The sequence below is a fragment of the Bufo bufo genome, chromosome 6, assembly GCF_905171765.1.
Source record: "Bufo bufo chromosome 6, aBufBuf1.1, whole genome shotgun sequence".
Lineage (NCBI taxonomy): Eukaryota > Metazoa > Chordata > Amphibia > Anura > Bufonidae > Bufo > Bufo bufo.
Window position 1 is genome coordinate 55,043,404 of NC_053394.1, and position 117,867 is coordinate 55,161,270.

General features: G+C 45.8%; 1 protein-coding gene across 5 annotated transcripts; it reads right to left on the reverse strand.

The window, feature by feature from the left end:
- Positions 1 to 2,402: 2,402 nt before the first annotated feature.
- On the reverse strand, positions 2,403 to 43,381 carry PHC1 (polyhomeotic homolog 1). Of its 5 annotated transcripts, none has more exons than XM_040438693.1 (15): positions 43,247 to 43,381; positions 39,999 to 40,126; positions 38,412 to 38,522; positions 35,590 to 35,667; positions 35,320 to 35,472; positions 32,147 to 32,305; positions 31,454 to 31,778; positions 29,288 to 29,844; positions 29,067 to 29,202; positions 28,727 to 28,914; positions 28,540 to 28,651; positions 14,955 to 15,060; positions 14,200 to 14,350; positions 12,133 to 12,358; positions 2,403 to 2,804 (listed from the first exon to the last, which is right to left on the reverse strand). In XM_040438693.1, exons 2-15 carry the CDS (start codon positions 40,110 to 40,112, stop codon positions 2,650 to 2,652), a joined length of 2,571 nt encoding a protein of 856 aa, XP_040294627.1. In that variant the 5' UTR covers positions 40,113 to 40,126; positions 43,247 to 43,381; the 3' UTR covers positions 2,403 to 2,649. The 5 variants fall into 5 exon arrangements, with proteins under 5 accessions (XP_040294627.1, XP_040294625.1, XP_040294626.1 ...); XM_040438691.1 differs by having other exon boundaries at positions 14,191 to 14,350; XM_040438692.1 differs by having other exon boundaries at positions 32,147 to 32,308.
- Positions 43,382 to 117,867: the final 74,486 nt, after the last annotated feature.

The window sequence follows — 117,867 nt, forward strand, 5'->3', positions numbered from 1 at the left end:
CAGTGTGAATCTACAATTTTCATAGTCATGAAAATAAAGAAAACTCTTTGAATGAGAAGGTGTGTCCAAACTTTTGGTCTGTACTGTATGTCTCTCTCCATTGTAGTTTACTACTCTGATAGACTTAGCCACATTTATAAAAGGCCACCAAGGGAGAAGGGCAACTCTATATTAAAATAGGGGCGTCTTGGCTAATAGTCTTCATTTAAAAAACACTTATGACAGCAGAGCCGATCCCAGGAGTGTGAATTATGCACGCATCAGCCGCATGTAGCAGCACAAGAAACCACTGACGTATCACCCCAGACATCCAAAGCAATGATTCTTTTATTTCATTGTCTTCAAGTGCTGACAAAATGTAACAAAAAAAAGGGAACACATTCCAATCCCCTCCCACCCGCTGCCGGAACGGCTATATCGGCTGCCAACAGTCACAGCGTCCTATGATCGGTGATACTCCAAAGAGCTCTTACATAAAAACCTACAGAAAATATATATATTCATATATGTCAGAATAAAAAAAAATATAATAATAAAAGGAAATACAAATGGGGGAAGGAAGCCATTACTGCAAGGAAGGTCACAAAGCCATGAGGATAAGCAAAGAAGAATAAGGGGAACCTTAAAAACATGTATTCCAGGCCGAGCAGGAGAGGTTCACCTGGACTAGAAACAGCATTATAGCGTGCTGTGCTTTTATAGTGTCTTGGTCACCGGTCACCTGCACCGCAGAGGCCGCCATTATGTTACTCCGCTATTCTCTATGCAGTAATTCTATTAACGTAACAATTAAACGTTAAAAGGTCCTCCCAGGCCACCCCCTATGGATCTTGGAAACCATAGGACCTGCATTGTAAAGGAGCCCTAATCCATTCAGACACTTATATTCCCTCTTCGATAGATTACACAATCCGATATTTAAAAGGTTTGTAGGAGATTAGGGTCCAGTTTTTTCCCCGCCCATAGGCAGCGCCACTCTTCTCCATGGACAGTATCAGGTATTACAACTAAACGCTATGGGGCACATTTATTAAGACCGGCGTTTTCAAGTGGATCCACCAGCCTCTACATAACTTTAGCGGATCCACTGCCGCTTCTAAATGTAAGACAGCTTCCTAGCCGTCTTACATTTAGACCATTTTCTACACCTAAAAACAGGCGTAGAAAATGGTAAATGAGACGAGCCTGCCGGTCCCACCCACCCACACCACACCCACTTTTATTTTAAGACCTGGCGTGAGCTGGGACAAATCACGGCCTCTGCGCCAGAAATACGCCTAATTTAGGCGTATTTCTGTTTAATAAGCCCTATTCATATGAATGAAGCTGCGCTGCAATACCAATCTCATACCGCGGGGAAAAGAAGAAAAAAAAAAAAAGAAAAAAAAGAAGAAGAGTGGCACTTATTTTTGGGAAGAATTATATTTTTTTATCTAATCCCATGCAACTCCTTTGAAATAGGGAGGATAATAACATCACGTGTATACTACTATTCCCCTGGCTGGATCCTGTCACATCAAATGAGGCACAGATCATTGGGCAGGTCAAGGAACATTATCACGCAGGCCTTGGATTGTCATAATTCTGAGAACCAGGTCTTAACAACTCCTTACGTCCCTAACATGCAAAGACCAAGGGAAAAAGAATTGGGGTGAGGTTAGGGATTTACAGGTTTCTTCTTCTAGTGAGCTGGTGCAGAGGACTTTACTCCTCTAAATGGCAGCCTCTGCCATATGCAGGCTAAGGTAAGGTCTCTGCTGTACCTCAGTACAGCAATGGTAAGGGTAGACTGTAAGGAGATAGGAATTCGTATTATTAAGGCTCAGATCCCACCCATGGGGATGCTGGTGCACACACGGGGCCTGGTGGTGATGGAGAACGTGGTCACATAACTGTGCAGCAGTGGTCTGCCTCAGTGACTATGGGTATCCATGGGCAGTATTGCATGCTGCAGCAACATATTAAACCATTGCATATCATGTGCAACAGACCAGCGTACACTAATGAGAGGCACACAGAGAAAAAACAGTGTGGACATGTCAGAAATACCGGTCTCTACAGTAAGCGTGATCAGAGGATCTCGTTATATACATTCAGGTCCGTGTAAAAATGTGTGCATATGATTCGACAGAATAGAGACCCCCTGTACCTGTACAGACCAGTATATTTACAACGCCTTTATCTGTATCTTGTCTACAGATATGCTACATGTATGTAGATCGATGTCTGCTGTCCCTCTCCACCAAATCTGGGACCTATTAATGTTCTCCTCTGTCCATAGAGGTGCGTCCAATTCACAAGAAACATTAATCGGCGCAAGGCCTGGCCGCAGAAAAGTCTTCCGTTGCCTTGAGCTTCCCCGTAATAGGCACAGTACCTGAAGGACCAGATACAGACATATAGAAGATATGGGTATATATTTAGAGTAATAATGAAGAGATGGTAAAAGAAGAGCTTGGAGCACGAGTGTAGGAGAGTTTTACAAATGGGGGCCTGTTGTAAAGACCGCTGATGTCCCAATTTTCTTTTTTTTTAAGAAGTTCTGTCTTCCCTACTTTTTTTTGTTAGGAACAAGGGGCAACTGCCCTGGGGAGTCCTCAGTCATTTTCTCCATCCCCTTGTGCTTTGTAGGGATAGCATGAAAAAAAATTAAGTCTCCTTTAACAGGTTAATTTTGGCGCAGATTTTCAAAGCAGGTCCAAGTTTAATGTTCAGGGCACTCATAAGATGCTCTTCTTTCAGGAGAAGCAAAGCCTGCCCATCGATCTCCTGAGACCGGAAGTCTTCGGCCAAGTCTTGGCATCCTGATGACAAGGAGGGAAAGTGTCGTTAGTCTGGCGGGTCTAACAATATAAAGCAAAGAAGAAATGAAGGAAACATCTACAGCAACTAAACAGATTCAGGCTTATTTTTTTTCTAGTGCAGGTTTAACTCGCACCAAGACAGAGGACATAGTGATCCATGGACGGGTAAATTGTTTAGTTACATAAGCTGGAAAACTAACAATTACACAGTAGCTATAAATACGCCAGAGGGGATAATGGAGCCCAAAGCAGCTTAGGCAGGGAGCTGAATCTCCTTAAAGAGACCAGACCTGTATGGAGATGAATACACAAAGAGGTACAGTTGTGTTCAAAATTATTCAACCCCCACTGAAATTGAGTGTTTTGGCCAGTTTGACATTGATTTTGATCATTTCAGTCATCTTGTTTACAATTAAATCAAAGAGGCCCTTGTAAGTCAGACAAATATAACATAACATTTATAATGAAATAACCACAAATGTATTTTCTGTGCTCACATGATTATCAGTTTTATTCAACCCCCAAGTGACATTCAATCTTAGTACTTAGTACAACATCCTTTTCCAGTTATAACAGCTTTTAAACGTGAAGCATAGCTTGACACAAGTGTCTTGCAGCGATCTACGGGTATCTTCGCCCATTCTTCATGGGCAAAAGCCTCCAGTTCAGTCACATTCTTAGGCTTGCGCGCTGCAACTGCTTTCTTTAAGTCCCACCAGAGGTTCTCAATCGGATTTAAGTCTGGTGACTGCAATGGCCACTTCAAAAATGTTCCAGCCTTTAATCTGCAACCATGCTCTAGTGGACTTGGAGATATGCTTGGGATCATTGTCCTGTTGAAAGGTCCAACGTCTCCCAAGCCTCAGGTTTGTGACGGACTGCATCACATTTTCATCCAATATCTCCTGGTACTGAAGAGAATTCATGGTACCTTGCACACGCTGAAGCTTCCCTGTACCTGTAGAAGCAAAACAGCCCCAAAGCATGATTGACCCCCCCGCCATGCTTCACAGTAGGCAAGGTGTTCTTTTCTTCATAGGCCTTGTTCTTCCTCCTCCAAACATAGCGTTGATCCATGGGCCCAAACAGTTCTAATTTTGTTTCATCAGTCCACAGAACACTTTTGTGGTTTGTCCACATGACTTTTGGCATACTGCAGTCGACGCTTCTTATTCTTTGGAGACAGCAAGGGGGTGCGCCTGGGAGTTCTGGCATGGAGGCCTTCATTACGCAGTGTGCGCCTTATTGTCTGAGCTGAAACTTCAGTACCCACATCTGTCAAATCTTTTTTCAGTTCCTCAGCAGTCACACGGGGACTTTTCTCCACTTTGCTGCTCCTTGACATCCACAGGTGTTTTCAATACCTGATCGAAAACACTTGAAGGAACCTCTGTTCTTAAGAGTGGTAGTCTTTAAGGGGTTAAATAATTGTGTCAATGAAGAAATCACAAAAAAAAACATTTAATACTGTATTACAAAAACAATTGATGTCATTTTAGTTGCAATTGGTTCTTTAAAAAGTCCTTGTAAGATTTCATTCTGAACACAATTACAAATGTACACTAAATTCCCTAAAACCCTTTACAGCATTGGGGGTTGAATAATTTTGAACACAACTGTATCTCCCAAGAAAAAGAAGTATCTCGCCAGCGCCACCTATGGAAAGTGGCTCCCTGTGAAATTGAAATTCTGAAAACGAGATTTTTGTATAACTTACCAGTAAAATCTCTTTCTCGCTCTTCCTTGGGGGACACAGGAAACCTTGGATATAGCTCATCTCCATAGGAGGCGTGACACTAAGTGAAAGACTGTTAAGCCCCTCCTCCAGCAGCTATACCCTCAGCCTGGAGCGAGCGACTACCAGTTATGTGCCCAAGTAGTTAAAACAAAGGCAAGGATCAACCAAATTAACACCAACAAGTCAAAACTCCCGTCAGGGTAACCAAAACAATGGGTGGGTGCTGTGTCCCCCAAGGAAGAGCGAGAAAGAGATTTTACTGGTAAGTTATACAAAAATCTCGTTTTCTCGCCCAATTCCTTGGGGGACACAGGAAACCTTGGGACGTTCAAAAGCAGTCCACAAATAGAGAGGGACCACAACCCAAGATGAATTAAAGCACCATAGGCATTAAGGCACCGCCGCCTGCAAGACCAGGCGGCCCAAAGCAGCATCCGCCGATGCATAAGTGTTCACCTTGTAGAACTTGGTGAAAGTGTGCAAAGAAGACCAGGTGGCCGCCTTACACAATTGTTCAGCCGAAGCTCGATTTCGCTGAGCCCAGGAAGCCCCGACCGCTCTGGTAGAATGAGCGGTAACACCAAAGGGCGGTTCCCTGCCCTTAGCACGGTAAGCCTCAGCAATAGCCATCTTGATGAAGCGGGCAATAACCACTTTAGATGCCGCCAGCCTCCTGCGCGGACCCTCCGGAACCACAAATAGAGAATCCGAGCGCCGCAAGGGTCTAGTTACATCCAAGTAGATCCTCAGAGCCCTAACAACATCCAGACGGTGAAGATCCCGTTCCCGAGGATGAGACGGGGACGGGCACAGAGAAGGAAGGACAATATCTTCATTCAGGTGAAAAGCGGACACCACCTTCGGAAGGAAATCCGGAGCCGGGCGGAGAACCACCTTGTCCTGGTGAAAAACCAAGAGGGGTTCTACGCAAGAAAGTGCCGCCAATTCAGACACACGCCGAAGAGACGTGATGGCAACGAGGAAAAAAACTTTGCAAGACAACAAGCGAAGGGAAACCCTGCGCAAAGGCTCGAAAGGAGAAGATTGGAGAGCCGTCAGCACAACATTAAGATCCCAAGATGGAACGGGAGCGCGATACGGGGGAGCATAGTGAGCAACCCCCTGAAGAAAAGTCTTAACTGGACCGAGCGGAGCCAGAGGTCGCTGAAAAAGGATCGAAAGCGCTGAGATCTGACCCTTTAGGGTACTGAGACCTAAACCCAAGTCCAGACCAGACTGCAAGAAGGATAAAATCGTGGGGAGAGAAAACCGAAGGGGATGAACATCTAAGGTCTCGCAGAAATTCAAATAGGCCCGCCAGGTTCGGTAATAAATCCTGGACGAAGCCGGTTTACGCGCACGAATCATGGTACGGACCACGTCAGCAGAAAACCCCCGCCGCGTTAGGACCGCGGTCTCAATAGCCACGCCGCTAAACGTAGCGACCCTAAATGCTGGTGGAAGATTGGCCCTTGAGAGAGGAGGTCTTCTCTTAGAGGCAGAGGCAAGGGGGCGTCTGCCAGGAGCAACATAAGGTCGGCGTACCAAGGACGACGAGGCCAATCCGGGGCTATTAGGATCGCAGGCGTGCCCTCCGCCGCGATCTTCCGAAGGACTCGTGGAAGAAGAGGCAGGGGCGGAAAAACGTAGAGGAGAGAGAACTCCGTCCAGGGAAGGACGAGCGCGTCCGCGCCGTAAGCGTCCGGATCCTTGGTTCTGGCCATGAAGGTGGGAAGCTTGTGGTTGAATCTGGAGGCCATGAGATCCACGTCCGGACGACCCCAACGGAGGCAAAGAGACTCGAAGACGTCGGGGTGCAGAGACCACTCGCCCGGGTCGATCGTCGTCCGGCTGAGGAAATCCGCCGCCCAATTGTCCACTCCCGGGATGTAAATGGCCGAAATGGCTGGAACATGAATTTCCGCCCAGCGAAGGATTAGAGACACCTCCCTCATCGCCGCCGCGCTGTGAGTGCCCCCCTGATAATTTATGTATGCCACAGCCGTGGCATTGTCCGATTGGACACGAACAGGGTGACCCTGAAGCAGCGAAGTCCAATGCCGGAGTGAAAGGAGAACCGCCCTCAGCTCCAGAACGTTGATCGGCAGTTTGGACTCCGATGGAGACCAAGTGCCTTGTACGGACCGAGGAGGAAACACCCCCCCCCCCAACCCCGCAGACTGGCATCGGTGGTAATCACCAACCAAGTTATCGGCAGGAAGGACTTCCCTTGGAGAGGGGTCCGTAACCACCAGAGGAGAGAGGAGCGAACCTGGGGGGGAAGTGGAAAGTGCTGATCCAGACTTTCCTGGGACTTGTCCCATGCGGACAGAATGGCAGTCTGAAAGGTGCGGGAGTGATACTGCGCGTAGGGGATTGCTTCGAAACAGGACACCATCTGTCCCAAGACCCGCATGCTGAACCGGAAGGAAGGATGGCGGTGGGTCAGAAGGCTCCGAACTGACCGATGAAGGAGCTGGCGCTTCTCTGACGGAAGCCGAACCTCCGCTGCATCTGTATCCAGCAGCATCCCCAGAAAGATCAGTTGCCTGGATGGAACAAGAGCGGATTTGGGAAGATTGATAATCCAACCGAACCGGCGTAAGGTTTGTAGCGAGAGGTCCACACTGGCGGATGTCAGTGACAGAGAGGGTGCCTTGATAAGGAGATCGTCCAAATATGGAAGAAGAAAAACTCCCCTGGAACGAAGTAAGGCGAGGACAGGGGCAAGGACCTTTGTGAAAACGCGAGGGGCCGTCGCCAGCCCGAAGGGGAGAGCAACGAACTGGTAGTGGTCGGACCCCACTGCAAAGCGCAGAAAGCACTGATGACACCGAGCGATTGGAATATGAAGGTAGGCGTCCTGGATGTCGATAGAGGCCAGGAACTCCCCTTTTTCCAGAGAGGCCACCACCGACCTGAGAGACTCCATCCGGAATCGCTGAAGACGAAGGAAACGGTTTAACCGTTTTAGATCCAGAATGGGACGAACCGAGCCTTCTTTTTTGGGGACCACAAAAAGGTTCGAATAGAACCCCTTGAATCTTTCTTCCATGGGAACCGGAGCGATGACCCCTTTGTCCAGAAGGGTGCGAGTGGCAGTAAAGAAATCGGCCGCCCCTTGGGGATCCCGGGGAACCCGGGAGCGAAAGAACCGAACTGGGGGGAGGGACGTAAACTCGAGTTTGTACCCGGAAGACACAACTTCGAGAGCCCAGGCGTCGGAGACGTGCGCCTGCCAGAAGTCCCTGAACAGGAAGAGACGTCCCCCCACCCGGGTGGGTGGGGGCGCACCTTCAGGTAGTGTTCTGCTTGGTCGCGGGAGGGCGAGCAGGCTGTGACTTGCGCCAGGAGGGCTGGGTCCGAAAAAAAGGTTTCTTACGTCTGTCTTGGACAGAGTTAGGGGATGGACCTGAAGAGGTGCGAGGTGCGGGAGCCCTGCGGGAAGACCTGAAGCGAGAAAAAGTGGGACGGCCTCGAGTGGTGGTCCTAGTCCTAGATTGAGGAAGATGCGTACTCTTCCCCCCCGTGGCTTCGGATATGATTTCATCCAAGCGGGTCCCGAACAATCGAGAACCAGTAAAGGGAAGGCCAGTAAGAGACCGCTTTGACGTGGAGTCCGCCGTCCAAACCTTTAACCAAAGCTTTCGGCCAGGGCAGACGAACGGGCTATGAGAGCCCCCGCATCAAGGGATGCCTCACAGACGAATTTGCCGGCTTGAACGATAAGTTGGACTAGAGCACGGAGGTCCTGAATAGGGACGTCGGATTCAAGCTCCTGATCCAGCTGAGAAGCCCACTCTGAAACCGCTTTTCCAGCCCAAGCGGAAGCAAAGACCGGCCGGAGGGCGGAACCGGAGGCTGCAAAGATACCTTTGGTAATGGCCTCTATACGGCGATCCTCAGTGGATTGTAAGGAAGAGCCATCAGCAACGGGAATAGCCGTGCTTTTTGCCAAACGGGCCACCGGGGGGTCGACTTTGGGTGGTGACGCCCAGTTTGTAATGCAATCCGCCGGGAATGGATAACAGATATCCAACTTCTTAGGCGGGGTAAAACGGGCATCAGGGCGGGCCCAGGCCTTGGAAACCACCGACGAGAAGTCAGTGTGGAGGGGAAAAACTGCAGACGTCTGTTTATGGCGAAAAAAGGAAACACTTTTTTTCAGAATTAGGAGGATCATCGTGAATCTTAAAGGTATCACGAATATTGTTAATAAGATGGCCCACAGCAGAAGCCAGTTTTGAAGGCAAGGCCGAGTCCATATCACAATCTGAATCAACTAGTTCCCCTTCAGAGGGCATATCCTGTATCGAGGAAGGGCCCGACTGAGAGCGCACCCTTGGGGGTGATACTGAAGCATCCGAGGATGATAGGCGCTCCGCCCTAGACCGCTTCTGGGGTTGACGGGCTCTGGAGGTGTCGCCTGGAGAGAGGGACTCAGACGGGTCAGCTAAGATAGCGAACCCGGAGGGCCCAGCAGGGGAATATCCGGCTGCGATAAGGGCAATACCTCTGCAAGGCGGCCCACAACGTTAGAGAGGCTGACCACAGCCTGGGAAAGGGATCTAGCCCAGTCAGGGGGATCCAAGAGGCCAGGGGGTGACACAACAGATGGCGGACCCTGTAATGGGGCTTTGCAAGCCGAGCAATGCGGGTCAGGCTGCCCTTGAGGAAGGGGCGCCTTACATACGGTGCAGGTGTGATACCAAGGACCGGCCGGCGCTGAGGGGTCAGACATGTTGGCTGAAGTAATATAAAAGCGTCCAGGCCAGAGGGGTGCAGAGCTAGAAGGGGTCAACAGTCCTACCAGGTCACAGTGGGAGCGGACGGCAACAGCAGCGGCAACAGCAGCGGCAACACCTGAGGTAAAAACGATCTGTCCTGAGAGCAGGCTGGCACGAAGAGGAGGCGGGGCCAGCGAGGAGCAGGAAGAAGACGTCCGCACCCCCGACTGAATGCCTAACATGTACAGGAGAAGCAGAACGAAGCTCCGCCCCCCCGCTGGAACTTTCGCGCGCGCGCGCGATTCAAACAAATATGCCGCCGAGAAAATATTGCCCCCCGACCACCTCCTTATACACCGGCGGCGAATGACACACCGGTAGCCAGCAAGAGAAGTCAGCCGGCATCTGAACACAGCGGCAGCACTGGCCGAGATAACAAAAGGACTTGTGCAGTAAACCCTCCCCCACGAGCACCGCTCCGTCCTGCTCCACACACAAAGGGGGGAAGCCGACAGTAAGCCTTGTAATGTGACAAGGCTAGGCAGAGGGAACACAGAAGTTAGAACCCTAACAGAGGGGGGGGGGGGGGGGGGGGGGGGGGGTGGTAGGAACGGCTGTATAGCCACCTCACCAGTCGACGTTTTCACCCTCAGTCCATCCAGCAGGGACGCCCCTTCAGCCACTGGCACCGAAGTGGCAGGAAGCTGGAGAGGGGCTTGCAGGCGGGCGACCCTTGTGCTGGCGGGATGCAGGGGAGCTGGGCTGCCCTGGTCCTCCTTTTCTTCTGTGGGGGAGGCAGCAGTGCGGATAGCCGGCACTGGCGCAGCTCAACCCCGGGAAAACAGAGAAGTCTTTGCGACTCTGTTGTCCCTGTTGAAAAAAAGGGAAAAAAGTTGAAAATAATAAAAAGAGAAAAAAAAAATAAAATCTTTAGCAAAGACAGCTCTGCAGTGCAGAGAGTGTCTTGCCTCCTTGACACTAAGCAAAAAACTGGTAGTCGCTCGCTCCAGGCTGAGGGTATAGCTGCAGGAGGAGGGGCTTAACAGTCTTTCACTTAGTGTCACGCCTCCTATGGAGATGAGCTATACCCAAGGTTTCCTGTGTCCCCCAAGGAATTGGGCGAGAAATTTAATCTCCATTTGCCATCAACTCTTGGGGAACACCTAAAGGGTTAATGATGTTTGTAAAATCAGTTTTGAATACCTTGAGGGGTGTAGTTTCTAGAATGGGGTCACTTTTGGGTGGTTTCTATTATGTAAGCCTCACAAAGTGACTTCAGACCTGAACTGGTCCCTAAAAAGTGGGTTTTTGAAAATTTCTGAAAATTTTCAAGATTTGCATCTAAACTTCTAAGCCTTGTAACGTCCCCAAAAAATAAAATTGCATTCCAAAACTGATCCAAACATGAAGTAGACATATGGAGAATGTAAACTAATAACTATTTTTGGAGGTATTACTATGTATTATAAAAGTAGAGAAATTGAAACTTGGAAATTTGAAAATTTTTCCAAAACTTTGGTAAATTTGGTATTTTTTTTATAAATAAAAATTATTATTTTTTACTCCATTTTACCAGTGTTATGAAGTACAATATGTGACGAAAAAACAATCTCAGAATGGCCTGGATAAGTAAAAGCGTTTTAAAGTTATCACCACATAAAATGACATTGGTCAGATTTGCAAAAAATGGCCTAGTCCTTAAGGTGAAATAAGGCTGTGTCCTAAAGGGGTTAAACATGTATGGCATATCCACAGGATATGCCATAAAAGTCCGATAGGTGCAGGTTTCTCCCCTGGGACTTGCTCTGATCAAGAACAAGGACACAAGTTGCACTGCCGCTGATGGAGAGGTGGTTGCATTTGCGCGACTCTCTCGTCACTCCTATGGGACTTCTGAAAATTGCCAAGCTTGCTTACTTGGCTATTTTCGAAAGTTCCATAGAAGTGAATGGAGCGTGTTATGTAGGCGTGGTCACCCATCCATTCCAGGCATCGTCAGATGGGATCCTCTTTCTTGAGACAGGAGCAGGTCCCAGAAGCGTGACCTGCACCTATCACACATTTATGGCATATCCTGTGGATATACCATAAATATCTAGATGGGAATATCCTTTAAAAGGGCTTTTCGGGAATTAAGAAAATGAAAATACTTATTACTTTATTATAAATATATTCCCAAATACCTTTCATTATTTATAATGGCTAGTTTTGTCTGGGGAGCAATCATCAGGGGAAACAAAATGGCCGCAGTCCCATCAGTTCACACAAAACCTGTCCTGATCACACAGGAGGACAAGTTACTTTTCAACACTGAGGTAAAGAGCTGCCTCATCCTCATCCTCCTCTCTACTTGTCAGGGATTATGATCCTGAATAAAGATAAGAACTTTAGCTGAATCTCTGGGGAATTTAGTTCATGAAGAGACATGAAGTACAGAGAGGACGGACAGGACAGGACAGACTGTGGTAATGGAGACTGTAAACAAGAGCTGCTGCTCATTAGCCACACCTCACCCTCCTCTCATGTCTCCTCATCTTCTCCATTCCCATAGAGATTCAGGATCATAACCCCTGACAAGCAGAGCAGAGAGGAGGATGAGGCAGCACTATGGCTCATTGTGGTGAAGTAACTTGTCCTCCTGTGTGATTAGGACAGGTTTTGTGTGTACTGATAGGACGGCGGCCATTTTATTTCTCCTAATGATTGCTCCCTAGACAAAACAAGCCATTCTAAGCAAAGAAAGGTATTTGTGAACATATTTATTATAAAATAATATTTACGTATTTTCATGTTTTTAATTCCTGGAGAACCCATTTAAGGTATTCAGTGTATTCAGCATAGAAGAACATCATGTCCACATTACCTGGCAGAGAAGAAATAAACTCGTACACCTCCTCCACACTCCAGCGACTGGGATTGCTCGACAGAAACACCGGATTAATCCCCAGAAGCTCAGAATTTGATGGTCCGCTGGTAGGAGTGCTCCCATCCCTCTCCCGTTGTGGCGTCCTGCAGGACGGAGGTGCTGGAGAAGTTGGAGAGAAAGCTTCTTCATAGCTGGAATTATCAGATCCACGGCTGGAATCCTCCTGAAAGAAAGTAAGAGAAGCAAGATCCTGGTCAGCAACGTAGTGTATTCAAACATTCAATCTACAGATCAGCGATCCTCACAGTACTTAGGGCTCAAAAACCCCACAGGCACCTTTGGTGCTGCAAGTTTGCAACCCTTATAGGCACCACAAAACTAAGCTATTTACTGTCACTGTATCAGCCACTAAAATGAACGCCACACCCTTGAGTCTACTGTGCATTTAACAATGTAATCCATGTACTACCAGGCACAATATTAGATTGGCTCCTCATTATATGTATCTGTCGGGGATATTACATTTTCAATTATGTTTAACTATTTCATTTTCATAACCAAGATTCTCCTTGACATCTTGCTTGGTCAGAAGAAGTGCTGTACAGGAGAAAATTCCAGGCAGCAGAGGAATCTGTCCCTAGCAGAACGACACCTATTGGAAAGCATTGTGGTTAATGTCAATGTTCCTGTTGGCAAACTAACATTTTGAATACATATTTTAAGTTATATTGCTGTTATATATTGTTTAAAATGTATAAGACGACTTAGAGCAAAGGATGGAGGAAGAGCTGGGGCTCAGTCTCTATTCAGTCACATTTTTAAAGCGGCACGTCACTGCGGTGGCGGAAGAACTGGACTGGCAGAGCAGAGAATGGCGCTGGAGACAGAAGTATACCATCATTTTTATTTCAGACCATTCAGTGGCAGGCGCAAGATTTTTAACTCTCTCAGTCAACCTCTTTGAAGAGGTTTTCAACAAGTCAACTACTGATGGCCAGTGATAGTCAGTTCGCAGTGTTCGCCAGCGAACACATGCGGGCTGCCATCTTTAGTAAGGTAGACTTACCCGTCCGGCGATGCACAGGTAAGCCCTTACCTGTGCCTGTGCCTGTGCCGGGAGCCAGTCTGAAATCAAATGCAGTCACTGGGAGCAGGCAGTTCTGAGAACAGCCCGATGAAGGCCCCCGGCGGCTGTTCTCGAAACTGCCTGCTCCCGGTGACTGCATTTGATTTCAGACCGGCTTCCGGCACAGGTAAGGGCTTACCTGTACCTCGCCGGACGGGTGAGTCTACCTTACTAAAGATGGCAGCCCGCATGTGTTCGCTGGCAAACACTGCGAACTGACCATCTCTGCTGATGGCCTCTCCTTAAGGGCTTCCCCAGGAGTTAGGCATTAAACCAGATGGAGCCAGGCACCAGAACTACATGGCTCCGTCCGCTGTGTAGCAGCTATGCTTGGTTACTGCAGTGAATGGGAGACGCAATTCAGTAAAAGGAGACAACCATTACGCTGTGAACAGAACTGTATAGCTCAGGTGCCTGGTTACAGCGCTGCATCTCCTGCAAACAGAGCAGTATGGGTGACAGAAGTCATAGTCCCGTCAACCTGATACTGATGACCTATCTCAGGGGTGGGCAACCTGCGGCTCCCCAGCTGTTGTGAAACTACTACAACTCCCAGCATGCATACTTGCTGTGCTCTTCTTAGAACTCTCATGGAAATAAATGGAGCATGCTGGGAATTGTAGTTTTACAACAGCTGGAGTGCCACAGGTTGCCCACCCCTGACCTATCCAATCGATAGGTCATCAATGCCTACATCCCAGAGAAATAGGCATTTACCATTTGATCAGTGGGGGTACATGTTCAGAAACCCCCACCAACTGAGTGCAAGATGCAAGGATATGACTGCAGAGAGACTGTACCTGCCTTACTTCTCACTGCATACAGACACTAAATATGTTCACCCTTTAGATTTCTGCACTGCTGACGAAGACTGTACATTTAAAAAACACTTCAAGTTCTACAATGTGAAAGAATCAGGCTCCAGGCACCTCTGTTACCCGCATTCTCTTCCCCTGGATCTTGGCCCGTGCAATCTCAGAGCTGTTCCTCCGTGGACCACGTCTGCGCACTCTGACTCCTCCTGCATCTTGGAGTGGGTTTAGCTTCTTTCTTTTAAGACGGAACTGGTGGCTGCAGCTGACATTATATCTAACACAGAAAAAGATTTGTTTTAAATTCAAAAACGCCTATGGGTGCTCTTTGGTACTCCTATAGTTTACTAGGGTTCCTGAATACATAACTATCTTTTGTACCTGATTATTTGGGTCAGCAGCTCTTTGTTTTGCACATTACATTTACATAGTGTTCCCTAAGGCTATTTACTGCTACAGTGTTTTATATGTGGACACAGTGCCCTGCACTTTGATGTATGATGCTCCTCATTTTTTAAATCAGGCAGGTCATCAATATCAGATCGGTGGGGTACGACACGCCCACGATCAGCTGTATGATGAGATGGCGCACACAGTGAACACGTGCCGTTTCCCTTCTCTCTTCACCGCTGCCGTATGTGATCTTGCCATAGACAGCAGCAGAGAACAGGAAGAGAGAAAGTAGACGGCATGTGCGCACTGCGTTTCCCCATACAGCTGATCGGCGGGGGTGCCGGACCCCACCGATCTGATATTGATGACCTATTCTAAGGATAGGTCATCAACAGTAAAAGCCTGGACAACCTCTTTAATACAGTTTGATTTCCGAGGAAATTTACATAGCAGCACATCAGTATTTATACTCATGTTTTCAGGTTTACCTTTTGGCACAAGTCATAGAGCAGAACCTCTTTGTGCCACGGAACTGGTCTGCTGGAGCAAACTTTCCACAGTACTCGCACTTCAACAGCTTTGAGGTTATAGAATCTGTAACAAAACACAAAGTTATTCCAGAAAAATCTAACAGAGAAATAAATTAAAGGGGATTTCCAGGTTCCTGATATTGTTGACTTATCCTCAGGGTATGTTACTAATATATAATCGGTAGTTTTGATCGAGCGCCGTAGTGCTCGGGCAGAACACATCGGGATGTTCGGTGCTCGACCGAGCACCCGAGTATAATGGAAGTCAATGGGAGAACCCGAGCATTAAACCAGGCACCCCCTGCTCTGAAGAGGGGAGGGTGCCTGATTTATAGGAAAAAGGTCAGAAATTAACCACCTCAGCCCCCAGTGCTTAAACACCCTGAAAGACCAGGCCACTTTTTACACTTCTGACCTACACTACTTTCACCATTTATTGCTCGGTCATGCAACTTACCACCCAAATGAATTTTACCTCCTTTTCTTCTCACTAATAGAGCTTTCATTTGGTGGTATTTCATTGCTGCTGACATTTTTACTTTTTTTGTTATTAATCGAAATTTAACGATTTTTTTGCAAAAAAATGACATTTTTCACTTTCAGTTGTAAAATTTTGCAAAAAAAATGACATCCATATATAAATTTTGCTCTAAATTTATTGTTCTACATGTCTTTGATAAAAAAAAAATGTTTGGGTAAAAAAAAAATGGTTTGGGTAAAAGTTATAGCGTTTACAAACTATGGTACAAAAATGTGAATTTCCGCTTTTTGAAGCAGCTCTGACTTTCTGAGCACCTGTCATGTTTCCTGAGGTTCTACAATGCCCAGACAGTACAAACACCCCACAAATGACCCCATTTCGGAAAGTACACACCCTAAGGTATTCGCTGATGGGCATAGTGAGTTCATAGAACTTTTTATTTTTTGTCACAAGTTAGCGGAAAATGATTTTTTTTTTTTTTTTTTTTTTTTTTTTTCTTACAAAGTCTCATATTCCACTAACTTGTGACAAAAAATAAAAACTTCCATGAACTCACTATGCCCATCACGAAATACCTTGGGGTCTCTTCTTTCCAAAATGGGGTCACTTGTGGGGTAGTTATACTGCCCTGGCATTCTAGGGGCCCAAATGTGTGGTAAGGAGTTTGAAATCAAATTCTGTAAAAACTGACCAGTGAAATCCGAAAGGTGCTCTTTGGAATGTGGGCCCCTTTGCCCACCCAGGCTGCAAAAAAGTGTCACACATCTGGTATCTCCGTATTCAGTAGAAGTTGGGGAATGTGTTTTGGGGTGTCATTTTACATATACCCATGCTGGGTGAGATAAATATCTTGGTCAAATGCCAACTTTGTATAAAAAAATGGGAAAAGTTGTCTTTTGCCAAGATATTTCTCTCACCCAGCATGGGTATATGTAAAAAGACACCCCAAAACACATTCCCCAACTTCTCCTGAATACGGAGATACCAGATGTGTGACACTTTTTTGCAGCCTAGGTGGGCAAAGGGGCCCATATTCCAAAGAGCACCTTTCGGATTTCACTCGTCATTTTTTACAGAATTTGATTTCAAACTCCTTACCACACATTTGGGCCCCTAGAATGCCAGGGCAGTATAACTACCCCACAAGTGACCCCATTTTGGAAAGAAGAGACCCCAAGGTATTCGCTGATGGGCATAGTGAGTTCATGGAAGTTTTTATTTTTTGTCACAAGTTAGTGGAATATGAGACTTTGTATGAAAAAAAAAAATATATAAAAAAAATCATCATTTTCCACTAACTTGTGACAAAAAATAAAAAATTCTAGGAACTCGCCATGCCCCTCACGGAATACCTTGGGGTGTCTTCTTTCCAAAATGGGGTCACTTGTGGGGTAGTTATACTGCCCTGGCATTTTCCAGGGGCCCTAATGTGTGGTAAGTAGGTAAATGACCAGTGAAATCCAAAAGGTGCTCTTTGGAATATGGGCCCCTTTGCCCACCTAGGCTGCAAAAAAGTGCCACACATGTGGTATCTCCGTACTCAGGAGAAGTTGGGGAATGTGTTTTGGGGTGTCTTTTTACATATACCCATGCTGGGTGAGAGAAATATCTTGGCAAAAGACAACTTTTCCCATTTTTTTATACAAAGTTGGCATTTGACCAAGATATTTATCTCACCCAGCATGGGTATATGTAAAATGACACCCCAAAACACATTCCCCACCTTCTCCTGAGTACGGAGATACCAGATGTGTGACACTTTTTTGCAGCCTAGGTGGGCAAAGGGGCCCATATTCCAAAGAGCACCTTTCGGATTTCACTCGTCATTTTTTACAGAATTTGATTTCAAACTCCTTACCACACATTTGGGCCCCTAAAATACCAGGGCATTATACCTACCCCACAAGTGACCCCATTTTGGAAAGAATAGACCCCAAGGTATTCGCTGATGGGCATAGTGAGTTCATGGAAGTTTTTATTTTTTGTCACAAGTTAGTGGAATATGAGACTTTGTATGAAAAAAAAAAAAAAAAAAAAAATCATCATTTTCCACTAACTTGTGACAAAAAATAAAAAATTCTAGGAACTCGCCATGCCCCTCACGGAATACCTTGGGGTGTCTTCTTTCCAAAATGGGGTCACTTGTGGGGTAGTTATACTGCCCTGGCATTTTCCAGGGGCCCTAATGTGTGGTAAGTAGGTAAATGACCAGTGAAATCCTAAAGGTGCTCTTTGGAATATGGGCCCCTTTGCCCACCTAGGCTGCAAAAAAGTGTCACACATCTGGTATCTCCGTACTCGGGAGAAGTTGGGGAATGTGTTTTTGGGTGTCTTTTTACATATACCCATGCTGGGTGAGAGAAATATCTTGGCAAAAGACAACTTTTCCCATTTTTTTATACAAAGTTGGCATTTGACCAAGATATTTATCTCACCCAGCATGGGTATATGTAAAATGACACCCCAAAACACATTCCCCAACTTCTCCTGAGTACGGCGATACCAGATGTGTGACACTTTTTTGCAGCCTAGATGCGCAAAGGGGCCCAAATTCCTTTTAGGAGGGCATTTTTAGACATTTGGATACCAGACTTCTTCTCACGCTTTGGGGCCCCTAGAATGCCAGGGCAGTATAAATACCCCACATGTGACCCCATTTTGGAAAGAAGACACCCCAAGGTATTCAATGAGGGGCATGGCGAGTTCATCGAAATTTTTTTTTTTTGGCACAAGTTAGCGGAAATTGATATTTTTTATTTTTTTCTCACAAAGTCTCCCGTTCCGCTAACTTGGGACAAAAATTTCAATCTTTCATGGACTCAATATGCCCCTCACGGAATACCTGGGGGTGTCTTCTTTCCGAAATGGGGTCACATGTGGGGTATTTATACTGCCCTGGCATTCTAGGGGCCCTAAAGCGTGAGAAGAAGTCTGGAATATAAATGTCTAAAAAATTTTACGCATTTGGATTCCGTGAGGGGTATGGTGAGTTCATGTGAGATTTAATTTTTTGTCACAAGTTAGTGGAATATGAGACTTTGTAAGAAAAAAAAATAATAATTCCGCTAACTTGGGCCAAAAAAATGTCTGAATGGAGCCTTACAGAGGGTGATCAATGACAGGGGGGTGATCAATGACAGGGGGGTGATCAATGACAGGGGGGTGATCAGGGAGTCTATATGGGGTGATAACCACAGTCATTGATCACGCCCGTGTAAGGCTTCATTCAGACGTCCGGATGCGTTTTGCGGATCCGATCCATCTATCAGTGGATCCGTAAAAATCATGCGGACGTCTGAATGGAGCTTTACAGGGGGGTGATCAATGACAGGGGGGTAATCAATGACAGGGGGGTGATCAGGGAGTCTATATGGGGTGATCACCACAGTCATTGATCATGCCCCTGTAAGGCTTCATTCAGACGTCCGGATGCGTTTTGCGGATCCGATCCATCTATCAGTGGATCCGTAAAAATCATGCGGACGTCTGAATGGAGCTTTACAGGGGGGTAATCAATGACAGGGGGTGATCAGGGAGTCTATATGGGGTGATAACCACAGTCATTGATCATGCCCCTGTAAGGCTTCATTCAGACGTCCGGATGCGTTTTGCGGATCCGATCCATCTATCAGTGGATCCGTAAAAATCATGCGGACGTCTGAATGGAGCTTTACAGGGGGGTGATCAATGACAGGGGGGTAATCAATGACAGGGGGGTGATCAGGGAGTCTATATGGGGTGATCACCACAGTCATTGATCATGCCCCTGTAAGGCTTCATTCAGACGTCCGGATGCGTTTTGCGGATCCGATCCATCTATCAGTGGATCCGTAAAAATCATGCGGACGTCTGAATGGAGCTTTACAGGGGGGTGATCAATGACAGGGGGGTAATCAATGACAGGGGGGTGATCAGGGAGTCTATATGGGGTGATCACCACAGTCATTGATCATGCCCCTGTAAGGCTTCATTCAGACGTCCGGATGCGTTTTGCGGATCCGATCCATCTATCAGTGGATCCGTAAAAATCATGCGGACGTCTGAATGGAGCTTTACAGGGGGGTAATCAATGACAGGGGGGTGATCAGGGAGTCTATATGGGGTGATAACCACAGTCATTGATCATGCCCCTGTAAGGCTTCATTCAGACGTCCGGATGCGTTTTGCGGATCCGATCCATCTATCAGTGGATCCGTAAAAATCATGCGGACATCTGAATGGAGCTTTACAGGGGGGTGATCAGGGAGTCTATATGGGGTGATCACCACAGTCATTGATCATGCCCCTGTAAGGCTTCATTCAGACGTCCGGATGCGTTTTGCGGATCCGATCCATCTATCAGTGGATCCGTAAAAATCATGCGGACGTCTGAATGGAGCTTTACAGGGGGTTGATCAATGACAGGGGGGTAATCAATGACAGGGGGGTGATCAGGGAGTCTATATGGGGTGATCAGGGGTGATTAGGGGTGATCAGGGGCTAATAAGGGGTTAATAAGTGACGGGGGGGGGTGTAGTGTAGTGTAGTGGTGCTTGGTGGGACTTTACTGAGCTACCTGTGTCCTCTGGTGGTCGATCCAAACAAATGGGACCACCAGAGGACCAGGTAGCAGGTATATTAGACGCTGTTATCAAAACAGCGTCTAATATACCTGTTAGGGGTTAAAAAAAAACACATCTCCAGCCTGCCAGCGAACGATCGCCGCTGGCAGGCTGGAGATCAACTCTCTTACCTTCCGTTCCTGTGAGCGCGCGCGCCTGTGTGCGCGCGTTCACAGGAAATCTCGCGTCTCGCGAGAGGACGCGCCGGCGCGTCCAGGAGGAATGAATCAACCACCTCCAGGACGCGTCTGTGCGTACAGCGGTCCGGAGGTGGTTAAGGGAAACACCACCAAAATGGTTCGGGAACAGCATGGGGAGGATGTCTGGATGCATCTTGGACTCACAGGTCGCTGCTGAGATGTTGTCCGAATAGTACGCCAATTTGACAGACTGACAATATGCACAAAACCGAAGATAAGATCGATTTTAGAGGAAAAATTGATAGGAAACATTCTTTCCTGTATATTTACTTGTATATAAAGTGCAAGTTCAGCCAAAAATAGTTGATTTTCGGAACTGGGGCCATGATTAAGAGGGACGGCCGGTGGCATCCGTATTGCGCCGCTGTAGGTGAAATTCGTGGACCGGCGGAAGACGAACCACAGTGAAAGCATTTGCCAAGAATGTTTTCATTAATCAACAACGAAAGTCGGAGGTTCGAAGACGATCCGATAGGTGTTTTGTGGCGTTATTCCCATGACCCGCCGAGCAGCTTCCGGGAAACCAAAGTCTTTGGGTTCTGGGGGGAGTATGGTTGCAAAGCTGAAACTTAAACTAATTGACGGAAGGGCACCACCAGGAGTGGAGCCTGCGGCTTAATTTGACTCAACACAGCAAACCTCACCCGGCCCGGACACTGAAAGGATTGATAGATTGATAGCTATTTCTCGATTCTGTGGGTGGTGGTGCATGGCCGTTCTGAGTTGGTGGAGCGATTTGTCTGGTTAATTCTGATAACCAACGAGACTCCTCCGAGCTAATTAGTTAGTGATCTCCGGCGGTGAGGATTGTGTTGACCAGACTCTTATGGGAGAGTGCCTGCTGCTTAGTTGACCATGCAAAAAATGATGGTTGAGGGCCTGCAGGTGAGCTGACCAGCGAAAACATTATGGGCGAGGCCCTGCTGCCGCTTTGTTCACTCTAGATAACTTCTGCCTGATCGCACGCCCCTGTGACATCGATGATCCATTTGGATGTCTGCCCTATAAACTTTCGATGGTACTTTCTGCGCCTACCATGGTGACCACGGGTAACGGGGAACCAGTGTTCGATCCCGGAGATGGAGCCAGAGAAACGTCTACCACATCCAAGGAAGGCAAGCAGGTGGCGCACAAATTACCCACTCCCGACTCGGGGAGGTAGTGACAATAAATAACAATACAGGACACTTAAAGGATAACTGTCTTTTTTTTTTGCTAGTTTATTAAAGCTAGGCATGTATACTTGAGTTAGTCTGTCAATGATTGCCAAAAGATCTGTAATTACCTTATAATAACAGCTTTCATTAATGTCTCCTGTCCCTTTCCATTGCTCCCTTTAAAGACCATTGCTATGGCTCATCTGTCTCCTGCTAGTAAGACAGAGGGGCGGTCCTTCACACTGCATGCCTGGATTAAGCTTCAGAGTGAGGAGGCGTGTCTCAGTAATCCAATATGATTGGCTGGCAGGAAGCTGCTGGCTACAGCAAGTTTGTATGTGACCTGAGGGAATGCAGTTTTGGCCTCAGAGAACTGGCAGAGGAGCCATCTTGAGAAGATCCTCATAATGTAGGATTCAAAACAGCCGTAACTAAGGGGAAAACTCAAGGAAAACAGTGGTAAGTAAAGAAACTAAAGATTGCTTTATGCATAATACTGCTGCAGCAGTAACATATGCTAAAAATTATTTTTTTTTTTTATGAAAATATGACAGTTATCCTTTAAGAGGCCCTGTTATTGTAACTAGTAATAAAAAATTACATGGAATGTCACTGGTATGTAGGATGAGAAAAACGTTATACAGGAGAGGTACCACAGCTAATGTCACTGTTCGCAGCGCCTACACAAAAAGTACACTGTACGTCACAGATATGCGAGGGCCTGCAGGTGAGCTGACCAGCGAAAACATTATGGGCGAGAGCCTGCTGCCGCTTTGTTGACTCTAGATAACTTCTGGTCGCGGGAAAGGCAGCCGAACCTGAAGTCAGCCATGTGTGCCAGAGTACCAACAGGCAAGACTTCGCTGTCCTCATCAGGAGGTGAGCTGACCGTGTAAAAGATTGTAGGTGAGGGCCTGCTGCTGAGCTGCCCAACTAAAAAATGTTGTGGGCGAGGGCCGGCTGCTGAGCTGACCATGTCAAAAATGTTGTGGGCGAGGGCCTGCTACCGAGCTGAGCATGTAAAAAATTTGTGGAAGAGGGATTTCTACTGAGCTAACAATTGTGTGGACGAGGGCCTGCTGTCGAGCTGACCATTTAAAAAACAATTTGTGGACGAGAGCCACAGCTCAGTCTGGTCCCTTATCCCCTGCCACAGCTTTGCGGCGGTGTGCTGTTTGTCACCTAAGCAAATAAGTTTCAGCACAGCCTGTTGCAGCTTCCTCACTGCAGTGCTACACTGCTTCCAGCTACTGACCGATGGCTGACTGGTGCTGCAAGATGATAATTCAGAGGTGGAAGTGGAGGAGGAGAAGGGGGGGGTTGCAGCCAGTAACGTAGGTGGCGGCGGAAACCCCGATGGAAGTAGGGCTCGAAATCCTTGGCGTCGATAGCACCAGTGCCATCCCAGGGTACGACTCGCTCCCGGCCTCCACAACGTTCACCCGGTGTGCTGTCAGGGAAATGTAGCGTCCCTGGCCAAAAGCGCTTGTAATGTCGATGTCACTAGCGGCTAATAAAAAATTTAACTGAATGAATATCACTGATATTTAGGATGCGCACACGTTATACAGGAGGTATAGCCCAAGTAATGGCGCTGTCACCACCGCCTAATGACAAATTACACTGAATGAATGTCACTGATATTTAGGATGCACACACGTTATACAGGAGATTTGGCGCTGGTAATGTCGCTGTCACCACCGGCTAATAAAAATTGCACTGAATGAATGTCACTGATATTTCGGATACGCAAACGTTATACAGGAGATGTAGCGCAGCTGATGTCACTGTCCGCAGCGGACACCGTCTACAGAAAAAGGACACTGGATGTCACAGATATTTTAGAGATGCGCACACTTTAAACAGGAGATGGGGCACAGATAATTTAACTGTCCGCAGCGGACACCGTCCATTGAAAAATTAAATTGGTCACCAAAATAATTTTGAAGCGCACACGTTACACAGCAGATGTGGGCCTGGTCAGGTAACTGTCAGAAGCGGACACCGTCTACGGAGAAAAGTGCACTGGATGTCACTGACATTTTTGGGATGCGCACACTTTACACAGGAGATGTGGCGCGGATAATTTAAAGGAAATCTGTCACCTCAAAAACGCATATAAAACGGCCAGCATTACCTCATAGTAGCCCCCATTCTGTTAATAATCACGTTTGATCCATTAGTCTGATGCTCCATAGGTTAAAAAAAAACAACTATGTTTTAAGCGCCATCAGCGCTATCTTGCCGTTCAGCGTGAAGTCAAGGGGGCAGCAGCTTCCTTGCTTCAAGTCAAGGCAAGCATGCCCCCTAACCGTCCACTCTCTTGTTAGATTGACAGCCTGCAGTGCGGCCGGGATCGCATAAGTCTCGTGCATGAGCGGTGCAGTGCACTCCTTGGTAAAGTGTGTTCCTGTCTCCGGCTGCCGGAGTTCCAGCGGCGCACTGCGCATGCGCGAGACTTATGCGATCCCGGCCGCACTGCAGGCTAACAATGGGGGGAGGGGACGGTTAGGGGGCATGCTTGCCTTGACTTGAAGCAAGGAAGCCGCTGCCCCCTTGACTTCACGCTGAACGGCAAGATAGCGCTGATGGCGCTTAAAACATTGTTTTTTTTAACCTATGGAGAATCAAACTAACGGATCAAACATGTGATTATTAATAGAATGGGGGCTACTATGAAGTAATGCTGGCCGTTTTATATGCGTTTTTGAGGCGACAGGTTCCCTTTAACTGTCCGCAGGGGACACAGTCTACGGAAAAACTGCACTGGATGTCACTGATATTTTAGGGATGCGCACACTTTTGTTGTGCTTTTTCATAGGTACAACATTTATATCAAAATATCCTAATTATAGTGGATTTGATATATATAATAGGCCATGTGTGTTATATTCACCATTATGTCATGTATTTTAAAGTAGGCCGAAAGAGGTTATTGGGAAAGAGACAGTTTATCTACCAGTCTGAGAAAAGTCATTCGTCTCCTTATGGATTTATGGCTGAGATAAGAATATTTTCTAGACGCAGCTGGTGCTAATTAGTCCTACAGTTTGGTATCTATTAATGAAGAAGAAAATCTGTAATATCTATATACATGTATAATCAACCTTAGTTTTTGTATAAGAAAATCAATAGGACCTATGTTTTGTTTTATATTGAATATTATGAAGGACATTTATGTATCTATTATATTTCTCACTAGGAACGCATATACTCGTAAATCATGGTGAGAATAATTTAATGTGTAGACTGTGTTAATGAGTCCTCGTTCAGGGAAGATGTTTTTTTTTAACTAACCAAATCACCCATTGGAGTAGCAGAGGAGGCACAGATATCTGTGAGAGTATAATGTCCATTATACTATTATCTGTAACAAATTTGAGAATATGGGAAAAGTCTAAATGGTGCCCAAAAGTCTGTGTTTTAGTTAGTTTTTGTGTCAAAATTAATCCCTCAGCTCTAATTTAAGGTTCCAAAGGTCATGTGTTTAGAATGTGAGATAAAGTCAGGCTTGGATATTTAACCCTTTCTAGAATGATACTAAATAGCTTGGGTAATAGTGTCATCTAGGGGTAAATGAGAAACATTACACCAACAGCAGAAATGCATTTGGGGTAATACAGTGACATCAGAGTCATCATCATATGTACACGCCTAGCCGACAACGATTGGAAAACTCCAAGCTAGGAAGGTGTGTCTAACTGATAAGTTTGTGATCATAAACCACACACACATGAGGGAAAGGAAAAAGAGCAACAAGAAAGAACAGGGAGCAACAGAAGACACAGTAACACAGAGAAACAAAGGGAACACACCCCAGGAGAAAATCCCAATGATAAGAACAGACTTTAGAGCTGACTCCCCTTAGGCCTCTTTCACACGGGCGTCGCGTGTGAGGGCCGGACAAGATGCGGGTGCGTTGCAGGAAAATGTGCGATTTTTTCACGCGAGTGCAAAGCGCTTTAATGCATTTTGCACGCGCATGAGAAAAATCGGCATGTTTGGTACCCAGACCCGAACCCGGAATTCTTCACAGAAGTTCGGGTTTGGGATCGGTGTTGTGTAGATTTTATTATGTTCCCTTATAACATGGTGATGGCCCATGTGAAGGACCATGTCATGAGCGCAGTGATGTCATCAAAGGTCCTTTAGCCAGGTCCTGAAGAAAGTAGAAAGAGGAGGAGATCCGCTCCGCGATTAAGTGGATGGGGCGAGTTAAATTTGTTTATTATTTTTAACCCCTCAATGGACATTTTACTAAGCATTCTGTATTAAGAATGCTATTATTTTCCCTTATAACCATGTTATAAGGGAAAATAATAAAGATCGGGTCCCCATCCCAATCGTCTCCTAGCAACCATGCCTGAAAATCGCACCGCATCCGCACTTCTTTACGGATGCTTGCGATTTTCACGCAGCCTCATTCACTTCTATTATTTCAACGTGAAAAACGCACAATATAGAGCTTGCTGCGATTTTCAAGCAACGCACCAGTGATGCGTGAAAATCACCGCTCATGTACACAGCCCCATTGAAGTGAATGGGTCCGGACTCAGTGTGGGTGCATTTAGGAAAATCCCCGCTTTATTGCGGATGTACGTTAGATGTTCTACATCAATATTATTGCTATTCAGTAAAGAAGCATATTACTGAATAAGAGACCTTATACTGATATCAGAGGGAATCTCTGATTGGAATATTCATTCCATAGCCATATCAGGCTTGATAATTCATAAGTTGTGTCGCAATACTACCGGTATCCGAGATTTGTCATAGTTTTAGCAGAGCAAGGGTTCATATCTGTCCTTATCATTGTTTTATATCTAATAATTGTCGTCGAGTCGGTTGTATTACATTTTTATGTTTGAGAGGTATCGTGTATACGTTGGTCTTGGTGTTAGAGCCATCTAGTGGCGAATTTTGGGTATTGCACTGTGTGTTATTGCATATTATTGTGTTTTTCTACTGATTAAGCTTTGATTGTACTTTAAATTATTGTATAATCATTTATATTTTTGCATAGACACTTGTACCTTATTTACTGTTTGCACAACATAATTTAATTAACAACGATCTCTTTTTGAGGTGTTTAATATATGTCCACCTCGAGGATCAATTTCCTTTGATCCTATTTTTTTTTTATAAAGCCTTTTGCTTTATATCCCAGACACTTTAAACAGGAGATGTGGCGCAGATAATTTAACTGTCCGCAGCGGCCTATTACATGGCATTTAGCGCAAGATAATATATATTGCTGCTGTCACACACACAATAGTCCTTAAAAGGACTTTTGGGTCTCCGAAAATGAGATTTTTGTAAAACTTACCAGTAAAATCTCTTTTTCGCTCTTCATTGGGGGACACCGGAACCGTGTATATCTATGTCCTCTAGGAGGCATTGACACTAGATAAAGCTGTTAGCTCCTCCCCTGGCAGCTATACCCCCTCCAGCCTGGAGAGAGAGCTTGAGTTTGTGCACAAGCAGTAGGAGAAGCAAGCCAACCAAAGAAAAAACATGGAACACCAACCATGCCAAAAGACCCAACGGGGTTCAAACTAGCAACTGCCACAACTGTGGTCGAACAACAATACTGGGTGGATGCTGTGTCCCCCAATAAAGAGTGAGAAAGATTTTACTGTCACACACACAATAGTCCTTACAAGGACTTTTGGGTCTCTGAAATGTTTTAGTACAGAAATAATATTCAATTACACTCCCTACACTCTCTCTCCCTTCCTATGCTCAGCTCTTTCTGACTTATAATGAGCTGAACACGCGTCATCGGGTGCTATATAGCACCTGATGACGTGTTCCGGCCAGCCAATCACTGTAATGCCAGTAGCAAACATGGCTACTGGCATTACAGTGAGGGCAGTACTTACCTCCACGTTTATTGGCTGCTTAGCAGCCGCGAAATGTGCGGGAAGGGGACTCGAGCATTACGCTCGAGCACATGCGGTACTCTGCCGAATACTGCCATGTGCCGAGCATAGCGATGCTCGAGCCGAACTGGTATTCGGCTGAGCATGCTCGCTCAACACTACTAATCAGGGAGGGCCCAACATCCCACACCCTCACCAATCAGCTCTTCCCTTCAGCCTCTGGTGCTGGAACTAGCACTTTGAATGGAGCAGGAAGCACAGCTCCGGCCAAAGTGTAGTGGCCGTGTTGTGTTACTGAAGCCAAGCTCCTATTAAAGAGACTGGAAGCTAAGCTGCAGTAACCTGCCTCTGCCACTACACTTTCAACGGAGCTGTGCTTCCTGCTCCATTCACAGTGCTAGTTCCCACACCAGTGGCTGTAGGGAACAGTTGAGTGCGGGATATCGTGTCCTCACTGATCCAATGTTAAAGACCTACCCTGAGGATAGGTCATCAGTATCAGTTGCCTGGAAAACCACTTCAAGGACAAATCTGAAGGTGATCTGAAAGAATCCTTTAAGGTGGATTTGCACAAAAGTTTTTGCAGTTTTTTCTGGGACTTAAATAATGATCTGTCCTTACGATAGGTCATGACTATGGGCAGTACTGCAGACTGTTTAGGGACTTGGGGTCTTTCTACACAGGTCGATAGAATAGGAAAGGTTCATTCCTGATCGCTGCCTGTTTGTCAGTTGGAATTTCATGCAGTAATGATCGCTGCTGTATCAGGATGAATATCATCACGATGATAGTTCATCTCCACACAGTTTCAGTGCTTTCTGGCAGAACATCCATTTATACAGGGCAATGAGCTGCTAACAAATGAGGATTTTTTGATGTCATAATCCAACAATCATTTGCTCGCGTTTACATGGCCAATTACTGGGAACGAGTGTTTGTACGAGTGTTGGTTCACGATAACTGGCCTGATGCTCGGTGTACTAGAAGGCATATGTAAGCCTAGGTGCACCATTTTTACATTTTGTATCCTATGAGCAGACCACAATGCAATTACTTGTGTGAACAAGATTCAACCTTGTTCCTATCTCTGAACTTCAGGTTGCTGCAGTAATTACCTGTGAACCTACCCTTAGAGGAACAATAACTTATGTGGCCAGCAGATACAGCATAGAGTAGGGCGATGGCTCTTTTGAGGGTTTTCTTTAGAGAAAATTAGACTTACCACTAACAGTCTGATCTACAGGAGGATGAGGGGGTGGACTTTCTACTGGAGGCAAAACTGTAACCGCTGCAGGTACCTTTTCAGGGTCCTTTGGTATCTGAGGACTGCCAACCTAGAGAGAGAAACCACAACTTAGGAAACACGATAAGGAATTGTTTTAACGACGGACACATGCAAAGGAGCTTACAGGAAAGGGTTCTGCTCCCTCCTGGATGACAAAGCCCTCTATAATGTGTGTCAGGATCTGTGGCTTCACAATGGCTTGTGGGGGCTTGGAGTCACTGTGCTGACGAGAAGTGACGGAGAGTGTGGGTGCACAGGGAGGAGCGGATACAGCGAGAGCTGGAGAGACTTGAGAGGCGGCCTCAGACTTATCTGTGGAGTGCGATAAAGAGATAGTTACTGAAAAATCATAAACCATTCCAAGAATATATAAAGAGGAAGTGGAATCAGCTGAAAAATGGCAGAACGATGATGTACAGACTCCAGAAAACAGGACAGCAGAACGAGATGATACATTCACCCACCAGCTGGAGTGTTGCTTTCCTCCACTGTAGGTGGGGTGTCTGCTGGAGGAGATGCTTTTACAGGTAGTGTTGGCGATTCGTCCCTGCCTTCCTCTGCCTCCGTATTTCTCTTCCCACCAACTCCAGACATCTTGCCCTATGAAATCAATCAAGTTATTATAAAGCTCTGCAGAAAAAAAAACTGAACACATCATGGACTTCTCTAATCATCAAAGACCCACCTGCAGGACTCCATAAAATGCAGCTTGGGCTTCATGTAAGGAACCGGACACTGCAGTTGGAACAGGGGCAGGAGATGGAGGCAGCGTGATCTGTGTTAAGGAAGACCCCTGTGATGGAACCTGGGGAGCTCCAAGAGCCAGAGCTTGGGCAGGACCCTGCTGTCTCGCACCCACGAGTTGTACAGGAATGTGAGGTTGGTTGGGAGGGGGTGTAGGGAGCGGTCTTGCACTTTGGGTAGGCTTTCCTGCTAGGTGTCCTAGATTTAAAGGTGGAACCCCTTTGCCTGGTTGTTTGGGCTGAATGGGGACGGGTGCTTTAGTTGGCAGAGTCGCCTCTGTAGTCTGCAGCATAGGTTGTACAACCAAGGTCTGTTGTGCAGGATTTGCCTGCAAGCCTTGCTGAGAGGGGGCCTGCGGCTGCTGCTGCTGTGCCAACTGTACATGAGCAGAGGTATGGACGAGCTGGGACTGACGGTGCTGGTGGATGGCAATCTGCTGCTGGAACACCACCTGCTTCTGTTGTAGGACTGAGTGAGGCTGAATGTGAGTGTAAGTAGCTGGTGGAGAAAAAAAAAAAGGAGGAGAGAGTAGAAAGACACTGTTGGAGTTAGCCATGGGAAAAAGTAATAAAGTTGGAAAACTGAGCATAATAAAAATAGAAAAAGAAATAAAAATACACTTCCTCATCAGTAACAGATCACCTATCCTCAGAATAGTCAACATTAAAGGGATTTTCTGGTTTTATGATTAAATTTAGAGAATATGACATTGAACCATTTTCTAATATATATTTAAAATTTTGCTTGCACACAGTTATTATATCCATACAGTAGCCGCTCCCTAAAGAAAAATAAATGGTATGGCCCAGTTAAGTCCTGTAGAACGTATCCATAGCAGAGCTGGATAGAACTAAACATGGTGTCAGTCATGTGGGCCAGCTTTCCGTAAACTGCCCAAGTATCCAACAGGTGAATAGCAGTGTGTGTATATATATATATATATACACACATATACATACATACATATATATATATATATATATACACATACACACACACACACACACACACACACACAGTCTCATCATAACCGTCAGTGTGTGTAAAAACAGATCTGTGTTGCATTTGTTTTTTTTAACACTAAACTTTATCACCTAGAGACGGGCAGCCATTTTATAAATCACCTACAGACATGCATAAAAACTGGAATACCCCATTAAGAAATCCACAGCACTCTTTAATGACTTAGCGCTCATGCACACAACCGTTGTATTGCGGATCCGCAAAACACGGATACCAGCTGTGTGCGTTCTGCATTTTGCGGAACGGAATGGCCCATATCAAAACAGTTCTACCCTTGTCCGTACTGAGGACAATAATAGGACATGTTCTATTATTTTGCGGAACAGACATGCGGACACGGAGCGCATACGGAGTCATTTTGTTTGCAGTCCCATTGTAGTAAATGGTTCTGCATATAGTCAGCAAAAACACCGACACTTTACAAGGTCTTTATGAAGCAACCAAATGTATATTACAGCAATACCTAAATACGCCACCTCTGATCATGTGATCAATTACATATGCAAATTATTCAATAATACCATCCTCCTCCCTTTGCAAGGGAAAGAACCTATTATAGCGAGACATCAAAACAGATTGAGTAACCAGGTGTAACACTTATAACAGCCAGGTCACAAGGACGCTCCTTCTTGATGACTGGTTACAGTGCAAGAAAACCTATACCATGCCTGCGGGGCCTGCAGCGGTCGCGTGTCATTCATTGTTTACGTGGCCATCGGGGCCAACCATGCACTCGTTACTGCCGAAGCCAGTGGCTGTGGTCACGTGACAGATGAATGGAACATGGCCACTGCAGGCCCATAGATTATATATGCAGGCCCATATATAGATTAAGTATACTTACATACAAAGAAAAAGACACAAATGCAATAGCACTCTTCTTTCTTTTTCTTTTTCTGTGTCTTTTGCATTTGTGTCTTTTTCTTTGTATATGTATTTCGCCATAGCAAAGTGCACCTACATACAGGGTTGTGCTGACTCAATCACCCACATTTATACTTACATACACGCATAAAGTATTCAAATAGAATAGTACATAGGATCTGGAAATATTTCCGACAATACTAATGACCTTTGAACTCACCAGAGCTTATCAGGGTCTGGTTGGGTGCTGGCGTTGCAGCTCTGGTCAAGTTGATACCGACACTCTGCTGCACAGCCTCGCCTTCTGCTTTTCTCACCTCTGCCTCTGTCTGACTCCCCTGACTCACTGTGCCCCCTGCTGGACCCATTGGACTCTTCACACTCTGTGGTACTGGAGAAGATGGCAGTTGTGAAGGTGCAGAGGAAGAGGGCATTGGGTGAGTGGTTGGTTTAGACTGTGGAGGAGCAGCATGAGCAATGGTAGGCCCTGCAGCCGTGGACATGGGTTGAGCAGTCTGCTGACTTCGAACAGCCAGGTTCTGAACCTAAGCAGAAGAAAAAAAATTGCACCAATGTTTGATGTCCAGCTCAAGGTGCATATCCAGAAGATAAATAGTGATTTATTTTAACAGATCCCTAGGATTGAGCTCTGTCGGACCTTATGAGGGCGTCCGTGCTGCAACCACAACAACTAAAATGTGGTTGTATTATGGCTATGAAAAACTGGCCTAAGGAGGAGGCTATATGGTTTTAATATTTAGTACTCTTTTTTTTTTTTTTTTTTCTGTCACTCAAGGAGAAAGAAAAAAATAAAAATCACCCCTGTGTGCTATAAATCACCTTACTACTATTAACATTTAACCTGTACTAATCTCACTATAGAAAAGGCTTTACTACTTACTGGACCACTTACCTGGTCAGAATCTTGATGCATGTTTTGGTTCTGAGGCGACGCCACTTCCTGCTGGACCGTAGCCACAGAGCCATTGGGCATTAGAATAAGTTGAGGGTTCAGAGGGACACCGCGATTAAGCGATCGATTCACTTGTAAAAGATTACCAAGCTGCGGCTGCTGCTGGGAGAAAATGCATTATTTAGTCAAGATGAAGGTGGGAAGGATTTAGGCAAAAAAAATAAAAAAATAGTATACAGACATCGTCAGCAAACTTTTTAGGCCTAGCTCACACGTCAGGATTTTGTATTGTTGATCACTAGCCAAGACTAGATGTAGGTCAAGAACACAGAACTGGTGCAAATCTTTCCATTATACCTTACACAGACCCTCTATGTGTACTGTGACAATACTGTGTGGGAGTCATTGATCAAAGACTGGCTTTTTACGCCGCCCTTTGATAGCCCATGCGCTGCCGAAGGAAGCTGCTAATTTATGACAAGGCGTAGGCTTCATCCTAAGTCAGGCCACTTTCACACTCGCGTTTGGTGCGGATCCGTCTTGTATCTGCACAGACGGATCCGCACCGATAATGCAAACGCTTGTATCCGTTCAGAACGGATCCGTTTGAATTATTCATGAAAAAAAAAAACTCTAAGTCAAAACTGATCCGTCTTGACTTACATTGAAAGTCAATGGGGGACGGATCAGTTTTCAATTGCACCATATTGTGTCAGTAAAATACGGATCCGTCCCCATTGACTTACATTGTAAGTCAGGACGGATCAGTTTGGCTCTGCTTCGTCAGTCGGACACCAAAACGCTGCAAGCTGCATTTTAGTGTCTGTCTGAAAAGCGCAATGGAGACCAAACGCAGCCAAATTGATGATGCGGATCTCACAAGCGGACCCAGAAAAGCCAGTGTGAAAGTAGCCTTACACGCACCTCCGGAAGTCAGTGCCACTGGAGTGAAATCTGACTGGTTTCCACTTCACTTTTATGCCTGTTTCCGGGCCCCAGGCCCCACCACTCCCAAGTGGCGAAGGCAATGTATTAAAAAAAAAATAATAATACGATGTTTTAACAACAAAAACTGGCGTAGCGCTGTTAGTAAATGACTCCCTGTGTGTTTCTGTAGATAATTCATGGCACGCTATAATACTGCAAATTTCTATATATAAAATTACATTTTGCATCCACAACTTGTGCAAAAAAGGCCAAAACTTACATAAAAAGCCAGTGTCTAAGGCTACTTTCACATCTGTTCCAGCCTGCCGGAATTCTCTGGATCCGGCAACCAAATTGTCCGCTGGTCCCATTAACTATAATGGGGTCCGACAGAGATTCAGACGCAATGCAGCAAATCTACTGAGATTCTGCGGTTTGTGTCCAGCTGATTCCCGGCATCCTCTGCCGCATCACAGGGCCGCAGATTTGAAAGTAGCCTAAAACTGCATAGACAAATCAATTAATTTGTAAGGTGGAAACCAAAGATAGACTGAGGCACTTCACGGGTTACTGCTACGTTTCGGGGGCCTCCCCAGTCTTCAGGCTAATTTTACACTGCAATGCAGCACAAGGTTGTTGTAGGTGTTCGAAAATCTCCAGATGTCTATGCGAAATATGTCCACATTCACTCAACAGAGGCCACATTGCCTTAGCAGACTATGCTATTCCATACAGAGGCATAGCATGGGAGAACTACTACCACCACCATTGAGCAGAGCTGTGTAGTCCTAGTGTAGTCACAGTTTCCAGTGCAAGAGCCATCACGCAAAACAGCTCGTCATTGAAATGTCATGATTCAGACCGGATACTGATGACCTACCCTAAGGGTAGGTTGTCAATAGTTCAGTCCCAGAGTATCCATTTATGGGATGACATGTCTCCAAGCAGCACGTGACCCAGCAGTGACATGCTGCTTGGGGACATGTCACAGGTGGTTGTGTATATGAAGCTGGACAACCCCTTTAAGGTTAGATTTCCCATTGCCCTGAAATGTATCCTGGGATATGCCTGGATGCTAGGGATCGACCGATTATCTCAGCGCGATCCGTGTTCCCTCAGCAGCACAGGGGAGAAGGAAGCAGTGTCTCCCTCCCACTGTGCCGCCAATGAGAGGAGAGAGGACAAGAGGAGGGGAGGGGCTGTGGCCACTGAGTCACCAATGATGTTGACTTACTCATTCATTCAAATTCAACAGGAGGCAGGAGCTGGCTGCAGAATCACATAGCCGGCTCCCAACCTCTATGAGCGGTAGCTGCGATCTGCGGTAGTTAACCCCTCAGGTCCCGCACCGGGGTTAACTGCAGCGGATCGCAGCTACCGCTCAGACGTCGGGTGCAGCTATGTGATTCTGCAGCCAGCTCCCGCCTCCTGTATATGAATTAATATAGGAGGCGGGAGCTGGCTGCAGAATCACATTGTTGGCGCAGTGCGCCTCCCCCCCAACCCCAGTATTAAAGACATAGGTAGCGCAGTGCGCCCGTCCGTCCCCCCCCTCCAACCCCAGTATTAATCATTGGTGGCAGTGGCCACAGGATCCCCTCTCCCCTCCTCCTCATTGGTGGCAGTGGCAGCTTCTGATCGGAGTCCCAGCAGTGTAATCCTGGGGCTCCGATCGGTTACCATGGCAGCCAGGACGCTACTGAAGCCCTGGCTGCCATAGTCAGCTCCATGCTTCTGTGTGCACAAAGCACAGAGCAGCAGGGAGAGTGTAAAGTCCTATTCACCCTGGGGGGGGCTAAAAGTTTGTAAAAAACAAAACAAACAAAAAACACAAACCCCAAAATATTAGGTACAAATGAAAAATAAAAAATAAAGATTAACAAAAATAAAAAATACACGTTAACAATAAACATGTTCATTTTCAGCAGATTTGTGTAGGAATTTTTTGTTTTTTCAAAAATGAAAATACACAGAATATCGGTATAAATTATTAGCTATTGGCCTGAAAGTTTATCGGTATCGGCTCTAAAAAAAAAAATAAAAAAAATAAAAAAATCTATAATCGGCCGATCCCTACTGGATGCACCAAGTAAATTTCCTCAAAAGGAAAAAAATATCGAACAGAAACGCATTACACGTTCGCCTACGGATTTCAACGGGTGTCATGTAATGTTACATTTCAGGACATTACGTTGCCGTTATACTCCAGCGTTAAAAACCTGCAATGGACTGGTCGTTTTACTTACCCGAAGGTACATTTGTGTCTGGGACTGGTTGAGAGGTGGAGAGCTAGCATTGCTGAGCAAAACTGACTGAGTGAGTGTCGTAGCGCTGGGGGCAGTGACATTCTGGGCACGACTCAGAAGCTGGGCAGAGGAGCTGGTCGACAGATTCACCTGCTGAGGAAATAAGGAAAATTAACTCACTACCTACATTATTAACAGGACCGTTCCACAGTTGTTAAGAAGACCTTGAAATCCTGAATATTTGGTACAATGCCAACATTTGCTACTTACCGATCCTTGCGTGGTGCTCGTCTGCTGATTGGAAACATTGTTAGGGGAGGCAGCCTGACGGGTAGCAGCAATTGTAGCCTGCAATGGCAAAAAAATATATATGTATTTGCAAATACAAGCATGAATTCATTGGGTGACCCATTACAGTTCATTGTCAATCATGTACTTCTGGAAAAAGATCAGTGGAACGTCCATCAGTCTGGCCACGCACACACAAAAGAGGACACCTCATTGGATCCCGACGTATATTTCAATAATAAATGAATGGGGCACATTCAGCATTGCCAGTGTTTGCCATACACTGGAGCCAGCTCAGCGGCTTTCATTATAAATGCAGATGTGAACAGAGCCTGAGATTATGATGATGACAGTTTCTGATCTGCTTTCTGTCAGGCGCAGAGAAAAAAAAAATCATTAAATACCTGACCTGGCTACTAGCAACAATTTGTTTATGTGGGGGGCATCAATGTATTCTGGGGCACACGAGTTCTCCGTGAGAACAACATACTGCACTTTTATCATGGGAAACACTCAGCGCAGTCTCAGATACTGGGCCCATAATTTCAAGTGATTAAATCGCCACATAAAATCATTTTTTTTTTTTTTATATATAGCTCTAGTACAGGCATGGCCAACCTGAGGCTCTCCAGCTATTGCAAAACTACAACTCCCAGCATGCCTAGACTGCCTACAGCTATCAGCCTACATTAGGGCATGGTGAGAGTTGTAGTTTTACAACAGCTGGAGAGCCGTAGGTTGGCCATTCCTGCTCTAGTATAAAATGCTAACCATTTAATCAAGACAAGCCCTTTGTATCTGTAGACCTGAAGAAAATCCACATATTCTCCTAACTGGGCAAATGGAAGGCATTCTGCTGTTCAGCTATCAGGGTCTCCAATCAGGAGGCAAATTCTGACGTCCAACAAAAAAATATTTCCAATTCTGAGCAAAGCGCTGAAAGCCAAAAGGGCACACTGCTTGAAGGAGCGCTTTTGCCCCTTCAGAATAGTGATGGCTGGGGGTCTCAGCATCCAGATCCCCACCTATCAAATCTTCTAACATATCACTATTATAACACGTAAGTTTAGACACAAGCTTAGATCATTTAAATACAGCACTCATAATGCTGCTCCCTGAATAACTCTGCATGATAACCTGACTGATCATATGATCACCTGAAACAACGTATAATGTCAAACTTGTAGACCTGAAGCCACGTTCGTGTCATTTTCATGCAGTTTTTTTATGCACTTTTTGAAGTCAATACTAGGAGTGGATAGTAAAGATTCAGCTTCTCTTTTTTAGGGTGCATTCACATGACTGCAGTGTTCTTCGGATACGCATAACAGGGATACTGGCCCGTGTGCATTACGCGATTTGCGGACCGCACATGGCCGGCACTATCATAGAAAATGCCTATTCTTGTCCGGACAAGAATAGGCCATGCTCTATATTTTTTTGCAAATTTTGGGAATGGGTGCGGACCTGTTCGTACGGCCGCGTGAATGGGCCCTTAAATCCACTGCCACTTTTGGCTTCAAACACTGCATGAAAAAGCTGACTAAAGAGGCCGAAATCTGCTTGGTTAGTGTGACATTCACCATGGGGTGCTGTGTTAAAAGGGGTTGTGCAGCAATATACATTGATGACCTATCCTCAGGAGGACTGACTCCCGACACCCCTGCCGATCAGCTGTTTGAAGAGGAGGCGGTGCTCTATGCGAACACCGCTTCCTCTACATTACGTTACGTGACGCCTCCTGTGCAGTGGCGTCGTTGTGGAATTACTTGTCAATACAGTGCACCGCCGAGACGACGCGCAGTGTAATGAACAAGAAGCATTGCTAGCCTCTTCAAACAGCTGAAGGTCAGTCAGTGCCCCTGAGAATAGGTCATCAATATGTTGCTGCACAACCTCTTTAAGTTACAGAGATGATAAATGATTTTTGTGGACTCACCTGTAAAACCTCTTTCTCGCTGAATTCATTGGGGGGGGGACACAGGACCGTGGGTATAGAAGCTGCTGCCACTAGGAGGCGACACTAGGCTGAAAAGTGTTAGCTCCTCCTGCGGCTATACCCCCTCCAGCCTGGAGAGAGCATACCAGTTTGTACACAAGCAGCAGGGGGGGAAGAAATCAGATATGAAATAACACTACAACAACCAGTGGGTCCGAACCCATAACTGAGGACCCCACCAGTCAAACAACTGCTGTCACATGCGGCAAAATTAGAGAACAAACAAAAGGTGGGAGCTGTGTCCCCCAATGAACTTAGCGAGAAAGATTTTTTAGGCGAGTCCACAAAAACCTTGTTTTCTCGTTCGTATCATTGGTGGACACAGGACCGTGGGACATTCCAAAGCAGTCCACGGGGAGGGAATAAAAGACCAGAACCAATCTAAGGCTGCCTATGAGATCCTGCATGGAATATTGGGAAACACTAAGCTAAAAACTAGTATGCTCTTCTCCAGGCTGGAGGGGGTATAGACGGCAGGAGGAGCTAACACTTTTTAGCCTAGAGTCGCCTCCTAGTGGCAGCAGCAGCTATACCCACGGTCCTGTGTCCCCCAATGATACCAGCGAGAAATATATATATATATTTTTAATTAGATGCATGCTGTATATATGAATTATGGCGCCTAATATGTTAATTCCTGGCATCGGTACAGGGAAGAGGACAAAGAAAAAAAAAAAAAAAAGCTGGAGCATCAGTGGAAGGTGGACTACTACATCAGGTATTCAGTATAAAAAAAAATATATATATATAAAAAATCCCAGAAAAAAACGTGAAAACTATAAAAATCTAGGTGAAGAGCACTTACCTGCTGAACTGCTGCAAGACTATGTAGCTGTGCGTTACTTAGCTGCTGCTGTAACATCAGCTGGTGAAAGTACTGCGCTGCGTTAGGTTGTCGGTGTAAAGCCTGCAGAGCCTGGGGTGAAAGACAATATTAGCGCCCGTTCATAGACTCTGAACATATAAATATACAGTTGGCAGGGAGAATGCAATAAGGTGATGTAGTTAAAGGGATTATTCCATCTGGAACAGTTAAAGCATATTGATAGGATGTCCCATAAATGCCCGAGAGGTGCGGGTCCCACCTCTGGGAGCTTCTCCCATATTAAGCATAGGGCCCTGAAGTAAATGGAGAGCATTCACTGCTATGAGACATCCAAAAATAGCCGAGCAAGCTGCGTCGGCTATATCTGGAAGTCCCATAGTGGCAAATGGAGTGGTGGCCGCATGTGCGGCCTAATCTGTAATAATGCTATGACATGAAAGAATACAATGATAAGGACACAGCTCAGGAACTTCTAGGGATCATTCCCATACACAGAACATGCTCATGTTTACAACTTAGTATCTCCTAAGAACGAAATAACACCAACCATCGCTAGGCTTGGGAATATGAAGAAAGCTTTTAAAAGGGGTTGTCCGGGTTCAGAGCTGAATCTAGACATAACCCCTTCTTCACCCATTCAGCCCCTATAAGTGGAGCATCTTGTATAGCGTAGGGCAAGGGCTTTTTCTTCAGACCCAGTGACGTACCAGGCTTCTGATAGGCATTTAGCGATGCTGCGCGGGGCAAGGGAGAGCATCGGAGCATTAAATGCTCCACTCATAGGGGCTGAATGGGTGAAGAAGCGGTTATGTCCAGGTTCAGGTCTTAACCCAGACGATCCCTTTAATGAAAGACTTCTAGAGGTGAAGCATACGGGCGACAAAACAAAGACGTTGGGAAGCAAAAAAATGCCACAGTAAGTGGTGCTTTAACGGGCTGTCTCCCTTTAGCAAATAGCATTTATCCATGTAGAAAAAGTTAATACAAGGCACTTACTAATGTATTGTGATTGTCCATTTTGCCTCCTTTGCTGGCTAGATTCATTTTTCTATCACATTATACACTCCTCGTTTCCAGGGGTTACGACCACCCTGTAAATCCAGCAGCGGTGGTCGGGCCCGCACACTATAGGAAAAAGTAACGGCCTCTGTGGTGGCCGGGACCATGGGAGTGCGCATAGTCCAGCAGTTATTTCTATAGTGTACAAGCACGGCCACTGCTGCTGGATTGCAGGGTTGTCGTAACTAGGGATGAGCGAATCGACTTCAGATGCTTCATCCGAAGTCGATTTGCATAAAACTTTGTTTTAATACTGTACGGAGCAGGCTCTCCGTACAGTATGAGAATGTATTGGCTCCGATGAGCCAAAGGTATTGCTTCGCAAAGTAATAACTTCGGAAATTAATTTCTGTAAAAAAAAAACCTTTGTACTGAACTCCGGTTCGGTTCCAAGAGGTACTTTAGTAAGCGCCTTGTATTAACTTTCTCTACGTGATAAATGCCACTTGCTGAAGTGAGACAACCCCTTTGAAGATTTGAACTTACCAGTCCATATGAGACACCTACCTGGACAGCCTGGCGCTCATAGAGAGACATCTGAGATATCTGAGGACGGGAGCTGGCGCTGGACGCCGTACTTCCATTGGTGGAAGTAGAGTTCTGTTCGCTCTCAGTCTCCATGTTGAATCTCTGATCTGTTAAATAAATATTGAATCGTTAGTACCTAAAATGATTAGTGGGATGCAGTTCAATGCTGAGCGTCTGATGGCTACTGTTAACGCTTGTCCCATACAACGGCATCGTTTCTGGGCAGCAAAGCACAATCTGCTGCGTTTAGAGTCGCACCTGGTTTGGGCTCAAGATCTCTGATGGAAATCACTGACCAAACACCGACGTGTGAATAAGGCCTCATGCACAAGACCATTGTTTTGGTCCGCATCCGAGCCGCAGTTTTTGCGGCTCGGATGCGGAACCATTCACTTCAATGGGGCCGCAAAAGATGCGGACAGCACTCAGTGTGCTGTCCGCATCCGTTGCTCCGTTCCGTGGTCCGCAAAAAAAATATAACCTGTCCTATTCTTGTCCGTTTTGCGGACAAGAATAGGCAGTTTTATCAATGGCTGTCCGTGCCGTTCCGCATATTGCGGAACACACACGGACGCTATCCGTGTTTAGTGGATCTGCAATTTGCAGACCGCAAAACACACAACGGTCGTGTGCATGAGGCCTAAGACATTAGGTCTGTCCAGGTGACAACAGGTATGGTGCTTCACCAATCTGCTGCGGGAATCTCCACCATGTATTTCTTTAATACACAAGGTTCAAATGACTGCGGGGAATTTTGCCGCTGTGGAAATAATTCCTGTAGCGTTCTCTACACGCGCTGCTGAATTTTAGCATAGACTGACATTGCACATCGAAATATACTTCTAAATTTGCATAAAATATTCCGCAAAAGCCACAGCAGCAATTGCACCACTTGTGTTCTTTCCTGTGGAATGACAGCGACGCACAACCTAACTGAACAGGGCGTCTGTATTATGGCCTACAATGGCTAGTCGTCCCCCCCCCCCGCCTGTTAAACTGAGAGCAAAGGAATTGCTCAAAATGCTACTCTCCAACATACTGAGGGACGTTAATCAGCAGCACACGACCGTAGCCCATATGGCGGCCCACAAGATTGGAAGCACGGATTGGAAGCCTACAGAAGCACAACTTTTTTTTTGCAGTGGGTACCGTCCGATGAGGATCGAGGAACCAATTCAAGTAATTGAGTCCACAGACAGCGGGCAGACAGTCAGTGCCCGTGCATTGCGGACCACAGTGCACGGCTGGAACACGGTCGTGTGCCTGAGGCCTACTACTAATAATCCGAACATCTAAAGATGACTGTACACATTAGATGTATATGAGGAGCGTCCGACTCTGCTACGTGGCCAGATGTTGGGTAGATAAGGATTGGGCGCATTGGAATTCAACAGCCTGGGGGCGGCTGGAATAAAACGACGTCATGTCACAGTTTTATTCCGGCCGCCTCTCTGCATGTTTGCCGTGCTGCCGCCGAAACTCTGGCCCGCCCCCGTTATACTCAATGGGGCTGGAGCGGACGTGTACTAGCGGCAGCACAGATCTGACAGGCTGTTCACCCGCTAGTGTGAAAGTACCCTAGGGCCTCATGCACACGACCGTCGCTATTTTTGTTGCTGTTTGCGTCATACACGCAAACTTATTTTTGTTTCCATGTTTTTTTCCTGTATGCGGAGCCATTCACTTCAATGGGGGCGCATAAAAATACGGAAAGGACCTGGTGTGCATTATGTTTTCGTAAGTCCGCATGGGGTACTGCAAAAAAGAAAACAAACAAAAAAATAGAACATGTCCTATAATTGTCCGCATTACGGATAAAGATAGGACTGTTCTATTAGGGGCCAGACGATCCACAAAATATGGACTGCACACGGCCGGACCGTGAAACAGGCAACAGTCACATGCACGAGCCCTAAATCTAGTCTGACACTAGCATTCAGAAGATCCGGATATTTCTGGATCCAGCTACGTGAATGCTAACCGACCCCATTAACTATAACGGGAACAGGCAGAGATCTGACTGTAACCTGGCAGATATGCTGAAAATAGGCAGGACAAATACCGCTGCTCACCAGAACAGCCTGCTGGATTTTCCGCCTGCTACTGGGAAACTAGCCTAAAGCCGCATGCACATGACCATCCGTATGCAAAACACATTTTTTTTGCGGACGCGTTCATGTCTAAAGGACAGTGCACCGATCTCATCCGAGTGCTGCCCCTACTGCAAACTATAGAGCAATGTCCCATTCTGGTCCACATTGCGGACGAAAATAGTCCTTTCTATTGATAGGAGAGAGAAAAATACAGAAAGCTTCGGTACTTTGCAGACTGAAATACGGATACAGCCGCGTTGTCAGGACTGTAATTAGTGTTGAGCGAACTTGTGTTTTAAGTTCGACGTCTAAAGTTCGGGTTATCAAAGAATCGTGTTAAGGATTCTGCTACCACGGACCATAATGGAATTTAGAATCCATAACGCGATTCTTCGATAACCCGAACCCGAACTTTAGACGCCGAACAAGTTCGCTAAACGGTAATCGTAATAAAAAAATTGAAAAAAGTTACCATTCATTGACAGCAAGCAGCTAAGTGAAGCACAATGTGTGCTAAGAGCATCAAGCATTCTTTAGATTAAAAAATAACACCTCCCTTTAACCGATAAGTTGGACCTGTCACAGAGGATCAGCTCCATTTTTACTGACGGATGAGCCCGCTGTATACCTACACAGAAATGGCGCAGACACAGCAGACCCGTCACCGCCATGTGAATTAATGACATATTTAGTGTCAGCACTAAGGGGGCGTGGCCAGGTAGTCGCAGGTAATATGACACCTCAACTCTTGTTGACATGAAAACAATGGCCGCGCAGTGAGCCCAGCAGCAGGCTATGTATACTGGAGTGTATACTGCTAGTGTGGGGCACATACAGGGGAGACCACCACAGGGTCACACCCACTGCTATCATGGCTGCTAGGGCTGACAGCTGGGGAGCCTCCATACACAAGGTAATAAGGCCACCCCCATACTGCAGGAGTGGTACATGCCGAGCACACACAGAGTACATAAATACTGTGTACAGACAGAGGGGGAGGAGCTCCATGTCCCCAGTACACACAGGCTGATACACCCCGGAGACCTCCCAACATTCCCTCTCCGCTCCTCACCCCCTAAGGCCTCCGGTCCAGCGCTGACCCCTGCCCTCTAGCCCTTCCGGTCTCCTACTGACCTCTGACCTCTCCCCGCCGCTCTCACTTCGAGCTCTGCTTCTCCCTCTCTGTCTGGTTCTTTCTCTCAGCTCCTGACGTCATTTCCCGTCAGACAGCTCGACTTCCTGAGCACGTGACCCCACTCTTTGCCTTACTCCTCCTTCTCTCACCTTTCACTTTGTTGTCATGGAGATAGATGGAGGAGGGGGGAGTGCTCCAGAGGCGGCTGCGTGTTAGTGCGCTCCGGAGAAGGTCTGGACCTCATATCATCACCTCACCCGGGGGATGTGTATATATGATGGGCAGCAGATACAGGCGACATGTGTACTGGGACATCACTGTGTGTATTATCCCTTTACTGCGACATCACTGTGTGTATTATCCCTGTACTGGGACATCACTGTGTGTATTATCCTGTACTGTGACATCACTGTGTGTATTACTCCTGTACTGTGACATCACTGTGTGTATTACTCCTGTACTGTGACATCACTGTGTGTATTATCCCTGTACTGCGACATCACTGTGTTTATTATCCCTGTACTGTGACATCACTGTGTGTATTATCCCTGTACTGTGACATCACTGTGTTTATTATCCCTGTACTGTGACATCACTGTGTGTATTATCCCTGTACTGTGACATCACTGTGTGTATTATCCCTGTACTGTGACATCACTGTGTTTATTATCCTGTACTGTGACATCACTGTGTGTATTATCCTGTACTGTGACATCACTGTGTGTATTACTCCTGTACTGTGACATCACTGTGTGTATTATCCCTGTACTGTGACATCACTGTGTGTATTATCCCTGTACTGGGACATCACTGTGTCTATTATCCTGTACTGTGACATCACTGTGTTTATTATCCCTGTACTGGGACATCACTGTGTTTATTATCCCTGTACTGTGACATCACTGTGTGTATTATCCCTGTACTGTGACATCACTGTGTTTATTATCCCTGTACTGGGACATCACTGTGTGTATTATCCTGTACTGTGACATCACTGTGTGTATTATCCCTGTACTGTGACATCACTGTGTTTATTATCCCTGTACTGTGACATCACTGTGTGTATTATCCTGTACTGTGACATCACTGTGTGTATTATCCTGTACTGTGACATCACTGTGTGTATTATCCTGTACTGTGACATCACTGTGTTTATTATCCCTGTACTGTGACATCACTGTGTTTATTATCCCTGTACTGTGACATCACTGTGTTTATTATCCCTGTACTGTGACATCATTGTGTTTATTATCCCTGTACTGTGACATCACTGTGTGTATTATCCCTGTACTGTGACATCACTGTGTGTATTATCCTGTACTGTGACATCATTGTGTTTATTATCCCTGTACTGTGACATCACTTTGTGTATTATCCCTGTACTGTGACATCACTGTGTGTATTATCCCTGTACTGTGACATCACTGTGTGTATTATCCCTGTACTGTGACATCACTGTGTGTATTATCCCTGTACTGTGACATCACTGTGTGTATTATCCCTGTACTGTGACATCACTGTGTGTATTATCCCTGTACTGTGACATCACTGTGTGTATTATCCCTGTACTGTGACATCACTGTGTGTATTATCCCTGTACTGTGACATCACTGTGTGTATTATCCTGTACTGTGACATCATTGTGTTTATTATCCCTGTACTGTGACATCACTGTGTGTATTATCCCTGTACTGTGACATCACTGTGTGTATTATCCTGTACTGTGACATCACTGTGTTTATTATCCCTGTACTGTGACATCACTGTGTATTATCCTGTACTGTGACATCACTGTTTATTATCCCTGTACTGTGACATCACTGTGTGTATTATCCTGTACTGTGACATCACTTTGTGTATTATCTTGTACTGTGACATCACTGTGTGTATTATCCTGTACTGTGACATCACTGTGTTTATTATCCCTGTACTGTGACATCACTGTGTGTATTATACTGTACTGTGACCTCACTGTGTGTATTATCCCTGTACTGTGACATCACTGTGTGTATTATCCCTGTACTGTGACATCACTGTGTTTATTATCCCTGTACTGTGACATCACTGTGTGTATTATCCTGTACTGTGACATCATTGTGTTTATTATCCCTGTACTGTGACATCACTGTGTGTATTATCCCTGTACTGTGACATCACTGTGTGTATTATCCTGTACTGTGACATCACTGTGTTTATTATCCCTGTACTGTGACATCACTGTGTTTATTATCCCTGTACTGTGACATCATTGTGTTTATTATCCCTGTACTGTGACATCACTGTGTGTATTATCCCTGTACTGTGACATCACTGTGTGTATTATCCCTGTACTGTGACATCACTGTGTGTATTATCCCTGTACTGTGACATCACTGTGTGTATTATCCCTGTACTGTGACATCACTGTGTGTATTATCCCTGTACTGTGACATCACTGTGTGTATTATCCTGTACTGTGACATCATTGTGTTTATTATCCCTGTACTGTGACATCACTGTGGTTATTATCCCTGTACTGTGACATCACTGTGGTTATTATCCCCGTACTGTGACATCACTGTTTATTATCCCTGTACTGTGACATCACTGTCTATTATCCCTGTACTGTGACATCACTGTCTGTTATCCCTGTACTGTGACATCACTGTGGTTATTATCCCTGTACTGTGACATCACTGTGTGTATTATTCCTGTACTGTGACATCACTGTGTGTATTATTCCTGTACTGTGACATCACTGTGTGTATTATTCCTGTACTGTGACATCACTGTGTGTATTATCTCTGTACTGTGACATCACTGTGTGTATTACTCCTGTACTGTGACATCACTGTGTGTATTATTCCTGTACTGTGACATCACTGTGTGTATTATCCCTGTACTGTGACATCACTGTGTGTATTATCTCTGTACTGTGACATCACTGTGTGTATTATCCCTGTACTGTGACATCACTGTGTGTATTATCCCTGTACTGTGACATCACTGTGTGTATTATCCCTGTACTGTGATGTATATTATTCCTATACAAGAGGGTGCGTTCCCCTAGTGCATAATTCCCAGGGAATGAAAGAACCCAGAAGTTGGAGGGGCTGACCATAGGTGGTTGTGCATAAAAGTTGGAGCTGGATCAGTTCAGTGCCAGGCAGCTGCTCAGAGGTTGATAGGACGTCGGTAGAGATGCCGCTTGTATCAGGAGACGGGTATTCAGGCGAGCTCTGCACAAAGGGGCTATTTATTCACTAGTGAAGCTAAAAAGAGATGAAAAGTAAGAGCTAGGAAAAGGGGAAAATGTGGATCAGTTGATGATGCATTTCGGCAGCGGGACACCACCTTCCTCAGACAAGCTGGAGGAAGGCATCGTCCCACTGCCGTACCCCATGGCCGTTCACAATGCAGACCCTCTATACAGTGCCGTCTTTATTTGTTAAATAAGAAGCCGCTGCAGACTAATCGGCCACACAGTACTGGAGGGCAGCCGGCCACACGGTCCTACCCTTAGGGTGAGTTTACACAGACCCAATATGTGGCCGTTTATTAGGGATGAGCGTTTGCAGAAACACCTTCGCGCGATAATTGATCCCCCGATGAACAGTGAAATACACCGATGGAATAGAGTAGTATAAACCTGGTCAGTGGCTACACCAAACTGAAAACACCGGATGGGTGCTCCACCCAGCGACTCACCCCTGTGTCGCAAAAGAAGTAGGTTATAGTGAAATCTAAATATGGGAGGCATATAATAACCACCATCTATGTAGAGCTATTGACCATTTATTGATGTCGGTAAAAAGATTTTTTATGAATGTAGGAAATAGATTAGACAAATATTAAAAAGATTAAAAGGTAGTGTAGTTGATCAACTAAAATAAGGAGGTATATGAGATGTTCGAGGGGTTAAAAATGGTGGAAAGAAGATTGATAATAGAAAGACAATAATATAATAATGAAAAATAAATATAAAAAAAAAATCACAATATTGTCCACTGTATAGTCCAAGGAATAGTTCTTACTAATATCCAGTAGGGGGAGCAATCACATCAGAATTGGTTAGTGGCCCAGGTCCATTCCGGATGGTAAAAGATGTAATGCTGGCCACTGATGAAGAGGCACTGTGCCTCGAAACGCGCATGGTTACCCTGCAGTATCATCCATAGCGCTGAACGAACCTGGGAACTAGACCGAAAAGGTACCGCCGGTCTTCCCAAGACAAGCACCACCCGAGGACCTGCATCGCGACTTGTTCCTTTTGAAAATCTAAAAGCAAGCCGACCGCTCCCACCCACGTGGGACGCCACACAACGGGCAGGTAGAGCCCGGCCGGCAAGCATGCCATCATCCCATCAGGACGGGTCATGTAACGGCCTGCGACCTGTACAAGGCACCCGTTCTGATCTGTTATACTGTATGTCTTTTTCCTTGAAGCGGCATATTACTTACAATAGTGAACCACATACTACAAGACCGTGCAACAAACACCCTAAATCAGTCATAGGGTAAGTGCACATTTAATGTACTGGAACATTTTTTTCCGCTTCCTCTCTATTGTAGAGAGACACATATAACTATTATCCAGTCACAAGGGAATACTCAAACCCAGAACTAGGCTCCCTGGTGTATCCATCAGACACAGAGTCACCTGCACACCACAGGGGAGAGTCATATAATCCAGCATTACATCTTTTACCATCCGGAATGGACCTGGGCCACTAACCAATTCTGATGTGATTGCTCCCCCTACTGGATATTAATAAGAACTATTCCTTGGATTATACAGTGGACAATAGGGTTGTCCCGATACCACTTTTTTAGGACCGAGTACAAGTACCGATACTTTTTTTCAAGTAGTCACCGATACCGAATACCGATACTTTTTTTAAATGTCATGTGACCGTTTTGGGGGATCTGTGGATCTGTGGATGACGCACTGTCATGTGGGGGATCTGTGGATGGCACTGTTATGGGGGACCTGTGGATGGCACTGTTATGGGGGATCTGTGGATGGCACTGTTATGGGGATCTGTGGATGGCACTGTTATGGGGGATCTGTGGATGGCACTGTTATGGGGGATCTGTGGATGGCACTGTTATGGGGGATCTGTGGATGGCACTGTTATGGGGGATCTGTGGATGGCACTGTTATGGGGGATCTGTGGATGGCACTGTTATGGGGGATCTGTGGATGGCGCTGTTATGGGGATCTGTGGATGGTGCTGTTATGGGGGATCTGTGGATGGCACTGTTATGGGGATCTGTGGATGGCACTGTTATGGGGATCTGTGGATGGCACTGTTATGGGGGATCTGTGGATGGCACTGTTATGGGGGATCTGTGGATGGCACTGTTATGGGGATCTGTGGAGGGTGCTGTTATGGGGGATCTGTGGATGGCACTGTTATGGGGATCTGTGGATGGCACTGTTATGGGGGATCTGTGGATGGCACTGTTATGGGGATCTGTGGATGGCACTGTTATGGGGGATCTGTGGATGGCACTGTTATGGGGGATCTGTGGATGGCACTGTTATGGGGATCTGTGGATGGTACTGCTATGGGGTGGGATATCTGTGGATGGCATTGTTATGGGGTGGGGGGATCTGAGGATGGCATTGTTATTTGGTGGGGGATCTGTGGATGGAACTGTTATGGGGAGGATCTGTGGATGACACTGCTATATGTCATCCACAGATCCCCCTCATAACAGTGTCCCCCAATACACCGGGCCCCGCCGCTCACCGAAGTATTTATAAACGTGAATCCTTATCCTGTTGTTAAGTTGAACTAACGCTGCCCTCTCCCATGTTCCCCTGTATCCCCACAGCACTTACTTAAGCTTCCATAGCAGGCAGAGCGGACGGCACCAGTAACGTCACTCACTGACGTCGCGCGCCTGCTCCGCCTGCTTCACTCATAAAGTGGGCGGAGCAGACGCGCGACGTCAGTGAGTGACGTTACTGCTGCCGTCTGCTCTGCCTGCTATGGAAGCTTAAGTAAGTGCTGTGGGGATACAGGGGAACATGGGAGAGGGCAGCGTTAGTTCAACTTAACAACAGGATAAGGATTCACGTTTATAAATACTTCGGTGAGCGGCGGGGCCCGGTGTAAGAGTACAGTGACTGCACCGGGCCCCGCCCATAGTTACGCCCATAGTATTCTATTTATGTATCGGGGCGGGGTATCGGCGGCTGAGTACCGCCGAGAAAACTCGGAATCGGTCCCGATACCGATACTAGTATCGGTATCAGGACAACCCTAGTGGACAATATTGTGATTTTATTAATATTTTTTTTATTTTTCATTATATTATTGTCTTTTTATTATCAATCTTCTTTCCACCATTTTTTAACCCCTCGAACATCTCATATACCTCCTTATTTTAGTTGATCAACTACACTACCTTTTAACCTTTTCAACAATTTTAATATTTGTCTAATCAATTTCATACATTAATAAAAATTTTTTTTACCAACAACATCAATACACTGATGGAATTGCTCACCTCCAGAGGTCTCACTACATTTTTTCCAGAAGAGTAAAAATACTCCTCTTAACAATTTTGAGGAGTATTTTTAGTCGAGGAAGAGAACGAATTTTGCAGTAATTCACATATATAATGCATAGGCCCACATAACGTTACGAGGCTGATATTTCTGCAGGGAAACCATTGCTAGTCTCCCATGCAGAAATAAATGTAGACAGTTTTACATTTATCCAACATCATACACTAAAGATAAGACCACTGCTGCCATACACAGCGCCCACCTGACGCTGCCATACACAGCGCCCACCTGACGCTGCCATACACAGCGCCCACCTGACGCTGCAATACACAGCGCCGACCTGACGCTGCCATACACAGCGCCCACCTGACGCTGCCATACACAGCGCCCACCTGACGCTGCCATACATAGAGTCCACCTGGTGCTTCTATACACAGCGTCTACCTGGCGCTGCCATACACAGGACCCACCTGGTGCTGCCATACACAGCGCCCACCTGAGGCTGCCATACACAGCGCCCACCTGATACTACTATATACATATTACATACACAGCTCTACCACATGCCCATTACACAGATAGTTTACTATATACACATTGCACACACAGCTCTGCTACATGTCCATTAGGCTACTTTCACACTAGTGGCAGCCTTCTCCGACAGGGGTGAACAGCCTGCCGGATCCGTGCTGCCGCTAGTGCACGCGTTTCGCCGGAGAAAGCTGCCACTAGTGTGAAAGTAGCCTTACACAGATAGAACTACTGTGTGCACATTGCACACAGAAAGCTCTACAACAGACTGGTTACACTGACATAGCCCTGCTTTATACACACCTTCCATACATAAAGTACCTCTGCATTCTCCACCAGCACAGTCCTACAGGGAGCCTGTGTTCCCCTAACTCCTCCCACACACATGGCTGATCACATGACTGTGACATCACCACAGGTCCTGTAACCACAATGTAGTGTTTAGTCCAGACTCTGGAGCCGCTCCTGGTGAGAGAGAGATGTCCTTGAGGGGTGTGGCTTCTCAGAGAGGGGTGGGGCTTCACGTATGTCGGACCTGGCAGCTTCTGATACAGCGCTCCTGACTAAAAAAAGACCATGCATAAAAATACGCATGAGTATTTTTCCAGGGAGTAAAATAGCCTGAATAGGCGTTTGTGACGCTTTTGCAGGCGTTATTGCGACCTCTGCTCACCTCCCCAAAAATTGGTAGAAAAATCAATCAAAACTCCTATATACACCAATCAGGCCCCCACACAGCTGCCTCGACAGAAATATAAAAGAACGTATGAGGCTTATAATATCACAAAATACAAATGCTTTAAAAAGAGGGATTTTATGGTGTAAAAGTAGTAAAATATATTAAAATAATAGATTTGGTATCATCTCAACTAGCAGAAGTTATTGTGTTATCCCACACTGTGAACCCCATACGCAGACCGGAAGGACAAATCCGGCATTCCAGTATTTTGAATGCCGGATGTGGCACTAATACATTCCTATAGAAAAAATGCCGGATCTGGCATTCAGGCAAGTGTTCCGTTTTTTTGGCCGGAGATAAAACCGTAGCATGCTGCGGTTTTATCTTTGTCCTGATCAGTCAAAAAGACTGAACTGAAGACATCCTGAACGGATTACTCTCCATTCAGAATGCATTAGGATAAAACTGATCAGGTCTTTTCCGGTATAGAGCCCCTAGGACGGAACTCTATGCCGGAAAAGAAAAACGCTAGTGTGAAAGTACCCTAAGCTGTGCTTTCTTTGTACAGGACTGCACCTTAGTCTACTGAATGACTTTGAAGCTATGTACACATCTACATTGGAAGTTATTTTTCCTATCAAAATGGCAGACACCTCGGTGAAAACCGATGGATCCCATTATAAATCAATGTGATATGTTGGGTCTCACTGGTGGAAACCATGATGCAGATGTGAACAGAACCTAAATGACTGATTCAGAAAATTCAGCTCCGAATTCTGTTATATTCCACATTTATATAAACCAAGAAGTGCAATATTCTCACTACACCTTCAAAATTTTATATGAGGTTCTTAGCGCACAATGCAATGAAATTGTGCGAGCCCATCTGCCCCGTCACGGTGACCTCAATCAGATGGGTCCCTACCCTAAGACTTTTTTGTTTAGGTAGACACCCAGAGATATTGCACACATGATGCTGATAACAGAACTACATTGATGCAAAGCAGATTCTGTTGGTTCTGGCGTCATAAGATACTCACAGAGTTCCATCTAAGCTTTCCTGTTATAAAAGTGTTAGTGTAGGGACTAGAGTTGAGCGAACCCGAACTGCAAAGTTCGGGTTCGTACCGAACTTTGCGAGTTCGGGTACCCGAACCCAGACTTTTTCACTGAAGTTCGGTGTTCGGGTGATTTTATTATTTTCCGTTCTAACATGGTTATAATAGAAAATAATAGCATTCTTAAGACAGAATGTCTATTGAGGGGTTAAACAAAAAACTCACCTCATCCACTTGATTGCGCAACCAGTATCTTCTTTTCTTTAGGACCTGCAAAGGGACCTGAGGTGATGTCACCTCACTCACCACGTGGTGAGCGCGGTGACGTCAACGCAGGTCCTGCTGAATGAAGATAGAAGGACCTTCTATCTTCATTCAGCAGGACCTGCGGTGACGTCACCGTGCTCACCACGTGGTGAGCGCTGTGACGTCACAGCAGGTCCTTTTGCAGGTCCTGAAGAAAAGAAGATACCGGCTGCGCGATCAAGTGGATGAGGTGAGTTTTTTTTCTTCTTTTTAACCCCTCAATAGACATTTTATTTAGCATTCTGCTTTAATTATGCTATTATTTTCTGTTATAACCATGTTATAATGGAAAATAATAAAGTGAATTTCGGGTACCCATTGACTTAAATGGGGTCCGGGTTCAGGGTGAAGTTCGTGTGGCGAACCCGAACACGGGTTCGCTCAACCCTAGTAGGGACCCATCTGAAGAAAGATGCCATAAGGTTTGGCAGATGGGATCACACGACTGTACTTAATTGTGTGATAAAGGATAGGACCTTCCATTTCAGTGAAAAGCGAGACCCAGGGGAACTCATCCACTCTTTCCCCCTTTTGTTTTGCTAAATATTGCTTAAAGCCATATATATACAATATACTTTATACATGCACCATATAGATTATGCTTACCCTATATGCACACTATACAAACTACACTTACCGTTTATACCAACACTTACCTTTGCCACACACTATATAGAAATCACCAAAAAAAATGAATAAAACTAACTTACATATGTATGAAGATCCCAAAAACTTTATTGTAAGTATATATAAACATATAAACAATACATACATATATAATAAAACAGGCAGCACAAGGCGGGACACACAGATGAGTAGCAGGACCCAAGGAGAGGCCGGGAGATCAGTGCACAAAATAACAGGGAAAAAAGAATGCTAGCTGAAAAAGCATACCTCAAAACCTCATAGCAGCAACGCCCCAAACAAAGTGCAAAGGAGGCAATTGTGGAGATTGAGGTTGAAATAAAAAGGACAAAGTATAAACATACCCTGACTGGTGCAAAGATCTCTCGGCCGACTCCTGACCCAACGCCGTTTCGCCAGTAGATCTGGCTTCTTCCGGGGATGAAGACTATATAGACTATACTTACACTATATATACACAGTATATAGACTACACTCACTCTATACATACTATATAGATTATACTTAACCTGTACAAACACTTTATAGACTACACTTTCCTTAACCACACACTATATAGAATATATATATATACTACTATATATGCTACACTTACCCCAAATAACCACTATATAGACTGTGTTTACCCCATACACATTATGTAGATTAGTTACCCTGGATAATCACTATATACAGTAACTTACCCCTTTCACACACTAGACGTATCGTATACAAACACTATATAGACTACACACTCTATATATGCACTATATAGATTGCACTATGCGCACACTATATAAACTACTCTTGCAATATACTAACATTTTATAGACTACACTTACGTTATCCACACTCTGTATAGACTATACTTACCCTATATATACATTATATAGTCTACATTTACCGCTAACAACCACTATATAGGCTATACTTAACCTGTAGAAACGCTATATAGACTACACTTACCGTATACCAACACTTTATAGACCACACTTACCTTATCCACACACTATATACACACTATATAGACTACACTTACCCTATACACACTGTATAGATTACAGTTACCCTATACAATCACTATATACAGTAACTACCCTTTTTACACACTATATAGAATATACTTACCATATGCAAACACTATATAGACCATAGTTACCATATACAACCACTATATACACTACACTTACCCTGTACACACACTATATAGACAACAGTTACCATATACAACTACTATATACACTACACTTACCATATTCACAGACTATATAGAATATACTTACTCTATGCATACACTATATAGATTATACTTACCCTATACGCACACCATATAAACTACTGTATATGAACACTTTATAGACTACACTTACCTTATCCACACACTATATAGACTACATGTACCCTATGTATATGCTCTATAGATTACACTTAACCTGTACAAGCACTATATAGAATACACTTAACCTGTACAAGCACTATATATACTACACTTACCTTATACACACTATGTAGATTACAGTTGCCCAATAAAATTACTATACACAGTAACTTACCCTATTCAAACACTGTATATAATATACTTACAATATACAAACACTATATAGACTACACTTACTCTATACATATATATGCACTATATAGACTACACTTACCGTTTACCAACACTTTATAGACTACACTTACCTTATCTACACACTATATAGAATATACTTAACATATACAAACACTATATAGACTACACTTACTCTATACATACATGCACTATATAGAGTATACTTACACTACACGTACACTATATAGACTACACTTACCGTTTATTAACACTTTTTAGACTACACTTACCTTTTTCTACACACTATATAGAATATACTTATCCTGTATATACACTATATAGACTACACTTACCATACGAAACCTTTATATAGGCTATACTTACCTGTACAAATGGTATATAGACTGCACTTACCATATATCAACACTTTATAGACTACACTTACCTTATCCACACACTTTATAGACTACACTTACCTTATCCACATACTATATAGACTACACTTACCCTATACACACTATGTAGATTACAGTTATCCTGTAAAATTACTATATACAGTAACTTACCCTATTCACACACTATATAGAATGTACTTAACATATACAAACATTATATAGACTACACTTACTCTATACATGCACTCTATAGAGTATACTTACACTACATGCACACTATATAGACTACACTTACCGTATACCAACACTTTATAGGCTACACTTACCTTATCCACACACTATATTAAATATACTTACCCTATATATACACTATATAGACTACACTTAACCTAAACAACCACTATATAGACTATACTTGACCTGTACAAACACTATATAGACTACACTTACGTATACCAACACTTTATAGAGTACACTTACCTTATCCACACGCTAAAAGGACTATATGCACACTATATAGATTATACTCAACCCTATACAATCACTATATACAGTAGCTTACCTTATTCACACACTATATAAAATATACTTACCTTGTACAAACACTATATAGACTACACTTACTTTATACATACATGCACTATATAGAGTATACTTACACTACACGTACACTATATAGACTACACTTACCGTTTATTAACACTTTATAGACTACACTTACCTTATCTACACACTATATAGAATATACTTATCCTATATATACACTATATAGACTACACTTACCATACGAAACCACTATATAGGCTATACTTAACCTGTACAAATGGTATATAGACTGCACTTACCATATATCAACACTTTATAGACTACACTTACCTTATCCACACACTTTATAGACTACACTTACCTTATCCACACACTATATAGACTACACTTACCTTATCTACACACTATATAGAATATACTGATCCTGTATATACACTATATAGACTACACTTACCATACGAAACCACTATATAGACTATACTTAACCTGTACACTTACCATACGAAACCACTATATAGACTATACTTAACCTGTACAAATGGTATATAGACTGCACTTACTATATATCAACACTTTATAGACTACACTTACGTTATCCACACACTTTATAGACTACACTTACCTTATCCACACACTTTATAGACTATACTTACCTTATCTACACACTTTATAGACTACACTTACCTTATCCGCACACTTTATAGACTACACTTACCTTATCCACACACTATATAGACTACACTTACCTTATCCACACACTTTATAGACTACACTTACCTTATCCGCACACTTTATAGACTACACTTACCTTATCCACACACTTTATAGACTACACTTACATTATCCACACACTTTATAGACTACACTTACCTTATCCACACACTTTATAGACTACACTTACATTATCCACACACTTTTTAGACTACACTTACCTTATCCACACACTTTATAGACTACACTTACCTTATCCACACACTTTATAGACTACACTTACCTTATCCACACACTATATAGACTACACTTACCCTATACACACTATGTAGATTACATTTACCCTGTAAAATTACTATATACAGTAACTTACCCTATTCACACACTATATAGAATGTACTTAAAATATACAAACATTATATAGACTACACTTACTCTATACATGCACTATATAGAGTATACTTACACTACATGCACACTATATAGACTACACTTACCAAATACCAACACTTTATAGGCTACACTTACCTTAGCCACACACTTTATTAAATATACTTACCCTATATATACACTATATAGACTACACTTAACCTAAACAACCACTATATAGACTATACTTAACCTGTACAAACACTATATAGACTTCACTTACCGTATACCAACACTTTATAGGCTACACTTACCTTATCCACACACTATATTAAATATACTTACCCTATATATACACAATATAGACTACACTTAACCTAAACAACCACTATATAGACTATACTTAACCTGTACAAACACTATATAGACTACACTTACCGTATACCAACACATTATAGAGTACACTTACCTTATCCACACGCTAAAAGGACTATATGCACACTATATAGACTATACTCACCTTATACAATCACTATATACAGTAGCTTACCCTATTCACACACTATATAAAATACACTTACCTTGTACAAACACTATATACAATACACTTCCCCTATGCAACCATTGTATAGATTACAGTTACCCTATCCAATCATTACGGCATATATAGTAACTGGCACTATACACATACACTCCAAACACTTGAATGAACTACACGTAACCTATACAAACACTATATATGCAACAATTATCCTGTACAAACACTATATGCACTACACTTATCATATATACACACTGTAAAGGGGGAATATTAATCACCAATATTTATGCAGATATCGATAATTAATATTCATAAATGGGAGGAGCCGTCTAGTGATAACTCCGCCTATTTATGCCTTTATATACTACTAACAATACTTTCGCTATGCTTTACACTAATCACTACGCTAACTGCATGCGCCTTACTAACTATCGCCAATAACTACACGTTACACAGATAGTTACAAATATAACGGTATTTATTAACAATACACTACGCAATACACTACAGGGCTCCAGATGGCGACCAAAATGGTCGCAAATGCGACCTAGAATTGCTAAATGGCGACAAGACTTTGTAGTCTTGTCGCCATTTGCGCCTAGACCCGCCGATGCTCTGCCGCTTTCACAAACTGACATGACACGCGCTGCTCTCAGCGCGGCCATGTTCTCAACAACACGGGAGAAGGAGGCGGTCCCTCCCCCCTGTACTGCTGCTGCCACCACCAATGGGCTGATAGCAGGGAGGAGGAGGGGAGGGGCTATGGCCACTGCACCACCAATGAATATCGTTTACGCTTACAATACAAACGCAGGCTGCCATGCGGGTGCCGGACATATCCCATACCCGGCACCCAGCCTCTATGACTGCGCGCTGCGATCCGCCGCTATTAACCCCCTAGGTGCCGCACCGGAGGGGTTAATAGCGGCGGATCGCAGCGCGCAGTCATAGAGGCTGGGTGCCGGGTATGGGATATGTCCGGCACCCGCATGGCAGCCTGCGTTTGTATTGTAAGCATAAACGATATTCATTGGTGGTGCAGTGGCCATAGCCCCTCCCCTCCTCCTCCCTGCTATCAGCCGATTGGTGGTGGCAGCAGCAGTACAGGGGGGAGGGACCGCCTCCTTCTCCAACTGCGGGGACGCTTACGGTATATTTCCCTATCGCCGATGTTGCATGCACCGACAATGAGGAGGATGAGCGTCGGCGCCGACGATACGAGATGGATGTGTCACATTTGGCATACGTACACCGTTACGGGGTATGCAGTTATGTCTACTGTACACAGTACGTGTGTGGCCTCATGAAAAATACATTAACCACGCGTGTGCTGGCGGAGGAGAGCGAGGGTGGCTCCTCCACAATTCATCCCAGCTGCCAAACTGTTTGGGTTCTGGGATTTACTGGCATTTCATTCAGCCAGAGTAATAGGTGCCAGCTATCCCGGGGCTTGCAGTGTACAGCAGGATGCTGCATGCGTGTGCCCTGTCTGTGTGCAGGCGTCTTTGTACCTCAATGTTTATATGCGGTTCTCCGCCATGCACTGTCCATTGGTACTATACTGTCTCTACTCATGACCCATTACACATAGGGTTAATCTATACCGCCATCTGCTTCTGTGCCAGTGTGGAAAAGTACATGGGCTGTCACCCATGTGATGCCCAAGCTCGGTCCTCGCCCCGTAGGTGTCCTGTCAGTGTACACCAAGACCCGTGTTGGTCAGCGCCGGTGGCAACTTCTGATTTTGATGCACACGTATACCCAGAGCTCAAGCGCATCCCATGTGCTGCCTATAGTATGCCCCTTGTAGTGTACCCATCCACAGTATTATAAATTAGAATCATTGGTGGTGCAGTGCCCCCCTCCCCCAAGTATTATCATTGGTGGCAGTGGCAGTTCTGATCGGAGCCCCAGCAGTGTAATCCTGGGGCTTCGATCGATTACCATGGCAGCCAGGACGCTACTGAAGCCCTGGCTGCCATGGTAAGCTCCCTGCTGTTGAGTGCACAAAGCACAGGGCAGCAGGAATAGTGTGAGGTCCTATTCACCCTGATAGAGCTCTATCAGGGTGAATAGGACAAGGGATGAAAGATCCCAGGTTCTAGTCCCTAAGGGGGAAATAGGTATTAAAAAAAAAGTAAAAAACACCAAAATATTACGTTTAAATCACTCCCTTGCCCAATTTTACTTATAAAATATATAAACAATAAAAAAAATTACATAACACCACAGTGCAATTTGCCATTTTTTTGTCACCTTGTCCCGACAACAATTAGGATCGGACTGTTCTATTATGGTCCAGACGTTCCATAAAATGTGGAATCCACACAGTTTTTTTGGTGTTTTATTTTTTTCACGTGGTATCGAGTATCGCAATACTTTTTTATGGTATCGAAATCAAGTCAAAATTATAGTATCGTGACAACCCTAGGTAAGACATGTTTATTTATTTTTATTATACCATAGTTATATGTATTATAAATTTGGCGACTAAAAATTTCAATTTGGCGACTAAATTTTTCAGGTTAGGAGCCAATGGCTCCTTGATATTTTTTTTAGTCTGGAGCCCTGCACTAGCAATACAGCACTAAATATACAGAACTCAACTACACTACACGTTCCCAAATTCCACCCACAAACTAACTATACATTACAATAATACATTCATACACACAAATATCAGTAACCCACCCGCCTGACAATATACTATCCCTATGGGGTACAAGGGGTTAAACACAATGGTGGCTCTGCAGGGGGTTAATACCTGCAGGCCAAGGGACACAGGGTACTGGGAGGTTAATGCTCTGCAGACTTGCAGAGCAGGGGAGCATTGAAGGGGTTAATGCTCTTCAGACTAAGGCAGAAGGGTAGGGGATAAGGGCAGCAACCATGCTGCTGGGGTTACAGGGTCCACAGGGGGACTGCTGGGTCAGGGCAATGCAGAGGTTAATGCTCTGCAGGGGTGTCAGGGCATAGAAGGGGTTAACACAGGGTCTACAGAGGGACTACTGGGGATGTTGGGGCAACATGGGACAGGCAGTGTATGGGTTACTGCTGGAGGTCTGCCAGGGTCTCAGCAGGGGTTAATGTGGCATATCAGGGGTTCAGGGCCTCAGGGGTTAAGGAGGAAGCAGGACAGGGGAACAGGGCACGGAAGGGGTTAATGGGGCAGTGTTACTTAGCCATCCAGAGGACCCAGCACACTGCTCGATTCCCTCTCCTTCCTTCACTGGAGCAGATCGATTGCTCGGTCTTCCCCTCCTCTGGCCTGGTGGAGCTAATGCAGAGCAGCTAGTAGTACTGCCTGCGTTCCTCTGTGTCCTTTCAGTGCCGGAAGCTCTCTCCTTCAAGAAGGGATGTCGGGGGTCCTGTGTCCTAGCGCAGCGCAGCCCGGGTGGCTGCCTGCGCTCTCTAGGCAATCGCAGGGGGGGGTCCCGATCTTTCAGCGCTGGATGCGCTCACCTTCAGGGGGGGGTGCCGATCTCTCAGAGCGCAGTGCTGCTGGGGTATTTAAACCCTGCAGCGCTCGCGCCCGTTTTACCGCCCTGCGCCAGCCCGCTCTCCGCTCTCCTCCCGCCTGTGGAGATATCGCACATCTCTGGCGCTGTAATTACAGCGCCGGAGGTGAGCGGCACACAGGGGCATGGGAACTCTGTTCCCATGTCCCTGTTAGGCATACCATCTCCAGCGCTGCCGGAGATGGTGACAAAGGGCAGAGGATCTTTTTGATCCTCTGTCCTTTGTAGAGGCCGACGCTGGACATAATTGTCCAACTGTCGGTCTCCTCCACCCACCCAGCAGGCGCATATGAGCGGGATTCTGGCCATATATGCCCATAGATGATTGGGGCACATCTATAAGCATATATGAACGGACATTATTCACATAGGGGCTGGAATAAGCCCTCCTATATAACTGTATAGGGGCACATATATATATGATAAGGGGGCATATATTAAGGGGGATTATCTAAGGGGCCACATTCATATATAAGGGGGCACAAGCCCCTACAATATAAGAGGGCACAAGCCCCTACAATATAAGGGGGCACATATTTCCCACAGGGGCCACCATGAGCCCCTGGGGATCACCATGGGCAGACGTGCGCAGATGCTGGGCACATCTGCGCACATCGTCCCATGATTCTATGGCTAATGTATGCACATATATATCATACATGCCCGCACGTGTTTGCAGGCATGCATGGATATATATGCATATGTCTCAACCGTTCCTCAACAATCCCCCTGTTGTCGGACTATATAATACGACAATATAATGGGGGAACGGGTTGAGATATATTTGCCCCCCTTCAACCCCATCTTTGGTGGAAGTTCAGGAAGAACTGTAGTGCACACTGATCTTTAGGTACTGATCCGTCTTCCTCCGACCTGCCCTTCACCGTAACCTAGTCCTCCGTCCACAGGATACACCGTCTTCTTCTTGACATCTTAGGATACCACACACCCACAGTCTCTTTAACAGTCTTTTCGTGTTGGCCACCCCCACTTTGGAGTGACCACACCCCCACAGTCTCACGGTAATTGCCGATCTTCAGGTGTCGTCGTCCCCCCCCAAATCTGGAGCGGGTTCACTCTTTGCAGTCTTTAACTGGCCTTTCTTTAACAGACTTTTAGTGTCGGCCACCCCCCACTTTGGAGTGACCACACCCCCACAGTCTCGGTAGTTCTGCCGATCTTCAGGTATGGCCCGCCTCCAAGGAATCTGGAGCGGGTTCACCCTCACAACCTCAGTCCCAACTTTCTTCAATCACCACTTTCGTCCAACATCTGTTTCCATCTTGATGGGTGCGGTTCTCCCATGGACAGATTAATAGGTCTTTACAAGGCAGGTCAGAAGCGGCGATGTCACAGTACCTAAATTCTACTGCGGAGAACACCTCCGCCACACTACACATCCAGCCCTTCCCTTAAGAACTTCACCGTTCCAGGGTTCAAGGTGGCAAATGAATGATGCCTGTCCCTATCGTGACCTAACCTTATCCCCATTCACACAAAATACATGTCACATCCCTCCCAACACCACCAAATTCCATTAAATGTGTGCACCCATAGAGACTCATGCAACCTGGCATATCTCTCCACCTCCAAAGACACAGGTAGGTCGCAGACCCCTGTGTCAATGGGAAACGACTATAGGATGCAAATGTGTACAGCCAAATTATAACTCACCGCAATGCGTTGGGCGAGTTTCCCTGGGTATAGGCTGTCACACATTTGTACCTAGAGTGTCTATGGGTACACAATCAACCAACAAACATAATCAATATATATACAATACAATGTGCTATGGGGTTTCAGGGTAGTACATGTTATACGTCCCGAACCCTCATAGGAAACAAAGTGTCCATAAAATATTTGGCTACAGGACAAAGTTGGAGTTATGTCCTGAGCCTCCTCCTCCGGATAGTTCTGTAAAGTTCTGTCTGGTTCTGGTGTATTTGGTCAATAAGTCCCTTGACCCTCCGATTACGATGACCAGAACCAGAAGAAGTTTCACTGGGTGAAACAAGTGATAAGTTCTTCCACCCGAACGTCTCCCAAGTCTTCCTCCAGAGCCTTAAATAATGCTCCCGCTGGATTGTGGCACAGTCTTCTTAGTTGCCAAAATCCAGTGGGATCCTCTGGAGCTTCACAACAGTGTCAGGGGGAATAGCTGGTCTCTTCTGTGGCGTCTCCTGGGTTTTTCTTCCGCTCCATATAAAATCACACCTATGGCAGAAGAAAACACCAGGCGCTCCCGGGGGAATTTCTCCCCTAACAGTGCAATTAAATGTGAAAATTCCCAGCACCAATACCTTTGACCCATGGGTAGAGAAAGGCATTGGGCTGCCCTTTATCTCACAGGACCCCTCGTTATCCCAACACTGGTGTCTGAACACCCTACCTTCAGAGTATAGCGTCCTCTGCTGCACATCCCTCTGCACCAACAGATAAGGATGGCCGCCCTACTAGGTTAGGATAACTGGAGTTCTGTGGACAAAGCACCATCTTGTTATTGATGGCACCGCATCCCTGTCCACTCATGTGTACCCAGGCTGACTTCCCCCTGTGATCCCGTCTTGTGGAGGCCCGCAGAACCAATGGCATAGGCATGCCCTGGCTCCCCAGGACCCCACAACACAAGAACACAGTCCACACTCTGCTGCCAAACACTCTGCGTCCAATCCCTATCAGAGCTGTGCTACCTGACCGGACTAGAATTAAGTGCGCAGCACAACATTACACCAATGTTGTCTGTCCGCCCCAGTCCCCAGCGCAACACAGCCCTGCTGAAAACCTTGAGCACAACAGTGTTATCTGTATCGATCCGAGACCCTGGCTGCCCAGAATAAAATCACATCATCCTTTGTGTAGGATTTCCCGTGTGAAATTATCTGCTTGCAAGCCTATACGTTCTCGATCCACAGTATAACACTGTTCCACTGCAAGGGGACACAGAATGAAACAAAGACAGCAGACGGGACTTACAACACTACATAAATCAGCATGGTAGAACACATCCGCAGACAAGGACTACCACCATCAACATCAAGAAAAACTCAAACATAACAAAAACACACAACATGGACATACACAGGGAACAAACGGTGTAACAAATAGTACAGGGGTGTCAAATGTTGCCTAGCCTAGGGTACTTTCACACTAGCGTTTTTCTTTTCCGGCGCTGAGTTCCGTCCTAGGGGCTCAAATCCGGAAAAGAACTGATCAGTTTTATCCCCATGCATTCTGAATGGAGAGTCAGTCCTTCAGGATGCATCAGGATGTCTTCAGTTCAGTCTTTTTGACTGATCAGGCTTTTCAGAAAAACGTAGCATGCAGTATTTTTACCTCCGGCCAAAAAGCCTGAACACTTTGACTGAACGCCTGATCAGGCCTTTTTCCCATTGACTTGCATTAACGCCGGATCTGGCACTGTGTGTTCAGTCAAAACGGATCCGGCTTTTGCATGTTAAGCCCGAAAAATGTGAAAAAAAAGTTAAAGTCCATAAATGGCGGATCCGTTTTTTCCAATGCATTTTTTCATTGTGATCAAAATCCTGATCAGGATTCAAATGTAATCCGTTTTCACACGTTTTTCCGGATCCGGCGGGCAGTTCCGGTGTCGGAATTGAACGCCGGATTAAAACAACGCTAGTGTGAAAGTAGCCCTAGCTTGGCCACTCTGACCCCTCAGCAGCTGGTGATGCTGCCGAGAGGTAACCCCGTTATGGCCAAGCTGACTAAACCCCAATGCCCAATTTGTTACCTGGCTGATACTGTTGGGCACATTGCAATTACTTGCACAAGGGCAATTCCTTGCAATGTGTCCTTTGTTCCCACACCTGAAACACGTGACTTGGTTTCCTGTCCTGTGTGTTGTGTTCCTATCTGTTTTGCAGTGTCTCGCTATGTGACCTAGGCCACCACATGCAAAACATCTGATGTTTGCTCTGCATGGCCCAGGTCCATCTACACTGCAGCCGTGCTCCCTTCTCCTGAATTGTTCCATCCTCAGGGACGCACTCTTCACCACAGTTCTTTTTCCCAAAGTCAGGGAAAAATCTCTGTTAGTCTGGACCGGCTTGACCTGATGATCAGACCGGTCACAGACTACTCTCCCCCCTTGTGGCCCTGCACAGGGCAACGTTTTGGGAGATTCCGACCCTGGCTTTACGGAAAAAGAAAGGGCCGGCACCAACTTGGTGATAACCTGTTGCATGCCAGACATTAGCTGGGACCTTACAGCAACCTTCAATTTTGCTACCGTCACGTCAGTAGAGGCAGTCCGCTCCTTGAAGGCCTTGACTTCAGTATAAGACTGAGTCAACTTAGCCTCAATTTCCTCCTTCTGCCTCTGCAGCTCTACTAACTGTGACTCTATCCTAGCCACCTGCGCATCTCGGTCAACAGTAGACTGCACATTCTCTGCCAGCTGTGCCCGCAATGCCGAAACCTGGTCCGAATTACTAGCACAGCATTGGCAGTGAATGGCCGGAGGAATTGTCTCAGTTGACTGAGACACCACCGCCACTTCCTTTGGCTTACAGATGCTAGCCTCAAACGTATGAACGAGTTTGGCGAGCATCCGAAGCCGTTTGGTGGCCTTGTTCAAAACCATCCGTTTGTTAACACAAAGCTTGTCATAAGTACAAGCCTGTGCCAACAAATCGGACCACAGCATTTCTGCTGACTTGTATGTAGTGGGGAGGATGGGGTTAAATGTGCTGTGTCTGCTCAAGTCTTGCAGTGTGGGGAAGTCCATACTCACCGTTTGATGAGCATCCATTTTCTCCTTGGGGCCGTATGCCGCTCCCACGAAAATGGATCTCCTTCAGTGACGTGTCCGCTTCTCCCTTGCAATCACTTGAGCGATGCTTGTTGGTGCTGTACTTTTCCGTGTCTTCTTCTCTTACCCCATCGACGGTGACCGTGTAAAGCAAATACAAAAATATTAGTACACAGATAGATTATAGATTCTCTGCAAAAGATTTTGTTTTATTTCTGGTACTCCAAGGGAAGTATCGCTTCTCCTGTACGAATTATCGGGTACTAGACGCTCAGACACTCCGCTGACCGCGTCTCTCCTGCCCGCTAATTCACAGTATCAGCGATCCTCAGCCTTAAGACCAAAAATAAACGCAAAATCCACGCAGTGGGCCTGGCTCGCCAATGTAAAGGGGGAATATTAATCACCAATATTTATGCAGATATCGATAATTAATATTCATAAATGGGAGGAGCCGTCTAGTGATAACTCCGCCTATTTATGCCTTTATATACTACTAACAATACTTTCGCTATGCTTTACACTAATCACTACGCTAACTGCATGCGCCTTACTAACTATCGCCAATAACTACACGTTACACAGATAGGTACAAATATAACAGTATTTATTAACAATACACTACGCAATACACTAGCAATACAGCACTAAATATACAGAACTCAACTACACTACACGGTCCCAAATTCCACCCACAAACTAACTATACATTACAATAATACATTCATACACACAAATATCAGTAACCCACCCGCCTGACAATATACTATCCCTATGGGGTACAAGGGGTTAAACACAATGGTGGCTCTGCAGGGGTTAATACCTGCAGGCCAAGGGACACAGGGTACTGGGAGGTTAATGCTCTGCAGACTTGCAGAGCAGGGGAGCATTGAAGGGGTTAATGCTCTTCAGACTGAGGCAACAGGGTAGGGGATAAGGGCAGCAACCATGCTGCTGGGGTTACAGGGTCCACAGGGGGACTGCTGGGTCAGGGCAATGCAGAGGTTAATGCTCTGCAGGGGTGTCAGGGCAGAGCAGGGCATAGAAGGGGTTAACACAAGGTCCACAGGGGGACTACTGGGGATGTTGGGGCAACATGGGACAGGCAGTGTATGGGTTACTGCTGGAGGTCTGCCAGGGTCTCAGCAGGGGTTAATGTGGCATATCAGGGGTTCAGGGCCTCAGGGGTTAAGGAGGAAGCAGGACAGGGGAACAGGGCACGGAAGGGGTTAATGGGGCAGTGTTACTTAGCCATCCAGAGGACTCAGCACACTGCTCGATTCCCTCTCCTTCCTTCACTGGAGCAGATCGATTGCTCGGTCTTCCCCTCCTCTGGCCTGGTGGAGCTAATGCAGAGCAGCTAGTAGTACTGCCTGCGTTCCTCTGTGTCCTTTCAGTGCCAGAAGCTCTCTCCTTCAAGAAGGGATGTCGGGGGTCCTGTGTCCTAGCGCAGCGCAGCCCGGGTGGCTGCCTGCGCTCTCTAGGCAATCGCAGGGGGGGGGTCCCGATCTTTCAGCGCTGGATGCGCTCACCTTCAGGGGGGGGTGCCGATCTCTCAGAGCGCAGTGCTGCTGGGGTATTTAAACCCTGCAGCGCTCGCGCTCGCGCCCGTTTTACCGCCCTGCGCCAGCCCGCTCTCCCAGGCAGGGGGATCCTTTGATCCTCCCGCCTGTGGAGATATCGCACATCTCTGGCGCTGTAATTACAGCGCCGGAGGTGAGCGGCACACAGGGGCATGGGAACTCTGTTCCCATGTCCCTGTTAGGCATACCATCTCCAGCGCTGCCGGAGATGGTGACAAAGGGCAGAGGATCTTTTTGATCCTCTGTCCTTTGTAGAGGCCGACGCTGGACATAATTGTCCAACTGTCGGTCTCCTCCACCCACCCAGCAGGCGCATATGAGCGGGATTCCGGCCATATATGCCCATAGATGCTTGGGGCACATCTATAAGCATATATGAACGGACATTATTCACATAGGGGCAGGAATAAGCCCTCCTATATAACTGTATAGGGGCACATATATATATGATAAGGGGGCATATATTAAGGGGGATTATCTAAGGGGCCACATTCATATATAAGGGGGCACAGATAAGGGGGCACAAGCCCCTACAATATAAGAGGGCACAAGCCGCTACAATTTAAGAGGGCACAAGCCCCTACAATATAAGGGGGCACATATTTCCCACAGGGGCCACCATGAGCCCCTGGGGATCACCATGGGCAGACGTGCGCAGATGCTGGGCACATCTGCGCACATCGTCCCATGATGCTATGGCTAATGTATGCACATATATACCATACATGCCCGCACGTGTTTGCAGGCATGCATGGATATATATGCATATGTCTCAACCGTTCCTCAACACACACACAATATATATAGATTACAGTTTATGCACACACCTCACTATATAGACCACATTTACTTTAGGTACAAACTGTAGAGACTAGACTTACCCTATGCATTTACTATTTAGACTTCACATACCCTATACAGACACTAGCTAGTCTACACGTAACGTACACGGTGGTAATGCCCCTCTGTTCTGTACACGTCCCCCCTCCCTTGACTGATAAGGCTAGAGATCAAACATGGTGAGGGCCAAAGCAGCAGATGCAATCTAGCTCCTCATATCTGTGGCTCAAACTTCCTTCACTCTGAGAAACAGACCTTAAACTAGATATGGGGAGTATTATGTATAGGAGAGAAATCAGATTCATCCTAGAGCTGTTTCGTAGCATCACATCATATACACTACCTACAGCATGAAAAATGAATTTTCTTAAATACATGTCCATGCTGTGTGATATATACTGTAAGTATACAATCTGTATATATAGCAGATCAATGTGGATGTATGCACACATATATACATATATGTATAGTCTCTCAATTTAATATTAAGTGGCATTACAAAAGTGGTGCTCTGAGGGCTCCAGCCGGGCCCCTGGTGCTCAAACATGCTCATTTGCATATAAATAAATACTGAGATATTTCTGCAGCTGTTCAACATCGCTTTAATCAACATGATCAACCCTACCAGGAGCTTGGCTTAATTTGGTTGATCAAGCTGACAAATGCTCTTTAACCGCCTCAGGACCGCCGTACGCAGGATTGCGTCCTGGCGGCGGCCCTGCTATTCTGGGTGGATGCATATACGCGTCCTCTCGCGAGAGGCAAGATTTCCTGTGAACGTGCGCACACAGGCGCGCGCGTTCACAGGATCGGAAGGTAAGCGAGTGGATCTCCAGCCTGCCAGCGGCGATCGTTCGCTGGCAGGCTGGAGATGCGATTTTTTTAACCCCTAACAGGTATATTAGACGCTGTTTTGATAACAGCGTCTAATATACCTGCTACCTGGTCCTCTGGTGGTCCCTTTTGCTTGGATCGACCACCAGAGGACACAGGCAGCTCAGTAATAAGTAGCACCAAACACCACTACACTACACCCCCCCCTGTCACTTATTAACCCCTGATCACCCCATATAGACTCCCTGATCACCCCACTGTCATTGATCACCCCCATGTCATTGATCACCCCCTTGTAAGGCTCCATTAAGACGTCCGTATGTTTTTTACGGATCCACTGATACATGGATCGGATCCGCAAAACACATACGGACGTCTGAATGGAGCCTTACAGGGGGGTGATCAATGACGGGGGTGATCACCCCATATAGACTCCCTGATCACCCCCCTGTAAGGCTCCATTCAGACGTCCGTATGTTTTTTACGGATCCACGGATACATGGATCGGATCCGCAAAACACATACAGACGTCTGACTGGAGCCTTACAGAGGGGTGATCAATGACAGGGGGTGATCACCCCATATAGACTCCCTGATCACCCCCCTGTCATTGATCACCCCCCTGTCATTGATCACCCCATAAGGCTCCATTCAGACGTCCGTATGTGTTTTGCGGATCCGATCCATGTATCCGTGGATCTGTAAAAAACATGCGGACGTCTGAATGGAGCCTTACAGGGGGGTGATCAATGACAGGGGGGTGATCAATGACAGGGGGGTGATCAGGGAGTCTATATGGGGTGATCACCCCCTGTCATTGATCACCCCCCTGTAAGGCTCCATTCAGACGTCCGTATGTGTTTTGCGGATCCGATCCATGTATCCGTGGATCCGTAAAAAACATACGGACGTCTGAATGGAGCCTTACAGGGGGGTGATCAATGACAGGGGGGTGATCAGGGAGTCTATATGGGGTGATCACCCCCCTGTCATTGATCACCCCCCCTGTAAGGCTCCATTCAGACGTCCGTATGTGTTTTGCGGATCCGATCCATGTATCCGTGGATCTGTAAAAAACATGCGGACGTCTGAATGGAGCCTTACAGGGGGGGATCAATGACAGGGGGGTGATCACCCCATATAGACTCCCTGATCACCCCCCTGTCATTGATCACCCCCCTGTCATTGATCACCCCCCTGTAAGGCTCCATTCAGACGTCCGCATGTTTTTTACAGATCCACGGATACATGGATCGGATCCGCAAAACACATACGGACGTCTGAATGGAGCCTTACAGGGGGGGTGATCAATGACAGGGGGGTGATCACCCCATATAGACTCCCTGATCACCCCCCTGTCATTGATCACCCCCCTGTAAGGCTCCATTCAGACGTCCGTATGTTTTTTACGGATCCACGGATACATGGATCGGATCCGCAAAACACATACGGACGTCTGAATGGAGCCTTACAGGGGGGTGATCACCCCATATAGACTCCCTGATCACCCCCCTGTCATTGATCACCCCCCTGTCATTGATCACCCCCCTGTAAGGCTCCATTCAGACGTCCGCATGTTTTTTACAGATCCACGGATACATGGATCGGATCCGCAAAACACATACAGACGTCTGACTGGAGCCTTACAGGGGGTGATCACCCCATATAGACTCCCTGATCACCCCCCTGTCATTGATCACCCCCCTGTAAGGCTCCATTCAGACGTCCGTATGTTTTTTACGGATCCACGGATACATGGATCGGATCCGCAAAACACATACAGACGTCTGACTGGAGCCTTACAGGGGGTGATCACCCCATATAGACTCCCTGATCACCCCCCTGTCATTGATCACCCCCCTGTCATTGATCACCCCCCTGTAAGGCTCCATTCAGACGTCCGTATGTTTTCTACGGATCCACGGATACATGGATCGGATCCGCAAAACACATACGGACATCTGAATGGAGCCTTACAGGGGGGTGATCAATGACAGGGGGGTGATCACCCCATATAGACTCCCTGATCACCCCCCTGTCATTGATCACCCCCCTGTCATTGATCACCCCCCTGTAAGGCTCCATTCAGACGTCTGCATGTTTTTTACAGATCCACGGATACATGGATCGGATCCGCAAAACACATACGGACGTCTGAATGGAGCCTTACAGGGGGGGTGATCAATGACAGGGTGGTGATCACCCCATATAGACTCCCTGATCACCCCCTGTCATTGATGACCCCCCTGTAAGGCTCCATTCAGACGTCCGTATTTTTTTTACGGATCCACGGATACATGGATCGGATCCGCAAAACACATACGGACGTCTGAATGGAGCCTTACAGGGGGGTGATCAATGACAGGGGGGTGATCAATGACAGGGGGGTGATCAGGGAGTCTATATGGGATGATCACTCCCCTGTCATTGATCACCCCCCTGTAAGGCTCCATTCAGACGTCCGTATGTTTTTTACGGATCTACGGATACATGGATCAGATCCGCAAAACACATACGGACGTCTGAATGGAGCCTTACAGGGGGGTGATCAATGACAGGGGGGTGATAACCCCATATACACTCCCTGATCACCCCCCTGTCATTGATCACCCCCCTGTAAGGCTCCATTCAGACATTTTTTTGGCCCAAGTTAGCGGAAATTTTTTATTTTTATTTTTTCTTACAAAGTCTCATATTCCACTAACTTGTGTCAAAAAATAAAATCTCACATGAACTCACCATACCCCTCACGGAATCCAAATGCGTAAAATTTTTTAGACATTTATATTCCAGACTTCTTCTCACGCTTTAGGGCCCCTAAAATGCCAGGGCAGTATAAATACCCCACATGTGACCCCATTTCGGAAAGTAGACACCCCAAGGTATTCGCTGAGGGGCATATTGAGTCCATGAAAGATTGAAATTTTTGTCCCAAGTTAGCGGAAAGGGAGACTGTGAGAAAAAAAATATATAAATTTCCGCTAACTTGTGGCAAAATAAAAATATTCTATGAACTCGCCATGCCCCTCATTGAATACCTTGGGGTGTCTTCTTTCCAAAATGGGGTCACATGTGGGGTATTTATACTGCCCTGGCATTTTAGGGGCCCTAAAGCGTGAGAAGAAGTCTCGGATCCAAATGTCTAAAAATGCCCTCCTAAAAGGAATGTGGGCCCCTTTGCGCATCTAGGCTGCAAAAAAGTGTCACACATCTGGTATCTCCGTACTCAGGAGAAGTTGGGGAATGTGTTTTTGGGTGTCATTTTACATATACCCATGCTGGGTGAGAGAAATATCTCGGTCAAATGCCAACTTTGTACAAAAAAATAGGGAAAAGTTGTCTTTTGCCGAGATATTTATCTCACCCAGCATGGGTATATGTAAAATGACACCCCAAAACACATTGCCCAACTTCTCCTGAGTATGGCAATACCACATGTGTGACACTTTTTTGCAGGCTAGGTGGGCAAAGGGGCCCACATTCCAAAGAGCACATTAGGGCCCCTAGAATGCCAGGGCAGTATAACTAGCCCACAAGTGACCCCATTTTGGAAAGAAGACACCCCAAGGTATTTCGTGATGGGCATAGTGAGTTCATGGAAGTTTTTATTTTTTGTCACAAGTTAGTGGAATTTGAGACTTTGTAAGAAAAAAAAAAATCATAATTTTCCGCTAACTTGTGACAAAAAAAAAATAATTCTAGGAACTCGCCATGCCTTTCACGGAATACCTTGGGGTGTCTTCTTTCCAAAATGGGGTCACTTGTGGGGTAGTTATACTGCCCTGGCTTTCTAGGGGCCCTAATGTGTGGTAAGTAGTTTGAAATCAAAATGTGTAAAAAATGACCTGTGAAATCCTAAAGGTGCTCTTTGGAATGTGGGCCCCTTTGCCCACCTAGGCTGCAAAAAAGTGTCACACTTGTGGTATTGCCGTACTCAGGAGAAGTTGGGCAATGTGTTTTGGGGTGTCATTTTACATATACCCATGCTGGGTGAGATAAATATCTTGGTCAAATGCCAACTTTGTATAAAAAAATGGGAAAAGTTGTCTTTTGCCAAGATATTTCTCTCACCCAGCATGGGTATATGTAAAATGACACCCCAAAACACATTGCCCAACTTCTCCTGAGTATGGCAATACCAGATGTGTGACACTTTTTTGCAGCCTAGGTGGGCAAAGGGGCCCACATTCCAAAGAGCACCTTTCGGATTTCACCGGCCATTTTTTACAGATTTTGATTTCAAACTACTTTGCACGCATTTGGGCCCCTAAAATGCCAGGGCAGTATAACTACCCCACAAGTGACCCCATTTTGGAAAGAAGACACCCCAAGGTATTTCGTGATGGGCATAGTGAGTTCATGGAAGTTTTTATTTTTTGTCACAAGTTAGTGGAATATGAGACTTTGTAAGAAAAAAAAAAATTATCATTTTCCGCTAACTTGTGACAAAAAATAAAAAGTTCTATGAACTCACTATGCCCATCAGCGAATACCTTAGGGTGTCTACTTTCCGAAATGCGGTCATTTGTGGTTTTTTTCTACTGTCTGGGCATTGTAGAACCTCAGGAAACATGACAGGTGCTCAGAAAGTCAGAGCTGCTTCAAAAAGAGGAAATTCACATTTTTGTACCATAGTTTGTAAACGCTATAACTTTTATCCAAACCATTTTTTTTTTACCCAAACATTTTTTTTTTATCAAAGACATGTAGAACAATAGATTTAGAGAAAAATTTATATATGGATGTTGTTTTTTTCAAAATTTTACAACTGAAAGTGAAAAATGTCATTTTTTTGCAAAAAAACAAAAAAGTGAAAATGTCAGCAGCAATGAAATACCACCAAATGAAAGCTCTATTAGTGAGAAGAAAAAGAGGTAAAATTCATTTGGGTGGTAAGTTGCATGACCGAGCAATAAACGGTGAAAGTAGTGTAGGTCAGAAGTGTAAAAAGTGGCCTGGTCTTTCAGGGTGTTTAAGCACTGGGGGCTGAGGTGGTTAATATCTATTATTTACTGTAATAAACAATTTTACTTAGATACGGATAACTTATCTTAGAACCAAAACGACATATGACACAATGGATCCTGCTGCACTGGGCAGAGCCGGGAGACGTCCATCTTCACTGCTCACTGAGGAGCAACTGACTGGATGCAACCGACTTTTTTTTTTTTTTATTCAAACCAAGTAATTCTATTGGCAGATGGCTACTGCTATTAACATGGCTGTGCCGAGCAATTCTATTGGTGGATGGCTACTGCTATTAACATGGCTGTGCCGAGCAATTCTATTGGTGGGTGGATACTGCTATTAACATGGTGATGCCGAGCACTTCTATTGGCGGTTGGCTAGTGCTATTAACATGGAGATGCCGAGCAATTCAATTGCTTTGTTGCATCACAAGAATTCTGCATGTAGGACAGGCTTTTTTAAATTTTCTAGGAATGGTAACAGAGGACCATCCCAAAATAATTTGCTATGAGAGACAAATCATGAGGTTTGACTTAAAGGGGTTGTCCCATGAAAAATATTCCACAGTTTTCAAACCAGCACCTGGACCTGAATACTTTTGTAATTGCATGTAATTAAAAATTTTGTATAAAACGTATCTTTATACCGCCACTGAATTTCTTATTTCTTTGACTTGCTCACTAATAAGGCTCAGTTTCATCTTTCAACTGCCTCCTGAGCTGTGATAGAGAGAGCTGAGACACGCCCCCTTATCTGTAGTGGAAAAGACACTCCCCTTGAGCTCCCAGCTTGATATAAATCTAGCAGAGCAATGAATAGGGAGATCTCTGGATCCATGTGAGGTACAGGGCTGGTTCGAGCTTTGTTAGAAAGGTATTGTCATGGACTATATGTTATTTGATTTTCATTTTTTAGATTACTCATGGGATAACCCCTTTAAGTGACTTCTCTGATTTTGCCTTTCATTTGTTTCTCCATCTGGATAAGACCCCCTTGATGGATTTTCCTGACGATTGCTATAAAGACATCTTTAACCCCTTAGGGACCTATGATGTACCGGTACGGCATGGATCCCGAGTCCTTAAGGACCCATGACGTACCGATATGTCATGTATAGTTCCGATCGCCGCCCGGCGGGCGGTGATCGGAACCTGGTGCCTGCTCAAATCATTGACCAGGCAACTAGGCTAAATGTGCGGGGGGGTCCCGTGAACCCCCCGTGTCGGCGTTCGCCGCAGGTCAATTCAGACCTGCGGTTTGCGGCTTTTTATTGTGCGGCGGCGGTAGTCGGCGGTGCAATCGGGTCCCCATGGGGCTGTGGGGGGGACCCGATGGCATGGAAGGCAGCGCGATGCCTAAGTAAGGCATTGCGCTGCCTTCCGGTGACGAGCCTGTGAGACCCAGCCCCCTGGATCTCACAGGCCGGAAGCTGTATGAGTAATACACACAGTATTACTCATACAGCCAATGCATTCCAATACAGAAGTATTGGAATGCATTGTAAAGGATTAGACCCCAAAAGTTCAAGTCCCAAAGTGGGATAAAAAATAAAGTTGAAAAAATAAAGTTTTCCCCCGCCAAAAATTTAAAGTTTCAAGTAAAAATAAACAAAAACATCATTTTCCCCAAATAAAGTTAAAAAGAAATTGGTAAAAAATAGGGGGGGGGGGTATACATATTAGGTATCGCCGCGTCCGTATCGACCGGCTATATAAACATATCACATGACCTAACCCCTCAGATGAACACCATAAAAAATAAAAACTGTGCTAAATAAACCATTTTTTTGTCACCTTACATCACAAAAAGTACAACAGCAAGCGATCAAAAAGGCGTTTGCCCACCAAAATAGTACCAATCTAACCGGCACCTCATCCCGCAAAAAATTAGCCCCTACCTGAGACAATCGCCCAAAAAATAAAAAAAACTATGGCTTAGAATATGGAGACACTAAAACATGTTTTTTTTTGTTTTAAAAAAGCTGTTATTGTGTAAAACTTACATAAATAAATAAAAAGCATACATATTTGGTATCGCCGCGTTCGTATCGACCGGCTCTATAAAAATATCACATGACCTAACCCCTCAGATGAACACCATAAAAAATTAAAACTGTGCTAAATAAACCATTTTTTGTCACCTTACATCACAAAAAGTGTAATAGCAAGCGATCAAAAAGTCATATGCACCCCAAAATAGTGCCAATCAAACCGTCATCTCATTCCGCAAAAAATGAGACCCTACCTAAGATAATCGCCCAAAAACTGAAAAAACTATGGCTCTCAGAATATGGAGACACTAAAACATGATATTTTTTTTTTGTTTCAAAAATGATATTATTGTCTAAAACTTACATAAATAAAAAAAGTATACATATTAGGTATCACCGTGTCTGTATCGGCTCTATAAAAATATTCCATGACCTAACCCCTCAGATGAACACCGTAAAAATTTTTAAATAAAAACTGTGCTAAATAAATCATTTTTTGTCCCCTTACATCACAAAAACTGTAATAGCAAGCGATCAAAAAGTCACACGCACCCCAAAATAGTGGCAATAAAACCATCATCTCATCCTGCAAAAATCATACCCTACCCAAGGTAATCGCCCAAAAACTGAAAAAATTATGGCTCTAAGACTATGGAAACACTAAAACATGATTTTTTTTGCTTCAAAAAAGAAATCATTGTGTAAAACTTACATAAATTTTAAAAAAAGTATACATATTAGGTATCGCCGCATCCGTGACAACCTGGTCTATAAAAATATCACATGATCTAACCTGTCAGATGAATGTTGTAAATAACAAAAAATAAATACGGTGCCAAAACAGCTATTTCTTGTTATCTTGCCTCACAAAAAGTGTAATATAGAGCAACCAAAAATCATATGTACCCTAAACTAGTACCAACAATACTGCCACCCTATCCCGTAGTTTCTAAAATGGTGAATTTTTTTGGAGTTTCTACTCTAGGGGTGCATCAGGGGGGCTTCAAATGGGACATGGTGTCAAAAAAAACAGTCCAGCAAAATCTGCCTTCCAAAAACCGTATGGCATTCCTTTCCTTCTGCACCCTGCAGTGTGCCTGTACAGCTGTTTACGACCACATATGGGGTGTTTCTGTAAACTACAGAATCAGGGCCATAAATATTGAGTTTTGTTTGGCTGTTAACCCTTGCTTTGTTACTGAGAAAAATGGATTAAAATGGAAAATTTGCCAAAAAAATTAAATTCTAAAATTGCATCTCCATTTGCCAATAACTCTTGTGGAACACCTAAAGGGTTAACGACGTTTGTGAAATCTGTTTTGAATACCTTGAGGGGTGTAGTTTCTTAGATGGGGTCACTTTTATGGAGTTTCTACTCTAGGAGTGCATCAGGGGGGCTTCAAATGGGACATGGTGTAAAAAAAAACAGTCCAGCAAAATCTGCCTTCCAAAAACCGTATGGCATTCCTTTCCTTCTGCGCCCTGCCGTGTGCCCGTACAGTAGTTTACGACCACATATGGGGTGTTTCTGTAAACTACAGAATCAGGGCCATAAATATTGAGTTTGGTTTGGCTGTTAACCCTTGCTTTGTAACTGGAAAGAAATGATTAAAATGGAAAATCTGCCAAAAAAGTGAAATTTTGGAATTGTATCTCTATTTTCCATTAATTCTTGTGGAACACCTAAAGGGTTAACGACGTTTGTAAAATAAGTTTTGAATACTTTGAATAATATTTTGAGGTGTGTAGTTTATTAGATGGGATCACTTTTATGGAGTTTCTACTCTAGGGGGGTGTAGTTTATAGAATGGGGTCATTTTTGGGTGGTTTCTATTATGTAAGCCTCGCAAAGTGACTTCAGATCTGAACTGGTCCCTTAAAATTGGGTTTTTGAAAATTTCTGAAACATTTCAAGATTTGCTTCTAAACTTCTAAGCCTTGTAACATCCCCAAAAAATTAAATATCATTCCCAAAATGATCCAAACATGAAGTAGACATATGGCGAATGTAAAGTAATAACTATTTTTGCAGGTATTACTATGTATTATAGAAGTAGAGAAATTGAAACTTGGAAATTTGCAATTTTTTACAAATTTTGGGTAAATTTGGTATTTTTGTTTATAAATAAAAATGAATTTTTTTACTTCATAGGAAGAAGCAGAATTTATTATACTAAAAATAGTTGATAAAAAGACCTGGTGGTGGTCAGTCCAGAATGTCCGATGAGGACTAAAAGTCTCACCTGTATGATAGAGGTGAAGGAATAATAAAGGAATTGTATAATATAGTATTAAAAAATTGTATAAAAAATTGAAAAAATAGATAAAAGATAAAAAGATAAAAATAAAGGTAATCATAGGCAATAAAAATGAGGGTAAGGTGACCCTATGTGGGTGATCTCGGCTTTATGGCAAACGTGAGGAGTGACTGAGAATGCCGATAAATTGTAGATGACAGTTGATAATGTTCTAAACGGATCGCAGGATATAGCTGTTGGTGTGTAGTGCTTTCCTGGCTACTTTGTTGCAGTTACTGTTATTAGCCAGAGTCTCCTCCCGATAGGTTTGTTCAGTAGACAGCTATACAGTGAGGTAAATGGTGCTGTGGTCTAGAGCAGATGGTGCTAGCCGGTCACGGGTGAGAAAATCAACAGAATTCACAGACCATCGTGTTGTACAAAAAATTGGGGTATAGATGACAGGCCAGGATCGAAGTACAATATGTGACTAAAAAACAATCTCAGAATGGCCTGGATAAGTCAAAGCGTTTTAAAGTTATCAGCACTTAAAGTGACACTGGTCAAATTTGCAAAAAATGGCCAAGTCCATAAGGTAAAATAGGGCCGAGTCCTTAAGGAGTTAAACCCTCTTTAGTAGCAAAAATAAATTCAGACCCTAGATCCCCAAAGAAACCCAGACCTCAAAACTGACCCCTAATTCCACCAGACCCCCAAGGTAAAACTGTGACATAAGATTGGCAGACACACTTATGTCAGCAGGACAAGGGAATAAATGCACAGAGGCTCCAGCTGGTGGTAAACACAGAAAGATAGCTGATGTTATCCCTGTCCGCTCCACCAGGCGGCAACCATTGCTTTATGGGAGGACACTGATGCTGGGTCCCTTACATTAACCACTTCCAGACCGGGCCATTTACCCCCTTCCTGACAAGGCCTAATTTAGCAAATCTGACATGTGTCACTTTGGCCTCTTTCAGACGGGCGTTGCGGGAAAATGTGCGGGTACGTTGCGGGAACATGCGCGATTTTTCCGCGCGAGTGCAAAACATTGTAATGCGTTTTGCACACGCGTGAGAAAAATCGCGCATGTTTGGTACCCAAACCCGAACTTCTTCACAGAAGTTTGGGCTTGGGATCGGTGCTCTGTAGATTGTATTATTTTCCCTTATAACATGGTTATAAGGGAAAATAATAGCATTCTGAATACAGAATGCATAGTAAAATAGCGCTGGAGGGTTTAAAAAAAAATTAAAAATAATTGAACTCACCTTTTCCACTTGATCGTGCAGCCGGCATCTCTTCTGTCTTCTTTCTTTGCTGTGTGCAGGAACAGGACCTGTGGTGACGTCACTCCGGTCATCACATGATCCATCACCATGGTAAAAGATCATGTGAGGGATCATGTGATGACCGGAGTGACGTCACCACAGGTCCTGTTCTTGCACACAGCAAAGAAAGGAGACAGAAGAGAAGCCGGGCTGCTGCGCGAACAAGTGGATTAAGGTGAGTTAAATTATTATTTTTATTTTTTTTTAACCCCTCCAGCGCTGTTTTACTATGCATTCTGTATTCAGAATGCTATTATTTTCCCTTATAACCATGTTATAAGGGAAAATAATAATGATCGGGTCTCCATCCCGATCGTCTCCTAGCAAACGTGCGTGAAAATCGCACCGCATCCGCACTTGCTTGCGGATGCTTGCGATTTTCACGCAACCCCATTCATTTCTATGGGGCCTGCGTTACGTGAAAAACGCACAAAATAGAGCATGCTGCAATTTTCACGCAAAGCACAAGTGATGCGTGAAAATCACAGCTCGTGTGCACAGCCCCATAGAAATGAATGGGTCGGTATTCAGTGCGGGTGCAATGCGTTCAACTCACGCATCGCATCCGCGCGGAATACTCGCCCGTGTGAAAGGGGCCTTTATGTTTGGAACACTTTTATTTATCCAAGCCATTCTGAAAACAGAAAGTGATACCTTATAAAATATTTACAGGGTAGATCATGTGCTATTTTTATAGAGCAGGTTGTTACGGACACGATGATATAAAATATGTCTACTTTCTTTGTTTGTTTGTTTCAGTTTTACATAATAAAGTATATATAAAATATAGTTTTTGTGTCTCCATTTTCTGAACGCCATATTTTTTTATTTTTCAGCTGATCGTCTTGTGCAGGGGCTAGTTTTTTGCAGGAAGATTTGATGTTTTTATTGGTACTATTTTTGGGTACATATGATTTTTTGATCATTAATTATTACACTTTATGGGGCAAGGTGACAAAAAAATTGGTTGTTTTTATTTATTTATTTTTACAGCGTTCACCTGAGGGGTTAGGTCATGTGACATTTTTATAGAGCAGATCGTTACGAACATGGCAATACCTAATATGTATACTTTTTCTTATTTATTTGTTTTACACAATAATAGCATTTTTGAAACCACAAAAATGATGTTTTAGCGTCTCCATAGTCTGAGAGCCATAGCTTATTTAATTTTTTGACCGATTTTCAGGTAGGGTCTCATTTTTTGCTGGATGAGGTGACGGTTAGATTGGTACTATTTTGGGGGGCATACACCTTTTTGATCGCTTGGTGTTGCACTTTATGTGACGTTAGGTGCCAAAATATGTCTTTTTTGGCACTGTTTTTATTTTTATTTTTTTACGGTGTTCACCTGAGGGGTTAGGTCATGTGATATTTTTATAGAGCAGGTTTTCACGGATGCAGCAATATGTAATATGTCTACTTTTTTTATTTTACTTTAACACAATAATAGCAGTTTTGAAGCAAAAAAAATCATATTTTAGTGTCTCCATAGTCTGAGAGCCATAGCTTTTTTTATTTTTTGACCGATTGTCAGGTAGGGTCTTATTTTTTCTCGGATGTGGTGACGGTTTGATTGGTATTATTTTGGGGGGCATATGCCTTTTTGATCGCTAGGTGTTGCAATTTTTGTGATGTAAGGTGACAAAAAATAGCTTTTTTTGGCAACGTTTTTATTTTTATTTTTTTACGGTGTTCACCTAAGGGGTTAGGTAATGTGATATTTTTATAGAGCTGGACGCGGTGATACCTAATATGAATACTTTTTATTTTTTTTTCTCTTTAACACAATAATATCATTTTTGAAATTATGTTTTAATGTCTCCATGTTCTCAGAGCTATAGTTTTTTTTTTTTTTTTTTTTTTTAGCAATTCTCTTATGTAGGGGCTCATTTTTTGTGGAATGAGGTGACGGTTTTATTGATACTATTTAGTGGGACATACGCCTTTTTGATCACTTGGTGTTGCACTTTTTGTGATGTAAGATGACAAAAATGGCTTTTTTTTACACAGCTTTTATTTTTTATGGTGTTTATCGGACGGGGTAGTCCATGTGATATATTTATAGAGCCAGCCTCACAAACGCGGCAATACCAAATATGTCTATTTTATTTAATTTTTTTCTATTTCTAACATTTTTTTTATTACTTAATTGGGGATTTTTTTAATTTTTTTTATAAAAGACTTTATTTTTTATTTTACACTTTGCGTCCCCCATAAGGTCATACAAGACCTCTGGGGGACATTTAACTTCTCTTTTTTTTTCACACTTGATTTCTCCTGAACTAGGGGCTGACATAGTAGCCCCAGTTACACGGGAAATACACCCCCCAGAGAGGCTAGTGCTATACAGCCTCAGTGCAGGGCTGATCGAGGTCTGTGGAAGACCCAACAGCTCCTGCATTCCCCCGGCCCCGGCGGTCACATGACCACCGGGCCGTGACAAGAAAGGCCATAGCGCTTCCTGATCTGTATACACAGCGCTCGCTGAGCCCTGTGTATACAGTGATCTAGAAGGCAGGGACACCTGGGAACTGTCTCTGCCTTCTCTCTGGGGTACCCTGCTGTCACTGACAGCAGGCCCCGCGCTCGGCAGCTGCACGATTAGCGTGCAGCTCCAATCTCTGAATGGACGTTCTAAAACGTCTGATCAGAGATAAACAACCACCCATAGGACGTTTATAGTCTATGGGTGGTCATGAAGTGGTTAATCTCTGCACGCTGACATCCAGCTCCAGTGTCCTATGTTGTTCAGACCCTCAGCTACTTATAGTATATAATGTAACTCCCCAAACAGAGGCATACATAGAAGTCATTGGGCCCCATAGCAAGTATCTAAATTGGGCCCATGTTCCATTCATAAACGTTCCTACTACCCATTCCTGGCCCCTCGCTTCTTTAAAGGGGGTGTGTAAAAGGGTTAGGTGTAAAAGTACACCAGGGGGTTGCCTGGCGTAGGCTGTGACTTTTGTGCGACTTTTGCAAACGTCGCACATAGTAAATGAGCACTTTTAGCTCTTAAACATAGACTACCTTGAAAAGTGACGAGGATCATGAAATGTTGCAGAAAATCTTGCAGTTGCCATAACTTGTGAATTTTTAGACCACAAAACGTACATATTTAATATGATAAATGACCCCCTTAGACCATAGCACAATAACACATGACATCAGACCGGACCACCCCATGTATACAGACCTTAGCGCAAACTCCCCCTCTTTATAAACTCCAGAACAGACCCCAAATAACAACATCCCTGTATACAGACTCCACCAGGCCAGACCACCCCCTGTATACACACCTAGACCAAATCCCCCTCTATACAGACTCCAGATAATGTTCCTGTATGAAGACTCCAGGCCAGACCACCCCCTGTATACAGACCCTAAGGCCCCTTTCACACGGGCGAGAATTCCGTGTGGGTGCAATGCGTTTACCCGCACTGAATCCGGACACATTTACTCCAATGGGGCTGTGCACATGAGCGGTGATTTTCACGCATCACTTGTGCGTTAAGTGAAAATCGCAGCATGCGCTATATTGTGCGTTTTTCACGCAACGCAGGCCCTATAGAAGTGAATAGGGCTGCGTGAAAATCGCAAGCAAGTGTGGATACGGTGCAAATTTCACGCATGGTTTCTAGGTGATGATCGGGATGGGGACCCGATCTTTATTATTTTCCCTTATAACATGGTTATAAGGGAAAATAATAGCATTCTTAATACAAAAGGCTAAGTAAATTAGGGATGGAGGGGTGAAAAAATAATAATTAAACTCACCTCATACACTTGTTCGCGCAGCCCGGCTTGTCTTCTTTCTTCTTCTTTGAGGACCTGGGAGGAAAAGGACCTTTGGTGACATCACTGCACTCATCACATGGTCCATCATGTAATTTATTTGCGCATACACTTAAAAAAACTGAGCTGCTGTACGTGTGACATAATTGCAAGCATATATACCATTCAATATGATGAAGGCGAGCAGCAAGGGATGGGGAAGTGGCCGTGCTGCTGATGGAGCACGCAGAGGCCGTGGCCCTGGGCGCGGTGAAACTGTGCCTGCTCGCAGGGCACAAGAAACACACTCCTCCACGATACCTAGCTTCATGTCCCAGTTTGCAGGGCGGCGCAGGACACCACTCTTGAAGTCACACCAGTGCGAGCAGGTGGTCGGTTGGATTGCAGCAGATAATGCTTCCAGTCGGTTAAGCACCACCCTGTTTTCCACAAAGTCCAGTCTCAGTAGCCAAGAGTCTGGTCAACAGAATCCTCACCCTGATCCTCCTTCCTCCCACCATGGAGAGTCTTTGCAAACAAGTGATCCCACACGCGGATATTCTGAGGAGCTCTTTTCAGGGCCATTCCTTAATTTGGGCCTCTCGCCAGGCCCACTTGAAGAGGGACATGAGGAGATCTTGTGCCCTAATTCCCAAACTCTTGAGCATCCACAGTCAGAAGAAGATGGCGGTGGGGAATGGCAACTAGTTTTTCACGAAGTGGATGATGATGATGAGACACACACAGTTGCCAATAAGTCAACGGCAATTAGTGTCTCAAGAGGTTGATGATGAGGATGAGACACAGTTGTCAATAAGTAAGGTTGTTGTTAGGTCAACAAGTCATGAGGATGACCAGAGTGAGGAAGTGGAAGAGGAGGTGGTGGACGATGAAATTACTGACCCAACCTGGGAAGGTGGCAAGCCGAGCGAGGACAGTAGTACGGAGGGGGAGGGATCTGCAGCACCACAACAGGCTGTAAGAGGCAGTGGGTTGGCAAAAGGAAGAAGGCGGGCCACACCTAACAGTCCCAACTGTTCCCCGGAGCACCCCCTTGCGGAAATCTCCCTTGCCAAGGGGTAGCTGTTCCGCAGTCTGGTGCATTTTTGATGAAAGTGCGGATGATAAAAGAATTGTCATTTGCAACCCTGTGCCGTACCAAAATGAGCAGGGGTGTGAACGCTAGTAACCTCACCACCACCAAAATGATCCACCACATGGCATCATAGCACCTTAATAGGAGGGCCGAATGCCTGGGTCCACAATCAGTGTCTGCGGGTCACACCACTGCCTCCTCTTCCCCTGTGTTACGTGCTGGATGCCTCCCGCCCTGCACCTGGACTTTCACAAGCACCATCAGCTAGCACATCCACTTCTGTGTCCCGGCGCAGCGTACAGATGTCCATACCCCAGGCCTCTGAACGAAAGCGCAAATACCCACCCACCCACAGGTCATAGCACTAAATGCGCACCTTTCTAAATTGCTGGCCCTGGAAATGTTGCCATTTAGGCTTGTGGATACTGAGGATTTCTGCAGCCTAATGGCGGCGCCCGTCCCTCGTTACTCAGTCCCCAGCCGCCACTATTTTGCCCGGTGTGCTGTCCCCGCCTTACACCAGCATGGGTCCCGTAACATTACCTGTGCCCTGACCAACGCAGTTATTGGGAAGGTCCACTTAACGACTGACACATGGACAAGTGCTTGTGGCCAGGGATGCTCCATTTCCCTAACGGCACACTGGGTGAACGTTGTGGAGGCCGGGAGCGAGTCATACCCTAGGATGGCACAGGTGCTACCGACGCTAAGGATTGTGGGCCCTACTTCCATCAGGATTTCCGCCACCACCTACATTAGGGGCTGCAACCCCTCTCCACTTCCACCGCTCCTGCAACCCCTCTCCACTTCCACCGCTGAATTGTCATCTTGCAGCACCAGTCAGACATCAGTCAGTAGCTGGAAGCAGTGTAGCACTGCAGTGGGGAAGCGGCAACAGACTGTGCTGAAACTAATATGTTTAGGTGACAAACAGCACACCGCTGCAGAGCTGTGGTAGGGTATCCAGGGACCAGACTGAGCTGTGGCTCTCGACACTCAACCTACAACCAGGCATGGTTGTGTCTGATAATGGCCGTAACTTGGTGGCGGCTTTGGAGCTCGGCAAGCTCACACACATGCCATGCCTAGCCCACGTGTTAAACTTAGTGGTTCAGCGGTTTCTCAAAACCCACCCCAATTTGCCTGAGCTACTGGTGAAGGTGTGCCGCGTGTGTGCCCATTTCCGAAAGTCATCTACAGCTGCCGCCAGCCTGGCAGCACTGCAGCAGCACTTGCAATTGCCAGCTCATTGACTTGACTGTACTGTGCTGGAACTCCACATTCCACATGTTGGCCAGGCTTTGTGAACAGCAGAGGGCAGTAGTGGAATACCAGCTGCAACATGATCGTCACCTTTCCAGTTAGCTTCCGCTCTTCACAAGTGACGAGTGGGCATGGATGTCTGACCTCTGTGAGGTTTTACGCAACTTTGAGGAATCAACACAGATGGTGAGTGGCGATGCCGTTATTATCAGTGTAACCATCCCACTTCTGTGTCTACAGAAACGCTCGCTGCTCACAATGAAGGTGGACGCTTTGCATGTGGAAGAGGTGGAAATGGGGGAAGACAGTACACAGGGTCATAGCCAGACCACCATCATTTCGTCTTCTCAGCGCAAATTGGATGATGAAGAGGAGGAGCAGGAGAAGGTTGCCTCCGCTACAGAGGGTAGTACCAATGGAAGTTTATTTCCATCTGTTCAGCGTGGATGGGCAGAAGAGGATGAGGAGATTGAGAGTCATCCTCCTGATGAGGACAGCGAAGTCTTGTCTGTTGGGACTCTGGCACACATGGTTATGTTATGCTGCCTTTCTCGTAACCCTCGCGTTGTACGCATTTTGACCAACACCGATTACTGATTGTTCACCATTCTCGACCTCCACTACAAAGAGAACTTCTCATCCCTCATTCCTGTGGTGGAGAGGACTAGCAAAATGGTGCAATACCAGAAGGTCCTTGTGGAAAAATTGCTCCAAAAATTTCCAGCTGACAACGCTGTTGGCCGAGTACGTAGTTCCTTGGGCAATCGAGGAGGGGAGACGAGGGGAACACACAGCAGTTCCAACAGAGGCAGGGCAACACTCTCCAAGGCCTGGGACAGTTTCATGACACCCCGCCAGCACCCTCACCCTTATGCGCGGCCTACTGTCACAAGGAGGGAAAAAGTTTGGAAGATGGTGAAGGAGTACGTAGCAGACCGTGTCTGCATCCTCAATGATCCCTCTGTGCATTACAACTATTGGGTGTACAAGCTGGACATGTGGCACGAACTGGCGCTCTACGCCTTGAAGGTGCTGGCATGCCCCATAATAACTGAGAAGCGCCTCCGCCTGTCAACTGAAAATGCTGACCGGTTGACTCTTATCAAAATGAACAAGGCCTGGATTGCCCCTGACTTCTCTATTCCACTAGAGGAAAGAGGCTGAACATAAAAGCACTTTAAAGGGATTCTGTCACAAAGTTTTGGGCTATAGAGATACGGACATGCATGGCTAGATCGCCGCTAGCATGTCCGCAATATATCTGCATGCGCAGTTCTTTCCCTGAGGCTGATGCCAGCACAGGGAAGGAACACTATACCAGCACTGCGCATGCGCGAGCTCGCGCATCGCGAGATTACGGCAATCTATTCGGAGGATATAGGCGGTGCTGGGCTCCTTCACAGGCGGGCGTGGCTGGGCACGGCTGGGCTCCAGGAAGGTTAGTACAGCCCCTTGGACACATACAACACTAATTTACATATCTATAAAATCCTTTTTTAAAGAAATTAAAAGCACACAGCCCTATAGGACAGATATATTGCGGACATGCTAGCGGCGATCTAGCCGTGCATGTCCGTATCTCTAGAGCCCAAAACTTCGTGACAGAATCCCTTTAAATGTGGCTTTTATGGTGTATTGAATACACTGTATTCCCATGCACCCCTTCCACCACAAAAAAAGGTATATGGTTCAATCTTCCTTTTCTCGTCGTCCTCCTCCATCATATCAACATGCTTATTAGGCTGCCCTCGCTCCTAATGTTTTAGAGGGTCAGCTCAGCAGCAGGCCCTCAACCATAATTTTTTCGATGGTCAGCTCAGCAGCAGGCCCTCGCCCATAATTTTTTCCATGGTCAGATCAGCAGCAGACACACTCCCCTAATGTTTTAGAGAGTCAGCTTGGCAGCAGACCCTCACCCCTAATGTTTTAGATGGTCAGATCAGCAGCGGGCCCTCGCCCCTAATGTTTTAGATGGTCAGCTCAGCAGCAGGCCCTCGCCCCTAATGTTTTAGATGGTCAGCTCAGCAGCAGGCCCTCGCCCCTAATGTTTTAGATGGTCAGCTCAGCAGCAGACCCTCACCCCTAATGCTTTAGATGGTCAGATAAGCAGCAGGCCCTCGCCCCTAATGTTTTTGAGGGTCACCAGCAGGCCATAAGTCATAATTTTTCAAGGGTGTGTATGATGCCCTCCTTTATGTGTAATAAAGGGTGTATTAGAGTGCCGGTTCCTTGTAATTTTTGGCAGCCCTTTCACTTAGTGCATAGGCTTTATAGATGTAGGAGTCCGACTACGTGAACAATTGTACTACAATGTGAATGAGGCCCTCCTTTATGTGATATACAGGTTGTATCGGTTGTAATTTTTGGCAGCACTCGCACTTTATATGCAAGTAAATATACCAGAAAGAATGTTTCCTAACAGTTTTTCCTCGATTTTATCTTCGGTTTGGTGCATATTATTGTCAGTCTGTAAAAGTGGCGTACTACTCTGAGAACATCGTTCCCAGCAGCGACCTGGGAGTCCAAGATGCATCCAGACATCCTCCCCATGCTGTTCGAGAACCATTTCAGTGGTGTTTCCATCAATGTCTGACCTTTTACTATGAACCAGACACCCTTCCCTCTTCAGAGCAGGAGGTGCCTGGTTTAATGCTCAGGTTCTCCCATTGACTTCCATTATACTTGGGTGCTCGGTAGAGCACCCGAGCATCCCGAGGTGTTCTACTCGAGCACCCGAACACTTTGGTGCTTGATCAACACTAACCTGCACCCTTTGATAAATTTGTTAAATTACCCCCGTGAGCTAGTTAACTGCAAGTAGCACTGGAGGAGCTCAGTTCATCCAATATCCCACATCTAGTAGCCAGGTGCAATTTGACAGTTTTTAGAAAAATCAACTGTGCCTCGCTCACTAAGGGGGTTTAGCTTAGGCTACTTTCACACTAGCGTTTTTTGCGGATCCGTCATGGATCTGCAAAAACGCTTCCGTTACAATAATACAACCGCAAGCATCTGTCATGAACAGATCCGGTTGTATTATGTTTTCTATAGCCATGACGGATCCGTCTTGAACACCATTGAAAGTCAATGGGGGTCGGATCCGTTTTCTATTGTTCCAGATTGTGTAAGAGAAAACGGATCCGTCGCATTGACTTACATTGTGTGCCAGGATGGATCCGTTTGGCTCCGCTTCGTCAGGGGGACAGCAAAACGCTGCACGCAGTGTTTTGGTCTCCGCCTCCAGCGCGGAATGGAGACGGAACAGAGGCAAACTGATGCTTTCTGAGCGGATCCTTTTCCATTCAGAATGCATTAGGGCAAAACTGATCCGTTTTGGACCGCTTGTGAGAGCCCTGAACGGATCTCACAAACGGAAAGCCAAAACGCCAGTGTGAAAGTAGCCTTAGTGGAAAAGGGGAAAGGGACAATTGTCGCAAAAAATTCTGTTGCAAGGTGAACCAACCAATAGTTGCCATAAACCTAGTTAAAAGTGTCTAGCTGTACACCAAGTTTGTCCTTCAGCCTGATCCACTGGGATAAATGTGTATATCTAGACAGCCTGTCTATGTTTACACCATCTGTAGCAGGGATCTGTCACCTCTGGCACTCCAGCTGTTGTGGAACTACAGTTCCCAGCATGCTCTATTCATTTCTATGGAAGTTCCGAGAACAGCCGAGCAAGTGTGCATGCTGGGAGTTGTAATTTCACAACAGCCGGAGTGCTGGAGGTTGCAGATCCCAGATCTATAGGGATTAGTAAATCTGTTACAAAACGTTCAGTGGCAGCTGAATAAATCCATAGCAGTTAGCTCCCCCTAGTGGTAGATCCAGGCAGCTCTATAGCTGGGCGAATTTTCCTGTTCAGGTCTTTTGCTATGATATCCACTAAAAGCCTCTGCACGAGTTATATAGCAGTACCTGGTATTACAACTGCTTTTCTTTATCTTCCATATGTTATCGCTGTGACAAAATATTACTAAGGCTACTTTCACACTGGCGTTTCACGGATCCGTTTAAAACGCATTTGAAACGGACCTGTCAATAAAATGATTAAACGGAGAGGAACGGAAGCCATTCAGATGGATCCGTACAAACGGATCCGTCTGTAATTAGGATCCGTTTGTCACGTTCGGTTCCGTTTTTGCATACGTTTAGCGGACCTGTTTTGTATTGAGTAGCATCTCAAAGTTTCCCCACCACTTCATGTATTCAGATCCCCAGGGTTTTCATTAGCTTTGAAGCATTTAACCACTTAAGGACCACAGGTTTATACCCCCCTAGTGACCAGGCCCTTTTTTCAAATCGGCACTTCACAACTTTAGCGGTTTATTGCTCGGTCATGCAACTTACCACCCAAATGAATTTTACCTCCTTTTCTTCTCACTAATAGAGCTTTCATTTGGTGGTATTTTATTGCTGCTGACATTTTAACTTTTTTTGTTATTAATCGAAATTTAACGATTTTTTTGCAAAAAAATGACATTTTTCACTTTCAGTTGTAAAATTTTGCAAAAAAAACGACATCCATATATACATTTTTCTCTAAATTTATTGTTCTACATGTCTTTGATAAAAAAAAAAATTTTGGGTAAAAAAAAAAAATGGTTTGGGTAAAAGTTATAGCGTTTACAAACTATGGTACAAAAATGTGAATTTCCGCTTTTTGAAGCAGCTCTGACTTTCTGAGCACCTGTCATGTTTCCTGAGGTCCTACAATGCCCAGACAGTACAAACACCCCACAAATGACACCATTTCGGAAAGTAGACACCCTAAGGTATTCGCTGATGGGCATAGTGAGTTCATAGAACTTTTTATTTTTTGTCACAAGTTAACGGAAAATGATGATTTTTTTATTTTTTATTACAAAGTCTCATATTCCACTAACTTGTGACAAAAAATAAAAACTTCCATGAACTCACTATGCCCATCACGAAATACCTTGGGGTGTCTTCTTTCCAAAATGGGATCACTTGTGGGGTAGTTATACTGCCCTGGCATTTTAGGGGCCCAAATGCGTGCGAAGTAGTTTGAAATCAAAATCTGTAAAAACTGACCAGTGAAATCCTAAAGGTGCTCTTTGGAATGTGGGCCCCTTTGTCCACCTAGGCTGCAAAAAAGTGTCACACATGTGGTATTTCCGTACTCAGGAGAAGTTGGGCAATGTGTTTTGGGGTGTCATTTTACATATACCCATGCTGGGTGAGAGAAATATCTTGGCAAAAGACAACTTTTCCCATTTTTTTTATACAAGGTTGGCATTTGACCAAGATATTTATCTCACCCAGCATGGGTATATGTAAAATGACACCCCAAAACACATTGCCCAACTTCTCCTGAGTACGGCGATACCACATGTGTGACACTTTTTTGCAGCCTAGGTGGGCAAAGGGGCCCACATTCCAAAGAGCACCTTTCGCATTTCAGCGGCCATTTTTTACAGATTCTGATTTCAAACTACTTACCACACATTATGGCGCCTAGAATGCCAGGGCAGTATAACTAACCCACAAGTGACCCCATTTTGGAAAGAAGACACCCCAAGGTATTTCGTGATGGGCATAGTGAGTTCATGGAAGTTTTTATTTTTTGTCACAAGTTAGTGGAATATGAGACTTTGTAAGAAAAGAAAAAAAATAAATAAATCATCATTTTCCGCTAACTTGTGACAAAAAATAAAAAGTTCTAGGAACTCGCCATGCCCCTCACAGAATACCTTGGGGTGTCTTCTTTCCAAAATGGGGTCACTTGTGGGGTAGTTATACTGCTGGCATTCTAGGGGCCCTAATGTGTGGTAAGTAGGTAAATGACCTGTGAAATCCTAAAGGTGCTCTTTGGAATGTGGGCCCCTTTGTCCCCCTAGGCTGCAAAAAAGTGTCACACATGTGGTATCGCTGTATTCAGGAGAAGTTGGGCAATGTGTTTTGGGGTGTCTTTTTACATATACTCATGCTGGGTGAGATAAATATCTCGGTCAAATGCCAACTTTGTATAAAAAAATGGGAAAAGTTGTCTTTTGCCAAGATATTTCTCTCACCCAGCATGGGTATATGTAAAAAGACACCCCAAAACACATTGCCCAACTTCTCCTGAGTACGGTGATACCAGATGTGTGACACTTTTTTGCAGCCTAGGTGGGCAAAGGGGCCCACATTCCAAAGAGCACGTTTCGGATTTCACCGGCCATTTTTTACAGATTTTGATTTCAAACCACTTCTCACGCATTCGGGCCCCTAAAATGCCAGAGCAGTATAACTACCCCACAAGTGACCCCATTTTGGAAAGAAGACACCCCAAGGTATTTCGTGATGGGCATAGTGAGTTCATGGAAGTTTTTATTTTTTGTCACAAGTTAGTGGAATATGAGACTTTGTAAGAAAAGAAAAAAAAAGAAAAAATCATCATTTTCCGCTAACTTGTGACAAAAAATAAAAACTTCCATGAACTCACTATGCCCATCACGAAATACCTTGGGTTGTCTTCTTTCCAAAATGGGATCACTTGTGGGGTAGTTATACTGCCCTGGCATTTTAGGGGCCCAAATGCGTGCGAAGTAGTTTGAAATCAAAATCTGTAAAAACTGACCAGTGAAATCCTAAAGGTGCTCTTTGGAATGTGGGCCCCTTTGTCCACCTAGGCTGCAAAAAAGTGTCACACATGTGGTATTGCCGTACTCAGGAGAAGTTGGGCAATGTGTTTTGGGGTGTCATTTTACATATACCCATGCTGGGTGAGAGAAATATCTTAGCAAAAGACAACTTTTCCCATTTTTTTTATACAAGGTTGGCATTTGACCAAGATATTTATCTCACCCAGCATGGGTATATGTAAAATGACACCCCAAAACACATTGCCCAACTTCTCCTGAGTACGGCGATACCACATGTGTGACACTTTTTTGCAGCCTAGGTGGGCAAAGGGGCCCACATTCCAAAGAGCACCTTTCGCATTTCACCGGCCATTTTTTTACAGATTCTGATTTCAAACTACTTACCACACATTAGGGCGCCTAGAATGCCAGGGCAGTATAACTAACCCACAAGTGACCCCATTTTGGAAAGAAGACACCCCAAGGTATTTCGTGATGGGCATAGTGAGTTCATGGAAGTTTTTATTTTTTGTCACAAGTTAGTGGAATATGAGACTTTGTAAGAAAAGAAAAAAAAAAAATCATCATTTTCCGCTAACTTGTGACAAAAAATAAAAAGTTCTAGGAACTCGCCATGCCCCTCACGGAATACCTTGGGGTGTCTTCTTTCCAAAATGGGGTCACTTGTGGGGTAGTTATACTGCCCTGGCATTCTAGGGGCCCTAATGTGTGGTAAGTAGGTAAATGACCTGTGAAATCCTAAAGGTGCTCTTTGGAATGTGGGCCCCTTTGTCCCCCTAGGCTGCAAAAAAGTGTCACACATGTGGTATCGCTGTATTCAGGAGAAGTTGGGCAATGTGTTTTGGGGTGTCTTTTTACATATACTCATGCTGGGTGAGATAAATATCTCGGTCAAATGCCAACTTTGTATAAAAAAATGGGAAAAGTTGTCTTTTGCCAAGATATTTCTCTCACCCAGCATGGGCATATGTAAAAAGACACCCCAAAACACATTGCCTAACTTCTCCTGAGTACGGTGATACCAGATGTGTGACACTTTTTTGCAGCCTAGGTGGGCAAAGGGGCCCACATTCCAAAGAGCACGTTTCGGATTTCACCGGCCATTTTTTACAGATTTTGATTTCAAACCACTTCTCACGCATTCGGGCCCCTAAAATGCCAGAGCAGTATAACTACCCCACAAGTGACCCCATTTTGGAAAGAAGACACCCCAAGGTATTTCGTGATGGGCATAGTGAGTTCATGGAAGTTTTTATTTTTTGTCACAAGTTAGTGGAATATGAGACTTTGTAATAAAAGAAAAAAAAAGAAAAAATCATCATTTTCCGCTAACTTGTGACAAAAAATAAAAAATTCTAGGAACTCGCCATGCCCCTCACGGAATACCTTGGGGTGTCTTCTTTCCAAAATGGGGTCACTTGTGGGGTAGTCATACTGCCCTGGCATTCTAGGGGCCCTAATGTGTGGTAAGTAGGTAAATGACCTGTGAAATCCTAAAGGTGCTCTTTGGAATGTGGGCCCCTTTGCCCACCTAGGCTGCAAAAAAGTGTCACACATGTGGTATCACCATATTCAGGAGAAGTTGGGCAATGTGTTTTGGGGTGTCTTTTTACATATACTCATGCTGGGTGAGAGAAATATCTCGGCAAAAGACAACTTTTCCCATTTTTTATACAAAGTTGGTATTTGACCAAGATATTTATCTCACCCAGCATGGGTATATGTAAAATGACACCCTAAAACACATTGCCCAACTTCTCCTGAGTACAGCGATACCTGATGTGTGACACTTTTTTGAGGCCTAGATGCGCAAAGGGGCCCACATTCCTTTTATGAGGGCATTTTTAGACATTTGCATCCCAGACTTCTTCTCACGCTTTAAGGCCCCTAAAATGCCAGGGCAGTATAAATACCCCACATGTGACCCCATTTTGGAAAGAAGACACCCCAAGGTATTCAATGATGGGCATGGCGAGTTCATAGAATTTTTTTTTTTTTGGCACAAGTTAGCGGAAATTGATTTATTTATTTTTTCTCACAAAGTCTCCCTTTCCTCTAACTTGGGACAAAAATTTCAATCTTTCATGGACTCAATATGCCCCTCACGGAATACCTTGGGGTGTCTACTTTCCGAAATGGGGTCACATGTGGGGTATTTATACTGCCCTGGCATTCTAGGGGCCCTAAAGCGTGAGAAGAAGTCTGGAATATAAATGTCTAAAAATTTTTACGCATTTGGATTCCGTGAGGGGTATGGTGAGTTCATGTGAGATTTTATTTTTTTACACAAGTTAGTGGAATATGAGACTTTGTAATAAAAAATATATATATTTCCGCTAACTTGGGCCAAAAAAATGTCTGAATGGAGCCTTACAGGGGGGTGATCAATGACAGGGGGGTGATCAATGACAGGGGGGTGATCAATGACAGGGGGGTGATCAGGGAGTCTATATGGGGTGATCACCCCCCTGTCATTGATCACCCCCCTATAAGGCTCCATTCAGATGTCCGTATGTGTTTTGCGGATCCGATCCATGTTTCCGTGGATCCGTAAAAAACATACGGACATCTGAATGCAGCCTTACAGGGGGGTGATCAATGACAGGGGGGTGATCAATGACAGGGGGGTGATCAGGGAGTCTATATGGGGTGATCACCCCCCTGTCATTGATTACCCCCCTATAAGGCTCCATTCAGATGTCCGTATGTGTTTTGCGGATCCGATCCATGTATCCGTGGATCCGTAAAAAACATACGGACATCTGAATGCAGCCTTACAGGGGGGTGATCAATGACAGGGGGGTGATCAATGACAGGGGGGTGATCAGGGAGTCTATATGGGGTGATCACCCCCGTCATTGATCACCCCACTGTAAGGCTCCATTAAGACGTCCGTATGTGTTTTGCGGATCCGATCCATGTATCAGTGGATCCGTAAAAATCATACGGACCTCTGAATGGAGCCTTACAGGGGGGTGATCAATGACAGGGGGGTGATCAATGACAGGGGGGTGATCAGGGAGTCTATTTGGGGTGATCAGGGGTGATCAGTGGTTCATAAGGGGTTAATAAGTGACAGGGGGGGTGTAGTGTAGTGTAGTGGTGTTTGGTGCTACTTTACTGAGCTGCCTGTGTCCTCTGGTGGTCGATCCAAACAAAAGGGACCACCAGAGGACCAGGTAGCAGGTATATTAGACGCTGTTATCAAAACAGCGTCTAATATACCTGTTAGGGGTTAAAAAAATCACATCTCCAGCCTGCCAGCGAACGATCGCCGCTGGCAGGCTGGAGATCCACTCGCTTACCTTCCGATCCTGTGAGCGCGCGCGCCTGTGTGCGCGCGTTCACAGGAAATCTCGGCTCAAGCGATATGACGCCAATCGGCGTTAGCGTAGCCTGGGGGAGCCGCCGCAATGACGCCTTTCGGCGTTACAGTTGCGGGAAGTGGTTAAATGCTCCGTTGCTATTCTCTTGGGGGCCATCTTGTTGAAATTCCAAGTCGGTCCGGTTTCAGCTCTGATCACGGACCACACCTTTCGGACTCTTGTACACGACTATATGCACTAAAAGATGTCTAGTGTTCGTTAGCGGGCCATATGTCCCGGATCGCCATTGATCGTGCGTACGGGAGTACATAGCATCATGATGCTGTCCATGTTGTGCCGCACACTGGGCTGCATAATTTGCCATGACCCGTTCTCTAGCATGATCTTAAACTCGGGCGTCATTGAGTCCATCAAACTGATTATGCTTAGCCCATAGTTAGGGCTGCGCTAAATCGCCGACTCCGCCCCCTCCAACGCCGAATCAAGTCACCACTAAACTCCTTCCGATGTTCTGCAAAACCTTCCAGAGTGTCGGAAACTACCTCTACAAGGTCCACATAATCATTTTGATTTTGCATACCGGATCTCTGCCTGCTCACCAGGGCTATCAAATTTGGCCGGAAATCTAAGAGCCTCTGTCGAGTGAAGGGATCCGGTAGGGAAACCGGATTGTCCTGAGCCGATGCATGAGGGACAGGAGGGCTGGCCTCAGGAGGTTGTTCAGGCTCCCGAATGCTGCTGGTAGTTCTGTAGGAAAAAAAAAAAGGAAAGAAAAGAATTGTCCTTTAAATACAGCATCCATGTTCTATGCTATGGCTACTTTATACCATTGGGGGCTGTCCAAAACAGGAGAGCCAAACACTCCGCTGTCTCAGACAGCCCCTTAAAATAAATACTTTTTACAGTCCTTAAAAAAATTTACCTTCTTGGTGCCATTGTACGTCGCAGGAACCCCAGGGCCGCCGTATAGATGTATGTAGGCCCTGAGGTTGCTCCGGAGTCACTCGGGGCCTGAACCTCCTTGTTATAGTCCCTTATCAAGCGTTCCCGGATAGATCGCCAAAGCGTGGTAAAGGGCTGCAGATTAGAGAAAACTATGCACGGCCATCAGGCTTGCTATTACATATTTTTATTATTAATTGATCAATTTTTCCATGTACCTATTAATCAATTTATTCCTTACAGGTCTTCTTCACTTTTCACCTTCACTTTCTTTTTTCTCATACACGTTTTGGGCACACTTGTATCCACCATTCTTTTCACTTCCACACTCGTGGTCTTTCCCACGTTATATGCTATCTATCACTTAACCACTTTTTTTTCCCTTAAGGTCCGATATATTTTTTGGATCATAGAATAGGGTCCTCCCACCTTCGTATAACATCATTGTTCATGATTGTTTATTATCAATAACTTGTCTTGTAGGAATTTATATTGATATTATAGTAAGGACATGAGTATATATACTTATTTATTTATGATTATTTTATGTATTGTACATATGATGTGAATCATACATTCATTGCTCAACGCTTGACCCCTAGTGTATATTCATACATGTTTGTGTCCATGCAGATATATATGTGCTTTGCGATGTGTGGCTGTGATTTGACAGGTGGAACGCATATGCGTTCCACCTGCAGATCATGTGACTTCCGGTTTCCGTATATGTATTGTCTGACATGCCCAGGGCCGGCCTTTGGGGTGTGCGGGCTGTGCGGCCGCACAGGGCGCCATAGTAACAGGGGCGCTGGGCGGCCGACAGCTCGCAATGTAATATGCGGCAGGCGAGGCTGAACTTGTGTTCTCCCTCGGGGCGCCCCCTCCATCTCCCCCTCCCCTGTCTGACCTGATTCGTTCCTCCTCCCCTGTGCCTGACCTGCCTGCTGCCCCCGCCGCTGCCAATAAGAAGAGACAGGAGGAGGAGGGGAGGGGCTGTGGCCACTGCGCCACCAATGAAGATAACTGACCTGAAATACAAATACAGGAGGCGGGTGCTGGAATCAAATAGCCGACACCCGACCTCTGTGACAGGGAGCTGCGATCAGCTGCAGTTGAGTTAACCCTTCAGGTGCGGTACCTGAGGGGTTAACTGCCGCTGATCGCAGCTCCCTGTCACAGAGGTCGGGTGTCGGCTATTTGATTCCGGCACCCGCCTCCTGTATTTGTATAAGAAACGTTGGTGGCACAGTGCGCCCCCCCCCCCCCAACACCCCACTATAAGAAACGGTGGCACAGTGCGGCCCCCCCCCCCCAACACCCCAGTATAAGAAACGTTGGTGGCACAGTGCGCCCCCCCCCCAACACCCCAGTATAAGAAACGGTGGCACAGTGCGTCCCCCCCCCCCCAACACCCCAGTATAAGAAACGTTGGTGGCACAGTGCGCCCCCCCCCCCAACACCCCAGTATAAGAAACGGTGGCACAGTGCGGCCCCCCCCCCCCCCAACACCCCAGTATAAGAAACATTGGTGGCACAGTGGGAAGTGCCAGTGAGGGTTAAAAAATAATAAAAAAAAATTAACTCACCTCCTCCAGTTGATCGCATAGCTGTACTTACCACATTTTTTCTGAGCCGCCGCATTTAGATCCCCCCAGGTCTCAAAAAGATCAGAACATATGTCCCTCCAGAGCCGCTGGGTCCGATGATGATCAGCGTGGTGGTGGTCGGAGTGGTCCCATAAAGATGGACGTGCCTCCACCAGTTGGATGAGAAGCTCGTTATCAATGTGAGGGACCCCGAACTCCTCATCTTCTCTGGTGGAGCCTCTGGAACCCTGAAAGAAAAAATTAACTGAAAATCCGAATACAAAATGCAAATTACAACTACTTAATAAAGACTTACACGTCTACGACCGCCACGCACACTCCCGCAAACTCTGGAGGCGACTGGGGGATCCTGGCTGGCGGCTCTAGGTGCAGGTTGCTAAAACAAAAATATTAGGCAAATGGCTATTTGCCGCAATTTGTGTGAGGGGAGGCGGGGCTATACTGCTTATAAGCCGCAGCCTCCTCCTCACCTTACTGGCGTCTCGTTTCTGTGTCACTTCCGGGTGCCTGTACGCACGTGAGTATACGGTCTCTGCCTCTCATCGGCATCGATGTCTACATCACGTCTTCCAGCGGTAAGATCGGGGCCTTGCGGCTTGATTCCTGGGCAGGGGGGGGGAGAGATCGGCACCGACACGCTGCACGTTGTTACCTGCCGGCTTCCATGTGTTCAGAGCCGCGCTCTGCTGCCTTAGGTTGTCCCAGCATGCCATCTGCTGGTCGGCGGTGTTATTACAGCTTACATTTGCCTGTCATGTCTTGATACTACACAACCATAACCAGAATGTATTACAGTGGTAAAAAAATAAAAAGGGGGGGGGGGGGGGAAAGGTGTGTTACAGAAAAAAATTAAAAATAAATATAATAATAAATAAAAAGGGCTTAAAAATGATGAGGAGTGTTTTATATGTATATCCGGTATTGTTACATCATAGGCTATATTCAGTCCCATCAGGCTTATGTCTGGCTGCACAGGGACCTTGGTTGCTTTGCTTTTCCTGATTCATGAATGTAAGTGACTTACTGCGGACTTTCGTCCTCTCAGTTTGACCGGCGGTGTGTCGGCTCCTTTAGGTAAGGGAGCACCACCGCAGCGGAACGTTTCTGCCTGGCAGCATCGGCTCCCCACGCGACAGTCTCTCAGGTTGCAGGAGTCAGCGCGACTCCGCTCTCGACACATTGTAATGTATAGCAGGTCGGGTGTCGGCTATTTGATTCCGGCACCCGCCTCCTGTATTTGTATAAGAAACGTTGGTGGCACAGTGCGCCCCCCCCCCCCCAACACCCCAGTATAAGAAACGGTGGCACAGTGCGGCCCCCCCCCCCAACACCCCAGTATAAGAAACGTTGGTGGCACAGTGCGCCCCCCCCCCCCAACACCCCAGTATAAGAAACGGTGGCACAGTGCGGCCCCCCCCCCCCCAACACCCCAGTATAAGAAACGTTGGTGGCACAGTGCGCCCCCCCCCCCCCAACACCCCAGTATAAGAAACGGTGGCACAGTGCGGCCCCCCCCCCCCAACACCCCAGTATAAGAAACATTGGTGGCACAGTGGGAAGTGCCAGTGAGGGTTAAAAAATAATAAAAAAAAATTAACTCACCTCCTCCAGTTGATCGCATAGCTGCCGGTCTCCTGTTTTCTTCAGGACCTGTGGTGACGTCACTGAGCTCATCACATGACCCATTACCATGGTGATGGATCATGTGATGAGCACAGTGATGTCACCACAGGTCCTTTGACAGGTCATGAAGAAAGAACAGAAGACGATCAATTGGAGGAGGTGAGTTAATTATTTTTTAACCCTCAATGGCACTGCCCACTGCGCCACCAATGTTTATTATATTGAGGGGGGGCGCACTGCGCCACCAATGTTTATTATACTGGGGTGTTGGGGGGGCGCACTGCGCCACCAATGTTTATTATACTGGGGTGTTGGGGGGGGAGCGCACTGCGCCACCAATGTTTATTATATTCCTGGGAGTCCAGTGCACATCTTGCATGATGTATGCAGTCCTGGAACAGCCGTTCCAGGGTGAATTTCTTTGTTCAAGATGTGAGCAAATTACCCGTTTGGAATCGCTAATCGAGTCTCTAAATGGGCAAGTTGCAACACTGAGAGGCATTGACAATTTGCAAAAAAGTTTGCTTCTCACCGAGCAAGCACTCTTTGGGGTAGATGAGGGAGAGGGTGACAGAGAGGAGGCTGAGGAAAGTGAGGTAGCTAGCTGGGTAACATTTAGAAAGCGGGGTAGAGGGAAGAGTGCCAGGGAGGCTAGCCCTGATCTGACACACCCCAACAAGTTTGCACGTTTGGCAGATGAGGGGGATGTCAGTCCAGGGACGGCACTGCCGCAGCCGGACACTTCCTCTGCCAGTCAGGGGAATGTCAGCTCCGGTAAGCAGGGGACCAGGAGAGCAGGGCAGGCCAGACAGGTGCTGGTAGTGGGAGACTCAATTATTAGGGGAACAGATAGGGAAATCTGTCACAAAGACCGTGATCGCCGAACAGTGTGCTGTCTTCCTGGCGCTAGAGTTCGACATATCACGGATCGGGTTGACAGATTACTGGGAGGGGCTGGAGAAGATCCAGCGGTCATGGTCCATATCGGAACCAATGACAAAGTTAGGGGTAGGTGGAGAGTCCTTAAAAATGATTTCAGGGATTTAGGGCAAAAGCTTAGGGCAAGGACCTCAAAGGTAGTATTTTCCGAAATACTACCGGTACCACGGGCCACACAAGAAAGGCAGCGGGAGATTAGGGAAATTAACAAGTGGCTCAAGAACTGGTGTAGAATGGAGGGGTTTGGGTTCCTGGAGAACTGGGCCGACTTCGCTGTCGGCTACAGCCTCTATCGTAGGGACGGGCTGCACCTCAATGGGGAAGGAGCAGCTGTGTTGGGGAAGAAGATGGCTAGAAGGTTGGAGGAGTGTTTAAACTAGGGACTGGGGGGGAGGGTAATTACACTATAGAAGGGGAAGATAGTGCAGATAGAGACCGGGGGCAAGGTAGTGGGACTGGGGGAGAAATGGAAGGAGGGACAAGAACAGTTCAGAAGGAAAGGTGTAGGGTAAAAAATATACATAAACCTCTCATATGTATGTATACTAATGCCAGAAGTCTGACTAATAAAACTGGTGAACTGGAATTAGTGATGTGTGAGGAGGACTATGACATAGTGGGAATAACTGAGACATGGCTGGATGATAGCTATGACTGGGCAGTTAATTTACAAGGTTACAGTCTGTTCAGAAAGGATCGTCAAAACCGGAGAGGTGGAGGGGTCTGCCTTTATGTAAAATCTTGTCTAAAGCCGACACTCCGTGAAGATATAAGTGAGGGACATGAACATGTGGAGTCACTATGGGTAGAGATACATCGAGCTAAAAACAACAATAAATTACTAATAGGAGTCTACTATAAACCACCGAATATACCAGAGTCCACAGAAAATCTACTACTAAACGAGATAGACAAGGCGGCAAATCATAATGAGGTAGTTATTATGGGGGACTTCAACTACCCAGATATAGACTGGGAAACTGAAACTTGTATATCTCATAAAGGAAACAGATTCTTGGCAATAACCAAAGACCATTATCTCTCCCAACTGGTTCAGGACCCGACTAGAGGGACGGCCATACTGGACTTAATATTAACCAATAGACCTGACAGAACAACAGACGTGCAGGTTGGGGGACACCTGGGAAATAGTGACCATAAAGTAATAACCTTCCAATTATCATTCAAAAGAGCGTTTCTACAGGGAGAAACAAAAATACCAAACTTCAAAAAAGCTAAATTTAGCCAACTAAGAGAAGCCATAGGCCTAACTAACTGGGACAAAGTCCTCAAAAATAAAAATACAGCCAAAAAATGGGATATCTTTAAAAACATCCTAAAATCTCATTGTGAGAGGTACATACCGTATGGGAATAAAAGGTTAAGGAACAAAAAGAAACCAATGTGGATAAACAGAACTGTAAAGAAAGCAATAAATGACAAAAAGAAAGCATATAAAACCCTAAAACAGGAGGGTAGCACGGAAGCACTGAAAAACTATAAGGAAAAAAACAGAACATGTAAAAAACAAATAAAAGCGGCCAAACTAGAGACCGAGAGATTAATTGCCAAACAGAGTAAAACTAACCCTAAAATGTTCTTCAATTATATAAATGTTAAAAAGTATAAATCTGAAGGTGTCGGCCCTTTAAAGAGTAATGAGGGGGGAGTCGCAGAGAGCGACGAGGAGAAAGCAAAGCTGTTAAATATATTTTTCTCCTATGTATTCACTGAGGAAAATAAACTGTCAGATGAAATGCTGAATGCTGAAATAAATTCGCCATTAAAAGTGTCCTGTCTGACCCAGAAGAAGTACAACAGCGACTTAAAAAAATCAAAATAGACAAATCGCCAGGACCGGATGGCATACACCCCCGTATCCTAAGGGAATTAAGTAATGTCATAGCCAGACCCTTATTTCTGATATTTGCGGACTCTGTACTGACAGGGAATGTCCCACAGGATTGGCGCATGGCAAATGTGGTGCCAATATTCAAAAAGGGTCCAAAAACAGAGCCTGGAAACTATAGGCCGGTAAGTTTAACATCTGTTGTGGGTAAACTGTTTGAAGGTTTTCTGAGAGATGCTATGTTAGAGCATCTTATGGGAAATAAGCAAATAACGCCATATCAGCATGGCTTCGTGAGGGATCGGTCATGTCAAACTAATTTAATCAGTTTCTATGAGGAGGTAAGTACTAGACTTGACAGCGGCGAATCAATGGATGTCGTGTATCTGGACTTCTCCAAAGCATTTGACACTGTACCTCATAAAAGGTTAGTATATAAAATGAGAATGCTCGGACTCGGAGAAAACGTCTGTAAGTGGGTAAGTAACTGGCTCAATGATAGAAAACAGAGGGTGGTTATTAACGGTACATACTCAGATTGGGTCACTGTCACTAGTGGAGTACCTCAGGGGTCAGTATTGGGCCCTATTCTCTTCAATATATTTATTAATGATCTTGTAGAAGGCTTGCATAGTAAAATATCAATTTTCGCAGATGACACTAAACTGTGTAAAGTAATTAACACTGAAGAGGACAGTATACTACTACAGAGGGATCTGGATAGATTGGAGGCTTGGGCAGATAAGTGGCAGATGAGGTTTAACACTGAGAAATGTAAAGTTATGCACATGGGAAGGAATAATGCAAGTCACCCGTACATACTAAATGGTAAAACACTCGGTAACACTGACATGGAAAAGGATCTAGGAACTTTAATAAACAGCAAACTAAGCTGCAAAAAACAGTGTCAGGCAGCGGCTGCCAAGGCCAATAAGATAATGGGTTGCATCAAAAGGGGCATAGATGCCCGTGATGAGAACATATTCCTACTACTTTACAAATCACTGGTCAGACCACACATGGAGTACTGTGTACAGTTCTGGGCTCCTGTAAACAAGGCAGACATAGCAGAGCTGGAGAGGGTCCAGAGGAGGGCAACTAAAGTAATAACTGGAATGGGGCAACTACAGTACCCTGAAAGATTATCAAAATTAGGGTTATTCACGTTAGAAAAAAGACGACTGAGGGGAGATCTAATTACTATGTATAAATATATCAGGGGTCAGTACAGAGATCTATCCCATCATCTATTTATCCCCAGGACTGTGACTGTGACGAGGGGACATCCTCTGCGTTTGGAGGAAAGAAGGTTTGTACACAAACATAGAAAAGGGTTCTTTACGGTAAGAGCAGTGAGACTATGGAACTCTCTGCCTGAGGAGGTGGTGATGGTGAGTACAATAAAGGAATTCAAGAGGGGCCTGGATGTATTTCTGGAGTGTAATAATATTACAGGCTATAGCTACTAGAGAGGGGTCGTTGATCCAGGGAGTTATTCTGATTGCCTGATTGGAGTCGGGAAGGAATTTTTTATTCCCCTAAAGTGAGGAAAATTGGCTTCTACCTCACAGGGTTTTTTTTGCCTTCCTCTGGATCAACTTGTAGGATGACAGGCCGAACTGGATGGACAAATGTCTTTTTTCGGCCTTATGTACTATGTTACTTATATTGGGGGGGCGCACTGCGCCACCAATGTTTATTATACTGGGGTGTTGGGGGGGGCGCACTGCACCACCAATGTTTATTATATTGGGGGGGCGCACTGCGCACAACGATGGGTTAGGGAAATTTCACAGCAGAGTGCGCATGCGCTGGGAGCCTCGCCGGCGGTTAGGGTAGGGAAAAATTATGGGCCAGTGCACAGGTGCGGTGATCGGATGTTCTCAGCTGGACACCGGCCGACACTGCGCATGCGCTGGGAGCCTCACCAGCGGTTAGGGTAGGGAAAAAGCACTGGCCCGTACGTAATTTTTCCCTTCCCTAACCGCTGGTGAGGCTCCTGGCGCATGCGCACTCTGCTGTGAAACTTCCCTAACCTGTCGTTGTGCGCCTGCGCGGCGCTGCACACCTCCTCACGTCATGTCCGGTGCGACTGGAAGTGACGAGGGTAGGGAAATCTCACGAAGTAGGGAAGTATAACATTACACCGGCCTTTGGGGTGTGTGGGCTGGTAACTACTTGGTTGGATAGTCAGCCAGCCTATGCCATGATGCCAGCAACAAGCAGTGTTTTTTTTTTTTTTGGGGGGGGGGGGGCGCCACAAGGTTAGCTCGCACAGGGCGCCTGAACACCTAAGGCCGGCCCTGGACATGCCTCCATATCGCCCACATCACTCCTACTGCACAGGTGAATGTAATTGTACCTTATTTATCACCCTATATTATGTGATACCCCAACACACAGCTCTTTACCCCTGAGGAAGCCGGATTGCTCCGGCGATACACTTTGGGCGCTTCTCATGCTTCCAGGTCCACTGTACCAGCGGTTCATGTAGGCTTGGCTCTTGATATCTGACCTCATCATGGTCCGTTCCCATTTTTAGTGGTCTTACCTTACTTTACATATTTGCTTTATGTTTTGTATTGGATTTTTATATGCTGGTTTAAAGTGTATGTGCCTATTTTGTGGCAATTCAGTGGACCTGTGTGTGTCGGTTACATATATCATATTGCATACTGCACTTTGTTCTAATTGTATACAATTTTTAATGTGTGTCTGTTGGTGTGTCTAATAAAAACTTTATATACATTTTTAATATTGACCTATTGTCTGATGTGCATTTATGGGGTGGTTCTTGTGACTCTCTCTCGGGTCAGGTGATCTGTTCAATGCGTGGTAACCTGTTTGACTGTTGAAAAAAACATAAAAATATAAATTAGCATGATGTAAGGTTAAGAACAATATAAATGTAGTAAAATACATATAGCTGTACTTACCACATTTTTTCTGAGCCGCCGCATTTAGATCCCCCCAGGTCTCAAAAAGATCAGAACATCTTTCCCTCCAGAGCCGCTGGGTCCGATGATGATCAGCGTGGTGGTGGTCGGAGTGGTCCCATAAAGATGGACGTGCCTCCACCAGTTGGATGAGAAGCTCGTTATCAATGTGAGGGACCCCGAACTCCTCATCTTCTCTGGTGGAGCCTCTGGAACCCTGAAAGAAAAAATTAACTGAAAATCCGAATACAAAATGCAAATTACAACTACTTAATAAAGACTTACACGTCTACGACCGCCACGCACACTCCCGCAAACTCTGGAGGCGACTGGGGGATCCTGGCTGGCGGCTCTAGGTGCAGGTTGCTAAAACAAAAATATTAGGCAAATGGCTATTTGCCGCAATTTGTGTGAGGGGAGGCGGGGCTATACTGCTTATAAGCCGCAGCCTCCTCCTCACCTTACTGGCGTCTCGTTTCTGCGTCACTTCCGGGTGCCTGTACGCACGTGAGTATACGGTCTCTGCCTCTCATCGGCATCGATGTCTACATCACGTCTTCCAGCGGTAAGATCGGGGCCTTGCGGCTTGATTCCTGGGCAGGGGGGGGAGAGATCGGCACCGACACGCTGCACGTTGTTACCTGCCGGCTTCCATGTGTTCAGAGCCGCGCTCTGCTGCCTTAGGTTGTCCCAGCATGCCATCTGCTGGTCGGCGGTGTTATTACAGCTTACATTTGCCTGTCATGTCTTGATACTACACAACCATAACCAGAATGTATTACAGTGGTAAAAAAATAAAAAGGGGGGGGGGGGGGGAAAGGTGTGTTACAGAAAAAAATTAAAAATAAATATAATAATAAATAAAAAGGGCTTAAAAATGATGAGGAGTGTTTTATATGTATATCCGGTATTGTTACATCATAGGCTATATTCAGTCCCATCAGGCTTATGTCTGGCTGCACAGGGACCTTGGTTGCTTTGCTTTTCCTGATTCATGAATGTAAGTGACTTACTGCGGACTTTCGTCCTCTCAGTTTGACCGGCGGTGTGTCGGCTCCTTTAGGTAAGGGAGCACCACCGCAGCGGAACGTTTCTGCCTGGCAGCATCGGCTCCCCACGCGACAGTCTCTCAGGTTGCAGGAGTCAGCGCGACTCCGCTCTCGACACATTGTAATGTATAGCACGGGCTCGTAGTGAAGCAGGGGTGCATGCAAGGCTGTTTTGCTTCTGGTAGGCTCTTGATTCATCTGGTCTGCTGGAGCCTCCATGCAGCAGGTGATAGTGGTTCAAAGAAAAAAAAAAAAAAAAGTGGGAGTATGGGGCAGAAGAAAAAAAATAAATACAAGGGGACTCTTTAAGGTTCCGCAGCGTGTGTCGCAAGGTAATTGCCCATCTTCTCTAGTGGGGTCATCTAAAGCAGTGCGTTACTTATTAATTATTGGGTCAATTGTCTACAGGTTTTACTTTCATATATGCGTCCATAGGTTCGTGGCTCCTTCTATCCACCCGATGCATGGCTTCGTACCAGCAGACGCAGCTATTCTTAGTAGACACATTTAGCATCAGGGTCAAAGTAAGCTATTGTGCATCACGGGAGTAGATTTAAGACTAGGGGGTTGGTACAGTTGCTAATACTCCGTTTTTTAACATGTTCAGCTACGTTCAGTCATTTCATCAGCAAGGTAGCAGTTGCCAGGTACAGTAGCATTGTGGGTGCATACTCACATTCCACTTACAAAGTTGGTTATGGCAAGTCTGTCTGTCGGACAGGTCTCTCAAGTGTCTATTATATCCTCGGTTAGGCTCTAGCCTGTCACGGCCACAGACTCGCTAAAAAACAAAACAAAAACAAATGCCTGTAGTCCTGTCACGACTACAGGCATCAATTCGATACGTCTGTCACGTCTACAGACACGTTAAGTCCTGTCACGACCACAGGATACGGTCCTACACTGTATGCCTCGTCCACTCTAATGTCTCAGTCTACACTCGTTCGGGGCTTGCAAGGCTACTTAGGTCACATTCTATTCTGCTATGTACACATCTTCCCATATTCAGTCACTTCGGTGAAGGGGTGCTCCGCATGCTGGACGGCATCTCGTGTGCTGGTACGGCGGTTCTTGGCACATCGGTGGTCCGTGATACTGGTGAATGGCACAAACTGGTGTTGGGTATTGATCTTCTGCATTAATTATGTTGTGTTTTAGTAGGATGTCTCAAGAATCATTGATGGGCGATACATCATCATCCCATGGGAGCGTGGTGTCACATTCCGCAAGAGACTCCACACCATCATTAAGGTCATGGACTGTGCCCAAGTTGATGGGAGAGTTATCCAAAAGAGGCATTCCATTTCCAGCTTCTGCAAGGAAGACGGAACTGTTCCGTCTTCTGTCTTCAGTTCTGGAGGTCCAAAATCCGCAGGTGGTGTCCATGGACACTATTCAGACCTCGCTTATGCAACTGCATGCGGCCATCAACTCCATGGCGTCATCAATGTTGAACTTTCAGGCCAGGCTAGAGTCGGTCGAGGCAGGCAATACAGCTGCCCGTTTGGGTGCCAGAGTCCGGCAGGTTCTTCTAGCCTCCAGGCTGGTGGGTCAGGTGCTGTACCCCCTATCGCACCGTTCCACTTCGTTCCAGGCAACATTCGACAGGAAATAATTGACGGCAAGGACGTTAACTTAGCGTTCTTACTCATAACAGCTCATGAGGCGCCAGACAACAAGACCACATAGTCTGTGGGGAGGTCTCGGTGGTCCTCAAATCTAAGGACGTGAGGTTCAATAGAAACTCAGCATACCAGAGTTTGTCTTAGCCTTTAGTCTGTACAGGGATGTTGTCTTATCCTGTTAGGGTCCTATCCACATGCAGACTGGGTACAGTATGTTATCAATGGTCTTTCCGCAGGTTTCCATACAGGGCTATTGGCTGTTCTCTTTTTGCAGGTCTCTCCACAAGCAGACCGCGTACCATCACCAGTGCCCAGGCTCGACCAGCTAGTGATGGACTAACGGTTCATCTCGCCACCGCCAGGTCCCTTATGACTAAAGCCCTGTCCTGTAACACCCTGAGGATATATAAGAAGGCATGGACCTCGTTCTGTAATTTTAAGAGAAGCCATTCTTCGGCAGGAGTGGGCAACATCTCTTACCTACTGGCCTTTGCCGCATTTTTTGCCACTCTCACCACAAGCTGTCATTTAGCACTATTAAGTTATACCCGGCTGGGATTCAACATCGTTTGTATCTACGGCATCCTAATCAACCCTCCTTGTTTTCAGCCCATCCAATTAGAATGCTACTGAAGGGTATCCAGAAGGGGTCCGCTGTGGCCCGCCCTACACGACAGCCATGTACAGGGTCAATGTTCAGATTGCTTTCAGATAAACTACGCAAAACCCCTTCAGTAAGCGCACTAGTTTATTGATCAAGACAACCATGTACCTAGCCTTCTACGGCTTCCTCAGACCAGGAGTTCACCTGCGCCACAACATGCAAGAGCTATCTGAGGAAGGATCAGCTGTCATGGGATGGATCATGCTAAGTTCTGACTTTAACGTCCACAAAGACGGCCTGAGCGGGTCAGCTTACAGAGGTTAGATACTTCCCCACTGGTAATAAGTGGTGCCCAGTTATGGCAGTGCAGGAATGGACGCGCTTTACCGAAGCAACCCCAGGGGATGCTCTTCTGCTAAAGCTGGCTTCTGCGCCTTTGAGTTGTCAGAACTTTCTCAAATTCATCCGAATATTATTGAGGAATGTTGGGGTCAGTCCCAGTTCCATCACAGGGCTTTCGTTTTGCATTGGTGCGGCTTCGCCGCCTCCAAGTACAACATCTCAGTGCATGTTATTAAGAAGTTGGGCAGGTGGCAGTCGGCTTGTAATGCACGATATATACCAAATCCGCAGTGTGAAATGTTTAATGCTTTCAGGAATCTGGTATTGTAATTTTGTTAATAACACTATTGCCCTGAGCTATGTTTGTTATTTTTGGCCCCTTTAGCCTACCCTCCAAACAGCAGTCTCGGCATACCCCTACTGCTTAGCATAGTAGGTAGGTAGGTGTACTTATCTTGAGCCGACCCAAATACAAGTTATAGGCAAATGGCTATTTGCTGCATTTGTGTGAGGGGAGGCGCGGCTCACCTTACCGGCGGCTCGTTTCTGGCCCACCCTCCCAAGTCCCCTTTTATTCTAACTACTCAATAGGGTGGGCCCCTTTAGCCTACCCTCCGTACAGCAGTCTCGGCATACCCCTACTGCTTAGCATAGTAGGTAGGTAGGTAAGTAGGCGTACTTATCTTGAGCCGACCCGAATACAAATACAAATACAAATACAAATATATATATATATATATATATATATATATATATATATATATATACTTACTTCTTGACAGCCCCAGTCCGGGCTTGGCTCACCTCACCTCCCCTGGATGATGGCGAGGCCACCACCGGTGAGCCGGCCCCGGCAGGTGAGCCGGCCACAGCTGGAGAGCCGGCAGATGATGATGAAGAAGCCTATAATAAAAGCACATACTGATTAATGCAACGAATCAAACAGTACAAACTCCAAGCATTGATTTTATACTTACCGGCCTCTGAATATGACGGCGCCTTCTGGGTGGGTGTCTCCAATCAATTGGTTGCAGTGAAGACATCTGTACGCAACATAATACCAGACAAAATGCAGATTACGTTAATAAGCTAATAAAAAAATTAAAAAATTAATCCCACAACTGCCATAATCCCCCCAAGTGCCATCAGCCCCCCCAGAGCCAGCAGCCACCCCCAGAGCCAGCAGCTTCCACAGAGCCAACAGCTCCCCCTAGTGCCAGCAGCCCCCCACAGTGCCAGCAGCCAGAGCCAGCAGCCACCACTAGTGCCAGCAACCCCCCTAGTGCCAGCAGCCCCCCACAGTGCCAGCAGCCAGAGCCAGCAGCCACCACTAGTGCCAGCAACCCCCCTAGTGCCAGCAGACCCCCACAGTGCCAGCAGCCAGAGTCAGCAGCCCCCCCTAGTGCCAGCAACCCCCCTCGTGCCAGAAGCCCCCTTAGTACCAGCAGCCGCCGCCAGAGCCAACAGCCCCCCCTAGTGCCAGTAGCCCCCCTAGTGCCAGCAGCCCGGCACAGTGCCAGCAGCCAGAGCCAACAACCCCCCCTAGTGTCAGCAGCCCCCCACAGTGCCAGCAGCCCCCCCCCTAGTGCCAGCAGCCCCCCCTAGTACCAGCAGCCCCCCACAGTGCCAGCAGCCACCGCCAGAGCCAACAACCCCCCCTAGTGCCAGCAGCCCCCCACAGTGCCAGCAGCCTCCCAGAGTCCCAGCAGCCAGAGTCAGCAACCCCCCCCTAGTGCCAGCAGCCCCCCATGCCAGAGCCAGCAGCCCCCCTAGTGCCAGCAGCCCCCCCCACCCCAAGGCCAGCAGCCACCCCCAGGGCCAGCAGCCTCTTTTTTTTAAATACTTACTTTATAGAAGATAAATTGGTGCTTGCCTACCACAGAACTTTATCTTTATTTTAATTTTTTGACGAAGCAAATAAAATTTTTTTAAAAAATAAAAATTAATCCCACAACTGCCATAATCCCCCAAAGTGCCATCAGCACCCCCAGAGACAGCAGCCCCCACAGAGCCAACAGCTCCCCCAGTGCCAGCAGCCCCCGACAGTGCCAGCAGCCAGAGCCAGCAGCCACCACTAGTGCCAGAAGCCCCCCCGCCTAGTGCCAGCAGCCACCGCCAGAGCCAACAGCCCCCCTAGTGCCAGAAGCCCCCCTTGTGCCAGCAGCCCCCTACAGTGCCAACAGCCCCCCACAGTGCTAGCAGACAGAGCCAACAACCCCCCTAGTGCCAGTAGTTCCCCACAGTGCCAGCAGCCAGAGCCAGCAGCGACCCCTAGTGCCAGCAACCCACCCTAGTGCCAGCAGCCACTGCCAGAGCCAACAGCCCCCCAGTGCCAGCAGCCACCCCTAGTGCCAGCAGCCACCCCTAGTGCCAGCAGCCCCCCACAGTGCCAGTGCCATAATCCCCCAAAGTGCCATCAGCACCCCCAGAGACAGCAGCCCCCACAGAGCCAACAGCTCCCCCAGTGCCAGCAGCCCCCGACAGTGCCAGCAGCCAGAGCCAGCAGCCACCACTAGTGCCAGAAGCCCCCCCCCGCCTAGTGCCAGCAGCCACCGCCAGAGCCAACAGCCCCCCTAGTGCCAGAAGCCCCCCTAGTGCCAGCAGCCCCCCACAGTGCCAGCAGCCCCCCACTGTGCTAGCAGACAGAGCCAACAACCCCCCTAGTGCCAGTACTTCCCCACAGTGCCAGCAGCCAGAGCCAGCAGTGACCCCTAGTGCCAGCAACCCACCCTAGTGCCAGCAGCCACTGCCAGAGCCAACAGCCCCCCAGTGCCAGCAGCCACCCCTAGTGCCAGCAGCCCCCCACAGTGCCAGCAGCCCCCCACAGTGCCAGCAGCCACCACCAGAGCCAACAACCCCCCCTAGTGCCAGCAGCCCCCCACAGTGCCAGCAGCCAGAGCCAGCAACCCCCCTAGTGCCAGCAGCCCCCCACAGTCCCAGCAGCCAGAGCCAGCAACCACCCCTAGTGCCAGCAGCCCCCCCAGTGCCAGCAGCCAGAGCCAGCAGCCCCCCTAGTGCCAGCAGCCCCCCCACCCTAGTGCCAGCAGCCACCCCCAGGGCCATCAGCCCCCCCCCCCCCCAGTGATAGATAGATAGATAGATAGATAGAACAGGTAGATAGAATAAAAATAAAGACAGACAAACTTCCAATACTTACCAGTGTTCAGCAAGTCGCTCCTCCAAGACGGCCGACGATGCTGGGAGGGAAAGAAAATTACTGGGCATGTGCACAGACCTGAACGTTTTGAAATGGATCCGTCTCAAAGCGGAGCCAATACAAACGGATCCGTCCCCATTGACTTCAATTGTGATTCTGGATGGATCAGTTTGGCTCCTCATCGTCAGGCGGGCACCAAAACACAGCAAGCCGCGTTTTGGATGTCCGCATCAAAAGCGGAACGGTGACCGAACGCAGCCCAACTGATGCATTCTGAGCGGATCCTTATCCATTCAGAATGCATTGGGGCTGAACTGATCCGTTTGGGGCCGCTTGTGAGAGCCCTTTAAACGGATCTCACAAGCGGACCCAGAAACGCCAGTGTGAAAGTAGCCTTACCCAGTAGTAACTTTGGTAAGGAGATGCAGATCTCAAACAAAAGGTTGTCTAGTGCACAGGGCCGGCCTAGGTTACATATTGGAGGAAGTGTTTTGGCACCCCCACCACTACACCTCCGTTACCTTTATAGGGAATTAAATACAGTAAATTAGTGGCATCAAATGTAAAATGTAACTTAACCCCTTAATGACCAGCCTGTTTTGGGCCTTAGGGTACTTTCACACTAGCTTTTTTATTTTCCGGCATAGAGCTCCGTCCTAGGGGCTCTAAACCGGAAAAGAACTGATCAGGTATATCCCTATGCATTCTGAATGGAGAGTAATCTTCAGTTCAGTCTTTTTTACTTTTCAGGACGGAGATAATACGGCAGCATGCTGCGGTTTTATCTCCGTCCAATATTCTGGAACACTTGCCTGAATGCCGGTCAGCATTTTTTCCCCATTGACATGCATTAATGCCGGATCCGGCCCCGAGTGTTCCGGCAAAACGGATCCGGCATTGCGGTCTGCGCATGCTCAGACCGCAAAAAATGTAAAAAAATAAATAAATGCCGGATCCGTTTTTCCGGATGACACCAAAGAGACGGATCTGGCATTTCAATGCATTTGTCATACGGATCAAGATCCTGATCCGTCTGACAAATGCCATCAGTTTGCATGTGTTTTGACGGATCTGGAAGGCAGTTCCGGCGACGGAACTGCCTGCCGTAATCCTCTGCCGCAAGTGTGAAAGTACCCTTACTGACCAAGCGTTTTTCTTCCTTTTTTCATTGTCACGTTCCAAGAGCTATAACTTTTTTATTTTTCCATCTATATAGCTTTATGAGGGCTTGTTATTTGTGGGGCAAGTTGTAGATTTTAATGGCGCTGTTTTGGGGCACACAAGTTTCTGATTAACTTTTATTAACTCTTTTTGGGAGGGAAATGGGAAAAACAGCAATACTGCTACTGAGTTTTTATGTTATAAATTTGACGGTGTTCATTTCCATATTTTCGGTATAAATAACATAATATCTTTATTCTCTGGGTCATTACGATTGCAGCGATACCAAATACATATAGTTTTCTTTCTGTTTTGTTACTTTTGTTCAATAAAACCCTCTTTTTCAAAAGGAATAGAATCTTTTAGCATCGCCGCTTTCCAAGACCAATCACTTTTTTATTTTACTTTCTATGTAGTTGTGTGGGGGCTTGATTTTTGCGGGACGACTTTTAGTTTTCATTGGTATCATTTTGGAGTAAATGACGCTTTTTGATCACTTGTTATTATGTTTTTTCAGTGGCAACTAAGTATAATTTTTTTTTACAGCGTTCACCGTAGGGTATCATTTACATATTTGTTTGTTGTGGGTCGTTACGGACGCGGCAATACCAAACATATGGGGGGAATTTTTTTTGCAGTTTTTTTCATTTAAAAGTGTATTTTTATTTTTACTGGAATTTTTTTAATTTAATAATTGTGGTTTTTTTTTTACTTTTTTTTAACCGCTTAATAGTCCCACAAGGGGACTATAACATACAACATTCTGATTCATTTTAAAATACAATGCACTATCCCTATAGTGCATTGCATTTTAATGTAAGTGCTATACTAACATTGACCAGCAGGCTGCGCCAGAGCAGCGCAACCTGCTAAAAAGTTCTCAAGGCTGGTTTGGGGCCTACATCAGACTCCAGCCAGCTTTCACACACATCGGCACCCCCTGATCGCATTCGCGGGGTGCCGATGGGAGACAGAGCGAGTCCGCTGCCTCTGTTATCCATTTACATGCGGCGGGCACCATGTAAAGCCAGGATCGGCACTCCTGACGGCCCGGGCTGTTAGAGCAGGACCGTGGCTCTCATGTGAAAATCGGGTCCCCGCTGCACGGGGGACCCGTGCAGCGCTTAGACCGGGCCGCCGTGTGTAATGACCGGCGTCACGCACAGGGAGGAAAAAGGGAAAGCCCTGCCCAAGGGAGAGGAAAAGGTGGTGACCCCTAACTCACCTTGCGGCTGGCACCTGACTGCCTTGACGTCCCTAGACGGGTTCCTCACCCGTGCGGCGATCACGTGCCTAAACCCTGGCTTTCCCTAAAATGAGCCCTAGATAGTGAACGGGCCGGTGGGATCGCTAGTCCGCACCACTGTCACTAAGAGGGAAACACCAGGGAGAGGACAGACAAAACAGACAAACACATACACCCAGGTGGGCGACCACAATAGACCACAAAGGTCCAACAGGGATCCGGAGTGTAGCGTTCTGGACCAACTACCAGAGAACGCAGCAACACAGCTCCAGAGGGTCAGAATAGATGTCCAGGCAGGAAGCTCTATATCTGGCAACCAGAGAAGTGTGAGAGGGGAATATAAGGAGGTTTGGGAGTGCTGGACAAAGAACAGCTGAGGAGAAGGAGCTACGGATCCCTGAGTGAGCCAAAAGGGTTTGCAAAGCAAACCCAGAAAGCTACCATAAGGAAACAGCCCTATCTTACATAGAGCGTGCAGCCAACCGCTGCGACTTCCTGACCCCGGGTATAACGGAGTCAGGCGTGGTTCTTGACACCCTCGTGACAGTACCCCCCTCTCTACGAGGGGCCTCCGGACACTCAGGACCAGGTCTCTCAGGATGAGAGGCATGAAAAACCCGAACTAGCCTGTCGGCGTTTACCTCAGACGCAGGAACCCACATTCTTTCCTCGGGACCGTAACCTCTCCAATGCACCAGATATTGAAGAGAGCGGCGGACCCGACGAGAATGAACAATTTTGGATATCTGAAATTCTAGATACCATCCACGACAACAGGAGGGGGTGGCAGCGGTGACGGTTCTAGAGGTGGAACATATTTTTTGAGTAACAACTTATGAAAAACATTATGAATTTTAAAAGTCTGAGGTAACTCCAGGCGAAAAGCCACGGGGTTGATGATGGCTACAATTTTGTAAGGGCCAATAAACCTAGGACCCAGTTTCCAAGAGGGAACCTTCAATTTAATATTCCTAGTAGACAACCACACATAGTCATTCACTCCTAGGTCCGGACCTGGCGACCGTCTCTTATCAGCCATGCATTTGTATTTACCTCCCATATTTTTCAAGTTAGCTTGCACCTTCTGCCATACCGATGAAAGACATGACGAAAACCGTTCCTCTTCGGGAACCCCAAAAGACCCCCCCTCTTTGAAAGTACAGAATTGGGGATGAAAACCATATGCACCAAGAAATGGTGACTTGCCAGTGGATTCCTGACGACGATTATTTATGGCAAACTCAGCTAACGGTAAATATGATGACCACAACTCTTGGTTTTCAGACACAAAACATCTTAGATATGTCTCAAGGTTTTGGTTGGTACGCTCAGTCTGTCAATTCGACTGAGGATGGAAAGCTGAGGAAAAGGACAAGTGTACCCCCAAACGGGAACAAAAATCTATCCAAAATTTAGAAATAAACTGGGTGCCCCGATCCGAAACAACATCGTAGGGGACCCCGTGAAGCTTCACGATTTCACTGACGAATACCTGATCAAGAGTCTTAGCATTAGGTAGTGCGGGTAACGCAATGAAGTGTACCATTTTGCTAAACCTGTCCACTACTACCAAAATAACTGTTTTACCTGCAGACAAAGGTAAGTCAGTGATAAAATCCATTGACAGATGTGTCCACGGTCTATTGGGAATGACGAGTGGTAATAGAGACCCTGCAGGACGTGTATGTGAAACTTTTGCGCGCGCACAGGTAGAACAAGAAGACACAAAATCCAATACATCCTGACGCAACCTTGGCCACCAAAAACGACGAGACAATAGCTCCAAGGTTTGCCCAGCAAGTGCCGAATTATGATGTTCCTTTAATAATTCGAAACGTAGGTTCAACGGTACAAACAATTTCTCTGAGGGGCAAGAGACCGGGGCGTCCCCCTGGGCCTCTAACACCTTCCCCTCCAGAACAGAGTGTACCGCAGAAACAACCACTCCTCTTTGAAGAATGGGCACCGGATCACTCACATTACCCCCTCCAGGGAAACAACGAGATAGTGCATCAGCCTTGGTATTCTTTGCCCCAGGACGATAGGTAATCACAAAGTTAAACCTGGTAAAAAATAGCGACCACCTAGGCTGTCTAGGGGTGAGACGCTTAGCTGATTCGAGGTACAGAAGATTTTTGTGGTCCGTAATCACAGTGACGGGGTGGACTGCCCCCTCTAAAAAGTGACGCCACTCCTCAAACGCAAGTTTAATAGCTAATAGTTCCCTATTGCCAATATCGTAGTTCTTTTCTGCTGCAGATAGTTTTTTAGAAAAGAAAGCACAAGGACGCCATTTGCCAGGAGACGGACCCTGAGACAGCACCGCCCCCACTCCCACCTCTGACGCATCGACTTCAACAATAAAAGGCTGAGAGACATCAGGTTGGACTAGTACAGGTGCTGAGGTAAACCTCTCTTTTAGAGAGGAAAAAGCAACTTTAGTGGCATCAGACCATTTAGAAAAATCAGTCCCCTTCCTAGTCATGTCAGTAAGGGGTTTTACAATAAGTGAATAATTTTTAATGAATTTCCTATAGAAATTTGCGAAGCCCAAGAACCGTTGTAGTGCTTTGGGGTTCTCAGGAAGATCCCAATCTAAAATTGCCTGGACCTTCCTAGGATCCATATGGAAACCTGAAGCAGATAAAAAATAACCTAGGAATTGTATCTCCTGAATGGCGAAGACACATTTTTCAATTTTAGCATATAATTTATTCGTCCGTAGGACCTGCAGTACTTGTCTGACATACACCTCATGTGTTCTCAGATCAGACGAATAAATTAAAATATCATCTAGGTATATTACCACAAACCTGCCGATTAGATGACTAAAAATGTCATTAACGAAATGTTGAAAGACGGCAGGAGCATTGGTCAGACCGAAAGGCATAACTAGATTTTCATAATGCCCCTCAGGGGTGTTAAAAGCTGTCTTCCACTCATCCCCCTCCTTGATACGAATCAGATTGTAGGCCCCCCTAAGATCAAGTTTGGAGAACCACCTAGCACCCGCATTCTGGTTAAACAGGTCAGGAATGAGAGGAAGAGGGTATGGGTCTCGGATGGTTATCCGATTTAATTCGTGAAAATCTAGGCAAGGACGCAGGCCCCCATCTTTCTTTTTAACGAAGTAAAACCCTGCAGCCACGGGTGAAGAAGAGGGTCTGATGTGTCCCTTAGCCAAGCTCTCGAAGATATAATCTTTCATGGCTTGTCTCTCTGGACCCGAAAGATTATATAACCTGGTCTTGGGTAATTTTGCGCCGGGAATAAGGTTAACCGGGCAATCATAAGGACGATGAGGTGGTAACTTCTGACAACCCTTTTCAGAAAAAACATCCTCAAAATCCGAAATAAATGTAGGTAGGGTAGTTATGGAGGCGACTAAGCAATTGCTATTTAAGAAATTTTCTCTGCACTGCTCACTCCACTCCAATATCTCCCTGGCCAGCCAATCCACCACTGGATTGTGCGCTACCAACCAGGGAAGACCCAGCACTACCGGAGTGGGAAGCCCCTCCAGAACATAACATGAAAGCATCTCGTTATGGTGGTCCCCTACCCGAAGGTGTAAATTATGAACAATG

Excerpts from the sequence above, each read along its gene's own strand:
- PHC1 (XM_040438689.1), bottom strand. The coding sequence starts at position 40,112 with ATGGAGACTGAGAGCGAACAGAACTCTACTTCCACCAATGGAAGTACG. Across the intron at positions 28,652-28,726 it reads AGGGAGCAGAACCCTTTCCT|GTTGGCAGTCCTCAGATACC; the intron begins GTAAGCTCCTTT and ends TTCTCTCTCTAG. Across the intron at positions 2,805-12,132 it reads GTTTATTTCTTCTCTGCCAG|GATGCCAAGACTTGGCCGAA; the intron begins GTAATGTGGACA and ends CCTTGTCATCAG.